General features: G+C 36.0%; 16 protein-coding genes and 1 long non-coding RNA gene across 21 annotated transcripts; 14 read left to right on the plus strand and 3 right to left on the minus strand.

Annotated features, from left to right (window-relative positions):
* Nucleotides 1–505: 505 nt before the first annotated feature.
* LOC133865450 (probable LRR receptor-like serine/threonine-protein kinase At1g67720) lies at nt 506–6,321 on the plus strand. 3 transcript variants are annotated; one of them, XM_062301872.1, is made up of 15 exons: nt 506–636; nt 1,079–1,616; nt 1,710–2,221; nt 2,347–2,476; nt 2,881–2,952; nt 3,038–3,106; nt 3,250–3,321; nt 3,524–3,592; nt 3,842–4,014; nt 4,103–4,356; nt 4,728–4,854; nt 4,949–5,014; nt 5,096–5,282; nt 5,367–5,499; nt 5,833–6,321. In XM_062301872.1, the coding sequence occupies exons 2-15, from the start codon at nt 1,162–1,164 to the stop codon at nt 6,148–6,150; spliced, it is 2,637 nt and encodes an 878-aa protein (XP_062157856.1). In that variant the 5' UTR covers nt 506–636; nt 1,079–1,161; the 3' UTR covers nt 6,151–6,321. The 3 variants fall into 3 exon arrangements, 2 of the variants coding, with proteins under 2 accessions (XP_062157856.1, XP_062157849.1); XM_062301865.1 differs by lacking the exon at nt 506–636 and adding an exon at nt 651–827; XR_009899739.1 differs by lacking the exons at nt 506–636; nt 5,833–6,321 and adding an exon at nt 648–827 and having other exon boundaries at nt 5,086–5,282.
* Nucleotides 6,322–9,618: 3,297 nt separating this feature from the next.
* On the plus strand, nt 9,619–14,178 carry LOC133865470 (E3 ubiquitin-protein ligase AIRP2-like). 2 transcript variants are annotated; one of them, XM_062301883.1, is made up of 6 exons: nt 9,619–10,037; nt 10,484–10,646; nt 10,747–10,813; nt 10,941–11,175; nt 11,251–13,336; nt 13,568–14,178. In XM_062301883.1, the coding sequence occupies exons 1-5, from the start codon at nt 9,949–9,951 to the stop codon at nt 11,459–11,461; spliced, it is 765 nt and encodes a 254-aa protein (XP_062157867.1). In that variant the 5' UTR covers nt 9,619–9,948; the 3' UTR covers nt 11,462–13,336; nt 13,568–14,178. The 2 variants fall into 2 exon arrangements, with proteins under 2 accessions (XP_062157867.1, XP_062157871.1); XM_062301887.1 differs by lacking the exon at nt 13,568–14,178 and having other exon boundaries at nt 9,621–10,037; nt 10,468–10,646; nt 11,251–11,774.
* On the minus strand, nt 13,414–14,921 carry LOC133858412 (GDSL esterase/lipase At3g48460-like). The gene is made up of 2 exons (XM_062293881.1): nt 14,160–14,921; nt 13,414–14,044 (listed from the first exon to the last, which is right to left on the minus strand). The coding sequence occupies exons 1-2, from the start codon at nt 14,919–14,921 to the stop codon at nt 13,532–13,534; spliced, it is 1,275 nt and encodes a 424-aa protein (XP_062149865.1). The 3' UTR covers nt 13,414–13,531.
* A 4,803-nt stretch (nt 14,922–19,724) lies between these two features.
* LOC133865483 (trans-Golgi network-localized SYP41-interacting protein 1) lies at nt 19,725–27,343 on the plus strand. Its single transcript, XM_062301899.1, has 8 exons — nt 19,725–20,271; nt 20,354–20,569; nt 20,652–23,963; nt 24,515–25,349; nt 25,452–26,101; nt 26,327–26,474; nt 26,562–26,643; nt 26,912–27,343. Exons 1-8 carry the CDS (start codon nt 20,122–20,124, stop codon nt 27,012–27,014), a joined length of 5,496 nt encoding a protein of 1,831 aa, XP_062157883.1. The 5' UTR covers nt 19,725–20,121; the 3' UTR covers nt 27,015–27,343.
* A 1,393-nt stretch (nt 27,344–28,736) lies between these two features.
* LOC133858395 (uncharacterized) lies at nt 28,737–33,385 on the plus strand. The gene is made up of 8 exons (XM_062293860.1): nt 28,737–29,067; nt 29,595–29,653; nt 29,752–30,006; nt 30,655–30,715; nt 31,908–32,032; nt 32,346–32,408; nt 32,515–32,639; nt 33,070–33,385. The coding sequence occupies exons 1-8, from the start codon at nt 28,980–28,982 to the stop codon at nt 33,209–33,211; spliced, it is 918 nt and encodes a 305-aa protein (XP_062149844.1). The 5' UTR covers nt 28,737–28,979; the 3' UTR covers nt 33,212–33,385.
* Nucleotides 33,386–34,001: 616 nt separating this feature from the next.
* On the plus strand, nt 34,002–35,559 carry LOC133858907 (endoplasmin homolog). Its single transcript, XM_062294357.1, has 3 exons — nt 34,002–34,424; nt 35,095–35,206; nt 35,348–35,559. The coding sequence occupies exons 1-3, from the start codon at nt 34,305–34,307 to the stop codon at nt 35,374–35,376; spliced, it is 261 nt and encodes an 86-aa protein (XP_062150341.1). The 5' UTR covers nt 34,002–34,304; the 3' UTR covers nt 35,377–35,559.
* A 1,189-nt stretch (nt 35,560–36,748) lies between these two features.
* Nucleotides 36,749–44,404, plus strand: LOC133865488 (regulator of G-protein signaling 1). Its single transcript, XM_062301914.1, has 11 exons — nt 36,749–37,029; nt 37,270–37,390; nt 37,530–37,593; nt 37,697–37,781; nt 39,186–39,259; nt 40,556–40,747; nt 41,632–41,720; nt 41,852–42,090; nt 42,390–42,514; nt 43,570–43,691; nt 43,784–44,404. Exons 1-11 carry the CDS (start codon nt 36,953–36,955, stop codon nt 43,988–43,990), a joined length of 1,395 nt encoding a protein of 464 aa, XP_062157898.1. The 5' UTR covers nt 36,749–36,952; the 3' UTR covers nt 43,991–44,404.
* A 155-nt stretch (nt 44,405–44,559) lies between these two features.
* On the plus strand, nt 44,560–47,450 carry LOC133858413 (receptor-like protein EIX1). The gene is made up of 2 exons (XM_062293882.1): nt 44,560–45,602; nt 45,705–47,450. The coding sequence occupies exons 1-2, from the start codon at nt 44,982–44,984 to the stop codon at nt 47,448–47,450; spliced, it is 2,367 nt and encodes a 788-aa protein (XP_062149866.1). The 5' UTR covers nt 44,560–44,981.
* A 2,659-nt stretch (nt 47,451–50,109) lies between these two features.
* LOC133860137 (very-long-chain 3-oxoacyl-CoA reductase 1-like) lies at nt 50,110–51,682 on the plus strand. The gene is made up of 3 exons (XM_062295811.1): nt 50,110–50,816; nt 50,934–51,003; nt 51,188–51,682. Exons 1-3 carry the CDS (start codon nt 50,200–50,202, stop codon nt 51,455–51,457), a joined length of 957 nt encoding a protein of 318 aa, XP_062151795.1. The 5' UTR covers nt 50,110–50,199; the 3' UTR covers nt 51,458–51,682.
* Nucleotides 51,683–56,091: 4,409 nt separating this feature from the next.
* Nucleotides 56,092–58,827, plus strand: LOC133858496 (very-long-chain 3-oxoacyl-CoA reductase 1-like). The gene is made up of 3 exons (XM_062293970.1): nt 56,092–56,780; nt 57,922–57,991; nt 58,408–58,827. The coding sequence occupies exons 1-3, from the start codon at nt 56,167–56,169 to the stop codon at nt 58,663–58,665; spliced, it is 942 nt and encodes a 313-aa protein (XP_062149954.1). The 5' UTR covers nt 56,092–56,166; the 3' UTR covers nt 58,666–58,827.
* Nucleotides 58,828–59,821: 994 nt separating this feature from the next.
* Nucleotides 59,822–63,875, plus strand: LOC133865507 (uncharacterized). Its single transcript, XR_009899757.1, has 3 exons — nt 59,822–60,135; nt 62,486–62,557; nt 63,567–63,875. It is a non-coding gene; the product is annotated as an uncharacterized LOC133865507 (long non-coding RNA).
* A 4,669-nt stretch (nt 63,876–68,544) lies between these two features.
* LOC133865498 (very-long-chain 3-oxoacyl-CoA reductase 1-like) lies at nt 68,545–70,339 on the plus strand. The gene is made up of 3 exons (XM_062301924.1): nt 68,545–69,496; nt 69,612–69,681; nt 69,823–70,339. Exons 1-3 carry the CDS (start codon nt 68,883–68,885, stop codon nt 70,093–70,095), a joined length of 957 nt encoding a protein of 318 aa, XP_062157908.1. The 5' UTR covers nt 68,545–68,882; the 3' UTR covers nt 70,096–70,339.
* A 5,035-nt stretch (nt 70,340–75,374) lies between these two features.
* LOC133865513 (very-long-chain 3-oxoacyl-CoA reductase 1-like) lies at nt 75,375–78,873 on the plus strand. Its single transcript, XM_062301941.1, has 3 exons — nt 75,375–76,442; nt 76,610–76,679; nt 78,483–78,873. The coding sequence occupies exons 1-3, from the start codon at nt 75,805–75,807 to the stop codon at nt 78,735–78,737; spliced, it is 963 nt and encodes a 320-aa protein (XP_062157925.1). The 5' UTR covers nt 75,375–75,804; the 3' UTR covers nt 78,738–78,873.
* Nucleotides 78,874–80,012: 1,139 nt separating this feature from the next.
* Nucleotides 80,013–86,357, plus strand: LOC133865523 (uncharacterized). Of its 2 annotated transcripts, none has more exons than XM_062301951.1 (6): nt 80,013–80,298; nt 80,923–80,990; nt 81,088–82,618; nt 83,089–85,059; nt 85,713–85,767; nt 85,943–86,357. In XM_062301951.1, exons 1-6 carry the CDS (start codon nt 80,148–80,150, stop codon nt 86,094–86,096), a joined length of 3,930 nt encoding a protein of 1,309 aa, XP_062157935.1. In that variant the 5' UTR covers nt 80,013–80,147; the 3' UTR covers nt 86,097–86,357. The 2 variants fall into 2 exon arrangements, with proteins under 2 accessions (XP_062157935.1, XP_062157941.1); XM_062301957.1 differs by having other exon boundaries at nt 85,946–86,357.
* Nucleotides 86,358–88,879: 2,522 nt separating this feature from the next.
* Nucleotides 88,880–90,018, minus strand: LOC133865541 (uncharacterized). Its single transcript, XM_062301964.1, has one exon. It carries the CDS (start codon nt 89,822–89,824, stop codon nt 89,057–89,059), a length of 768 nt encoding a protein of 255 aa, XP_062157948.1. The 5' UTR covers nt 89,825–90,018; the 3' UTR covers nt 88,880–89,056.
* Nucleotides 90,019–93,763: 3,745 nt separating this feature from the next.
* On the minus strand, nt 93,764–94,598 carry LOC133865548 (photosystem II reaction center proteins PsbY, chloroplastic). The gene has a single exon (XM_062301972.1). The coding sequence runs from the start codon at nt 94,437–94,439 to the stop codon at nt 93,849–93,851; it is 591 nt and encodes a 196-aa protein (XP_062157956.1). The 5' UTR covers nt 94,440–94,598; the 3' UTR covers nt 93,764–93,848.
* Nucleotides 94,599–99,814: 5,216 nt separating this feature from the next.
* Nucleotides 99,815–104,427, plus strand: LOC133865558 (ALBINO3-like protein 1, chloroplastic). Its single transcript, XM_062301979.1, has 11 exons — nt 99,815–100,350; nt 100,440–100,550; nt 100,633–100,707; nt 100,871–100,931; nt 101,366–101,439; nt 101,535–101,639; nt 101,981–102,088; nt 102,538–102,641; nt 102,746–102,952; nt 103,030–103,414; nt 103,975–104,427. The coding sequence occupies exons 1-11, from the start codon at nt 99,994–99,996 to the stop codon at nt 104,056–104,058; spliced, it is 1,671 nt and encodes a 556-aa protein (XP_062157963.1). The 5' UTR covers nt 99,815–99,993; the 3' UTR covers nt 104,059–104,427.
* Nucleotides 104,428–105,232: the final 805 nt, after the last annotated feature.

Below are 105,232 nucleotides of genomic sequence, written 5' to 3' on the forward strand. Positions count from 1 at the left end.
TAGCATCTTCTGCATGCTGCTTTTAAACTTTAAAGCTAAAGACAAGTCGGGCCAATCTCCAAAGAAGGAGAAAAGAGATTTTGTTGTATACTTGTATGTTAAAGCAAAAGGATATTAAAGCAAAGCATATTCATTACTATATTGAATGCCTCCCCTGTGATAAATGATAATGCTTTTTCTTTTTCATTAATTCAGATGCTTTTTCCATGGCCTGCCTTCTCTTTCCAGTCCCTGCCTGATTAACATATTGATAATTACATATTCTTTTTACTTTCTAGATTTTTACCCCTCAATGATTTCATTTGTATTGATCTCTATCCCTTGTTATGATCAAAATTATTTTATATATATGTCTATGCGTATATAGATAGAGAGAAATGTGTACAAAATATATGTATAAAGATAATAATGTATGTGATTTCTGACAAGAAAAACAAATGAATGACTTCAAAGTTGATTTGTTTCCACTTTTTAGCTTGAGCTTGTGTCACACTCTTTACCAAAAGGTCAAACTGACAAAGCCGAAACCTTTTTTTCTTGGGAAAAGAAGATTCCAATCTAAAAAAGAAAAAGATAAAAAAAATTAAGGGGAATGAACAATATTGAGAGGAAGCTCGCTAATCACAAAAGTAAAAGGTAAGTGGGAGAAAGATGAGTGAGATGTTTAACTCGACAAACAGTTTTAATTTTTTGTCAGTCACTTAATTCTAGGCAGTAGGAACAAAAGAACTGGTTTGTCTTCCTGATATCTTCAATGGGTTCATTTTCTCATTTCCCGGTTATGTTTCTTTTGATTATATCATCATCTGTTGTGTGCCAAGTTGAAGGTATGTTCTTCCTTACCCACTACTTAATTTGATATAGGGAAATTTTTTTTAAGTCTCCTCTTGTGAAATTGAACTGTCATGGATCCTAAGACATTTAGTAAAAGAAACTTGAGAAATGAAGAAGATAACAGTGGGAAATGGCAACATGTTTTGTCTAGAATGAGCAAATTTGCTTGTGCTAGCTACTTGAGTTTGAATTGTAATGAAGGCCATGGCACTCAAAATCTGTTGAATTCCCATTGAAAATGCAGAATTCATCAGTTTAGACTGTGGAGGAACAAGTAACTACACTGACCGTAGTACTGGACTGCCATGGAGTTCAGACAATGGAATCATGAGCCACGGCAAATCAGTGGAAGTAGAAAATCCAAGTGAAAACGTAGTACAGTATCGAAGGCGTCGAGAATTTCCCATAGACAACAGGAAGTACTGCTATACTTTAATCACCCAAGAAAGAAGGCGATATCTAGTTCGTGCAACATTTCAGTATGGCAGCTTGAAAGATGAAGAAACATATCCTCAGTTTCACGTATACTTGGATGCAACTAAGTGGTCAACTGTGTCAATTTTGGATGCTTCCAGAGTATATGTGAAGGAAATGATCATCAGGGCACCCTCGGATTCCATCAATGTCTGCATATGCTGTGCAACAACTGGTTCTCCTTTCATCTCCACTCTTGAGCTGCGGCCCTTAAATCTTTCGATGTATGCGACGGATTTCGAGGATAATTTCTTCTTAGAAGTAGCAGCTAGATTGAACTTTGGTGCCCCAAGCAAGGATCCCATAAGGTAAGCTCCTCCCTTCAAATCCAGCTTAGCCTTTTGATTCCATCAGTAATACATATATATATATATATATATATATATTTTTTTTTTTCTCAGGTACCCAGATGATCCCTATGACAGAATTTGGGAGTCAGATCTTGTTAAAAGGCAAAACTATCTGGTAGGGGTGGCCCCTGGCACAGAAAGAATCTATACCCAGAAGAACGTAGACATAAAAACGAGAGAGTACCCACCTATGAAAGTAATGCAAACAGCGGTTGTTGGCACCAAAGGGCAGCTCACCTACAGATTAAATCTAGAAGATTTCCCTGCCAATGCTCGAGCTTATGCATACTTTGCTGAAATTGAAGACTTGGGTGCCAATGAGACTCGGAAATTCAAATTAGAGCAACCTGACATAGCTGACTCTAGAAATGCAGTGGTAAATATCGCTGAGAATGCCAATGGGAGCTACACTCTTTATGAACCGAGCTACATGAATGTGACTCTGGACTTTGTTCTGTCATTCTCCTTTGTCAAGACCCGGGATTCTACTCGAGGGCCACTGCTTAATGCGATGGAAATAAGTAAATATTTAAAGATTGCTTCCAAGACTGGTGGGCAAGACTGTAAGTCCATCAACTTTGGTTGCAACAAATCCTTCTACACATCTACATATCACAGGGAACTTACAATAATTATGAACAGACTTTACCGAAACGAGCTGATTAGTATTTGTTTGTTCAATTTGTAGTGATTGTTGTCAATGCCCTTCGCTTCATGTCTGCTGAAAGCATTTGGACAAATGAAGGTGATCCTTGTGTCCCAACGCAGTGGGAATGGGTAACCTGCAGCTTTACCATACCACCCAGGATTACAAAAATGTACGTAAATTCTACTTTCTCACCTACATCTATGCTTCATATCAACATTTAGTACGCTGCCATTCCATGTATGCAATGCAATATAACAATCCAAGCAAGTGCTGACATGAATCAGCTGAATACCATATATTGACAGAAGAGCTTGACATCAGACTCATCAGGAGAACTGGAGAAGTCAGTAGCTAGTTGATGCATCCAAAAAGAATCACTTGCTTTCACTAGGTTTTTGTAGTAGATTTGTTGTTGTTACCTAGTTACTGGACAGACTTTTAATTGTATTGAAATAGATAAATGTAAGAAAAACATTTTTTCATGCAAAACTAAGTAAATATATAATTTAATAAGCACTAAAACTTGTTTGTAAGAGTTGAATTATAAAGGGGTTCCTCTCAACTGCTGTACAGTGAGTTGTCAAGAAAGAATGTGACGGGTGAAATCCCATCCGAGCTCAACTACATGGAGGCATTGACAGAGTTGTAAGTGATATTCTGCTCTTAAATAAACTTGCTTTTCTTCAACAATGCCTCTTGGCATCTGTTTTGATCTGTATCTTTTTCTCAGGTGGTTGGACAGTAATTCCCTCACAGGGCCACTCCCTGACATAAGTAACCTTAACAGTTTAAAGATTCTGTAAGCTATTTTTCAGTGTCAATTGCACAAGTTTTACCTGAGAAAAAACCTTTATCTCAGTGAAACTTTTTTGTTTTTTTTTAAATAATAATAATGATAACAATTTCTATTTCTTTTTTCATTTCATTTTTGGTAATATGCAGGCATTTAGAGAACAACAAATTGACTGGTCCATTACCTTCTTACCTCGGTAGTTTGGCAAGCTTACAAGAACTGTATGTAGCAATATGGATTTTTTTTTTTTAACTTTTGTTACACCCTATTGAATTAGACACTTGATATTTCAGTAAAATCTTAAAAAAAAAAAAAAAAAACATTTTCAGAAAGTTGCCTTAATCTGCCTTGATTTAGTATCAGCATGTTTGCCCTGTTAAATATGTACATTTTGCAGTAATTTGTAAAATATATATGTCATAGGTACATACAGAACAACTCTTTTACCGGCGAAATACCTCCAGGATTGTTAAATGGGAAAGTCATTTTTCAGTAAGTACGCTTCTAACTGATGTATCTCATGTTACGACCTGTGGAGGCTACATCTGTTTTCTAATGATTCTGGTTCTTTTTTCCTTATATTTTTGCAAGGAAATGCACCTATTTCATTTATGCAGAAACTTATGTTGCGAGTTCTATATTTGCCATCAAATCTGGAAAGAAAAAAATGAAAATGAAGAGGACCCCAAATAGTCCACTGCAGAGAAATTTTATTAATAGCTATGTCATTTTCTCTTGCAGCTATGAAGATAATCCCAAACTACGTAAAGCGGCACTGAACAAGAAGCATTTTAAGTTGATACTTGGAGTGTCAATTGGAGCACTTGGGATTCTATCAATTCTATTCATAGGAAGTTTATTATTAATGCATTATCTTCGAAGAAAGGCATGTCAAAAGAAAAAGGATGAAAAAGGTTTGTATGCCAACAAATTCCATCTAGTATTATCCATGGAACAGTGTGCAGATTTCCGTAGTTCAACATTTTTTTTTGTGTTCATCAGGTGGGTCTAGGCGTAGCAGCAATAAACCTTCAACTGCCTACTCAATTGCCCGTGGTGGGCATTTAATGGATGAAGGCATAGCTTACTATATTACACTCTCTGAACTAGAAGAAGCTACCCAAAAATTTTCCAAGAAAATTGGCAAAGGAAGCTTTGGATCTGTCTATTATGGGAAAATGAAAGACGGAAAAGAGGTGGCAGTTAAGATCATGGCAGATTTGTCTAGCCATGGAGACCAGCAATTTGTGACTGAGGTAGTCTCATATTCAGCTCTGCCTATTTATTCGCATAGAATGAACATGTGAATTAGCTATTGTCCTAGATCATCATACATTTCTTCCTATTCTGGTTTAGTGTAGTTCTGGAATGTCACTCTCTACTTAATAAGATAATGATCAGGGAAGTAGAGCTCCTACACTAAATTAATAATTCCAGATTGCAATAGACTAGAACACAAAATTCTTTATCTAACCCATAAAACAGTCCAAAATAGAGCTTCACTAGAATCACTACAGAGGTAATGGCTGGAGTAATTCCAACAAGCATACTTTTTGGATATACTATCAAGCAAATATTGCAAAAATTTCATGGATACAAGTTCATTAACATGTCAACATATTTGCAGGTAGCCCTCTTGTCAAGAATTCACCATAGAAATTTGGTTCCTTTAATTGGATACTGTGAAGAAGAACATCAACGTATTTTGGTTTATGAGTATATGCACAATGGAACCTTGAGGGATCACATATATGGTGAACTCTAGTACCCATGGTTCATAGAAAAATTTCATCTTTCTTCTCAGTTGCGATGGAAATGATTTAATAAAAACCCTAAATTTGTTGACAGATTCTGCCAACCAGAAGCGCTTAGACTGGCTAGCTCGTCTTCGTATAGCAGAAGATGCTGCTAAAGGTTTAATATGTAACTTATTGGTAGTTCATGGACATTTGCTTTTCAAATCTACAGCATGAACACAAGTTCAGATATTTGTAGGTCTCGATTACTTACACACTGGATGCAACCCAAGTATCATTCACCGAGATGTAAAAACAAGCAATATTCTCCTAGACATCAATATGAGAGCAAAAGTGTCAGATTTTGGACTTTCAAGGCAAACTGAAGAAGATTTAACCCATATATCAAGTATGGCACGAGGGACAGTAGGCTACTTGGATCCTGAGTAAGCCATACTTCTCATGTATGCATAATTAATCACATGTTTCATCCCAAATGAGCTTTGCTAATACTGCATATCCTCTTACAGGTACTATGCAAATCAGCAATTAACCGAAAAGAGTGATGTTTACAGTTTTGGGGTTGTTCTTCTGGAATTGATCTCTGGGAAAAAGCCTGTATCTGCAGAAGATTATGGTCCTGAAATGAACATTGTTCACTGGGTATGCTTTTTGCCAAATGCCATCCTTCAATTTAGAGGTGAAATCTGTACATAATACTCACAAATTAGACATCACCTTTTTAAGTTTACAATATCTGCACATAGTTCGACTCAAACCCATAGGCATGTACTATACTACGGTCTTATTGAAAGACTTCCCAAGAAATCAATCTCCCGTATGCAAGATACCAAACATACCACCATATCTCAATCCTTATAAAACTGCATCTTATAGTTGAAGTACTAAAACATATATTGAAATCAGGGCCAATGTTCTGTAACTTTACTAAAATGTTGAACAAATTACTAGCAATTCAATTCTGTTGTTTTGTAGGCAAGGTCCTTGATCCGTAAAGGTGATGTTGTCAGCACCATAGACCCTTTCCTAGTAGGAAATGTGAAGACCGAGTCCATTTGGAGGATTGCTGAAGTTGCAATCCAGTGTGTTGAACAACATGGGGCTTCCAGGCCAAGGATGCAGGAAATAATTTTGGCTATACAAGATGCTACCAAGATTGAGAAGGCAATTGACCAAAAAATATCATCCTGTAGTTCCAAGGCACAATCTTCAAGGAAAACTTTGCTGGCAAGCTTTCTTGAAATTGAGAGCCCTGACTTATCAAAGGAGTGCCTGGTTCCATCTGCAAGATAATTTTGCAGTAGCCCACCTAAGAGTTTAAAGCAGTGTAACATATATGGTTATCAACTTCACAAATGGTTTTGCTTCAAGACCTAAATTAACCACACGGTTTTGTTCTTCATCTCCTATGAAATTTAGTACCTTTCCCTTTTATGAAAGATATGCTAGGATCAAATTTATGCTCGTAGGCGAAAATACTCTCTAGATGCTCAAAATCTAATAGTAATATATTTTTCAATAGTAATTTTAAAAGTCACGTCACATTTAGGATATACGAGTTTTGCATATATCATTCCTTGCATATGTCCCTTGTAATTCTTCTTTTTTTACAATTATTTATTCTTGTTTGTTCCTCCCTTCCCCTTCTTCCTGTATTGCTTAGAAAAAAGGTCTTGTTCTTGTAATTCATAATAAGGTCTCCCCTACTTCTCTTAAGTATGTTTTTGGCTCCGTTTAATAACCCCCTCCCCTCCCCCTCCCCTTATTTTCACCTCTCCCAAAAAAAATCAACTCAAAACATTCTTAATCTTTTTTACTTTTTATATCTCATCAACAATTTTTTATTATTATTTAAATAAAAAAATCTACCACAATATAAAATTTTTACATTTTTTCATATAAATTTTCTCTACTTTATATCACATCAATCACTTTTTACTTTCATTCAACAAAAATATATTATTAATTTATGTAAATTAAAGTGATCCCCCTCTCTGCCAATTCATAATAATGCCCCCTCTACTTAGGTCAACTACTTTTCCTTTTTTTTTTTTTTTTTTTCATTTAGTTTTCCATTCTCCAAAAAACAGACATAAAAAATTATACTTTTCTGTTTTTCATGTAGCGGGCCCCTCCCAAAAAACATACACAAAAAATATCTTATCTCAGAGTATTTGTTTATAAAAAAATAAATAAAATAAAATAAAGTTGTATTGCCGTTTGGATGATGCCACCAAAAAAAGTATTGATTTTTTTTTTTTTTTTTTAATAACCTCCATGACTGTAGAAAGGCTTTTTAAATATTTTTTTATTTGGAGGTATAACGGGTATTTCATAAGTATTCTATTAAAATAATTGACAGAATATTAACAGAAAAATTTATTTGTTCTTCAATGATATTGATCTGTTTAGTAATATTTCAAATATAGAATACCCCCCTTTTTTTTTTCTTTTTATTTAATAAAATGATATCAAATTATCATATATCAAAGAGAGATCTTTTGCTTGGCAAGTATAATACTCTGTATGAAAAAATGACATTCTTTATTCTATACTTGGTCTAACAACTGTGAAAGAGTTAGCTTCGCTATTTGATGAACCGCTTTATTAGCCTTCCTTCGAATGTGCTGAACGACATATGATTATAAATTATGGAGCCGTATTTGAGTATCCTCGATCAATTAGTTGGTCATAACTACTCCAACAAGGTTCACCATGACGCAAAAGCATTCAAGAGGGTTAGGGCATCTCCTTCAAAAATCACTTTATGAAAACTCAAGTCGTTGTAGAAATTTATAGCCTTTCAAGCTATCACTGCTTCCGCTACAGTCGAGTCGATAATAAACAGAATGATCGTCACTAAAGCTGCAAAGATGGAACCTGAGTTGTCACGCACGACCGCCCTCACACCCATCTTCTTATTTGTTATATCAAGAGTTGCATCCTAGTTTAGCTTTACTACTCATTTCAGGAGACTCGTCCCAACATTTGTAAATATAAAATACCTTTTCGAAGAGAGTAGAAGGTACAAAGAATAATTTGAAAAAAGTATAATTATTATAAAAATAAAAAATAAAAAATGATTAGACACTCAGCGACAAAATAATCAAAAGTATCGAGTAAGATTACTTAGCATTGATTAATTTGCATCTTCAACACGCATACGTTGGACGCATAAACAATTATTTGCATCACATCCACGTGAATTATAAAAGGATTTGACCCAATTTAAGGGATTTGGTTAGATTCAACCGATCAAGTTCCCAACTCTCACCTAAACTAGGGATATGATACTCTTCCTAAACAATACTTCATCAATAATTGCAGCAATCTATCTGAAACCATCCACAGTGGATTCAAGCCCCCGGGCCCCAATGGACCCTTTGATCAAGTGGGGTTGGATGGTTGTACAATGAGTAATTTACAACATACCATACCATATATTTAATCTCTAGGCTTTGGTCTTATTTCAATCTAGTTCTTAAATTTTCAATTTTCACAATCAAATTTGTAGGTTTTGTCTAAATTTTAAATAGATTATTTATTACTTTTTCATCAAAGTTAACTTTTTTTCTTTTCTTTTATTTCTTTATTTTTTGTTTTTAGATCACATGTACCACATTTAACACGTTATGCACATAATATCAACGCCACATTAATACATTTGCCACATTCATCAAGTGCCACGTCATCCGCACGAAAAAAGAAAAACATGTGTAAAGTTGGCAATTTTTTAGCGACCGTGAACTCGACACAAGCCTAAAAAGAAATTAGCGAGTTAGGGTTGAAGGGTTTGTCATATTTAATTAAATGGGTCGAGTTAAAGTTGACATATATAATATTATACATATTCCTCGACACGATCCAAAGCCAAAACAAGATACTAGAGCTAACAATTTTTTACACGATTCGCGAATTCGACACGAACCCAACATGAAATTAGCGAATTATTATTGAAGGGTTTCATCCGTTTAATTAAATAGATCGGGTTATAATTGACTTATATAGTCTTATATTCATGGTTCGATATAACTTGAATCAGGCATGTGAACACGAATTATCACCCTTATTTGTGTGAAACAATAAAAGATAGATGTGCCCCTATAGCGTCTTACGCATCTCTCTTTCGTTGTTTCACTCAGGTTTTTTTTACCTTGTGGATGATGTGGCAATGACACTATGCGCATGACATGACAAATATGATAGAGATATGATACATTGTCATCTCAAGACACAACTCCTGACAACTTTTGTCCACGTAACAACTTTTACTTTTATTTTTATTTTTTAAGACAAAAAAAAAAAAAAAAAAAAAAACTCTAAAGCTAGCTAGGGACCACCTTGCCACGTGGACAAGGTGATAAAGAGTTATGTCTTGGGATGACAAAAGATCATATCTCTATATGATATTTAAGACGGATGAAAACTTTGATGATAAAATAAAAAATAGACCTATTTGAAATATGAGCAAAATATAAGGACTTGATTATGGAAATTAAAAGCCTAGGGACTAAATGAAAAAGAGACTTTTTCCTAATCAATAATTAATAGCCGCATATGAAGAAGAAAAAACCGCATACGAAGATTCCACAGTATTAATATCGTGCACTACAGCTATTAGTACAATATAATAATGATAATTAAATTAATCTATAAGCAAAGCTATGCAAAGGGCAGTTTGCCAATAAAAAAGGAAAACCAACCACAAATGCAAAAAAAGATTAATGATAAGAAGAAAGAAAGAAAACTTCCCATCTCATCTCATCCGTCATCACCAACACTGTCCTGTCACACAAAGAAAACGCACTCTCTTGCGTATGCCTTCTCTGACCATAAAAAAACAAGCAAAAACCAAAACAAGCTCGGAGCCGCCCTTACTCGCAAGTTGGAAACTGACATATCTCTCTGCCACGTTTGTGTTTTGTCTTTTGGTGGAGATTAGGTTCTTTTTTCTTTCTTTCTTTCTTTTTTAAAAACTTGCCAGAAAGGCTCTGAGATAATAGAAGAAAAAAGAGAGGGGCTTTACATCAAGTCCGAGAAGAATTTCTTGCTCTGTAAACTTGTTTCTTGTGGAGAGAGAGAGAGAGAGAGATGGAGATGATGTATTACCAGCTTGCAGGCTCGTCTTACCAGGACTCACTGGAAGTCTTGGAGGCTGATATACAGCATGCTAATGCTCTGTGAGTTTACTTTTTTTGTTTTTGTTTTTGTTTTTTTTTTTTTCTTCCAACTTTTTCAATTTATTTTGATTGTGTTTTCGATTTTAGTTTGTTCTGTTTTTTTTTCCCGGAGTGGGGTGTTTTTGTTTTGTATGTTATCTTCGCTTGCTTTCCTTTTCTATAGTCTTGAGCTTTTGATGATAAACGTTTGGTAAATTATTCTGCTTGTTTGCTAATTGAAAGGGAAAAGGCAAGAAAAGCAGAACCCATTTGGGAAATGTTTCCTCTGGGAGTTGTTAGAGGGAAAAACCAAACGGGTCCACTCCTGATTGGGACTTTTTCATGCTTAGTATCTATCAATGGTCTACTGGGAAGAATTTATGGCTGGATGATTAGATTGAAACGTAAAGGTAGATGCTGCTTTATTTAATAAACTTTTCTCTAAATTTAGGATTCTGGGTTTTTAGGGCTGCTGCAATCCCAAGAGCCAAGGGTGGTGCACGTCTTCAAATGAAATTGGTGTACAATCACCTGGCACCCCTCTTTCTGTTTTTGCTACAATGGATGGATTGTTCTTGGACATGTCTGCTCCCCAGATATCTAAACCTCTTCCACATACTTGTATACAAGGTTGGCTCCTCTACTTTATGCCTGATGTAGCTGTGTGTTGCGATTGTTGCTTTAAATAATTTGAGCATGATTTTTTTGGTTACCCTCTTACATTATGCAGGTATATACAGATGGCAGACCAAATATATCCATGCACGGGAGGAAGGCAACAATTAGGGACTTTTATGGTATGCAAATTACCTACCTGTTATTTTCTTATGTTTTCAAAAAGAAAAGAAAAAAAGTTAGGAATTTTCCACCTGTAATGGTTCATGCATATGCTCTGACATTGTTTCAACAAAAACCAAATTGCAGCTGTTATATTACCATCTCTTCAACGGCTCCATGGCAGCTTGGAAGAGTTAAAATCTGCTAAAGAATGGAATCAAGGCATGGAAAGTTCTGGCAGGAATAGCTTGGAAGGAGATGGAAGACTTGTCAATGTCGATTTGGAGAGAGAAGATGAATGTGGGATTTGCTTGGAGCCTTGCACCAAAGTGGTCTTGCCTAATTGCTGTCATGCAATGTGCATCAAATGCTATCGCAATTGGTAACTACTATCCTGATGTTAATATTAACAAGAGTTATCACGATATACTCTAATGGTGTTCTTTCCTAATTGCAGGAACACAAAGTCAGAATCCTGCCCTTTTTGTCGTGGTAGCTTAAAGAGAGTCAATTCAGAAGACTTATGGGTGCTTACTTGTAATGATGATGTTGTTGATACTGAAACGGTTTCCAAGGAGGACCTGTTGCGTTTCTACCTCTATGTCAACAGCCTGCCAAAAGATTACCCTGATGCCCTTTTCTTAGTGTATTATGAATACTTGATTTGAATTGAAGTAAATAATAAGAATTGTGTACAGGCTACAGATAGAAAAGCCGACCTTCAATTGTGAAAAGAGTCTGGTAAGGAAATTCTCTGGGATTTTTACACAGAATGACAGGTTCTGAATTGCACTTATTTTATAATTACGAGTATCAGTCTAAGATAGTTTTCTGATCAATGGTAAATTTCTTGTATCAGAAAATTCCTGTTTATGTTAATAATCTACTGAAGTTTCAGTACAATGCACATTGAGGTGTGCATTATTCTTTTTGAACAGTAATGACTATGAATAGAGAAATCTACATAATACATGTTCAGAATTTGGCTTCATATGTTCCTACTTATTTGGCTCCTTGATACCCTCTGATTTTCTCAAGCCTTATGATCTCTCTCTAATTGATGCATATGGTGGCTCTCTCTTTTTGCCAATTTTGAAGTACTAACGTGTTTATTAGAATTTGTTATCAGAGTGTCAAAGTAATTGGTCTGGGGGGGATAAGGAGGAAGTTAGATTATGCATGAAGTCTTTCAATGTTTAGGTTTCATGTTTCCATGCTGTTTCTCCTTGCTATTATGATTGTGTGACACTTGGAAGTCCAGTGTTGTTTTCACAACTCACAAGCATTAGCAATCAGCCCATTATGGTGGATTTCTGTGGTTCGGGTCTTCTAGCCAAAAGAAGGGGAAAAATCCCATGGTTAGGGACAACCGTTCCACTGCTGTTTATGAGGGATACCTACTCAATGATTTTGGGGAATTTAATTTTTTTTTTTCCTCGTAATAGATTACCTCATTTTTTGGCGTGTTGGAATAGGAGGGTCAGCCAGAATAACATCATTATCGTTTGGAATGCAATTTATTCCTTTTTGTTGTGCATTTGGAGAGAAATGAATGCTCGAAGCTTCGATGATCAAGAGAGAATGGACTTGGATTTACGGACATGTTTTCTTAAAGCCTTATTTGAGTGGATCTTTACTACCACCTTTCTCCATGTCTCTAGCAATGCAGTTTTATGTTCTTTTTTTTCTTGTTCTTGATTTGCTTGGTGTTTTTCTCTTGTATATTTTCTGTGTATCTGGATTGCACCCCTTAAAGCTTTTAATGAACTTCCGTTACTTAAAAAAATCTGCAAGAAACATGGGGCTACATCCTGTCTCTGTAAATGATTATGGATGAGCAATGGTCACATCGAAAAATGGAATTAACGCAGAAAGTTATACAAAACTGATTCTATGATTGGAGTTTATTACAGTTGCCTTGCGTGCTTCTGACCTTTCGTTGTTGTTGGACCAACTTTTCAATGTAGTATTACTTTCAGTTAATCAAGTTACTGATTTTGACTCCTAGATGATTGTATTCCATAGCTAGCTTGCTTCTGTGGAACTGTTTTCTTGAGAAGTGCACACAACTTAACAGCTTCAGACAGCAACAATAACGCTGGATCTTTTTCCCTCATGGCTCATGCCGCAAGTAAACTTCATAGGAAAACTTACAGTTGAACGGTGTCATGCATGAATACTGGAAGATTTGACATATTCTGATACATTGCAGATTTGCAGTCCTTTTTGTTATTTACGAAACTGTTACTTGATTCTTCTATGTTGTTCATATCACAAAAAGACCATTAGCTTGTTTACTATATGCTGATATAGCCATGTTATATGCTTTTATCCTTGATTATCAGGCATATTAGAAAGAAAAAAAATGTTTTAGTTGCCTAGTGAGGAGAAACATGATGGTTCTTGCCGCGCGCATGGCAATCAGGTTCTTCAAGAAGGCAGCTGCAGAACCTCATGTAGCGGATTGGATTTTATAGCATCAAAAGGACCGACTTAAATGCCCTTTCTTCTTACTGTTGAAAGAAATGTGATTGATCCATGTGGTAATGAAAAAAGAAAAGTGACAAATCTTTCTGAAATAGGGTGCATATTATGTTATTGAAACAAATTTCATGCCCAAGTAAGGGTAGGCAGATAGCAAAATGCCTATAGACAAGAAGAAATTATTATCCCGCTCTCAGAATGCAGTCATTCGGAGCGCACATACATATATATAAACCTATCAAAAATAGGATTAATCAGTAAGCTAATTCGCCTTTCTTCTTCTGAACCAGCTCGGCGAATGATGGTTTACAGTAGTTTTGATTGAAGAAGAGATCAGCCAAGTGTTGATGCATGGCTTCAGTGAAGTGAACCCCATCCCAGTTAATGTACTTGTTGGAGTCCTTGAAGGTGGCCGTGCCAGTAGATCCACACAGGCGTTTTGGGTCGAAGTGGAGTGGTCCGTCCCCAGCTCCACAACATGCCTTGAAGGGTTCTTCAAATTGGTACTGCTTATAATTTGTCAGTATTGTTTGGTATGCACTCCAGTAATCAGCATATACGACCGTACAATCCCTGTATTGATTCCTAATTTCGTCCAACTTCCTCTGGAGAAGATCGTTGTGGGCCATTATCACCGCGTTAGCACTCGATGAACACCCCAACTGATCACGCTCATTCGTGGGACAAGATGACACGTGCAATGGAAGGCACCCTGCTGGTGGTAGCCCTTGAACCACGACATACTTTGCTCCCTTGTCCAACACCGCCTGCAGTCAAAGAAAATATGCTTATTTTACAGCTGAGATTGTAATCTTTAGCGAGTTAAGGTTATATATATATATATATACTAGAAAAATAAATGCATGTAGTATCAATGCTTACCCTCAGCATTCCGCAGACATTCCCAACAGCTTGCTCCGTGACGTGCTTACCGTGAATAGAGGAGCCATAAAGACGAGCATAGTCATTGCCACCCATCTCACCGACCCAGATGAGTGTGTTCGCCAGCTCTCCCTTGCATGTAGCCTCATCTTTCCCCTTGCAATCGAACTCCGCAAGAAATTTGTGGAACCAATCTATTTGAGTGCGGTAACTCTCTGGGATTCGTTTCCACATCAGGGAATGGTCGATTCTGAATTGAGCGAAGAAGTCAACCGAAAGAGTCGTTGATCCGGCTATTGCAAAGTTCACACCGCCTGAGAACTGCGCGGAAGAGTCTTTGTAGGCTGGCAAGTGGGGTACGGAGAGAGTTTCACACAGGTAATCAATGACCAAGCGGCCATTAGATAGTCGATAACCAGGTAAGTTACCCGCTGAGCTTGAGCCATGTTTGAACATGTTGAAGAAAACGCTGATGTAGGATTTGAGCGCACCCATGAAGTGAGCGTTTCCAGTGTCTGTGTAAGAATCTCCGAATGCATAAACCTTGGAAAAGCAACCTTTGTAATCGACTTGTGAAGCTGGTGGTGGTGCCATGCTCTTGCTGCTCTGATTATGAGCGGATGAAGGAGACAAGGATAACAAGAGGATGAAGAACGGAATTTGAAGGAACAAGCATTTGGAATTTGCCATGTTGTGACTCAACTGAGGGATCAGTTTCTTGTTGTTTTTATCAATTACCAAATGGTGGAGGGAAGGAGGCATTTATACTGCTGCGTCTCTCTCTTCTCGTGTATAAACCTCCCTAGTTTTAGCATTTACTTGGCCATGGCCAAATCTCCAAAAGCTGTGGATTTGGTGCAGATTGACCCTGTATTATAGGGGATAAATCCCATTTTGTCTCCCTCACGTTAATTTCTACTCATGCATGCGATGAGAATCGATCGCTACAACTTTTTTGGTACGATAAATGTTAAAGCATTTTTAAAATTAATATGTATATATATTTATTTTGTGTCCGGAGAATGTTTTAAAAAGATGGTGTTAGCATTGAACGAAGATAGTCCTATATAGGAAAAAGAGAAAATGAAGTTGGCATTTGTAAGGCTCAACACACTTTAAGTATTTAAAGTAATGCTTGGATGTATACTCTTACGTGTATACTTTAGTACGGTGCAAAGCACCGGACGCACACGCGCATGTGTGGCAGTGGATTGTAGAAATGTAGTTGGCATTTATAAGGCCCAACACATTTTAAGCATTTAAAATAATGCAGCACCTGACACACACGCGCATGTGTGGCAGTGGATTGTAGGGCGCTTTGATGGCGCACTTGGCACTTGACACGAAGCATCGGAGCGAACTAATCATAACCTTTCAATTTTGAATGGTCATGATCAATCGATCTGATGGTTTAATGTAAACCATATGATGCTTCTTAAGTCGATCTAGTAGTTAGATTTATTAGACCATTACTAAAATAAACTGTAAGGTCAAATCACATTTGATCTGACGGTTGAGATTAATTAATAAAGATCTAATGATTATTATTAAATAATCATTGACAGTTATTTGATCTGGTGGTCAGAGTTAAGTGTCTGTTAAAATAACAGTTTATAACTGTTACTTAAGCAGTTATGGACGGTTGGATTAACAGTTATTAAGATAATACAGAAGTAACTGTTATCCTGTTATTTAATAAAAAGATTACAAATTTCTTTAATCTTTAGTGCTTTTTTTGATACTTTTTGTATTTTTAAATTAAAAAATCTTTGTTTGTCTCTTGCTATAATGAAAAAAGCTGAAAGTGTTCGGGTTTAATTTTCATTTGTGCAAAACGCAATTAAAAAAACAAAAGATTATGGGCTCCATTGTATCCTGGAGAAATATTTGTCGTAACCATTTGCATACCTTTCTGGTGGGGGCAAATAATTTCTTAAAGAAAGCGACGTAACGCGGCTTAGGAGTATTTTGTTTTTTCTGCTTTCGTTTACTTTTTCTAACAATCTTAAGAAATTATTTTTTGCTTCAATGACACCGCAATCTCTGAAATAACTTGCTGTTGATTTCATCAAACTCGAAAGGTTTGATGGTTCCTCATTCAAACGATGGCAGAAGAAGATGCATTTCCTCCTTGTTGGACTGAGGGTGGCTTATGTGCTTACAACTCCCAAACCTGTAGAGCATGAGAACGAGACGATTGCTGCTACTCGGGCAATGATGAAATGGGAGCAGGATGACTACATCTACAAGGGCCACATCTGCAATGCTATGGCGGATTCTTTGTTTGACATCTATCAAAGCAAATCAACAGCCAAAGATGTATGAGATGCACTCGAGGCTAATTAAGTATCTTTTAGAAGATGCTACAAGTAAAAAGTTCTTGGCCTCTAAATTTATGAATTACAAAATGGTTAATGCTAGACCTATTGTTGAACAATTTAATGAAATTCTGCATATTTTGAGTCAATTTGGTCAACATAACATGAAAATGGATGAGGAAATTGTTGTCTCATTCATCATTGATAAACTTCCTCCCTCCTAGAAAGAACAGAGAAAGATTTTGAAACACAAAAAGGAGGAGATAAATGTTGATCAGTTAGGCCAGCACTTTCAGATCGAGGAAGAATTGAAAATCAAAGATAATGAAGAGCAGGGAATTATGTCCTTGAAAGTGCATATGGTGGAGGAAGAGAAGGAAGGGACTTCTTCAAAGAAGCCCTCTCAATTCAAAAAGCCCAATAAGAAGAAGAGGAAGAACTTTAAGAATCAGAAGCTGAACTAGAACCATGAGAAGAAGAATAAGGGTGGTTTCTACTATTGTGGCAAGCCATGCCACTTTAAGAGGGACTGCCGTTTTTTGAAAAAGAAACAGCAGGATTCTAACTCGAACGAGTTTGTGGCAATTATTTCCGAGGTTTTTATGCTCGAGGAAGAGGATTCGTGGTGGATTGATTCATGTGCACCCAAGCACATATGTAAGGATAGAAGTCTTTTCAAGACCTTTGAAACAGTGGAAGATTGTGTTCTCTTTATGGGGAATTCTTCCACTGCTGTTGTCAAAGGCAAAGGAACAGTGAATCTTGAATTCACTTTTGGAAAAGTTCTGTCTTTAACTGATATGTATTTTGTACATGAAATCATGAAGAATCTTGTGTCTAGAGGTCTTCTTAATAAATTTGGATTTAAGGTTGTCTTTGAGTCAGATCAGTTTGTGCTGACCAAAGGAGGTGCTTTTGTTGGAAAGAGTTATTTGTTTGAAGGGATGTTTAAGTTAAACCTTAATAATAAAGTTAATAATTCTGCTTACTTGATTGACTCAATTTCTTTATGGCATAATAGATTTGGCCATGTTAATACTAGAAGAATCCATGATATGATTGTTTTTTTAAATTTGATTCCTAAATCTGTAAATAATATGTTTGATAAATGTAAAATTTGTATGCAAACAAAGATTACCAGAAAATATTTTTCAAAAATTGATAGATCTTCAATTTTGTTACAACTTGTACATAGTGATATTTGTAATATGCATGGTAATCCTACAAGAGGAGGCAAAAAGTATTTTGTAACATTCATTGATAATTTTTCAAAATATTGTAATGTTTATCTTATGTTTTCAAAAGATAAGTTCTCAAAAGATAAGTTCTGAAAATTTTAAAGTTTACAAAACAGAAGTGAAAAATCAATGTGATGTTAGAATTAAATGCCTTGGATCCGATAGAGGAGGAGAATATTATTTTCCTTTATATTGTGAATCTGTAGGCATTATTCATGAAATATCCATAGCATATACTCCACAACAAAATGGAGTTGCAGAAAGAAAAAACAGAACTTTAGTTGAAATGGTAAATGCATTGCTTTGTAATTCTAGACTGAATAAAAGTTTTTGGGGAGAAGCTATATTTTCTGCGTGTTATATTTTAAACAGAATACCTCAAAAGAAATCCAAGATTACTCCATACGAATTATGGAAAAAAAAGAAAAGAAAACCCAACCTTAGTTATTTTAAGATGTGGGGGTGTAGAGCTATTGTCAGATTACCTGAGCCAAAAATCAAGAAATTGGGACAAAAAGCTATTGAGTGCATTTTCTTGGGTTATGCACAATATAGTAAATGTTATAAGTTCTTAGTAGTCGAACCTAATATTTCTGTTGAGATAAATACTGTTATAGAATCCAAAGATGCAGAATTTTATGAACATAGGTTCACATCAATTCCATCTATTAATGATAAGATGGTGGAACCTATAAGAAATAACAATGAATCTGGTGAACCAAGTGAACCTTCTAAAATAAGGAGGAGCAAAAAAATGAGAAAAGAAAAATCTTTTGGACCAGATTTCATTGAATATTTGGTTGAAGGATTTAGAGATTCATCTTGTTAACAAAAGATCTCACCTAATATAGAATCGGATCCTTTGACATATGAAGAGGCTATAAAGTCTCAAGATTTTGCATTTTAGAAAAAAAGCGACGTTGTAACTCGCCTTTAAGAGCATTTCGTTTTTTCTGCTTTCATTTACTTTTTCTAACAATAAAATATGAGATTTATTTTTCTTTTCCAAATGAAGTAATACATTCTCCTTATAGAATTACTCTTTCAAATGAAAATGAATTATCATATGCATCGAGGGGATGCATCATACATATACTAACGTAATGATGTCGATATTGACAGATTGTGTTAAAATAAGGAGCACTAGAATTGGATTCCCTAATCCGAGTGTGGTTTCCTAAATTTAGTTAAGACTTCCAAAAAGTGACCTGCATTGACTTTCCTTCAACTTTCCTAAAATGATATTGACCTACAATTTCTCCTCATATTTAGGGGCATTGTAGCTCCTCAATTTAAATATTATTTAATGTAAATAATTTTTTTTTTCCACAAAAGTTCTTTCTTTCCCAATCTCTCTCTTTCAGGGCACACCAATCTACCTCCCAGTCCCAAACTCCTCTTCTCCTCTTCATTTCTCTCAGGTCAAAAATAGCCATCTAATTCCTTACTGACGTTGATGAAATATCTGTAAAGAAAAAAGACCACTTAATCTGCAATCATTCTTCGTCCCTGATGTAAAACAAAAGGGGAGTGCAAGGCACTCTACTAATAAATTCTTTTTCTTTTGAGTTCTTTCTTAATTTAGTTCACTTTTTGACGTTTAAGCCTTCCTTAATTTTCACGACTTTCCACATTTACGCAATTTGATCAATAAATATATCACTTTTATTGCTTCCGTTACGTCAATCCCGATTTAAATTTTAAAGTAAAATAACAATAATCTTTGTACCAATTCGATCAAGGTCTTGACTCTTGAGGTATCAATTTGCATGCATAGAGATTATGAACAAATTTTCATCAAGAAAGCATTTCACGAACTCCTTTGCCAAAAAAAAAAAAAAAAAAAAAAAAAGTTATAAAAATTCATATAATTAATAAAATTCTAAATCCTTTGAACATATTTGGACCGAGTATTCTGAACTCTTGACTCTTGACTCTTTGACTCTTCACCAGAATGGAAAAAGAAAAAAAAGAAAAGGAAAGGAAAATCTCAATTCGAAACCATAAAACGACACCGCAGCATCGATCCCTGTGTTACCTGCAAAAAGTTTCCGTTTTTCACCGTTGCCTACTTGGCTTGCGTTAGCTCTGGACAGACAACGGTCGCGTCTAACACGTACCAACAACAAAAGAACAGTAACGCCTCCGCTCTGTGCAGATTTTTAATCCCAAGCCTCCAAAGTCGTCCGATTTGAATCGAACCCAAATCGCGATCTCTCCGATCACCGTTGGTTCTACGGAGAAAAACGGCGCTGTTTTCCTCGTTCACAGCTCAAATACACCCCCAATCTATCAGCATCAATTCCTAGGGTTTCGTTTTCTAGATTCACTGCGCTGGCATCGAATCCTTGATTTTCAGATCTGGTTTTGGTTGAGGAGGGCGCAATTCGATTATGAGCGATTGAAATGGCTGAGAACCAGAGCTCAGAGCAAGTACTGCAAGATTCTGGGTCCGAGAGCAACTCGGATCCTACTGAAGCATTGGATTCGGAGCATAACCATGCAGTCTGGGTACCCGAAGGACAAAACGGGCACGTCCATTCACCGTTTGACCAGGTAAACCTAGTTAGTCAGCGAAATTAGTAGCGAAGATTGAAGTTTCTCAATCTCATATGCTTGGTGGCGCACCAATTTGCAGGAATCAGAATCCTCGCCGCCGATGGAGGATCAGGTCGAGCACGATGTCGGGGATGCGTTGAAAGAGGACATGTTCGTTGACTGCCCAGACGAGTTGGCTGTGGCGAATGCTGATCATAGGGAAGCAACAGTGGCGATGGGGACCGAAGAGGGTTCTGAGGAGCAGAACGGCGTGGACGAGAGTGGAGCTCATGAAAGCATTGCAAAGGAATACATGGTAAAAGATTAATTCCTTTGAGAGAGAATCAAAATTTGGGATTTGGGTTTTTGGTATTGATTGTTCTTGTTGTTGATTGCAGGAAGAGAAGGAGTTGTTTGCTAGAGAGGTTGCTGGGCTTCATCACCAGCTTAAATTGTTGCTGGGTGAGGAAGATGGTTTTGTGGGTGATGCTCCTTTGCTTGAAATGGTGAAGGACTGCTCAGAGTTTGTGAGAACTGTCTCGGAAGAGCGGTTGCGGAATGAGGTGAAGATGAGAGAGCTTCATGCTGAGATTGAAGGTCTCAATGCAAGGGTTAGTGAGCTTTCAATGTCAAATGATGTCGTAGCGTCTTACTTGGGCTCGGCTCGGAATGAAAAAGATCAGGGCATCGAGGAAGTTGTGAACAGGATGTTGGATGCTCTAGGCTTGGTAGGTTGTCAAGAAGAAGCATTTGATGGTTATGGTAGTGGGAAGATAATTCAGGTTGAGAAAAGCACCTTGTTGTTAATTGACAGAGTAGGACAACTAGAAGATGAAAATAGGAAATTGGTGGAACAAATTGAGAAAGACAAAGAAATGGTTGAAAGGGTGAATGCGAAACTTGCGAACACGAAAATGGAACTTGAGCAGGAGAAGGTTAGATGTGCTAATACCAAAGAGAAGCTAACTATGGCTGTGACAAAAGGGAAGGCATTGGTACAGCATAGGGACTCATTGAAGCAGTCTCTGGCTGAGAAAATAAGTGAGCTCGAGAAATGTTTAAGTGAATTGCGAGAGAAGTCAAGTGCATTGGAGGCTGCTGAACTAGGTAAGGGGGAGTTGGTCAGAAGTCAAAATTTGGTGGCGTATCTGCAGGAAACCCTATTGCAAAGGGATTCCATTCTCGAAATGGTTGAAGAAATTTTGTCTCAAACCGGTGTACCTGAGGAACTTCAATCAATGGATATCATTGAGAGATTTAGATGGCTTGTGGAAGAGAGAAATGTCCTGAAGGGTGTTTCACTGGAATTCCAAAACTTGAAAGATGTTTTTTCCTCAATTGATCTACCGGAAACTGTTTCATCATCTGACTTGGAAGCTCGAGTGGGTTGGCTTAAGGAATCATTTTACCGGGCCAAGGATGAAATAAATACTTTGCAGGATGAAATTGCTAAATCAAGGGAAGCTGCTCATAAGGAGATTGACCGTCTAAGTGCTTCACTTTCGGCAGCATTACAGGAGAGGGATTATCTTCAAACAGAGTTGTCTGATATGATGAGCAAATACGAAAAGATTGTTGAAAAAGAGCATCAAGTTTTGTTAGAGAAGAACAGCTTAAGTGCTTCACTTTCGGCAGAATTAGAGGAAAAGGATTCACTTCGAACGGAGTTGTCTGATATGATGAGCAAATACGAAAAGATTGTTGAGAAAGAGCTACAAGTTTCAATGGAGAAGGATCAGATAGTGAGTATGTTACTTGAGGTTTCTGGAATCGAAATGGGTAATGACGGGGTCTATCAGACCTCCTCTGACCATTCTGCGATCATTCAAAGATGCTTTGAGAAGATAAAAGAACAGAGCAGTGCCTCTTCAGATTCTTCCCATGTTAACGAAGAATTGTTTGAAAGAGCTCTAAGTCATTTGTATGTAAGGGATCAAGAGTTGATGCTGTGTGACACATTACTTGAAGAAGAGATGATGCTGAGGTCAGAGGTGGATAAGCTGTCGAATGAGTTAAAGTTGGTATATGAAGAACTTGTAGCTTTGAAAGAGGAACAGGGCTCTCTACAGAAAGATCTTGGAAAGTCAGAAGAGAAGTCTACTCTCCTGAGGGAGAAGTTATCCATGGCAGTTAAGAAAGGTAAGGGACTAGTTCAAGATCGGGAGAACTTGAAAAACCTTCTGGAGGAAAAGAACTCAGAAATCGAGAAGTTCAAGCTTGAGTTACAGCAGCAAGAATCTGCAGTTGCTGACTGCAGGGACCAGATCAACAGATTGTCTACTGATGTAGAGCGCATCCCAGAGTTGGAGGCTGATCTTGTTGCTATGAAAGATCAACGGGATCAACTTGAGCAATTCTTATTGGAGAGAAATAAATCGCTTCAGAGAGTGGTTGAATCTATTGAGGGCATTGTTCTTCCTGTTGAATCAGTTTTTGAAGACCCAGTAGGAAAGGTGAACTGGCTTTCTGGGTACGTTAATGAATGCCTGGATGCTAAGACATGTGCAGAGCAAGAGTTAGGGAAGGTAAAAGAGAATGCTAGTACTCTGGCTAGTAAGCTGGCAGAAGCCCAAGCAGCTGTGAGATCGCTGGAAGATGCTTTGTCAGATGCAGAGAATAATATTTCTCGACTTGCTGAAGAAAAAAGGGAAATAGAAGTTGGTAAGACAAATGATGAACAAGACTTAAAGAAAGCAATAGAAGAAGCCCAAGCAACTGTGAGATCGCTGGAAGATGCTTTGTCAGTTGCAGAGAATAATATTTCCCGACTTGCTGAAGAAAAAAGGGAAATAGAAGTTGGCAAGACAAATGATGAACAAGACTTAAAGAAAGCAATAGAAGAAGCCCAAGCAACTGTGAGATCGCTGGAAGATGCTTTGTCAGTTGCAGAGAATAATATTTCCCGACTTGCTGAAGAAAAAAGGGAAATAGAAGTTGGTAAGACAAATGTTGAACAAGAGTTACAGAAAGCAATAGAAGAAGCTTGTTCCCAGACTAGCAAGTTTGTTGAGGCTTGTGCAGCTACGAAGTCACTTGAAGAGGCGTTGTCTCTAGCAGAAAATAATGTGTCTGTGCTCTTCAAAGAGAGAGAAGAGGCTCAAGTAAGTAGAGCTGATGCAGAGATGGAGCTAGAGAAAGAGAAAGAGGAAGTTGCTATTCAGACCAGCAAACTAACAGAAGCCTACAAAACTATAAAGTCACTTGAAGATTCACTATCTCAGGTAGAGACCAATGTTGCTTTGCTGACTGAGCAAAATAATGGTTTACAAGTGGGTAGAACCAATTTAGAGAATGAGCTAAAGAAGCTGCGAGAGGAAGCTGGGTCCCAGGCTGACAAGCTTGTAGATGCATATGCAACTATAAAATCACTGGAAGATACGCTGTTGAGGGCAGAGAATGATATTTCGGTACTTGAAGGTGCAAAGAAAAATGCTGAAGAGGAGGTCTTGTCACTTAATTCCAAGTTAAGTGCAGCCCTGGAAGAGTTGGCTGGAACCAGTGGCAGCTTAGAGAGCAGATCTGTAGAGCTCGCTGGACACTATAATGATCTTCAAGTAATTATGAAAGATGACACTCTGTTATCCAAAGCGAAAGAATGCTTCGAGAAGAAATTTGAGAGCTTGAAAAATATGGATCTCATTCTTAAAAACATAAGGGACCGTTTCGTTGACATGGATTTAGAAGAGCTGCAAAGTCAGCATTTCATGGAGGTAAAATATTACGTATATATGGTTTTCAATCTTGTTAAATGCACACTTCTCTTTTTATTGGTAAGTTATATATGCACAGGGGGTTTGAATTCACGATCTTTCCATCCATCCCATTCTTATGGGGGATGCTATTTTGCTGGATCTCCATGTGTATGGATTTAGCTTTTGCTTTTTTGTACCTCGATTCTGGATTACTAATTGTTTTCACTTGTAATCATTCTGAGTGCATCATTTTTTATACGCCAATCAGTCTGGTCTTTTTGGAATTGTTATCATTGACAAATCATCTTCATTTGTAATAATGATTCTAAATGAAAAAAGAATATGCCAATGTTTTGAAATATGTATGCACAAGAAGATCCACTTGAGTGTTTTTGAGAACAGAGGGCAATTTCGTAGGTTTATGTTCTTTGTTAGTTCTTGGGGATCTCTCTTGCTTGCTTGCTCACTTTCTTTTTCTATGCAGAACACAAAATAATTTAAATCTTCTTGGTTCCTCCTAGATAATCTTTTCCAGCGTTTCTCTGATTACCTTGTTTTTCTCATTCCAGGATAATTCATATGTTACGAAACCTTTCTCAGATAACCTTGACAATAATATTGTTAATGTTGAAATCGATAACAGCTGGGTTAGTGCTTCAAGTGGTGATAATATATCTTCACATTTTAGAAAGTCTGTGGAAGGATTCCAGTTGAAGAACAAATTTCTTGCTGATAAGTTTGAAGGTTTCTCATCTTTAGTGGATGAGTTTATTGCAGCTTTGTTGAGAAAATTACAGGCAGTAGAGGATGGAGCAGTAGTTATAGTTGAGCACATTGAATCTTTGAAACAAAAAACAAAGAATCTAGAAATGTATAAACAGGAACAGGAGACTACTATAAGCATGTTAGAAGATGATGTTAAGACTTTATTGTCTGTTTGTACCGATGCTACAAGAGGACTTAGCTATGTTCCTGAGCCTGAGAGTTTGAACCATAGTTTGTTCCTGGAAATGAGAGAAAGTGATAGAGGTGCCACAATAGTGCAGCAGCAAGGGGTTGATGGCAGAAAACATCTTGAAGCTGCAGACAAGTTGTTATTTGCTACTAGAAAAGTTCAAGCTCTGATTAAACAGTTTGAGAGCACAAGTAATAAGGCAGCTGCTACAATTGAAGAATTGCAGAATAAATTGAAGGAAAGCAGAAAAGGTTTTGAAAAAGCTGTGGAAGAAAAGGATCTAAACCAAAATATGGTTTCCAAGTTGGAGACTGATGTAGAAGCATTACAAAATTCATGCAGTGAGCTGAGGCTTAAACTAGAGGATTATCAAACCAAAGAGGACAAGTTGAAGGAAAGAGAGGCGGAAGTTTCCTCTTTGTACAATACTTTGTCAATGAAAGAACAAGGTAAACATCTTTGATTGGATCTTGCTGCACAAATCTATTTCGGTTAATATTTTTTTCTGTCAGTTTTCTTCTGATTTTTTTTTTATATATTTGTTGTTTCAGAGGCAGAAGTCCCCCTCCTGTCAGCATCACAAGTGAAAACACTCTTTGACAAAATTAAAGAAATTGAAATCCCTATAGCAGAGTCAGAAGTAGGAGATGTGGAGCCCCATAATTCAGCTCATGTAAAGAAGCTCTTTAACATCATTGATAGTGTTACTGAATTGTGGCAACAAGTAAACTTATTATCTCATGACAAAGAAGAGCTAGAGTCGACCCTTACAACACAGGTTCTTGAAATTGAGCATCTGGAGGAGGAAGTTGAAAAACACATTAGAGGCAAAGAAGATTCTGAAAAAATGAAGAATGAATTGTCTGAGCTCACATTTGGTTTGGAGAACATTATAGGTATGTTCAGAGGTAGAGATCTAGAGGACCAAAAATTTGCTGGAGTGAAGGGACTTTTGTCGGTTTTAGAAAAGCAGGTCATGGACATGCTTTTGGAATCTGAAAATTCAAAATCAAAAGCTCAGGAACTTGGCACAGAGTTGCTCGCAAGCCAAAAGGCTGTAGATGAATTGTCAATCAAAGTTAAATTACTTGAAGATTCAGTTCAAGGTAGGAGTGCTCAACCAGAGATTGTTCAGGAAAGGAACATCTTTGAAGCACCGTCATTGCCTATGGGGTCAGAGATATCTGAAATTGAAGATGTGGTAAATATATTATATTATTTCCCATTATTCTTCAATGCTCTCTCTCTCTCTGTCTCTCTGTCTCTCTCTCTCTCTATGTCAGATATTAAATGAACAAAGATGCACTTAAGGCAGAGCAATGCTATGGATGTATCATCTTATGCTTGTCGTTTTGGTGAATCAGAACTTTGCAAAATATAGAGAAGATGCATGTGTAAGTTATATTGCTTTCCAATGGTTGTGCAGGGCTCAGTTGGACAGAATTCAGTATCTCCTGTCCCCCCAGCTGCTCATGTGCGAACTCTGAGAAAGGGTTCAACTGACCACCTGGCAATCAACATTGACTCAGAATCTGAACGTTTGATCAACAATGAGGGAACTGATGAGGACAAAGGTTTGCCTTCTTTATAACCCTCATCCAAATATAAGTTTTAAAAGCTCAGAAAGCTTATGTCTTTTTTTTTTCTTCCCCGTTTTTCAGGTCATGTATTCAAGTCTCTGAACACATCAGGTCTCATTCCAAAACAAGGAAAGTTGATGGCAGATCGAATTGATGGAATTTGGTAATGTGCCATATTATCTGTTTAAGTTTGTTAGTGAGGAAATTGAAACCCTTCTTCCATTCTGCTTGGCTGTGTTTTTTTATTAGATTCTATGGAAACATTGCCTAGGAAAGATAAACCCTAACAAGTGCTAAGATTGTAAGGCCTGAGATTCAAGTAATTATCCTTTTGGTAGCAGATTCAACCAATGCCTCGCATCACCTCTCCATTAATTGTGTTGAAGCCTAATTTCATAAACCCTAAGTTGCTTTTTAATCTATGCATGCAGGGTTTCTGGTGGTCGAGTTTTGATGAGTCGTCCCCGAGCAAGGCTAGGCCTTGTAGCTTATTGCCTCCTCTTGCATATTTGGCTTTTGGGAACCATTTTGTAGCGAAGTCTGTGATCGTCTCTACGCTGGACCACACCACAACATTTATCCTTTGCCTCCGCAAATTGTATCATAGGGTAGTCATTTTTTCCCCATTCTTTATGACCGGTTAACATGTTTATATACATGGTTCCATCACCATAATGGTTCTCTGCAATCATTTTTTAGGGTTCCAGGGAATCCAAGCCTTGTAGCTTGAATAGAATGTGCCCACTTCAATTACTTCTTTTGTTCCGTTGGAATTTTGAGCTGTGGTACAGTAGATGAACATGAAATCCAAGTAGTAACATACATTTTATTCTAAATAAACTAGTTTGCATTCTTTTTTAATACATGCCGTTTAATGGACTAAATTAGAAGAAATTCTTTCAACCCAATTTGGACTGAAATTTTGTCCATTATTTACAACTTCTTTGTTGATTGAATAAAAAATTATACTTGTCCATAGTTCCAACAAGCCCTCTATATATATATATATATATATATATATATATATATATATATATATATATATATATATATATATATATATATATATGATACGTTGCCACTCCATGACACAATTATTGACATAACTATTGACTTTTATTTTTTTATTAAACAAAAAACCACAAAACCATAGAAATGAGTTGGGGGTCTGGTTTTATGTCTCTTTTTTTTAAAAAAAAAAATAATAATAATAATAAAAAGAACCAAAAAAAGTTAATTGTTGTGTCTTTAGGTGGTAAAATATCATTTCTTATATATATATATATATAGAGAGAGAGAGAGAGAGGTGAAACTCCTTCATCTCCTAACATTCCCTTATGCATTTATTTTTCAAATCTATTAATGGATCTATAGGACACATCGTAGATGGAAATGAATGGAAGAATGCTAGGAGACGGAAGAATATCATTTCTCATATATATATATATATAGATATATATATATATATATATGCGTCTATATGTACGTATTATTTTGGACTTAATTTTGAATGTAAGCATATCTTATACTATGCCAATTAACAAATTTTTCCTTTCCTATATTGCATTGGACCAATTAAGGCCATGTTAACAACTGAATCATCAATTTTAATCCCCATTGATTCATTTTGAATGCTGAACAAATTGTAAAATCGAGATTAATTTTAGAATATGTTTCAAAGTTACTGACTTTGCTAGGAGGAAAAGTATGGAGGATGATTATCTTAGACTGCGTTTGGTCCTCCGATTTCACATGCCAAATGAACATTTTAAAACAAAATTGTAGTGTTTGAAAAAAAAAAAAATTCTACATTTTTGTGTAATAGGTAAGACTATAAGACGGTGCACTTTTAAAAATGCATTTCTAAAGTCGTTTAAAACATTTTTTTTTTTGAATAAAAAATTTTACGAAACACTTAACTACATTTTTAAAATTTTTATTTTTATTAACTAAGTTTCAAAATCACTATTTTTTCAATCTAAACATTTTTAAATTGTTAAATCAAACGAACACGTAGAATAATAAGTAATAACCATGAGCCAATGTGTGACAATGTGGACTGGATTTAAAAAGGAAAAAAAATAAAATAAATTACTGATATAATAATAATAAAAAAGGAAAAAAAAAATAAATTAAAGGCTCTTGTACCAGACGGCAGGCGAATTTCCAAAACTACCCTCCGAACGGCCCACGTGGCGAAAGCTCAAAACCTAGAGAGAATACTGATAAAAACGGTAAAATAAACGGTAGGTTGAAACTGTTTTTTCCATTCCATCAGAGACTCAGAGTTCAGTTTCTCATTCATCAGCCATTTCTTGGGGTGTCTGTCTTTCCAGTTTCACATCCGAAAGAACACCAAAAGCTGCAATCTTCCCCAACGGAACCGAAAAAGTTGGGGTTTCATTCTCTGATTTCCTCAGTTGCTTTGCTGGAGAACTAGTTGGAATATAGCAGACATCAGCGTTGCACCCCGTTTGGAATTTGACGCTGTTATCTAGAATGGGTTTGCTCTCTACGAACTGTTGGTGGACCAGAACAAACGATGTCTCTACAACCCTCTTACCCTGCAGGAATTCTACTTTCATTGGTCGGTTTACTCTAACTCCTTGATTATATGTCACTTTCTCTCGTTTTATTAGTTTTTGCTCTTCACCCGCTAGCATATATATCAAACAAGAAATATAAAATGGCAGTTATCCTTGCTTCTTCGTTGATTTTGGTCTATGCAATTTAAGTTGAACCTGTCATCGCTTCTCATAAAGCTTCAATTTGATGTTTGTGCGACTAAGAGCAAGAGGGTACATGTTGGGCACGGTGTTTAATTTGATGTTTGTAAGTCAAATGTTGTTTTATTATTAGTTTCTTTTTGTTGCTTTACGTTAGGTATTAGAATAAAACTGCAGCCTCGTGATTCAATTCTGTCATAACATTCCATGCTAAAGTTACAATCTTGATGTCAAGCTGCCCGACCCATCTAAATTGCATTGACATATTCCTAGCAGAGAAGCTCTATTTCTAGTCTTGCGATGTTTCATTCTCTGTTAATTATGAAATTGTTATTTGTTAAGGGCTCAACTCTTGTATGATTGTTCAAATGTGATTACATATTATCAGGCGGGAAGTTCATTTACATCTATGATGCGCAGAAGGTTTTACCTGCTAAATTTTGCAGTGTGAGATTCTCAAAATTTGTTATTTGATCTCTAATTCTGAGAAAAATACTATAGTTTTTGTTTTACATTATCTAACACTAATATACTTGTTTTTGCAGGGTTTAAGATTAAACACAAGGGCTTTTGCGAGTCGGAAATCAGTGAAGAAATTGAGAAGAGATGGACAACCACCTAAAAGTGTAGTAGATAGTCCTCCCACAAAACATAACTATATTCAAGATGACAACATGGTTGACTCTTTTGAAGATTCAGCTTCCCCGAATTCTGCCACCATACCTTCCAGGAGTACAGTGCTTCAGGCATGCACTGTCACTTCCGGACTGATAGCAGGGTTGGGTATGATAATTCGACAGGTAGGCTTACTACCTTCGGCATTCTACTATATTTTTGTCTTTAAGAGTTATTTTTCCTGGGTTCTTAATGACCACATAGTCGTTCTTACATCCTTTCCCTCCATTCTAGTTTCTCATCATGTGTGAATTTGATTGTATTTTTCACTTCCTCCTCTATTACCTGTAGATTTTTCCATTTTTCTTTATTTGGAAAAAAAATAAAAAATAAAAATTGTGAGCCAAGTTTGGAAGTTGAAGCTGGATCACATTTTTAATTCTGTGATGATCTAAACATTCAACAGCTAGTTCCCCTTTTCTTCATCATGCTGCGTGTGACAAGGAATGCATCCTTGTATCTGGTTAGATTGTGTTAGTAATGTACCATTATATTGTCCGATAGCAATCAGGGTCCATATGACTCTGCTTCTATTGACTATAACTATTTAAGTTCAGCACACACTGAACATCAGTGATAAAAATTGAATTATGAATTAAAGCTTTGTTACTTAGGCCTGAGTTCTTGGTTTTAGCCAGGACTCCTCACTTTGGTTGAAAAGAATACTCTCAATTTCAATATGAAAGAAAAAAAAAAAAAATTATGGGCAAAATTATGCTTAATATGGTCAATAATCTGTGTTTTAAATGTTGTTCCATAACTGCAACTTGCAGGTATCTCATGTTGCTTCAGTGGAAGGATTGCCGATCCTTGACTGCTCCACAGAAGTATCATGTATACATTTTGTTTCCACTTCTATTGCAAATTTGTCATTGAAAACTTTACTATTGTTCTCCTTGTGAGAATATTGTTTCCTTTGCAGAATGCATAGACGATTTACTTTGACAAGACACATTTAGAAAACTGAGCAAATAGGACCGGGGTAGTCATCTAATATGTAGACTTGTCCTGAAACATTAGAAGCATTTGTGGGATTGCACATGTCAATGCTTAGAAAAAGAAAAATGGTACAGGCCCTTCGCAATGTGATACTTCGCCTTAGAGCTTTACCAAGGGAAAATTATTGAGTGATGATAATAATGTTAGAATGTGTGCTACGTAAATGGCAAGGACTAGAAGGCTGGAAAATGGTTCTTTGTCCATATTTCGACATCAGAGAAGGATCAGGGAGGCTGCTCGTTGCCTTAATTTTACATATTGATAAACTTATGCTCGTTCGTATTACTGTTGGTTTTCACTGCATATGCCTATGCCTCTGATATCTGACTTCCTCATCTTAACCTGAAGTACTGCTACCTATGACAAGATCATCAGCCACCCCTAAGGACCTGGCTTATGCATAATAGGGTGGAGTGGAAGTGTGGCAGGTTTAGGTTCCAATCTTGCTTAGCAAAACATGAATAAATAAGTTGAAAAAACAATAAAGACGGTAGAAATTGAAAAGTGATGAAGGATGTCTATTGCTTACCAATAGTCAGGTTAAGGTTAAATGCAGCGCAACTAAAGTTGCCCATGGATGCAGGTTTTTTTTTGGGACTTTCATTTTGCTTATACTCATTCAATCATCCTCTAATGGGACAATGGAATAGCTGATACCAAATGCAAATCAAGTCTTTCGCTTTATTTGTCTAGAGTTTGAAAGCACAACTACGCTTTTTCATGGATCTGGAAAATAATCTTGGGATCTGATTTTCAAAATAAATAATACTAGATAATCAAAATGCGCACATTTTTAAAATCGTCAAACAAGACAATATATATGTATATATATTGAAATAGAGATTACCCAGATTGTTTATTGAAAAATGTTCTCCTGATAGGTAAATAGTGTGAACAATGTCATTGTGATGTGGAATCACCTTTCCAGTATTTGAGATTTCATATGCTTCATTTTTGGCTCTTATCTGGCAGACTGGAATTAGATGTTTCATTACTTTAAAGAGTGTCATCTTTTTGTTGTTTACAGTTGGTTTTGAGATGTGGCATCTTGAGTTGATTACAGGATTAGTTATACTGATATCGTCTTGCCGATATCTACTACTGAAGACGTGGCCAGATTTTGCTGAGTCTAGCGAAGCAGCCAACCAGCAGGTAACCCTGCTGACTTTTCTGTGTCTCCAGAGGGACTCGTTCAGGCTTCACATATATATTTTTTATTTTTTGTACACAATTCTCAGGCTCATCCAATTTACCCCCCTCCCAAAAAAGAAAGAAAAAGAAACCACATCACATAGGTTGAGATGATTTTGTAGGTCAGACTTTGCTCATGTCCAGCTTTTGCTGGCATTCCTTGTGGCTGATGAGCTGCAAGTTTTAGCGCAGCGGCTTTCATGCAGCTCAATCATTTTGAATTGATCCTTAACTGGCTTTGGTGAATTCCAACAGCATGCTATTTCTAATGCAGGTCCTTGCTTCACTTCAGCTTTTGGATTACATAATCGTTGCGTTTCTGCCTGGTATTAGCGAGGTAATAAGCAGAGAAAACTATGTTCAATTAATTGTGCATGTGTGTTTGTTTCTTTTTCAATTATAGTTCTACTAAGATTGTACACTTACATGCCTCGATTGACTAGGAACTGCTTTTTCGTGGCGCACTGCTACCACTTTTTGGATTCAATTGGAAGAGTGTCTCTCTGGTTGCTGCTGTTTTTGGTGTTCTACACTTGGGCAGTGGCCGAAAGTACTCCTTTGCAGTCTGGTACTCATCTTCTTGACTTGATGGAGATTTCATTTTCATCAAATTAAATGATGATGCAATTGCATTGACTGTCTGGTCTGTTTTAATCTGACAGTAGGCATATCCTCTTCATTTGATCCCTACTAATATTTAGTATGCCCTTTTTGTTGTTGTCTTATATTTCTCATTATGTTATTATTGCTCTGACTGTCAAAGAGTATACCCTTTTACACATCTCATGCTCCAATATCATAAGTGAACTACAGCCTTTGAACTTCCAGCCAAAGGATGAAGAAAAAGAAAAAATTCCACTCACATGGTGTAAAGTAAAATGTCTTATTAATAGAAACCCAAAAGAAGCTCTGGGTGTTTCCTTAGATGTCTTTTGATCAAACTGTTCAAGAACCTTTGACTCCAACCAATCATGATTTTACTGTTTGACATGTTTCAGGGCATCTTTTGTTGGGCTTTTGTATGGCTATGCCACAATTGTGTCTTCTAGCATCATCGTGCCAATGGCTTCTCATGCAGTAAACAATCTGGTTGGAGGGATTTTGTGGCGATACACATCAAATTCCTCAGAGAAGTTATGAAGGAAATAGCGTCTCTGCTTGATTTTCAGTGAACTGTATATATGTAATTTGATTTGTTCTGCAAAACTGGTCAATGGTGCGTCCTTGCCTAGTGTGGACATAGCAAACTTAGCCCACTATTATTGCCTTTGATTGAAAAAAAGAAAAAGAAAAGGAAAGAATCCAATTATGATACCCAAATGTCTTTCATAACCAACTAACTTAATTTGACTAAAAAATAAAATGGGTAATTGCATAACTGGTCCCAAGGGTTAGCCTAAATTACGAATCACTCTCTGTAGTACTATAATTACAAATCATTCATTGAACCCGTTTTCCGTCAACCAAGTAAACAAAGTCCGTTAGTAGATTACAATACAAATGATATTTAGAGGTTATCTCACTGGCAAACTAACAGATTTTGTTAACTTGGTGGACGAAAAAGGGGTTTAGGGAGTGATTCGTAATTATAGTTTACCACAATGACCTTTCATGAACTTTTTGTACCACAAGGAGTGATTCATAATTCAGGCCAACCCCAGGGATCAATGGTGCAATTATCCCAAAATAAAATAAAATAAAAAGAAATAATTCCAACCAAAAATTTGAGGAGGAATCATATATATATATATAATAGAAGAATCATTTAGAGGAATGCATAATATTAAGACAAGTGGCATTCTATTAAACTTACAAGTGTACTTATTTTTGTGTTAAAAATGCGGCATTTAACTGAACCCCCATTTATGTGTTAAACATATGGTATCTCATGCAATTGATATATAAGTGTACCTATTTTATGGAATCAAAATAACTGCATCTTATTCAGTTTACTTTTCCTACAAAATAACTGCATCATAACTGTTTGCTAAACAGATATCTGAAACAAGTTTAACTGTTTTCAAAAAAACAAAGTAAAAAGAAGGAAAACTGAAAAAGAGGGACGTGCGTCTTACCAGAGAGAGACAAACGTTTTTTTTTTTTTTGGCTAGAACATTCTACTCCCTCTATAGGAACAAGGACATTTTTCTCATGGAGTTAATCTCCAACGCCTCTGACGTAAGATTGTGTTTTGTGAACCACATTTCTTATTTATAATTATTATTACGATTTAATGTTAATTATGCAAAACCGTTATACTTTTCAATTTCAGGCATTGGACAAGATTAAGTTCCTTTCTCTCACAAGAAAAGAGATTTTGGGCAAAGGAAAGAACACCGAGCCTGACATCCAGGTCAGTAATATTTGGCCACATTAAATTAATAAAGATAATGAAACATTGAATTATAGCCCGCTTGGTTAGCAGTTTCTAAATCACATTTTGATAAAATTGTGGTTTAGTATTTAAATTGGAGTTTGACCTTTCAAATAGTTGCCATTGTTTTCAAATTTCTGCTATTTTTTAAAAATGAACTTTAACCTGCTAAATTGCGGGGTCAATCGCATTCTTAGGATTCATTTGGATTTGTGATTTCTAAAAGTACGATTTAAAAATTGAGATTTTAAAATTTGTGATTTAAAAAAAGAATTTCTAAAAAATGCAGTTAAGCGTTTGGCAAAATCGCACTTTGGCATTTAAAACTCCAGATTATTAGCCTTTAAAATTTTAGGTTTTCAAAAAAGCACTCTCTTGACTGCGATTTGAAAAAACAATTTTTTGCATTTTGAAATCACAATTTTTTAAAAACTCAATTCTCAAATGATTTATTTTCTGCGATTTGATTTAAAATCGCATTTTTTTTTTTTTAATGAAATCGTAATTTCCAACGCAACCTTAGTATTGCGCTAAAGAGAGAAGAAAAAGTCTAAATAATTTGATAATAGTCGATACATGTATTGCTGAATATGGAACGGCTTTTTCTTTTTCTTTTTTGGTCTGAAACATGTGAAATGATATAACGCAGATTAAATTAGACAAGGAGAAGAAAATCCTTTCAATTTGTGACAGAGGTATTGGTATGACAAAGGATGATTTAATCAAGAATTTGGGAATCATAGCAAAGTCTGGAACTTCAGGTATCTAAGTCCTGTAAAGTTTTTTTTTTTTTTTTTTTAATTTTTTTTAAATGATTTTATTATTATTATTATTATTATTATTATTATTAATTAGAGTTGGTTGTTAACTATGTGGATTTGGGTCGATCTTTATTCTTTCAGTGTTCGGGGAGAAAACGCAAACGAGTTGAGATCTCAATCTCATTGGGCAGTTTGGAGTTCCCTCAATTTATTTTGTAGCATTACTTTAACTTATTTTTGCAAATAAATTGCAATACATACGGAGGTATGTTCTCAATAAATATTTCTTGCTTCATCAATATTGTAAATTGTAATTCACAAATTGAATTGGTATATACTTATACTTTTTACCATTGCATTCTTTGATTATTCTCTTAAGTAACAAATAATATTATATGTTTTACGTGAGTTTGATGAAGACATTAAGTAAATGATAATTTGTAAAAAAAAATTAATACATGTGATTTATTTTGCTTCCTTAAGACATAATTCACAATATATATTTATGTATTTTTATTCTATTCCTAATTTTTTTATTTTGTTTTTTAAATTAAATGTAGCATTTTAATAGAATAACTCAAAACTTTTTTTAAAACTACTTTGTACATTATCTATTACTTTTAAAACATAAGCACTTAAAGTAATTTTAATTTGTAAAAACCCGCGCATGACGCGGGTTACATGCTAATTATTATAAGTGCTGAAAGGAGAGAAAGGAGTGGAATGTTATTATTCCTTGATAATCAAACTTCTTAATTTTTATTTGAAAATAAGATGGTAGGAGATGTGTAAGGAAAGAATTTGTATTATTTTCGTTCAAACTTCAATTCTTTTATTTGTCATATTTATAAGTGATGAAAAGAGAGAAAGCAGTCGAATGTTTTTATTTCCTTGATAATCTAACTTTTTATTTATATTTTTTTTTTGATATATCACACGTTTTTAGGGTTTATTTTTAAATGGGGGAAAACTTAAATCAGGTTTTGATATATTACACATTTGACTGGGGCAGACACTGGGACGACCAAAGTCTGCCGTATAGACGAACTCTAGTGAGTTATAATGTCCCACCACTATTTTACTATGCTGACATGACACTGTAAATTCATCTTTGGATCAACCGATCAACCCTTGTTAAAATCTAAGAGTTGATTGACGGTGTTATGACAGTATAATGAAAATAGTGGTGGGATATTAGTATGGTATATAGAATTACTCTTCAATCTATAAAAGATAATGAGATAACTTTACAAAAGGATATTGAATTATACGTTGTTTTGAGATAAGAATATTGAACTAGCAAATGTTTCAAATTAGGGTATCCAAATTTCTAAACGTTTCATACTCACGATTAAAAATCTAAATCAAAATGTTGATTGGCACGCCACATCAGCAAAGTAGGACGGTGAAAATGGGTGGTCATGATTAAACTGGTGGAATAACACGTGTATATTATAAAAAAACTAGTCATACTTTACGATTGTGTGCCGATGGGCCATGATATCATTGATTAATAAATAAAAGCCGTGGCCCATGCCTAGAGTTTGAAAAATTCGACGAAAAGAATTTAGGGGAATCAAAGACCCCAAGATTTCATTCAAACATCACATGGAAATGGGCTCTTCCCATAACCATTAGCGTAGATGTCATTAGTATTTTGACTGACTATTGAGTCTTAGATGGGTCTAATGCTACAATTACTGGATTTTAATTCGGAGGCCAAAGAAGATCTTATATGCAAGGAAAATGGCGAGCTGTGCAGTGGAAGGAGGCTGTGTCACCGACTACATAGCCATCGCCATATCCATCCTCTCTATGATCTTGTACGTTTCCTCCTTCTTCATCATCTTTAAGTGTTGAACTTTTGATACCACTTTTTAATCAAGCTGTTGGAAGTTGAATTTTGTTATTCTTTTGTTTGCGTGGTGTCTATTTGATGAAATGCCTCAGTGAGTTCCAGTGTAAGTAGAAGATCGGAAATTTTCTGGGTGTCTCCTCCCTAAAGCGATCTTGTTTTTTTTCTGGGATCAATAAGCTGTGTTATTGTCTCTCGTTCTTTTCAGGCTCCTCTTACGGTTCATTTTGCCGTTTCTGGTTCATGAGGCTCCTCGTACTAAAAACAGTGGCTTTTGGATTCCAGTGATTCAAGTTTTTGCCAGCTTCAACCTTCTGTTGTCCATTGTGGTAGATTATAGATATATGATCGTTTTCTTTTGTTTTGTTACCCTTACTATGTTTTTGACGACTTTGTCCGCTAAAAGTTGGAGTAATGGACTTTTTAGTTTATACTTTTTGCCATACTGTTAACCCACGCTCCATGCAGGTGTCCATCGGTTTCCTAAGACTCAAGAAGAGGCATTGGTGGCAGTCTTGCTATGTTTGGGCAGGTTTTTCACTTCTGTTATTAGTCACAACCTTTTTTAAGTTTGTATCTTTTCTGCAAATGGTTATTTCTTAGGAGCATTGATTTTGAGTATCTTTTGGTTTCAGTCTGGATAGAAGGCCCATTTGGATTCGGTTTGCTGCTGAGCTGTCGCATTACGCAGGCATTTCAACTATACTACATATTCGTCAAGTTCAGTAATGTTTTTACATAATTGAAATTAGTACTCCACTGTAATTCTCAATGAACCTTGACGTCGGGTCGTAACTTGGGCATCAAGTCAACAATCTACTGTTTTAAGGGCCTAACCACTTATCCAAAATCTCTAGGTCCGTTGCATATTGAGTTGGTTAAACCCTTAACCCATAGGATCGTAATATTCAACGATGCTTGGAGAATTCAAGGTTCACGGTGGCCCATTCTATCAATACTAACACAATGGTAGCCCTTTCCCTTTTGCCAGCTCCACTTACCAATTAATGTTCAATTAATTAGCACTATGCCTATACATAATACTAAGACGTTTTAATCTAACCTATATGTTGCCCCTTCTGTGACTCGAATTTGTGATGTGGTGCCTGCTCTGATATCAATTTTTATGGGCAACCATTGATCCAAAAACTCTAAGACTGTTGGATACTGATTTGGCTAAACCTTTAACCCTTAGACTCGTAACATTCCACCATACTTCCGAATCCGATGTCCATGGCTGTCAACTTTATCGACACGGACCAGATGGTAATATTTTTTTTTTGGCAGCTCTACTTACTTACTAGTATTCAATGACTTAATAATATGCTCATACGTAATACCAAGGCATTTCAATCCATCTTATAGGTCGCCTCCTCTGTGACTCTAACCCGTGACGTAGTGGTTGCTCTGATTCTAATTGTTAAGGGCCTAACCTCTGATTCAAAATTTCTAGGACTGTTGGATACTAATTTGGTTAAACTCTTAACCATTAGGATCGGAAGATACTGGGTGTGTTTGGTAACAACCCTCCCCTTCCCTTATTTTTACTTCTTAAAAAAGAAAATATATCAACTTAAAAACATTTTAACTTTTTTCACTTTCTATATCACATCAATATTTTTTTTTACTATTTGAATAAGAAAAAATCCACTACAATACTTATAAAAAAATAAAAAAAAACTACTACAATGCAAAACTTTTTCACTTTTCATACAAATTCTTTCTACTTTAAATCGCAGCAATCACTTCTTACTATTCAAAAACAAAACTCACCTCAATAACCTTTACCAAACACATCCACTGACTGTAGATTGACCCTCCCCACCTTACCCCATCTGTCTTCATCCAAGCCAAGGTCCTTGGGACTATTCGGATATGCTTGGTTAATTGTTCTGTGACAATTGAAACAATAAACAGGTGGACAACGTGAACTTATGGGGGCTAGAGTTTTTCTTTCTGTTTTTGTTCAACATAGCACATGTTTAACCCAAGGATTTGTTCCTGTATTGGCTCAAACCTTTTCTGCCTACTGCACTACTTCACTAGAGCTGTTAGAATTTGCCTATTTGTGACTATTTTATCAGAAAATGCTCTACTTACTAGTTACTACAACTGATATTTCAGGAGGCGTTTACCACTGATCAGATCTTATATATTTCTTCCACTAATTCTTTTGCCATGGGTTGCTGGGGCTGCATGTAAGAGTCTCTAAATTAAATGAATTTACTTATTTGGATATGTATCTTGTCAAATTGGACTTCCTACAATGAAATTAAGATACATATGGAGCAGTAATTTTTTTTTTTTTTAATTAAAAAAAAATGGAGCAGTGTTTTTTTTTTTTTTTAATGAATTTAGCAGTAATATTTTTGAATGAAGCAATCACTTTTCTTTTCCAGGGCCTCGTTTTATATTTTAATTTTTTCTTCAATATTGAATATATGTAAAGCCTATTTAATGCAGATTCTAATATTCCTTGGAAGTATTTTTGCTGTGTTCATATTGATTGTACCTTTTTTTCTCTTTTCCTTCCAGTTTTTTTCTTCATCGTACTCTGTCAGACATTAACAACTCAATTTTTTTATTTCTTATACATTTGTGATATTTATGCTTTCAACAGCCAAAGCATAGATATGCAGTTCTCAGATTATTGTTTCCTGGATTACTAGGGTGTTATTTATATACAGGAATACTATTTGAGGCAGAGGCGTTAGGGTAACATTGTTTTGCAAATTTTCAAACCATATGCCTCTAAATAGACCAGTTTCAACCCTTTGGGACTTCATGTTTTACTTTTTTTTGCCAAACTTCTGTTTGGGGAGCTTCAAGCTCGATGTCTTTGTACATGATTTTCAATTGCTTATAAATTTAAATAACTGCGGGAAGGAGTCTTATGTCAAAGACATGGAAAAATAATGAAAATTATCTATTATGGCATTAGTGTAGCAGGGGAAGAGAATTCCCAAGAACAAAGACACATTTCATCCATGGAAGTTCTTGATGGGCAAGGCATGTGTACCGAAATTCATCAAAAATATTCTCAAATAACATTGTCAAGCCCCATTTTCTCCAGTTATCACAAATGCCTTCCAAGTTATCATATGCTGCCACTTAAATTGGTACAGTGCTTTGGTTTGAACAATCTTAGAAATGACTCCAGTAAGTTTGACAATATTGGGAAGGGTACTTTGTCTATCATGGAATTGTATTCAACCGTACATCATCAATGTATAATCTTGGTCCAACATTACAGTAATTTGATTTTCTCTAATCTGAAACTGTTATTCATTATATTCATGCAAGTTATTTTAAATTTTCTCCAGTCTGTTGACTTGAGTGGTCTAGCCAACCGAAGTGTTGTTTGTACAAGTCATTAGTCACCAGCCTGGAGCTCTTTTGAACTGGTTGTTGTTTGCATGGTTTTTCACTCCTTCATTTGCTCTTGCTCCTATACAATTTGCAGCTTCTAACACGATTACTTGCATTTTCTGTAGTTATCCATATGAAGAAGCCTCTAAATGATCGGTGTCATCTGGGGACTTACTGGATAATTCCAGTTGTTTCTCTTCACACGTCGTATGTTTCTGCTTTAGTTGGATTTACTGGGGCTATTCGGCATGTAGAGTTCAGGTTCGATGAACTGAGAGACCTGTGGAGGGGAATACTTGTCTCAGCCTCTTCCATTGGTACACTTTCCTCTAGGTTCTACAAGGCCTTTTAATTTTTCTTGACTTGCTCTATGTACATTGGCTATGGTATATCCTATAGTCCTTGATGGATCTTCCTATTTTGTAATTAGGAATAACTATATAATTTTATGGCTGTGGCAGTTTTCTAGGTATTGAAAACTTCCTTAGAGCGGTATTCCCAGCTTCTTGCAAAAAGTTGTACACGTTGTCGTATTCCGACAGATCTGTTGGTGATTGGTGAACATTTTTTTTTTTCCCATGAGCAGTAAACATAGGTTTTTGATATAATAATTACAAAGTTCAGGTTTTATTTTTGGGAATTATATAGGGATATCTGCAAAACTCAAAAGGAGCCGACAATAGATGTTAGTACACTATCTGCTTGACCATCTATATGTGAATGAAACTAGTTTAAGATGTCCCATTAGGAATCAGTAATTATGTATGGACAGGATATCTTGTAGCCTCGGTCATCTTGTCACGTTTCCATTTACATATGCAAAAACAACTGGGGGGAAGGAAGGAAGAAAGGGAGGGCGGAGAGTGGAGGGGGGGGGGGGGGGGGGCGGGGAAGGGAGGAAGGCACCATTGGAAGTGATTTGATCACTGCTTATGTGACTGTTAGGCAGGTTAGTGGACATTCTGCATGTATAACACTGTGGAAGAAACATCAATCATCTGAAACTTCCCTTGATAAAGTCACAACAGACTAAAAATAGGTTAATGTTTGTTGTATCCCGTTCTTTGCATCTCTTATAGACATCCCATGTATTGGGGCTACGCCCTTCCTCATTTTGCAATGAAACTTATTGAAAGATGATTAAGTCAAAATATGTCACCTTCGTCTCGGCCTTAATATGTGCTCTTTTTTTCACTTCCAGGAGTATGGGTTGCTTCTTACATTTTGAATCAAATTCATGATGAGATCTCATGGCTTCAGATTTCCTCCAGATTTCTTCTTTTGATTATGGTATGCAGTATTGTTGATTTGTGCCTCTTCATCTTTATGCACCTGCCGCCATCGTTAGTTGATTGAGGTTTAAGTTGTTATTGTCTTCAGCTCATGTGTATTTGCTAAGATTTCTTAGGCATATTCTACAGGCAAGTATTCTAGTACTGGCTATTTTCTCTATATCAAGTTCACAACCTCTACTCTCGCAAATCAGCTTAAGGAAAAGGGAACCCCAAGAATATGAGACAATGGGCCAGGCTTTGGGTATACCTGATAGTGGACTACTATTGCAGAGGGAACCAACTCAAGTCATTGATCCTAATGAACCATTGGATAAGCTTCTTCTGGACAAAAGATTTCGGCAGTCCTTCATGGCATTTGCAGACAGGTGTTGTATTTCTGCCAAACTTCAGTATTTGGGTATACATTTATGTGGAAAACATTCTTAGGGTTTTTTTTTTTTTCACGAGAGGAAAATTCCCAGGTGGAAAGATAGCATTTTTCTTAAGCTAAATGCGGAGAGAAATTTGCCATTTTTTAGTAATTCCATAGAGATAAATGAAGCCTTAGAACCCACAAGATATCTCCAGGTCCCCCTTTTTTTATTTTATCCTCTTTTTTTTTTTCTTTTTTTTTTTTCCTGTAGAAAAAATTGGAATAAACTTGTCGTTTTCTTTTTAATCGCAGTTGTTTGGCTGGGGAGAGTGTGCATTTCTATGATGAGGTGCATGAGCTTGGCAAAATATCTGTAGATGACCCTGTAAGAAGGATCTACATGGCACGGCATATTATTGACAAGTACATAGTTGCAGGTTTGTGATTTTAATTTAATGGAATTGTAGTCAAAGCCAATTCTTTATCTTGTACATGCATCACCTCCAACTTAAGTCTCATACTAATAATATGAACTAACTTTATCTTTATTAACATTTGAATGCCACTGTTCATATGGCCCCTGTGGGTTGCACAGGCCTAATTATAGGGACTTCAATAGGTAGTTGAAGCATATATTGTAGTGTGACTTTATGAAGAACGATCTTCATCTCGTAGTTTTGGCAAGAGAGGGATGTTATCCGTTGGACTGTAACTACTTCTTGTTTTCATCTTTTTTCAATTTTGGCATGATAAGTAAAAAAACCCAAGCTACTCTGAGCTCACCCTTTAAGCTTATTCAAATACCTACTACTTGGCTCGAGATAAAGGAACTGATTTCAAACAACCTACCACTCAACTCAACTTAAATGTTTACTGTCAAGCTCCTTGAGATCAATCGATAAACAGCTTGTTTGAGCGTGCTACTAAAATAAATAAAGCAAGCTCAAGTAGCTTATTACTAGGCTTATTTCTAGTCCTACTCATTGGTGTCCAGTCTTTGTAGCACTCGCTTTATTTCCAGTTATAGAGTTTGAGCAATCTTGGTACTTGAAATGTTTATCTAAAGTTTGGCAGCCCCTATTACCATATAGGCTTGTAGATGTCTGATTGACCTTATTTGTTAGAAAGCACTGGTCATATGAGCAATTTTCACCCTACTTTTCAATGTCATTGCTATTTTTAGGAAATATATATTAAGGACTTATAATTGCATGTCGCTGGACAAACTTGTAGATAAATAATTGAAAGTTGTGCTATTTAATAAACGAGGTAACTCACAATCTTGTCATTAAAGGACAGATCAACTTTATGGTACCATGTGATCTAGTATTAATTTGCTGATCCAAAGCTGGAAAGGCACTCTGAACTAGTTTGTAGTCACTGCAAGATCAAAATTTTGTTGGTTCTTTCTGGTTCAGCAATTCATACCCCATTTACCTTCCAAGCTTATGGGCCATAACTTTATCTGAAATGTTTTGTTCAATTTACACAGGTTCAGCAATGGAGGTGAATATTTCTCACCGAAGCCGACAAGAAATCTTGACTACTGCCGATCTGGCACACCCTGATCTCTTTAATAATGCACTGAATGAGTTGTTGCAGTTGATGAAAATGGTAGGTTATTTCCTGGGTTTATGCAATTTTACTGGTTTCATTTGGATTAGTATCATGTCTGAGTATGTTTTTCTTTTTTTCCCCCCCTCAAGAACCTGGGAAAAGATTACTGGTCATCCATGTTCTTCTTGAAGTTCAAAGAAGAAGCCAGTATGAGATCCAATGGCAATGAGCTGGAACAGGTGACGGGTTGGAACTTCTCTCCTAGGTTGAGTGCTGTACACGGTGCTGACGATCCCTTTCACCAAGAAAACTTAAAGGGTTCGGGCATTGATAGTCATGGTTCAGAGATGCAATGAACCAGGAGTTTGGAACTTTGTCTTTATCACTCGAGTAGCATTCCTATAATCGGGATAATTTGTTTTTTACCTGCGACAGAATGGCTTGGAAAGCCAATAAGAAGAAAGTGAAAAAGAAAGGATAAGGGAAAGAAGAAAGGAGGTGAACTGAGTAGCAAGTGTAGTAACATGTTGTATGTATGCAATATAGCTGTACAGACACTGATTTTGTTTTAACAGAGAATAATACCAAAGGGAATTATGTTTCTTTAAAAAAGTAGTGTTTGATTTTCCCATTGAAGCTATTGTACGGGAGACCCATATTATTCTCTCCTTGTGAAATTTTGAACTCTCATCTTCTGTAAATTATTATGCGGTTTGTAGTCCTAAATTCTTGACTAGTTAGTGGTATAAAATCAGTCATTCCACGTGTTAGGATTTCTTCTTTAGTTGAGCTAATTTTTGGTATATATATTTGACCACCCAAGTGAAATTTATCACATGATGACAGGGTTTCTTCTTTAGATGAGCTAATTTTTCGTATTTGACGATTACAGAATTTAGTCCTTCCTTCACGTTGGTATAAAATTTTGGCAACAATGGTGACAAAGTAATTGAGGAAAGGTGTGAGATTTAGGCATCGATGGTGACAGAAGAAGGACCAAAGAGGCTGACTGAGATTACAGAATTTAGTCCTTCCTACACGTTGGTATGAGATTTAGGCATCGATGGTGACAGAAGGAGGACCAAAGAGGCTGACTGAGATTACAGAATTTAGTCCTTCCTTCACGTTGTTATTATTTTGATGTATATTATTGGTGAAGCATGGAGTGCGAAACACTCTTGTTAATTGTCTTCCTATTTAATTAGCATCGAGACATTGACTTGAAGAACTTTCTTTGGCGGTCATATTAAGAGGAATCTTCAACTCAATTTCTTCAAGGGGCCTCGTATATTTATATGTCATATTACCGTTTGAGATAACAACTCGTATTTCCTTCTTTATTGTGATATGGCCACAGTTGTGAATAGGAATACCGGTTTTCTGGTGGCCCTTTTGCATTGGTATCTTTCCTTGGCTACTATTATATGCATGTTTACAAATGGTCATGGAAATCCAAATGCCCTTTGCAGAAAAAGAGAAAGAGAAGCCCTCCTCACCTTCAAACAAGGTATCACAGATCCTTCCAATCAACTCTCATCTTGGATTGGCGAAGAGTGTTGTATGTGGAAAGGAATTGGTTGTGACAACACAACTGGGCATGTCATCCAGCTAAATCTTACAAATGCAGATCATCCTTGGTCCAAATTGGGTGGGCTGATAAGTGATTCTTTGTTGGAGTTGGAACATCTTCAATATTTGGACCTAAGTTCAAATGGTTTTGAAGATAATCATTTTCCAAGCTTCCTTGGACACTTCCGAGATCTAAGATATCTAAACCTCTCAGATGTGGGTTTCAGGAGTACTACAGCAAATCCTTATCAACTAGGAAATCTCTCAAACTTGCACTATCTTGACATCCGAGGTCTCTTCCTAAATATTGACAACCTTGAATGGTTATCTCATCTTTCCTTGCTAGAATTCCTAGACATGAGTGAGATCGATCTTAGTAAAACATCTGCATACCTACAGGTATATTTTATATCTGCTATGCTTGATCTATCATTGAATATCTTAATTTGTCTATTCAACATTTGACTGGTTTCATAATCTATCTTAATTTTTATTGATCAGGTTCCAATTCAAGTTGCTTTCCAGAACATGTCTACTCTGAGATATCTATATCTCCGTGGTACCAACTTCTCTTACATGATCCCTAACTGGTTATACAATATGACTACTCTTGAAAGACTTGATCTTTCAAATAACCATATTCAAGGTGTGCTTCCTAGCGCCTTTGGAAGCCTTTCCCGGTTGATATATCTTGACCTGTCAAACAATAGGCTTGAAGGAAAATCTCTAAGATTCTTGGGAAATCTTTGTAAACTGCAACACTTAGATTTATCTCGCAACAATCTTAGTGGAGGTGTATATGAACTTTTAGGAAATTCATCTGCTTGCAGCGCGACAAGTTTAAAGTTTTTAAATTTGGCTACAAATAAACTTTCAGGTGTAGTCCCTTCTTGGTTTTGGAACCACTTTTCCCAAATTAGTGTTCTAGATCTTTCTGACAATTACTTTAATGGGAGCATTACAAGTTTATCTTGTGGAGTGGAAGTTTATCTTGGTTCAAACAACTTTTCTAGCCCTCTCCCCAACATCTCTTCTACCATTCAGGATTTAGATCTTTCAAATAACTTATTCAGTGGATTTTCTACTGCCTTTTGTGAAGATGTTGTGCACCAGTTGCATTATCTTGATCTTTCAAGAAATCTTTTATCCGGAGAAATTCCTGACTGTTGGATGCTCAACTATGTTTTATTAGAAGAGCTATACTTGGGGAACAATAACCTGACAGGAAAGATACCAAGCTCCATGGGTTCTATACCATCACTTTTATCCTTATCCTTGCATAAAAACAATCTGGTAGGAAATTTACCGTTGTCCATGCAAAATCAGACAGCGATAGAGCTTTTAGATCTTAGTGAAAATCATTTCTCTGGCAGCTTACCCCTTTGGTTTGGAAAAAGTTTATTCACTCTTATGGTTCTTGTGCTTCGCTCAAACAACTTTAGTGGCAGTCTTCCTCAAGAGCTCTGTCGCCAAACTCAACTTCAGATCTTGGACGTTTCAAATAACAACTTCTCAGGATCCATTCCACGATGCTTTGGAAATTTTAGCGCCATGGTGAGACCAGCAGAAGGTGCCCGAATCTTTGATTTTATCCCACCAAAGGGAGGATTCTCACAATCAACATTCTTAGTGAGGAACGGAATGGAGTACGAATATAAAAATATTCTTGCTCTCGTCACAAGCATGGACCTTTCGAGCAACAATTTAATCGGAGAGATCCCCGAGGAACTCACCAATCTCTACGGCCTGCTATTCTTGAACTTGTCTAACAATCAACTCCATGGAAAGATTCCAGACAAGATCAATACCATGAAATTGTTGGAGTCTCTCGATGTATCAATGAATCATTTGACAGGTGTAATACCTCAAAGCATGGGGAATTTAACATTCTTAAGCCAGTTGAACTTATCATACAACAACTTGTCTGGTAGAATTCCCTCCAGCACTCAGCTTCAAAGCTTTACTGCACTGAGTTTCATTGGCAACCATGATCTTTGTGGACCTCCGCTTACGCCCAGCTGCATTGGAGACAACACACCCCCAGAGCCAATAACACCAAATTTTGATGACAAAGGAGGCGAGGACAGCGGCTGGATTGACATGAAGTGGTTTTACATTAGCATACCATTGGGATTCGTTGTGGGGTTTTGGAGCTTATTTGCTCCATTAGCTTTGAACAAGGCTTGGAGATATGCTTACTTTAAGTTTTTTGATAACATGATGTATAAACTCTTCGGTCGTGTTTGAAACATGAAATACATACTCTTTGCCAGAATACCATGCTTTTGCATATTGTGGAAAGAAAATTGTTGTTTCTATTCAATAAAGCAAATAGTGTTATCTTTAATAATAACCACCCTTCCCCCTCACCTAGAAGGAGATTCTTTATTAATTAATTTATTTTATGGGCTTTCTAGCTAGTATCTGTTATGGGGCAATTGATGTTGTGGGGTTCCCCACCTCATGTTGTCCTGTTCTATATGAATATAATTTCTTTGTATGATTGAAATTTTTATAATAAAGACACTGTTGATAGGTTATGATTGCCCTGTATATTGAGGACTTAGTCCTCTTCTATTTATATAGGAATGTACATGAAATACAATGAGTTTTAAATTACAAGAAAACAATCAGAAGATATGACAGAGACGTAAACCAGAAACTTAAAAACTTACAGAGAACCAAAAAACAGAGATGAAAGGAGGACCTCCTCTCCCTTTTCCTTTATAATTTTCACTCTCCGCTCCTACACTCTTCCTCTCATTCTGGTATTTTCTTTTGTTTACAGGTGTTCTTCGACCAGATTAGCAATTTTGGCCTCTCCGCTTTGCATCTGTCCATCTACCTTCATGTTATGCCGTTCATCTCTTCCATAGCCGCTGCTGATGTTTGCTGGTTGTGTTTTTGTTTTGAATAAAAGTTTTCTTCTCCATAAATCTACTCTCATGGACGATCTATGGAATGAAGGTTAGTCAGGTGTGATGGGTTATCACTCACAGCCTGGATAGTTCAATGTGAAAGATTATCTCTCACGTCTGATTTAAATAAATTTTTCTAGAATATTTAGCTACCCTCATCTTAGATCTAGTCTGCTCGGAACAGATCTGCTCTTTAACTATTTTTGTATATGGATTAGCAAGATATGAAAGTCATAGATAACACTTTTTTATAAGAATTTTGTTTGTATCTATGATTTTGTAACCTCATAACATGTGGCTATAATTTTACAGAACTTTATGCTTTACGATCTTAATTTGGTCAATAAAATAATGCTCAACCAAAACATAAAAGCTTTAAAAACAGTTGGGTGAAAAATCAATCAATATTCAACAACCAGGCTCTGCTACGAAGTAAATGATCTGACTGTTAAAACAAGACAATTTTTCGTTGTACATTATTGTTAATTACCTCTTATGTGTCCTTTTGACCAATGAGAAATAGAGAAATAATGCCCAGCCAAAAAGAAAAGAGAAATATATAAATAATTGACGGGTATTTTAATTTATAGAAGCTTTAAAGAATTATTGCAGAAAATGTATATATCTTTTTCTTTTTCCTTTTTTTTTTTTTTTTCTGTAGTTTAGGACTAAAATCTTTTGGTTTTCATTAGTATCATATTAACGTACTTCCGACTAATTAAGATGATTTTGAAAACTGAACCAAATTTTTGTGGCTCTATATATGATAGGAACTCCAAGGGTTTCCCAACGTACGTTGCAAATCAGAAAACAAAATAAAATAAAATTATCAATCAATTGATCGACCATTTTCAAGGGATCGTACATATATCAAATAGATCATTTGGAGGAGATCAACCTCTAAATATTGCATAGATTATTAAATTTAAAGCAATTGAGTTTTCACTGATTAAATTACCATAATCGAGGAATATTGCAGCCTATTTTAAAAATAATAATTATTAATTACAAAACCACCAACTAATGAAAAGACTAGCTTCTATCATATACAATTTTTTATTTTATTTTTTTTTGATAAATTAAAAATAATGAGAAAATGAGATAAACCCACACAACCATATTGAGAGAGAGCAAAAAAATTTTAGTCGAGAACACAATTATTATAATTACGGAAAAACATATATAATTAGGAAACTATTACGGAAATATTATATTATAGGATCCTATATATTATCCCCACCCTTCAACACAACATTTCTCTAGAAGTTGATTAATAATAATAAAAAAATTTTTTTAAAAAAAAAAAAAAAAAACATGTCGATCTATAATCTTATACCACTAGTGGTCCCCATGTCCACGTGAGTCGTGAAGGCCTGAAGGGTAATGTCTCATGAATAGTGCGCTGTGCGGTGATACTGTGATAGTCACTATTATGTAAAATATGTATATATATATTTAATGTCATTTTATGTTGTTATGGCATTCTGTATTTTAATTTTTAATAAAAACAAATAGGAGAGAGAAATTAAGTTGTAACTTTTTTTTTATTAAAAAATATATAATATCATATCAACATAAAAAAACTACAAAAAAAAAAACACTAAAATGAGCGCGCTCTAGCATTTCTCTATATTTTTAAGGCTTCAATTAAAAGAGAATAAAAAAAGAGGAAAGAATGTCGGGTACGAGAAAGGAAACTGAGAAGAAAAAAAGGATTTGAACAACCAACATGGGGGAATTAAGGAAGCAGTTAAGAAGGGCGACAGGTAGGTACCGTGAAAGGGTACGAAAACGGGTTTTGAGTGTTATGTTGTGAGGAATCCCAATCCACCTAATTAATTGTGATCCTAGATTTGTCCACGTAATATGCTGGCCCCCGTGCAATATGCATCCACAAATTGTACGCTGGGTAGGTTGGAAACCTAAATTGTCATGACTATAACGTACGAACATGTCCAATTAAAATTAGGTATCATTTTTACGGAAGTCATTCAATTCGATCGATCACGTACTAAACACCCCCTCAAACTTTATAATTATAACGAAGCTAAACAATTTAGGAACAGCCTCAATTTTCAATGGAGTTGCAAGATTTGATCCTGATAGCAGCAACTTCTTTAGGCTTACTCTCTCTGTGTAAAGCCTTCATCAATTTTCTCGGATGGGTGTGGGTTATGTTCTTTCGGCCTCCAAAGAATCTCAAGGAGTATGGTTCATGGGCTGTGATAACTGGATCCACTGACGGAATTGGCAAAGCCCTTGCATTTGAATTGGGATCAAAGGGTCTTAACTTAGTCTTAGTTGGTCGCAGCCCTTCAAAACTTGAAGCTACATCGAAGGAGATACACGAAAAGTATGGCGGAAAAGTAGAAACAGAAAGTATTGTTATAGACTTCGCCAAAGCCAGCAGCGGAGAGGAGATATCTCAGATGATAGAGGGAGGAATAAGAGGGTTAGATGTTGGAGTTTTGATCAATAACGCAGGGATGGCATACCCTAATGTAATGTTTTTTCATGAGGTTGAGTTAGAGCTGATAGAGAGCCTTGTGAAGGTGAACATAGATGCAGCGACTTGGGTCACTAGGTCTGTACTTCCTGGTATGCTGAAGAAGAAGAAAGGAGCAATAATCAACATTGGCTCAGCTACCTCCACGTTCTCTTACCCTTTAGGCGCCGTTTATGCTGCAACTAAAGCGTAAGTTTTCCTGGTCTTGAAGAAGAAGAAGAAGAAAAGATCTCCTTTTCTTCTTCTTCTTCTTCATATCGTAAGATATAATTGATCTTTACTTCTTAATTTACGTTGTCATGACAGGTATCTTGCAATGTTCTCAAGAAGCGTCGGTTTGGAATACAGGCAACACGGAATAGATATTCAGTGCCAGGTTCTTTCTTCTTTCCTTTCATTTTTTCAGGGAATATTATTCCTTTTTCAAGGGAAGGGGAGGATCGGAGGGAAACCCGGCCGGGGAGTCAACAAAAATCTTTTTCTCTATCTAAATTGTGGATGGATATATATAGGACTCTTGGATATTTAGTTTATTAATGGTGTCATATTCTGGCATGCAGATTCCACTATTTGTGGCAACAAAGATGGTAAAAGGTTTGAAGGCATCTTCTATCTTGGTTCCATCACCGGAAATGTATAGCAAAGCAAGCATACGATGGATCGGTTATGAGCATATCTGTATACCATACTGGATCCATTCTGTGCAGCGGTTTATAATGCGTGGATTGCCAGATGCATTGCTGGATTGGTGCCTTTTCCAGTACTTTCTCAACGTGGGTAAGAGAAGAGTGAAGACTTATGATGAAGGTGAAGCAGTGAAAACATTTTGATGTCTCAGTGTGTTCGTAGTATTTCTTTTCTCTCTCCCTCTCTCTCTCTCTTCCCTGATGATGGGAGAGAATCGTGCATGAGAGCTTCTACACATCCTCCCTTCATCCTCCCCTTATCACCTTTTTATAATAAAAAAATTAATTTTTATTAAAAAGTTGTCTCTGATGTGATATCAGAGACAATTTTTTAATAAAAATTAATTTTTTTAAGAAAAATGAGATGACAAGTGGATGAGAGTCTCCTCCTTAGCATTTTCTATCGTGTGTATATATATATATATTCCACATTTTACCCGGTCAACGGACCTATATATAATTAAATGCAAAATAGTTGAAGTACATATGTCGGTTTAAATATAATTAATGCCAACCTTCTTTGCAATAAAATTTTCAGATTAATTTTTAAGTCTTTTCTTGTAAGAACTAATAATAATAGGAAGAGACAAAAAAAAAAAAAAAAAAAAAAAAAAAACAAAAGAAAAGAAAAAAAAAGGTAGAGTAAACATAAATTTTAGGTAGTTTGGTGTATGATCTATATCTACACGTCAAAGCTTTTTCTTTGGCTATATCTTTCCTTAATTATTTGATTGAATACAAGACTCTATTTATAGAGAAATAGTCTGAACGTTACAAACATTTTCTACTTTTACATTAACAACAATAAATCTAATATATCATTTTGTAACTCATTGTAAAATCATAAAAATCTCGGTTTCAAGGTTATTCATGTGTTAAAAATGATACAAATAATAAGTATATAAAAAGACTCAACTGTCTCAAATAACTCAAAAGTGCGGGATACACTTACTACACTTAATCAATACTGGAAAATGTTATTGCCCCCTCTATACAATTGAGGCAATCAATTGCAAGGGATTCATTCCGCATAAGAATAATAAAAGAAATCATCTTTCATTTTTTTATTCTCTCAAAATTGATGTGATTTTTTTTTTTTTTTTTTAAACAATGAGAAACCTTCATTATTATATGAGACCCAAAAGGCCAGAAGCAGTAATTAGGGATACAAAAACTCCTAAAAACAAAGTTAAGGATTGAATCCTGATTTGGGGAGCAGCTATCTAAGCAGATAGACAAACAATACAAGCCACTCTTTACATATGAGTTTCACTAATGAAGATAAAAGAGTGCAAATTCTAATCTAAAAACAACTATTACAGTCCAGTTTGGATCTAAAATCTACCATGACAGGCTGCAAGGGTAACAATGAAAAATAAAGTGACTTCTAATTTAATGTGTGTGTGTGTGTGTGTGTAACGTGTAACAAAATATTGTAAAAGCGAAATTTAAAAGACACAAATATTTTGTTAACGAAGTGGAAACTCAATTAAGAGAAAAACCATTCCGGGGCAGCCAAACTCAAGATATCCACCATTCAGAAAACAAAGTTAGTTACAAAGCAGTAGCACTCACATACCCTTATGCAGTGGTCGTACCTTGAACTCTGACGTGTAACCCAACACAAACGTCTCCCAACACGAACGTCTCCCAACCAAGTTACCTATTTGAAGGAGTACGGTATTCAATGGAATCTTTTACCTTAGGGTTCCTCCCTAAGATAGACTTCAACTGTAGCACAACAACAACACACAACGGCAACGACTTAAGAGTGAGTGGATCAGCACAACAACTCCTAAAATATGCTATCTAAGCTCTAAGGAATTCAATACCAAATTTTTACAAATTACATGCCTAGAGGCCTCTATTTATAGGCTACAGAAGACCTAAATCGAGTCCTAACCGATTTTCTCTAGGCAACGTCAGAACGGTAGCTAAGGGCGTCCGGACAGACAACTGTGCAATCAGCTTTCCAAATTAGCTAAAATTCTTTCCTGAATAGAGCCACGTCAGGACGGTGTTGTCCTAACGTCCGAACGGTTGCACTTCTGTTGCACGCAATTTCCATAATAAAGATTGAGCGTCTGGATAGTGTAGACTGACGTCCGGTTGGTTGAGCATCTTATGCATGACTTGCCTTATCAAGGATAGCGTCCGGACGAAATAATCACGTCGTCCGGACGATTGCAGCTGTCTTCCCATATCTATGTTTGGAAATGAAATCTTTTTACTTGTCGAACACTTAAAGGCGTCCAGACGTGTTGCTAAGACGTCCAACAGATGCAACCTGAAACAGTTTGAAGCTTCTGGACGGAAAGTTCTTATCGTCCGGACGGATGTTGCTTGACTGACTAGCGTCTGGACAGAATACCACGTCGTCCAGACGGATGCAAAAGAACTGAACTTCACTGTCTTGAATTATGCACAAAGTCTTCTTGAAGCACATAATCGAAGTGTAGACTCTGAATATAACAGCATCCTTGATAAATAAGCAACATTATATAGAAGTGATTTTGTTCAACAAAATGTAACCAATCACAAACTAACAAACAATATAAAACAAACTTAAAAAATTAGAACAATAACAAAACAACATTGGCCAACTAAAATGAGCATAAGGAGTTGCCAATACGGTGCGTGTATACCATGCGCCTTCACCATAAGACCGGCCACCATCAGAACAACCATGAAAACTCCTGAGAACTACCAACCACAAACTGGAGGACATGATGGAGCTAACACACGCCGACAAGTGAGGAGCGCTTGCTTACACGTGTATACCATGCTCTGTTGTACAGACGGCCAGAAAAAACACATCTGGGTGCGATAGAGGTGGGTGACGATGACGAACACCCTAGAGGGGCTCGTGACATGCAGATATTGACTGGAAATCATAGATCTGGCTTAAAAAACAATCTGCATGTAAACCGAGCCAAAATACTTTCCTTCCACTGGGTGGCCACTGGCACCTTACCCAAATCAACCTACCAATAGATTGAAACCCTCAACCTTCCAAATCCTTAGAAGGATTGGAGAAAATCACCTTTTACCTCTTAGTTTCACAGAGCGACACCGAGAGAGAAGAAACAACAACAGCCTACGGCTCAGTGCCGAGCCTAAACAATAAGGACATAAAGCAAAAACAAATCGAAAAAAAACAAACAAGGGGTTGGGGGGCAAGCCCCCTCCTTTCTCAAACCAGAAAACAGAGAAAGAAAAAAATAATAAATAGGTGATCAATACTATTATTAATGTCAAAGCTAAATATCATGAGAGCCCCTACTATATGAAGGGGTTGAAAAACATCACTTTTACAGCCTCTGGTAGAAATTCGACACATCAAAAAAAACACTATACAGAATAATAGGATGAAAACACCATATCATTACTTTTCTCATTTCCTTCTAACCCTAGTGAACCAACTCGTAAACCACCCCACCTCTCCAGTCGAAGCTTTGGAATCCATGGAGCCACCGTCAAAATACGGGGAAGGCCACCGCTGAAATTTGCCCAGTTTCAAGTAGGTGTGTGTGTGAGAGAGAGAGAGTGCGGCGAGGCTGATGTGGGAGAGCACGAATTGGGCCACCGAGGGCGTGCCCCTCATGATCTATGCAATTATTTGCACCACAAATGCCACCCAGTCCATCAGCGACCGCCACACATGCATTGGACGCCAAGCGAAAACCTCTGTCGCCTGGCCCATCTCCGCCATAGACTCCATACAGAGATACAGAGAGATTGACGAACTTTCATTTGCTTGTCCTTTTGAAAACAAAAAGAAGAAAGAGCCGGTTGTGGCTGAGGCTGAACTCAGCTAGAGTGGTGAGAGTGGAGTTGGCTGTCGGAGGAGATGCCGGTGTATAAGGGTTTTGCTATGAGAGAGTGGCATGTGGGAGAAAAGGTTTTTTTTTTTTTGGTCGATATCTAGTTTAGGCTTAAAGATCATATGTTTTCCTCACTATTCTATTTAGTATTTTTAGGCAACATGTTAGTATTTTATTGGAGGCTATAAAAATAGTGGTCCTGTTTGAAATTCACCTCTCCCTCCTCTTCTCTTATTTTCACTTCTCCTAAAAAAACATCAACTTTAAAACATTATTATTATGAGCAATGATGTCTCTTTTTACTAAAAAAAATCAAATTTTAATGCAAAAAGTCCTTTGATGTGACTTAATACAAAAGTCTACCGTCCCCCAACAATCATTTCCTTATTATTATTATTTTTTTATATCACATCAACATTTTTTTATTACTATTTAAATAAAAAAAAAAAACCTATTATAATGTATTTTTTTTTTTTAATTTTTTCATATAAATTATTTTAACTTTATATCATATCAATCATATTTTATAATCATTCAAAATAAAATTTCTCCCCTAATATAAGAGAAAGAAAAATTTCAGTCAGGGCCGGTGTTTTGCAGCCGGCCCGGATCGCCGAGTTTCGCAAATATCATTGCCTTTGTTAATTAAGGGTAATACTTGAGTGTACAAAATTTTCGGAAAACATCCAGAAATTTTGCTACTCCGTAGCGGTGCTCGTTAATTAAAGCTTTGGCTGATATCTTAAAAACGTGGTCACGTGAGGGGTACAAAAGCGGTTGGGCGGAAACAGATCCTCTTTATTTCATTTGCCGACCAGTAAGTATTATATGCTAGGCCCCATTGACATAGACATAATTTGCTAATTTTGTCCACGTAATATGCTGGGCCCCTTCCATCATTGTTGCGTTGTAAGCAGGTTGGAAACTTATTCACGTGGTACTGATCGGAACGACTTTCAAGGCAGTCATTCAAAATTTCAAAATCACTCCCCCAATTTAGAAACAGCTAGCTAGCCCCAGTATTTGTCAATGGAGTTGCAAGATTTGATCCTGATAGCAGCAACTTCTTTAGGCTTACTCTCTCTGTGTAAAGCCTTCATCAATTTTCTCAGATGGGTGTGGGTTATGTTCTTTCGGCCCCCGAAGAATCTCAAGGAGTATGGTTCATGGGCTGTGATAACTGGCTCCACCGATGGAATTGGGAAAGCCCTTGCATTCGAATTGGGATCAAAGGGTCTTAACTTGGTCTTAGTTGGTCGCAGCCCTTCAAAACTCGAAGCTACATCGAAGGAGATACACGAAAAGTACGGCGGAAAAGTAGAAACAAAAAGTATTGTTATAGACTTCGCCAAATCCAGCGGAGAGGAGATATGTAAGATGATAGAGGGAGGAATAAGAGGGTTAGATGTTGGGATTTTGATCAATAACGCAGGGGTGGCATACCCTTACGTAATGTATTTTCATGAGGTTGAGTTGGAGGTGATGGAGAGCCATGTGAAGGTGAACATAGATGCAGCGACTTGGGCGACTAGGTCTGTGCTTCCGGGTATGCTGAAGAAGAAGAAAGGAGCAATACTCAACATTGGCTCCGGTTCCTCCTTGTCCTCTTACCCTTTAGGCGCCGTTTATGCTGCAACTAAAGCGTAAGTTTAATTTCCTCCTACATTAATATCTTGTATGTAATTTTCTTTCTTTTCTTTCGATCTTCTTAATTTTTCGCTGACTTATATATATATATATATATATATATATATATATATAAGCTCTGATAGTTTAGTTTTTTTTTTTTTTTTTTTTTTTTTTTTTTAACTCAAACAATAGACTTTATCTTATAAATTTGCATAAAATAGTATAAAAAATGTTTGATGTATTATAAATTTTTTACAAATTGATAATATTAATCCACTTGAGTACTACGGGACAATATTATTAATTAGTTTTCAAATCTTACTGTAACACAGCTAGAAGTCAAATATCATTATATGAAAATTTATTATTAAAAGATGAATTACAGTCTTACAGATAGTAGGAAGGAGTGAAAAAATCACTTGCTTTAATATTATCAAAATTCAAATCTCATATCACACGTTTGCCCTCAGAAAAGGAGAAAACAAAAGAGAAGTATGAGAAAATAGAACCAGAAACTATTTTCTTTTCAGAAATGCTATACTTTTTAATATATTTTTTTTTTTTAAAGTTGGTTTTTAATTGAGATATTTTTTAGAAAGCAGTAGATTTTATGAGATAGTGACATGTCCCTCTTGAAAACCAACTTTTTAATTCGCTTTTATTCTGCACATGCATTATTATGTACATGGCTCGATGGATCACTTTCAACCTTGTGTTTTTGAAGCATTCATGCATGAATGGTCTCGATCTTATTCTCTAGCTATTTCTCTTCCTTACGAATCAAGAATGAACTAATGGGAAAGACCCTGGCCTCTTGTTACCCTTCCCTTGGTGGCTTTTGGAAAAAAAAAACCTCTCTTTCTCACTGCTCACGCACAACGTACAGCAGCGTCTTTTATTTAATTTCTCCCTGGCCTCACGTCTCTCTCTTGGCCTTAAAAGAACCGAACAACCTCTTTTATGAGAGTTGAAAGTTGGTTGCAATTCATGTGGGAGTTGAGGGTTTGTCGGCAAGATGATTAATTCAAAACCAATTTGGGAAAAGAAACAATATTTGAGCTCCACGTGTACGTGTTGATTCCTCGCTCAATGTAAATATCGTAAGATATAATTGATCTTAATTAATAGTGTTCTTAATTTACGTTGTCATGACAGGTATCTTGCAATGTTCTCAAGAAGCATCGGTTTGGAATACAGGCAACACGGAATAGATATTCAGTGCCAGGTTCTTTCTTCTTTTCCTTTTATATTTTTAGCGGCAATGTTTTTCTCCCTTTTTTTTTTTTTTTTTTTTTGCGTAAAATGATTTCTGAAATATGATTTTGACATTTTACGGTGTTTAGTAAGGGCAAAAATAATGGTTAACAAAAATCATTTTCAGTTTGACGGTGTTTGGTAAGGGCAAAAATAAGGATTTTGCGACAGTCCCCAGACTTTGATTTTTCTTTTGGTAATTGTTTCATGCGAGCTAAACACCGAAAAATATTTTCAAGAAAATCGTTTTTTCTGAAAATGATTTCGAATAGAGCATAAATTGTGAATATATATATATATATATATATATATATATATATATATATATGGGACGTGCTTGGATATGTATTTAGTTTAATGGTGTCAACTTGTGGCATATATATGCAGATTCCACTATTTGTGGCAACAAAGATGATAAGAGGTTTGAAGGCGTCTCCTATGTTGGTTCCATCACCGGAGACGTATAGCAAAGCAAGCATACGATGGATCGGTTATGAGCATATCTGCATACCATACTGGACCCATTCTGTGCAGTGGTTTATAATGCATGGATTGCCAGATGCATTACTGGATTGGTGCACTCTCGACTACTATCTCAAAGTGCGTCAGAGAAGATTGAAGAAGATGATGAGGGTGAAGCAGTGAAAACTTTTATTTTTATTTTTTGTCTCACTGTGCTCGTTGTTCGTACTTCTTCAAGGTTTCTCTGCAACCAAGCTAAGTTGTTTGTTTTATTTTATATTCCGCTTCACATGCTCAATTCTCGAGGATCTCAACTGGTTCAAACCAGCTTTGCATGATGCCATCCACGATGTGTCAAACATGCTCCAGTTGTTTCCTTGCATAGCTCCACAGCCTGAAAAGCTGTCAATGCTTAAGTTACCACAAAAGCAAGCATAATATTCTTTGTGATACTTCGTGATGCTACAAACCAACCTTTGGCAACAACATACGTGCCTCCGGCCCTGTTTCCACTACTATATTAATAAAGCAAAATATATGTATTAATTTATCTTTGAAATGGGCTCATGAAGTAATTAAAAGAATGGCTTTGACTCTTTCAACTACGATCCTCATTCACAAAAAGAAAAGATAGCCAAATAGAAAAATAAAGATAAAGTGGAATAAAGAGAAAGAGCTACAAAAGATTTTACGTGCTTCAGTTTATGATTATTTATATCTACTGGATAATGTCCAAAGGGTTACATTATGCTCTTATTTCTCTTGATAAAAATTATACAAATAAATGATTTATTTATAGTTGAATGAGGCCTGGAATACAATAATTACATAAATAATAAGTAATTTATGAGAATTAGAAGAGTTACATAATCAATATGTAACAGATGAAAATTATGAGAATAAATAATAATATTAAAGACCAAGAAATAAAAATGACATTTGACAATTAATAAATTTTATTTATTAAATAGATAGGACTAATAATTATGTTCTAGGTGATAATACTTGCATTATAGAAATAAAATAAATCGAAGATAAAATAATAAAGTTAGAATAATAATGTGTCATAATGTAATTAATAATTAATTATATTGATGAAATATGGTTAGATTAAATTTAGGGTTAAATATTAATTGTCAAAAGATAGGATCTTTAAATTAGTGGGGTCTTGCAATGATTCATAAAAGCCGGGGGCTTTAAAAATAAAAAGGGGATTCCCCTTATCATGTGTCAGCACACGGTTAGCTAAGTAGAGATAACATTATCTCCACCCAATCATCTACATGGTGACATGTGTCACCCACTCCCTCATTATTTTCTTTTTCTTCTTTTTCTTTCTTTTCCTGTCTTTTCTTTTTCTCTCTCTCTCTCTCTCTCTCTTTCCCCTCACGCACGTTCTTTTCTTTTTCTTCTTCATTTTCCTTTTCTTTCTTCTTTCTTCCCCTCTTCTCCTCCATTCCGCATGCTGCCCTCCTCTTCCCCATTTTCTCTCTTCCTCTCTTCTCCCCGCACGCCCAATAAGAAGAAAAACATAGAGAGATCGTGAGAGAGAAAGTGACCCAGTCCGTAAGAGTGATGCAGTCCGAGAATTAGAAGGGGATTTTGGTGATTTCTGGCCACTGGTGGATGAGGAGCAAATCCTGTATTTTTAAGGTAAAAATCGTGTTCCCCTTTAGCTCTTAGATATGGATTTTGAAATAGATTTCTTGTTCCTTAGATTTGGGTTTCAAAATGGATTTCACTTCTATCCCTTTGGTTTTTCTACAAACCGTATGGGTTCTTGGGGGTTTGAACTAGATGTAATCCTAGGATTTCTAAAGTTATGAATTTTGGTATATAAGTTTATGGGTTTTGATTGAATTTGGTTTAGGAAGAAATTTAGGGTTTCTAGGTGATTTTTGGGGTGTTGGCCGAATTGTGCAAGTCTCTTGGAGTTTTATTTTTGTGGTTTTAACTTATGTTTAATACTCTGTAATGGTTTGATTTCGGGGTGGGATCATGGTTGATAAATGAGATGGTTGATGGTTTCCTTGTGATGGCCGAGTTGTGCTATTTTTGGGATTTTGGTTTTGTTGATGCAAGCCAATGTATAGTACTCTAAAATGGATTATTAGATTTTAGTTGAAGTGGAAAAGTAATGTTTTGATAGAAATTTAAATCTGGTTTATGTTTGTAGGTTAGGGATAATTGTGTTAATTCATGATTAATGCTCCATTATTGATTGTAGAATGTTTGGTTGGATTGAGTTCAGTTTTGGAAAGGAATTCATTAGATGAATGATGGAATTTTGGCGGTTTGATGTGGAAGAAAATCTTGACATATTTGATGATGTATTTTAGGGCTCAGTTTGTTGATTGATATTTTGAGTTTTAGAGAATGTATGAGCTAATTTTGAGGAGTGTTTTAATTGAAATCAAATCTGGTTTTTGGGGTTGGTAACTTGATGATGTTGGTTAGTGTTTGATTGTTAAGGATCGAGTTTAATGATGTAATTGATTTATTGGTGTTTTGGGTTAATGTGGTAACTTTTAATTTCTGTGGCCGAATGGTGGTGTTAATTACATGCGTGTTTGGTTGGTTGAAGTTGTAATTGATTGTGTGAGTTAAATTGGGGGTATTTTTGATAGTTATAAATTATGGTTGGTTTGGATGGTTGTATGGCATAGTATGAGTTGTGGTGGAATTTGGATGTATAGGTGATGGTTGGGTTTTGAATTAGTTGATGATGATGAATTGGTACCATGGTTGTTAGGTTGAGCTCCTTATTATGGTTGAGAGGGTATACTAATTATGAAGTTGAATTAAGTTATGATTGTTGATGATTGTTGTGATGATATTTTGGTATTATGATTGTGGAGGATTGGTGTTATGATATTTTGGTTGAAGATATGAGATTATTCTCACTTGAGAGAGAAGTTGGTATTGATGAGAATGTCTGAATTTGTTGAATCGATTAAAGTTGGATTCCTCATTTTAGTGTTATAGGTATGGTGATTATGAGATGGTATTAGGTTGAGGTTATAAGTAATATGGTTCTAATCTTGGCGGTAATTGAGGAATGAGTCAAAGTGACTAAGTATAGAGCTTTATATGGGTAACAAGTGAAGATAGCTAAAATAAATTATAGAACCCATCTATGCCCATAGGTTTAGTAAAGAGTATAGTATAATCCTTAGCTTTGATGTTTATGTATATGTCTCAAGCTTTAATAAATAAATATATTGCAATACGTGATTATAACCTAATCTAATAATTAATATGTTAAGCAAGATTTAGGTTCTATAATCTAAATTACCTAGATGGTTAGTAGCTAATAAAAGATAAAAGTATTGAATATAATAACAATGGTGTTTAAGGTTAATAAACGAAATAACGTTACAAACCTAAAGTCTAAGGTTTATACCGATGAGACAACAATTTAATTAGATTGTCAAAGAGTTATAGATTACCCAAATGACCATAAGTTAATAAGTATAAGTTATACCGATGAGACAACAATTTAATTAGAATGTCAGAGAGTTATAGATTACCCAAATGACCATAAATTAATAAGTATAAGTTAGTAAGCTTATAGGAACACATAAATATTATATGAATCCACTATGTGGCGACATAGTAACTAATCCACTTATACATGCACACATGATATTTATGTGTTATCAGATTTGGTTAAGCGTTGTATGTGTATATATATAAATGTATATATATGCATATGCATGTAAATAGGTTAAATAAATATTGTTAACTTGGTAAAGAAATAACAAGCCAATAATGGATTAATAATAATAATGTGCTGTAATAATAATAAATAGGCGAACAAAATAGTAGACATGTCTTAAAGATAATAAGCGCCAAGTGTTAACCTATAAACAATGTTAACCTAATAATAGTTTAGGATACTTAGACTTAGAAGCGGGTAATGCGACGTGTGAGTACGCGGGTAGTCTATGTGTCAAAGAGTGTAGAGTTCAATAGTATAGCTTAACGATACCAATGTCTGCAGGATAGTGTCCGGATTGGAGACTTCAATGGGTTCTCCAATGTAGAGTTCGAGTTGGAGTCCAATGCAGCCAATGTGAGTATTCTACTCACTGAGAAAATATATTTTTATGTATTTTATAGAAATGCAAATGATATATGATTTTCTTACTGAACCAACGATTTGTTAACATGTATGTTTTGGATGTTTTAAGTAGTTTCAATTATGTTGAAATATCAATGATGTTACGGAATGATGCATGAATGAAAGGTTTTGAATTGATTTGAAGTATCTGAAAGTGTGTTGCAGTTGGGATTTAATTATGCAGAGAAGAATGATGAAATTTCATGTTGATTGGTTCATGGTATTTGAAGAAAGCATGATTTGCAAAGAATAGGAATATAGAGTCAGAAAGCATGATTTGCAAAGAATAGGAATATAGAGTCAGAAAGCATGATTTGCAAAGAATATGAATATAGAGTTAGAAAGCATGATTTGCAAAAAATAGGAGTATAGAGTTTGAATTGTAAAGCATAAAGCATGAACACATAATAATGGAAGAGAGCGTAAGGCTCATAATAACGAAGAGAGCGTAAGGCTCATAATAATGGAAGAGAGCGTAAGGCTCATAATAACAAAGAGAGCGTAAGGCTCACAATGAATAAGAAGATTATCATGAGCATGCATAGCATTGTTTAAATTGTGTGATGTTTTCATGATAAGTATATTGTAGTTTTGCTAGACGTATTAGTATGCATAAGAGTCTTGATAGAAAAAGAACTTATGTATATTGGTATCGGATGGTTGTATGATTTAAATGCCATTATTTTCTATAACGAATTTTCTACGTATAATCTTAGCTGCTTAGTATGTTTAAATGGTTTCTAATAATCGGCGTTTGCTATATCGGCTATGGGGTTTTTCAAACAAAAGTTTATAGAATTGGTGGCTGTTATAACGTAAGCATGACTAAAAATAAAAAGTTGGTTCTTTGCGAAAACTCAGTGAATAGTATACCTCTGAGGTCTTAGTGTAATTATTTACGCTAAGATGGTGGGCTCATAATTCCACCTGTATGGATGCGGCAACCCCCGCAACCGTACAGACGTTTATACTTTGGCTGCAGGTACTCTGGTCGTAAGGGAGAGTGTTGTAGATGTGCACTTGGGATAATATGACCGAAGCTCGCCGCGACGGTCGTAATGGTTGGACCACAGTTGTCCACTATTTTATAGGTTTGTTTATGGCTGTGACGCTTTGGTCACTTGTTATTGTATAAGCCATTCCTGTTGTTTAAATATTATGTTAATAAGACTTAAACATATAGATGTTAAATGGCTCTGTATCGTAAATAATTTGTAATAGATGTATAAGCTATGCTTTTCGCTATTCAGGTTTATGTTTCCGCTGCACAGTTAGTTAGATGTTATACTCTGATTTACCAGGTGTATATATTATGGGATATATACCATATGTTGGCGTTGCGACACATCGTTGCGCCACTGTGAGGACTTGTTTATGTTTGTGTAAAAAAAAAAAAAAAAAAAAAAAAACAGGTCGTCACATCTCCTTTCAAACTCAAGGTGAAAGAATTTGAAAGCTTGAGTATGATTTTTTTTTTTTCTTTCTTTCTTTTTGCTGGAGATGACAATGATCAACGATAGTTGACGGTGATCATTGGAGGCGGCCAAGGCTTCATCTTTCTTTGTATACCCTTGATCAATTTCCTCAGAAATTGCAATTAAGGATTATATTATGGCTCATCATGGATGGATATTGCATGCCAAAGCCCTGGCGCTCGAGTTGCCCATACAAAATTTCTTAACAAAACTTGAAGCCACGCATAATAGAATACATGAAATTAAGATATGCTGGCCGGCCAATTGTTGAAACTAGAAATGTTGTACGTACGTCATCGACATTGCAAAATTTAGCGGAGAGGAAATAGTTAATTTAAAGATGATAGCTTCTTTTGTTTTACCCATGGTTAGATTTTTATCTCCTAATTTTTAGGGTTATGGAGTGGTTGTCCTCTTTGGTTTGTAGAACCAGTAGAAAGTGCTTTTGCTTTGTGTTTTGGTTGTGTTTTGGTTGTGTTTTTTCTAGCGAGAATAGCAAGCAAGAGAAGATCGTTTGGGGAGAGATTTTCTGGCCGTGCTTCATTGTCTTCTTCGCTTCTTTTGATAGATCTGTGCCCATTCGTCGGGCTTTTTGGGGCACATGCCTCTTAGTGGAGTTCGTCGTCGCTCTCCGGTCCTACCACCTTTAGCTACGGTCATGTGGGTCTCCAGTCGTCGGCGCGTGACCTGGACGCGCCAAGGTTCTCCTTCTTTGTTTCTGCGCGTATGGGTCACGAGTTTCTTTTCTTGGTCTTGGCCGGTGGTGGGGATGGTTTCCAGCGATTGGCTGTCACTGGATGGTGTTTGTGTACGACGCGTGCTGTTCACGCGCCGGCACAAGTGAGGATTTTCAGACGACGACTTGTTTGATGTTTCTGTTGTGTATTTGTTTATTGTAGTGCTCCTTGTATTGTTTTTATCTTATTTAAGTCTGTCTACGGGTTTTTAGATATTACTAGTCGGTTTTATGGCTTGTTTTGCCCGAATCGGCCTTCTCATCTTTAGGAATGGTGCTTAAATATAGAAAATGACTCAAATACCTAATCTTGTAATATTTGTTTATTTGTAGGCAGTACCTAAGTCAAATTTTTTAGCTTAGTGGGTAGCGTGCATTTGTACTTCTACTCACTGTAATGTGCCCTTGAGCCTGTTGGTTATTAATGCAAGGAGTCCTGAGCTTAATGTTTTTTTTAAAAAAATAAAAAAATTAAAGATGATAGCTAGGTGAAGGAATGAATAGAAGGTTTGTGAAATTCGCCCAACAATTCCTAGCTAATAACACCTAGAGGGGAGTGAATAGGAGTTTTTCCCATTAAACTCAATTAATTAAAAATTGAAATAACACAATCACCAAAATTAACAAAATTAAAAAATAAATCAAGCACACCAATTTTGGTGATGAAGTTGAAATCTTTTGAAAAATGACTCCGAAAAAACCTATCCATTGTAGAAAATTAAAATTACAATTAGTTTATACATACTTGCAAAACATTCATAGTAAAAACTTAACTTGTACCCAACAAATTAATTAAACGATCCATTTGCATTCTATTTATTCTCCTCTACAACCCAAAATTCTGGTGGCTTGAAGGATTAAGATCACTTGTGTGGGTTAAAGAAACTGTATAGAGGTAATGAATTGAAAGCATAAGGATGCAACTTAGCTCACAAAATATTGGCCTCAAGGTCTATAAAAAAGCATGCAATCTAGTGTTTATATAGATCGTGAAAAAAGACTGTTTCGATGCAACTAAAACACTAAAAATGCAATTTCTTAAATTGTTGTTCAAAAGAGTAAATCAGCTCTATCGAGCACTGCTAGGGTTTCACGAATTTCTTCTAGCAGTGTTCAGACGTGTGTAGTCCAACCAAATGTCTCGGCTTAACTGTGATCTTCCAGTCATTTGAATTAAAGTCCACCCGAACTTCCTGGAAGTCATCTTGAGCTTTAATTGTTCAGACGAGCTCCAACCAACTCTTTGATGTAGGAGGATCAGCGTCTTCCTTAATCATTATTTACTTAGTCGTCAGACTGAGTCTTCCCTAATCATTATTTTCTCTCTTGTTGGTTTATTTCTTGTCTTCAATTCTTAATTTTTACTATTACTATACGCTGTTAGAATAATCTTAATTTTGTTCGGCGTCACTCTTTCGACTGATCCATTCCAGAACTCCTCTTTGGTTAAATAATATATATATGCTCGTTCAGACATACTCAAATCAAGTCTTCCAACCAATTAAATGTACGTTTCAAGAAGTCTTCCTTTTATGTATATGTTCTGAAGTAGCTTGATCGTTCGGACCATATGTGAATGGCCATTGCAATCAAGTGTCTCGGCAATTGAGAACTTGACTTCTTGTAATATGCTCGTTAATTTGGATGCCCAACAACCGAGAATACTATGCTTCTCGATTGTTCAACATTAACCACACACTTTGAATTCTAGCCTCTATTAAGTACAAAACGTACTTTGCCTAACTATTAAAAATACGGGTTAAATTCTCTATTGGTACTTGAGTTTTAAGCTTTTTTAAATTTAGTACTTGAGTTTTCATTTGTTTCATAAGTAGACCTAAGTTTAAGGGTAAAAACTACTTTGGCACTTCTGTTACATTTTCCGTCCAAATATTAACAATCTGCCACGTGTTTACCGCTGTGGCTCCGGCCACTCCCATTTTGGCCAAGGGGGTGGCTCATTTCTTTTCTTCTTCTTCTTCTTCTTCTTCTTCTTCTTTTTTTTTTTTTTTTTTTTCTACTATTTTATTCTAAAGAAGCGCAAAACTGTGTTTTTTGAGAAGCTTGAAAATGAAGTTTTTTTTTTCTTCTTAAAATGCTCTTTCAAACTTTTCCTATATACAAAAACTCTATTTTCCAACACAATTTCAAACCGAGTGTAGGTTTTTTTTTTTTTTTTTTTTTTCAAATAACTACAATACTCCAGTGAAAACTGGAACACAATCCCGACAAGGATTACGACAAAAACCTCGGGCCACAAACAAAGATAGGCCTAAAACACCAACAATCAAAACTGCAACCACAGAATGACGCACAAAACAACAAAGCCAAATGGGCCTAAAAAAACAACCAAACAACACCTAATCAACATCCAAGGCTCTGCATAAAACAAAGCACCTGAGCTGCTGCATGAACCAAGGCAGAATTAGAACAACAATGAGTGTAAGTTCCATCGATACACAAGCTCCAAGTTCTTCCCAAGGCTCTTAAAATTGCCCTTAGCCAAGACTCTAGCCCGGACGCCGACCCATTTAATCTGTTCCAGAATAGATTCATCCGTGCGTGGTGTATTACAGTGCAGCAAGTCATTTCGCTGTCGCCAAAGGTGGTAAACAGTAACCCCTAGACAAAGTCTACCCAGGCTAGCCTTAAGGCTTCTACCATGCAACACTGCAGCCCCCCAACTTTCAATATTTTCCCAATTCAAAGGCATATTCAAAAAGGAGCACTCAACCATAATATTAGTCCATATTCGGGTACTAAAACTACACCTAGAAAACAGGTGTTCTCTGCTTTCCTGTCTTCCATAACAAAAGAGACAAAGACTCTTTCCTGAGTAACCCCAGCAGCACATCTTTTGCTTTGTCACCAAAGCATCACAGAAAGCTATATATCCAAAGCAAGAAGGAGTGTATAGGAATAGCCGTGGGAAACCAAACCAATCTCCACCGGTTAACAATTGGATGAACTTCTCTCAACTTCCCCCATGTATCATGACAAGATTACTTGCCATTTTTGGAATCCCAAATAGGCAAGTCAACATCTCCTAGAACAACTTCATGGAGCTGGCTTTGGATCTCAATTAGAGCATCAGACCGAGCAGAAGTCCAAAACCAATCCCCATCATTTATAATAGCAACAAGCTTAGCCTTAAGAGGGAGACCAGAATCATACACAATCTGGTATCCATACCTGTCCAGTAAATATCCTGCATGATACCATTGATCAAGCCAAAGGAACACACTGCTCCCATCTCCAACTTTGAACTAGATAAATCTCTTAGCAAGGTCTTGGAGCTTTAGAATTTTCTTCCAACTCCAAGAACATGAGACCAGAATTGAAACCTGCCATAAGCTTCTTCCCAACCGAGTGTAGGTTTTCAACATCAATATATATGTAGATGTTCCAATGTGTAAATGTATGCTATTAAGCAAGTGTTTTAATCAAAATATCCCTTCTTTGTGATTTATGGTACGTATTTCTAGGTACCAACATAGCCTTCATGCAAGTCCTTTCACATTTTTGAACTAATATTCTAGGGTGGCCATGGATGGTGCTAGCTAGCCCTTATTCTACAAAATGATAATAAACAACTATATACGTCAGTCTAAGGTTTCAAACCAATATCTAGGAAAGTATCCATTTGGATTATCTTTGAACGGGAGAGTATCTAATTAGTGTAATGTGAAAGAGCAAATTGTTCACAAAAATGTGAAAAGACTATTATTCTTCACATTACATTAACCAGATACTCTCCTGTTTATTTGAATTGAAGAAGATCCTTGTCTGAAAAGTATGGGCCGAAGAATTGCATCTCTTTCTCGTTAAATGAAGAGAAAAGTGCCCTTTTTCAAAGCTGGCCTTGCCTCTCTCTCTAACTGTTTCTCCAGTTCAGGCCCTCTCAACTGGCCCCATCCAATTGTTGGGTAGGTTAATTGAAACCTATTCACGTGCGTGGTATCATTAATTATGAAGGGAAGTCCTTCCCCCACCCACCCTCCCCCCCCCCCCCCAACTTTATAAAGAAAGAGAAGCCTCAACAATTTAGAAACAGCCTCAATTTTCAATGGAGTTGCAAGATTTGATCCTGATAGCTGCAAGTTCTTTAGGCTTACTCTCTCTCTGTAAAGCCTTCATCAATTTTCTCAGATGGGTGTGGGTTATGTTCTTTCGGCCTCCGAAGAATCTCAAGGAGTATGGTTCATGGGCTATGATAACTGGCTCCACACGGGGAATTGGCAAAGCCCTTGCATTTGAATTAGGATCGAAGGGTCTTAACTTGGTCTTACTTGATCTCAGCCCTTCAAAACTCGAAGCTACATCAAAGGAGATACATGAAAAGTTCGGCGGAAAAGTAGAAACAAAATGTATTGTTATAGACTTCACCAAATCCAGCGGAGAGGAGATATGTAAGATGATAGAGGGAGGAATAAGAGGGTTAGACGTTGGCATTTTGATCAGTAACGCAGGGGTGGCAAGCCCTTATCCTATGTTTTTTCATGAGGTTGACTTAGAGCTGATGGAGAGCCATGTGAAGGTGAACATAGATGCAGCGACTTGGGTCACTAGGTCTGTGCTTCCTGGTATGCTGAAGAAGAAGAAAGGAGCAATAATCAACATTGGCTCCGGTTCCTCCTTCTTCCCTTTCCCTTTAGGCACCGTTTATGCTGCAACTAAAGCGTAAGTTTTCCTGGTTAGCTAGAAAAATGTTCAAGATTGATATATATATACACACACGTATATGAACAGGATATCTTATTCAATACGGCCGCCGGTCGGGGTTGTTTGTGAACAGGTACCTTGCAATGTTCTCAAGAAGCGTAGGTTTGGAATACAGGCAGCACGGAATAGATATTCAGTGCCAGGTTCTTAATTTCTTCTCTTCCTTTTATTTTTCTTAGGGCTTTTAATTTCTGTCTTTGCTACAGCTGGCCGTTAAAAATTGTTGTTCAACCGCCGGAAAAGTGCATGTTATTAAGGCACCTCTTTAATTTCTTGGCATGCAGACTCCACTGTTTGTGGCAACAAATATGGCAAAAGGTTTTGTTAAGGCGCCTCTGTTCTTGATTCCGTCACCGGAGATGTTTAGCAAAGCAAGCATGCGATGGATCGGTTATGAGCATATCTGTATACCATACTGGACCCATTCTGTGCAGTGGTTTTTACTGCATGGATTGCCAGAGCCATTACTGGATTGGTGCATTTTCCAGCTCCTTCTCAAAGGGCGTAAGAGAGGTTTGATTCGATTGAAGAAGACGATGATGAGGGTGAAACAGTGAAAACATTTTATCTCTGAAATTAACCAGCTTATGAAGTAATATCTACAGCTTCAATTGGCAATGATGTTGGAAGAGTTTATCCTGAGAGCAGAAGTTCCCGGGGCTAGCTAGCTTCATCTTTCTTTGTATACCCTTGATCAATTTCCTGATCAGATGTGTTAGTACAAAAATTTTAAAATAATAATAATAAATGCTCCTAAGTGAGTTTAGGGTGCGTTTGAGATTGCGATTTTGTAGACAATAAGTGAAATTTTAAACAAAATCGCAAAATATAAATAGTTTAGGAAATGCGTTTTTAAAAATTGCGATTTGAAAACGTAGAAAATCTGTTTTTTTTCAAATTGCAGGTAAGATGGTGTTTTTTTGAATATGCAGAATTTTAAATGCTAAATTGCGATTTTAAAGGATAAACTGCAATTTTATCAAATGCTTAACTGTGTTTTTTAAAATTTTCTTTTTTTCAAATCGCACATTTTAAAATCGTTATTTTAAATTGCATTTTTTTGAAATCACAAACCCAAACGGATCCTTAATTTGTTAGATAATCGTTTTTCTTCAAAAAAAAAAAAAAAAAAAAAATTATTTGCTCCCACCAATTCTAATCAACTGGTGTGTACTGTGTTATAGCAAATACTTCTTCAAAACACAATATTATTGAAGTATACAAAAACCTCTGAGATTTTATTACGTTTTGCACAAAGCGAAACCAAACAAAAATACTCTAAATGTTTCTATTCTAGCAATTAAGGAGACAAACATCAATTATAAAACTAGAGGATGATTTTAAGAGATATAGAAGAAGAGAAAATTTCAGTGTTTTAAACTGGTTAGGCTGCAGTGGACTATATATAGTGTCAATTTAGCAAGTTTAATACTGTATGTTCATACAGACATGTACTTTCAAAATTAACATAAAATAACTGTTAATTCAATAGTCATTAAAATTTGACCATTCTATATTAACAAACACTTAATCTTGATCGTTAGATTAAACTTAGAATTAATAGTTATTTAATTATAACCGTTAATTAGATCATAACTTTTAGTAACGATTACTTAATTTCAACCGTTAGATCAAATTTAATTTAATCTTACAATTGATTTTACTAATGGTCAAGTAAATCCAAATGTTAGGTCTACCTTAGAAGCATTATACAATCTATATCGTATGATCATAATTGTCCACTAACGGTCAACGGGTCAAGTAAGTCTAACCATTAGATCTACCTTAAAACGTCTTACCATCCAGATCAAATCACCATGTTGTATGATCATAATCGTCTAAAACTTAACAATCATATCTGATCGCTTTGTGCCAATTGCACAACAAAAGCACCCTACAACCCACTGTCAAGTACATGCACACATACACACAAGTGTATATATTATATACTCAAGTAGTATTGCTTTAACTAAATAGCTTGACATGAATTGACATTAATATTGTAAATGCCTCCATTATTTTCTCTAAGGTTCGTATACTGTTGTCATTTTGATTAATAGTGCAGGCATGACATACCCTTAAACTAGGTTTTCCACATCAATTTGTAGCTGTTCCAATGCGAAATTGTATGTTATTAAGCAAGTGTTTTAGTCAAAATGTCCCTTCTTTGTGATTTATGGTACACATTTCTAGTTACCAACATAGCTTTCCTGCTAGTCCTAGCTTTCACATTTTTTAACTCATATTCTAGGGGTGGATTGTTCTCATTATTTGTGCTGGCCTTCAATATTCTACCTAATGATGACTGCAAAAATAGTTTTTCACACGGCTGGATCGGACAATAGATAACTAGTAATGACGATGTTTAGAGGCTAACGAGAAGTCTTCGATACTTAAGTAAGTAGAAGATTTATAAAGAGAAAAATATAATCGAGAGTTTCTAAGAAAAAAATGGACCCTTATCCTTTTTAAGAGAAAATGTAGAAATCTCATTAATCAATCTCAAAAGGTAACAAAGTTACAATCAAACTGAGACAATGCTCAGAACATTACAGGGACTCACTTTATAGATACCCCGTTACAGTTACCTTAAAAACTCAAATCGTACCAACATTTGCTACAAATAAGCCTAGCCAACAGAAAGGTGCATCTGCGATAACATAGAAACTACTACTTGCACTATAGAGTCGATCATACAATCTGTGCACAAAGCAATGATCAGGATAATCTGACACAGAGCAAACTGTTAAATACAATCTGTAAAAAACAAAAAAAAAAATCCTAACAGAAACGTCCGTCGGAGAAGCTGCCGTCGGCAACAGCGCGTGTAGCACACGCGCCACCGTCGAGCATCACCCTCCAAACTCCCAAAACGCCCCAGAGCACTGGAAGCCACCATACACGGCAAAAGGGACGGAGCGTAACTCTCACGCGTGACCAAGGTATGAACACACCTTGGCACGTGAGAACCACACGCCGAGGTCTGGCAATCATTTCGGTCGTTACAACGCGGCGGCTGGACCAGAAGGCGGCGGTAAGCAAGGCTAGAGGGCACGTGTCCAACTGAGGACGGCGGAACTTTGTAGATCTAGAATCAAAGAATGGAAACAAACTGAAGCTCACCAAATCCCAGCTGCCAACGACACGAGCAGTGGTTGCTTCCCACTTAGAACTTCTCTGAAATGTTTTCCTGTCAACAAACAAATAAGAACTGAAAAACAAAGCACAAACCTCCCTAATCCTTTCGGAGTAAGAGGACCAAAAAACCACCATCGGATCTGAGACCAGGGGGATGAAAAACCACCGTCAAAACTAGTCCGGGGGGAACAAAATTCCACAATCTTAGAGATTGGGAAACTCTAACCTCCATTGAGAAAACCCAAGGAGGACCAAAAAGACCCCTTAGTCCAAGAATGCCAACCCTCATTTATTTTAGACTTTTAATTTGTTTAACTACCACTTGTGGACTTTAGATTGCGGAGGCTTCTAATTAAGCTTTTTAACTTTTCTGAAAAGCCAGCATTTATGTTATTGGGGCCAGACTTATTTATAGTCAGTCTCTAAGGTATCATCAACAATAACCAGCTATGGTCAGTCTCTAAGGTTTCAAAGTAATATTTAGGAAAGTATGGACCAGAGAATTGCATCAAAGTATATATAGAATGTTTTTGTTTTTTTTTTTTGAAGCTGCTTCTTGTTCTCATTAACGACAAGAAGCCCTCTCTCAAAGTTGGCCTTGGATCAACTAGAGAAGGATCCTCTGAGATCAAGGAGCCGGTTAATGTATTTAAAAAGAGTAAAATGATCATTTTTTTTAACTATTTTAGAGCATTCATAGTAGTCTCATCAAATTTTACTCACCAAAGTAGTTAAAAATCACTTTTCTCTATTTTGATGAGCCATTTTTTTAAAGTTCTCCCAACAACCTCACATTTTAACTATTCACAATCACTATTCCATTTAAATAATATTTTTTTTCAAATTTCTTTATCTTGAGATTAAATCATTGCTAAGAAATTCACAAAAGTTTTCATTTGTTTCTCAATCAAATTCAAGAAAGAAAAAAAAAGAAAAGAAAAGATAAATGAAAGAACCACAAAGTTTATGTCATGGACAAAAAAACCTTCATGTCCATGAAATAGGGACATTATCGTGTGAGAAAGATGGAAAATGGAAGAAGAAAATGGGAGAAGGAAGGAAAAAAAAATGTGTTGTGATCATGTGAGAAAGAAATGAGAAACAAAATTGGTGAGTAAAAACTACTCATCAAAATTAGTGAATATTTTTACTCACCAAAACTATTTAGTTAAAGTGGTGATGCTGCTTTAAATGATTTTTTAATGTTTTTATCAAATTAACTTATTAAAATAACTAAAAAGTTATTTTAGTGATGCTACTAAGAATATTCTTAAATAGTTATTAGTCGGCAAATGAAATAATGAGGATTTTTTCTGCCCAACCGCTTTTGTAGCCCTCAAGTGACCACGTCTTTAAGATATCAGCCAAAGCTTTAATTACGAGCTACAATGGTGATTCCATTCCGGCAAATTGGTCCCAAATTATACTTTCAAACCTTTAAATGGTGTACTGTTGCCCTTAAGATCTGTTCTTAAAAGTAGTTGGCCTGAATTCTTTTATTTTCTTTTTCCTTTTCTCTTCTGGGTTGGTAGTTGTTAACCTAATTAAGTCGGAGGGGGCTCTTTAGAATAGTAGGATGATGACATCTCCGAGGGTAACACAATTTTGGAGTTTCCTTCCTTATTTACAATTACAAATCATGTATACTCTAATCCTTTTACCATCTTCATTATTAGGGTTTCAAAACGTAGAGAATAATGAAATTTTGTTTTCAACTATTTAACACATTAAATAGTGTTTTTCCCCCTTTTTTGTGGAGATACCGCTCACTACTCGGATATGATAGAAAGGGGAGGGAAGAGGAAACGGAATTCAAATAAAGGACTTTCGATTTATAATGTATGGTTTTCAGTCGGTTGAGCTTTTGCCTGAGTTATCAAATAATTTTTTATTATTATTATTATTTTTTATATAGAAAAGTCTACATACCCTCAAAGGCTCATATTAGAATTCAATCGATAATTTCAATCGATAATGTACGTCTAAACTATGAAAAAATTGCCAATATTCTTTAAGATCAATAAAAAAATAAAAATAACTCTGCAATTTTTTCAATAAGATAAAAACACCCTTATAAATTTGGAAAAAAAAAAGAATCTATTTTTTTAAAAAAAAAAAATTGTCAATTGAGTGGTAATTTTGTTTAAATTTTTAGTCTTAGTTGTTTTTAAAATTTTTTATTTTATTTTATTATTAGTAATTTTCGTTATTAGGGGATATTGACAAATTTTAATGTTTTAAAAGTGATATTATTGTCTTAGTTGTAAGTTTGGAGGATATATTGGCTTTGTTTGGCGAGCAATACAAAATTTCTAACTTTATTTTCACATTTTTTTTTTTTAAAAAAAAATTAATACCAAAACATTCTAATTTTTTTTTACTTTTTATATCGCATCAATAATTTTTTATTATTATTTAAGTAAAAAAATCTATTACAATACAAATTTTTTTTTTTTTTCACTTTTTTATACAAATTCTTTTTACTTTATATCACATCTATCACTTTTTATTAACTCAAAAATTATTTTTCCATTATTTTCTTTTGTTTCCTCACTTGCCAAACATAACCATTAATAATTAGACGGTAATTGGTGTGGAGAATTTTTTCTTTATTTTTTTTATTTTATTTTGTAAGTAGGGTGATCAAATAGTTTAGTATGTTTGGAGGATATATATATATTTTTAGTGTGTAGAGAAGAGTACCAAAAGCATCAATTTTTGCAGAAAGATAGAAGGGGTGGCATCCGGTATAGCAAAGTACAGCGCACCCCACGTTCTGTCATCTTCGTCACTGTTCGTAGTTAATTGTGGTGGTTTTCCGCTCATCTACTTCACCCAACTCTGTTGTCTCTGTCTCGTGTACGCGCACACAAACTCACGTTTCCATAAATTGAATACCTATTGCTCTAGCTCTAACTGTCCTTGCCCATCCTCCTTTATCATTGAGCAAGAACCTTAATGTTTTCGGTAACTCCATCCCTTGCTTAGTCAAATCAACAACCAACTCTAGCAATCTCGAATCCACTGAATCTCTTGCGAGTCACGGTGATTAATCTGTCCCTATAAAACCCATTTCTTGGATTCCACCATTCCCTCTCAGATCCAAAGCAAAAGCACGCTCTTCCAACATGGAGCTCTGTTTCATGGACAAGCTCAAACCTCAGCCGTTCTGGGTTCTCGTTCTGTTCACTTTGGGTTCTATCTCGGCTCTTAAGTTTGCTCTCGCCTTCTTCAACTGGGTCTACGTCAACTTTCTCAGACCCGCTAAGAATCTCAAGAAATACGGGTCCTGGGCACTCGTTACCGGACCCACTGACGGCATTGGCAAGGGTTTCGCATTTCAATTGGCTCGTAAAGGGCTTAATCTGGTCTTGGTGGGTCGGAATCCGGACAAGCTCAAAGATGTTTCGGATTCGATTCAAGCCAAGTACAGTAAGACCCAGATCAAGACCGTTGTTGTGGACTTTGCCGGTGATCTTTCCGAGGGTATTCGGAGGATTAGCGAAGCCATTGAAGGGTTGGATGTTGGGGTTCTGATCAACAACGTTGGTATGTCGTACCCGTATGCCAGGTTTTTCCACGAAGTGGATGAGGAGCTGCTGAAGAATTTGATTAAGATCAATGTTGAGGCTACTTCAAAGGTTACTCACGCTGTTCTGCCTGGGATGCTCAAGAGGAACAGGGGTGCAATCGTCAATATTGGCTCTGGGGCTGCCATTGTGATCCCCTCGGATCCTCTCTATGCTATTTATGCTGCCACGAAAGCGTAAGCATTTGAATTTGCCTCCCTTTTTTTTTTTTTCTTGAATTTTGTTATCTCTGTTTATTTCTTAAGACTATCAGCAAGTTCTCTCTTTGCCTAATTTATGTACTTTAATCTAATTAATCCTATAGTTTATGAGGTGAAAGGATGTTATTTATGTTTGCAATCAGGTATGTTGATCAATTCTCGAGGTCTCTCTATGTTGAATACAAGAAAAGAGGGATCGACGTCCAGTGTCAGGTACTGATCCCTCTCAGATGGTATTGCTTTATTTTAGTGAGAATTCTTTGTATTGATATGATGTTTAATATCATTGCATCTAGTTTTAAGGTAAAACAGTATAGTTTGGATTTTCTTCGTCATACAGTAATGATCATGACCAGGACAATAAAGGATGGAGATCCAATTTTTATATTTGTTCAAATTATATTAAACGAAAACTACTTTATATTTTAGGCCTTCCCCTTGTGATGGTTGCATCGTCTATTAGTTGCCAAGTTAGAAGTTCAATGTTCAGTAACCATGAGTAGTGGATTTTCATTTTTACCTTTCGATTGGTGTGTCTGCTCATTGTTGAGAATATTATAAAAGAAGACAGCTTTGAGGGGCCTGTGTAGCCAAATTAACAGCCTGTTCAACTTTCACTAAGCCATTCAACATTTCTCTGTTTGACCTTCAAAAGAGATTGCCATTTGTCAACCACCCAAGAAACCGAGTGGTATAATACAGCAGCCTTGTGCCCATGCTAGAGGCAAGTGGCTGTGCTTGGTGAGTATATAAGCATGGCCCAGTGTTGTCCACTACACGTATCTTGGTGCAATGAGAAAACTCAATTTATTCACAACCTGATTTGCTTATTAGAATATTAGGTAAAGTCATCTTTTTCTTGTATTCTCTTTTTTATATTAATACTTTATATAGTAGACAAAATTGATATGCTTTGATTTGTTTATTAGGCTCATTAGGTAGAGTTTATCTGTCATTCATTTCCATTTTGTACTAGTATATAATTCTAAACAAGAGGTGGGGGATTTGTAGATTGTTGCTTTAGCCATGGACTGTAGGAAAAACAAAAGAAAAAGAGTTACTTTATAGAGCCTTCTCATTTTTTTATTTATTTTTTTTGTTCTTTTCTATTGTTTTGAAGGCAATGATGGCTAAAGAACAGAGGGTAGCCCTCATGCAAACTTATTAATTATTTTTAAAAAGTTACTTTTAGGGCGTTAGGGAGCTTCATATATTTTTGAAGCCCTGGCGCCCCTGATCATAATTATTATTTACCTTTCCTATCCTATGCAGGTCATAGATTTTACATTATTTCTTCTGCATGTTTGATTTTTAGCATTACACATCTCCCCTCCACCCCAAATGCCCACCCCAAGAAGTTTGGCTTGGTATTTGTTATTCTTTGTTGGCACCATTTAGTTTTCTTCATTTGTGCCTTCAATTTTTCCGTTTGTTATTATTCACTCATTTTTTACTTCCATTAAACTCTAAAGGTTGCTTGGTTATGTTCAAAATGATCCACCTGATTGGCATTGCATGAGATGGGATGTTGGGTAGGTTGCATGACTGGATACTGCAGTGAAAATTTGAGTGCATTTGGGAGGATTTCGGGCAGGTTCAAATAAGTGACAAAATGAGGAAATATCAAATGATGGTTATATGCAACAAAAACAAGTGATGTCTCCTTTAAGTAATAATAGAGTGGAAAAAAATGGATCTAAGATCCTAAAGGATGTCAAAGTTACACAATGAGAAATGGGTAAGCAATGATGTGCTCTTATGAATTGAGTGGAGCAATTTATTTAGCGAAATACCAATATGCATCATTACTTTCTTCCCTACTATCTAGTTCATGACTTTGTCCTGCCTTGTGCATCTAAATTTGTATGCTTTGTCTTCTAAATGAGAACGAACGACAATCTCAAAATCATCTATCTTCGATATGAATATGCTTATCATCCAAATTTTGGGGAGCTAATCTGTTCAAGAAATAAAAAGCTTTGTTTTATTTTCTCTGATAAAACTCTCTGGACGCAGGTTCCTCTGTACGTGGCAACAAAGATGGCATCAATTAAGAGGTCTTCATTATTTGTTCCATCACCTGATGGATATGCCCGAGCAGGTCTGCGTTGGATAGGGTACGAGCCCCGTTGCACACCTTACTGGCCCCATACACTCCTCTGGGCTTTGGCCAACTCATTGCCGGAGTCTGTCATTGACAAATGGCGCCTGGGGTTTTGCCTTGGGATTCGAAAGAGAGGACAACTCAAGGACTCCAGGAAGAAGGAATAGGCGATATCTTGGTCTATTTTTCTTAGGCAGGATTGGCTGCTTAGATAAGCAGATTGGTAGACTAGCTTGAGAATACTGGTTGTATGCTTGGAATTCACCTTTCAGTTTCATTAATATTATGCGTTTGGTTTTGCAATGGACTACTTTTTTTCTTCTTCTTTCTCTGTTCTATTTCTGCATGCCATTCCGTTCACACTAATTTGGCCTTAGACTTTTGGCGAAGGAGAATATGTTTGCTGTTGGCAGAGTTGCTTATACCAATGGCTTTGTTGGCCCTCACTTTTGAGGCCCTTATTTTTCGTGATGTTTCCGTTCATGCAAGTGAAGCCAACTTGCGTGAACCTAATTGAAACATGCAGCCAGCACCCGCCGCATGTTGGATAGTCAAATCTAACACGGGGTTCATTTTTGTCAATTGAAGGCCTATGAGACCAGGAAATAGGAATGGGATACTCTCCATTTCACTTTCTCAATATTTTGTTTTGTTGTATCAACTCATAAAAAGTATGTTGGTACGTCATTTAAAAGTTTCAAATGACGTGACAACATGTTTGCTATTAAGTGTAAGAAAGTAAAATCTTTGATCGTGAAATAATTTATCTATATTCCTGAAACTACACAATGAAAGCTACCTATTTCATTCTTTAAACTTGCCATCCAATTCTAGTTGAGATCCAAGTTTCGTTTGTTTTGACGTAATATGTTTTTAGCGAAATTCTTTTTCAAGAAAATGATTTCAGCTAAAAATAATTTTTTGGCATTTGGTTAGTACGGATCGTTAGCGATGACAACAGCAACAGCCGGCGTGGCAACGAAGAATAAACTGCAAGAGAATATGCGTGTGAGAATGAAGTCGGGTACTATGGGTCAAGAAAGAGAAGCTCAAATTCAGAAAATAGTTTACAAAAATAAATAAAAGAGGAAACCATTTTAACGGCTTTAAGGGAGGTTTTCAATCAACCGAAAAATATTTTCAATTTGACCAAGATTTATGGTCGTACAAAATACCCCGAAAAATATAAATAAATAAAAAAATAAAAAATTATTATATTGAGTAATCGTTTTAAATAAAACGTAGAGGATAAAATTTTCCTCGAATTGAATTGAAAAAAATTAGTTGAACAGGGTCTATTAAATTGACTAACATTGGTCCAACTCGTGAAGTTCTCACTTGGGCTCTTGGGCCTGGGGCTTGTTGATAATAAAGCAGAAACATTACATAATCACATAACTAACGGGCTTTCTTGATTCAAAATGCGGTGTCTGTGTCCCTTTTGAAAAACCTTTGTTGAGGTTCTGTTCCAACCACATTGCCTGCCGTGCCGCCAAACAAACAAGCTTTGTTCGAAAACAATCAAAAGAGCCCCTCTCCGCTTCTTTCAACCTGGGGAAGCACTCTCATCAGCTCAGATGAGCCAATCAATGGCGAAATTGGAATCTGGGTCCGGTCCCGATGGTATCAACAAAGCGTCTCAGAACAACGTGATCTTTGTGGACACCAGCCTCGACACCCACTTGGCCTTGCTCGTCTCGGATTCCGACACTGTTTCCGATCTCAAAAGTAACCTAATTCTTCATCACCTCCACCTCTACCTTCAGCATTTCCTTTTACTTTTTAAATTTCGTTTGTTTATCCAATCGTTTTCTGAGAGGTAGTGCTCGGTTAGCAATCTGGGGTTCTTATTTGGAAGCTGTAGTTGCAATCTTCTATGCTTGACAGCCCCTAGTAATCAGTCTCAACTGTCTAGTTGAAAGATTGGTTATAATGTAGTTTGTGAGATAATTTAATTTCTTTTGAACTAACTTCATTGGGAGTAATATTAGTCTTCATTTGAGACCAACAAAGTTCAAATGAATGATATAGCCATTATCTATCTTCTGGATGCATTGTCAAAAGGTTGGAATTACCCAAATGGATGTACTAGGAGAAAGGCAAGGCCTTTGGAAGCTGATTGCCAGTGAGGCAGAGATTTATATTGCCATTTAAGCCGTTTTGGGATGTGTTTGTGGGCACCTTATAGTTCTTCATTCTTACGGTTTATGCAACTCCTAGATTAATTTTAACGATTGATCAAAAGTTCCAATTACTTACAAGCAGTGCTTAAAATGAGTCTACTAATTAAGTGAGCTTTCTGGTTTGTCAATTTCTATTTCTAATGACCTATCTGTGTTGTTCGACGTGCAGAGAAAATTCTTTATGAACATCCACTGTGCTTTCCTAGCATTGGGAAGATACAAATTCATGCCTTAAAGGTATGCCACTTTAACATGCCGAATAAGAGTGTTGAACATCATGTTTGTTGAATATACATATATTATTCACGTTGACAAAGTCTTATAAAATTGGCAGGTAAAGCGCAAAGGAAACTTTTATCACTTATCAGATTCCATGTATGTAAAAAGTGCCTTTGATGGGGTCAAAAATAGTTGGTTTCTCTGTGTTGATGCTTCTTGTTCAGTGGAGCATGGCGAAAATCATAATTCCTGTATTCCTGCTTCTAAAAACATGTTAGACTGTTCTGGCATCAGGAATAGTACTGCATTTGATAGGGTTGATCTTCCTCATGATGGTCCTCACAAAAGGGGGGCATCCAATTATGATGATTCATCTCTGCCACTGGTTGGGAGCAACCAGAATGCAAAAGAGAATGTTCCCATTGCTGACAAGTATGGCTCAAGTGATTCTGGTAAAGAAGTTTTAAAAGTAAAAGATGCTCCAATTCATGGATTTGGCGAAGATACGTCACAACAAGTTATTATAGTCCCAGAAAGCTCTTTAATTAATGCAGGTAGAGAAGTTCCATTTGATATGAGGATGGGGAACAAAGATATTGCTGATGAACCTTGCAGAAGCTCATCTTCTAATACTAGTAAGAGGTCAGTTTCTGAAATAAAGAGGACTAATAATCTGAGCAAGGAGACTGATGTTTTAGAGAAACATGATAATTGCATACTGGACAAATTTAAGAATGACGTTGATGTGCAATGCAATAAGTCATCGGAAGAAACTTCAAAATCCAGATCTTATGCAAAGAGAAAGCGTAAAATTGAAAAGAAAAGTGGAGATCAAGATTCTTTAAAAGAAATGAGAGCTCTGACTTGTAATTCTAATAAAGAGATCTCCAAGGCAGAGAGTGCATCTCAGCACTCTGCAGGGAATAAACAGAAGACAAATGCCATCTTAGACAGTATTTCTACTGAGCCAGTGGAGGATGCCCATTTGTTAGAAACCAATTCAAGCACTGGGAAGAGTAAGAAAAGGAGAAAGAAATCTTCAAATCCTCTTATTCAATTAGCTTCTGCACTTCCTGCTTCTGGGAAAGATGTTGGAGAAGAGAATTCTAGGGTCACTGTTGGAATTAAGCACAAGGATTCAAGTGGAGAACGTACTGCAGAATCTTTTCCTAGACAAGGTGTCCAGGGCGCGACAACTTCTGAACTTCGTGGACTATCTGTGGAGGAAAAGCAGAGTGATTCAGTCCATGAAGTGGGGGGAAATGATAAATTAACCTCTTCTTTAGTGCAGAAGCAGAAGACAAACGCCACACTAGACAGCTTAGTTCCTGAAGCATTCAAGAATGTATTGCTGGCAACTGACTCAAGCAACGGGAAGAAGAAAAGGAAAAAGAAATCTTCAAATCCCCTTAATCGAGCAGTCACCTCTGTTCCTTCTTCTGAGAAAGATGTTGAGGAAGAAAGTTCCAGGGTCACTGGGGGAATTAACTGGAAGGATTCAAGTAAAGAACCACATGCAGCATCTGTTCCTGGAAAGGGTGTTCAGGGTGTAATGACTCCCGAAATTCATGGAATCTACCAGAAGCAAAAGCAGTGTGATTCCTTACATGAAGCGGGGGAAAATGACAAAGTGCCCTCTTCACTAGGTGATTCTCGTCTGTTATATTGATATGCGATTTATTGTTGTCTTGCTTGCATTTAATTTTATTTTGAGTTTGAAGAAACCATCCCTTTGGTTTGTCGGACAGTTCTTTTAAAAAATTGGCATGTCAGAAACTTTTTCAAATCATGAAAGAATCCCACCTTTATTAACCTGAAAAATGTGCATCATTACGAGGATGCTGCAATTTCTTGCAAGAAAATCACGCATTGATATTATTTTCAAGATAGTTTTGATATTTATGATTCTAAAGCATTCAAACCCTCATATTGGTAAATTTATATGTTTATTATGGTAAATTCACCAAGATGTGTATATATAACCATGTTCTATAAGCTAACATTTCTCATAATTGCCATATCCAACAACACCTGTCATTTGTTGAAACATGACAGTCATGTTGGTTTCTAGAAATCGTAGCATCTTTTGCTGATTATGATGCTAATTCTTTTGTAGATCTTGACATGAGTGAAACTGGGGCGGGCAATGTGAAAAGCAAAAATAATGCATCTAAAGAAGAAGCGGCAGTTGGAGTAGCAAGAATGAGAAACTCGAAGGATAGTCATTTTGCTGATCTGAAAGGCCATCAAGCTGTTGGGTTCAAAGAGCTTACTAATCTCGAAAACAACATTGAGCTTTCCAGGCCTGAGAATGGTGTCCTTAATGATGATGATAATTTTGAATCCGATCAGACTGATAGAGTTGAAGAGGCAAGAGAATCATTACATAATAGAAATTCTAAAAGATTGCTGTCAAAAAAGTTCAAACTGCCCGTTCGGGTTGAAACAGACATGGATGCTAAAGAAGTAATTGCCACTTCTAAATTTTTGGATGGTGCTGGACTTGTTGAGCATAGGAAATCTAGTAAGAAAGAAAAGAAGAAGAGAAAACCTGAGGATTCAGTTGGAGGAACACCAACTAAAGCAGGTATAGAGCTTGTTAAGAGTTCTGAACAGGACATATCTTCGGCAGAGCCTCAAACAAAGGGAAAGGAAATATCAAAAACAAAAACAGTTAGTACTTCTCTTTTGGCTACTGTTAGGGAAACTGGTGATGTCAATGGAGATGAGATGGAATCCTTGCAGCAAATCAGCAAAACTCAAGTAAATGCAGAGAATATGGATGAGAAAATGAGAAAGAAATCTAAGAAGAAACAAAATTCTACTGCGAAGAACCTTCTGGATTTGCAAAGAAAAGATCAAGATGTTTGTCATAAAGATTCCGCTGATAATCAAGGGGAGGTGGAAGCTTCATCTAAAATGACAAATGAAAAGCAAGGGAGTGGAAAAAAATCGCAAGTTGGCAACTATAGCACCATCCAGCTTCAAGGAGATGAATGTGCTGAGCACATGCATCACACTGAAAAGAAGCTTGTAAAAATTTCTAGAAGTGAGGATTTAGATTTAGTTGGAGGAACACCAATTAAATCAGGTATAGAGCATGGTAAAAGTTCTAAACAAGAAATATTTTCAGCAGAGCCTCTTAAAACTGTAAATAGTGATCATTCTAGTGAGATTTCTAAGAAGGAAGAAAGCATTTTTTCTCAAACAAAGGAAAAGGAAGTATCAAAAACAAACACGGTAAGTAAATCACTTTTGGCTACTGGTCGGGACGCTGGTGATGTTTATGGAGATGAGGTGCAATCCTTGCAGAAAATCAGCAAAACTCGAGCAACCACAGAGAATATGGATGAGAAAATGAGAAAGAAATCCAAGAAGAAACAAAATTCTACTGCAAAGGACCTTTTGGATGTGCAAACAAAAGCTCAAGATGTTGATCATAAAGATCCTACACCTTCAGCTGATAATCAAAGGGAGGTGGAAGCTTCATCTAAAATGACAAATGAAAAGCAAGGGAGTGGAGGAAAATCTCAAGCTGGCAACTCTAGCACCATCCAACTGCAAGGATCACTATCAAAGGATGAATGTGCTGAGCACATGCTTCACCCTGAAAAGAAGCTTCTAAAAGTTTCTAGAAGTGGGATGAAAGCTCCACGATCCACTAAGTCGGATAAGTTCACTTCCATTCCTGAAGATGTGAGAAGGCGCAGTGTAGTCAATGATTCTGAGACCAGTATCAATTCAGAGAGAAAAAGTGAAGCTTTTGCTGTATCAAAGTCTAACTTGGGAAATTCTAAAAATATAGTTCACCAAAGTAAATTAGTTAGTGAGATTCAATCAGGTGTTGGCCGGGGTGTTAGAAAAAATTATGTTAATGACATTGGGGAAGTTGTAAATAACTCGGAACAAGACAAGAGCTTATTAGCTAAATCAGGAGCAATTTTTAAGGATGATAGTAGTGGGAGTTCTGAAGACGAAGATGGAATGGTCAATTCCGATGCCAGCACCAGAACTCCATCTGATAATTCAGTTTCATCCAACTACTCTGATGGGGAAAGCAATGCAAATCTGAACTCACCACAAAATGGTAATACAAATTGTGTCTGGATTGTCTAGTTGATTCACATCTCAAATATCACTCGTAATTGTTGTGCTTGTCTAACTGTTGGTAACCATAGCTTAGCTAATCAGACTTAATAGACCAAGAATGCCATTTTCTGTCATGCAAACTCTTTTTTTTTTTTTCAAAGCCTAAATATGTAAGTGTGTATTGGATGCGACTTTAATTATCTCATGGTAAGTTCATGTCAATATATATATATTGGCATTATTCAAATGCCCTTAAGGAGAACAGGATATGAGAAGGTGAAATTACATTGTTTAGGCTTCAGGCAACAGGATACCTCTCTTTTGACTTCCAAATAATCCTTTCAATGTCTATGAAAGTTTGTGACATCCGCCTCTCCAGAAATTAGTTCAATAGAGAGATCGCCCATTGTTTCATTTCCCTTTTGATGATGAATTTTGGATCAATTTTGACTAACACAATAGATAATCTTATATAAACTTGACAGCAATTTCCTCAATTGCTTGAAAACTTCCCATATATGTTCAGCGCTAATATTGTGAAATGTTCCTTAATTGCCATTCATAACGTATCCTCATGTTTTCTGCTACTTCTGTTTGCGGTCTGAGCTTCTATAGGAGCTAACTTTTCCATTTGAATCAAAATTGCCCCAGGATCTAATGACTCAAAAAGAAAGAACCGCGGTCAAAGAAGCATCACAAAAGCATTGTAAGTTCAATAAAAATACACACCCCTTTTTCCTGTGAGATACAGATGTCTTTTATTAGAAATTTCTTTTCACTTTCAAGGCCTTCAACCTTGTGAAAATTTTGTCTGTTGATGATAGCCATGCTCTTTCTCTGTTATGTATATCTCGAACTTAATCTCTTGGTTATCTTTGTAGCAGCTCTTCAGGTGAAAAGGGTATGACATTAGATACAATCCTTAGAAGTTCCAGAAGATACAAGAGGGCTAAACTAACAGCTACTCAGTCACAGCAGGAGGACACTGAAAGCCAGCCTGTTCATTTTGTTCCAGACACTCAGGCTGACCTGTAATTGCTCTCTTGCTTGGATCTCATTGGCTTCTGTCTCTAGGAGTTCAGTTTTGTTGCATCTTTTTCACTGTAGGCTGCGCATGGCTCTATATACTATTGAGAAAGAATGGCATTAGGCCAAGAAAAAATCAAACATCGGCTTGCAAGTTTGTTGAAAAACATGTTTTTGTTTGGAAACACTTGCGTTTTTGCTTTTTGGTTGAAAAGTGTTTTAATGTAAAATAGTTTTAACTATTTAATGAATCTTTTGTGTTTGAGATTATTTGTTATTGTTTTGATTACTCTTTTTGCTAAAATAATAATAATAAAAACTGATTTTTTTTATTTTTATTTTTTAAAAAAAAAAAAAAACCCCATAAAGTTTCTCCAAAAATATTTATAAGCCAAAGATGTTCAGTTTGTCTCAACTAAATGGCTTCTTGCCCTACATGCACGTGCATGACTAAAAATAGAAGTAGTAAATTTAATTATATTATAATACATGTAATTTGACAGTTAAATTAAATACTCTTGTGTTTATTTTTTTAAAAAAAAAATATATAAAATTTTTTTTCAAAGTTTTAGGAGGCATTAGTATTTTTGCGAATTCCGTTAAATTTTTACTAACATGTAAGTCCTATCAAATTTTTTCTTTTTTTTTTTCCTAAATAAAAAAAAAAAGGGGTATTTTGAATTTTTTAACAGGATTTAACGGAAAATTTTAACGAATGGTTGAAATTAAAAAAAATTAAAAAATAAGTACCTTAAATTGACATTTTTAAAAATTTTGAGTATCTTTTTTCAAAAGTTAAGAAAGATTATGACTTATAAATGAAGTTTTCCTTTACTTTTATTTTTATGTCACATCAAAATATTATTTTCAAACAAAAAATACTTCATAAGAAACATTAACAAACAAAGCCGTTACAATATAAAACTTTAGTAAGAGCTAGGTTGTTGATCGAAATATAAAACCTTATTAAGTAAATCATGTTCAATCATGGAAAAAAAAAATTAAATTAAATTATTTGGTCCGATTGGCAATGTTGCCCCACTTGGTTTGCTTTTTTATAAGCCTAAGTACTATTGGTGGTTGATGAAAGGTATCTCGAAATTTCGTTTTGTCTCACAAAGTCTCAGCCAACTCATTTTATTGGTTTAAGCAATACTTTAATTTATTCCTTTAATTATCTTTGCGTTAATTTCACCTAAAGTATTATTAAAATTATCTTAAAAAATATCATAATTTGGGCCCCAACTGAGCTGGACGCCAGCTTATTCTTTCCTTTTAGTAGGTCCTCTTTGATCGTATTTCTTATAACAAAATAATTTATTATGATTACAATTTGAAAGAAAGCAAGGATTGTGTTCACATTAATTAATATCATACTCATGCTGCATTATATATAATCAGTAGATGACGTAGTATCTATAGTCAAAATGCGATAGAATTCTCTCAATTTCAACTAAAGAAAAAAAGATTAAAAAAAAAAAAACTATTTCAATGTCTTTTTATTATTATTATTATTGTATTTAACAATTTACACAATATATACCATCACGTCATTTCAAATTTTAAATGGTTTAACAACATGTATGTACATTATAAGATTTGTAAAATCTAACGTAGACCATGAAATTAATCATTTCTAATTATAGTGATCCGTCAAATTTTAGGTTTAATAAATTGTCTTAATCATAATTAATAATAATAACTTCCACATGCCATGGCATTATTGAAAGAAATTCCATGCAGCATTTCACCTCAATAATTTCACAATAAATTAATGATAGATTCATGAAACAAGCTCTAGATCAAGAGTCAAAAGAGTGAAAAGAGAAACATGCATTTTACTTTACAACGGAAACTTTGAATGAAACCAAGGTATATATCTAAATGTCTACAAAGTACAAACTTTATGGGCAAAAAGAATGGTTTCAAATTCACGTTTCTTTTTTTCTTTTTTCTTTTTTTCTACGATATGGGGAGGGGAGTAACAGAATCATTCGAACAAAAATTATGTTTGGTATATTACAACTTTTACCACAATTTCCTTTTAAGTTAATATGGCAGTTCATGTGGTAATACTGTCACATTAACCACAATCAAATTTAACTGTTTATAGGCTAACGTTATAAATGTTAAGTAAACTACCATGCATATCAATTTTTAAGAAACTTATAATGGTATATACACAGTTATCAAGAGTCCTTAAGGCCTTCCAACTGAAAGTTCATCAGAACCAATGATTGCAAGATCCACCAGGTCAACGCTACCAAAGAGTCCAAAAGCCCCTTCGGGTCAATCAGGTCATGTTAGCCATGATAAGCACGCCTCAAGGCTCTGAACGTAATAGACCCGAGACACACCCAAATTGATATTACACTCAATCAAACCGCCCCCCTCCCCCCGGGCGCCCAACCACGTCGTGTAACTGCCCAGGATCACTTGTAACTTCCCCCTCAACATTCTCCTTGCCACGTCATGTAACCTCCTGGACCCCCAATGTAACCTCTCGATATTCATAGGGGAGAATCACCCATGGTTACAAACTTACATTAGAAATGGGCAAGAACCTTGAAACCCTACAAGGAAATGTGGGAATATATGCTCAATTTTCCCCAAGTGTAACTCAACAAAATTTTCTTCCTTCCTTCTTCTAATTACTTAAGTGTCTGATGTGATTTTGCCGGTACCTTTCGCGAACCTCTCTAGCCCTTTATCTTTCTTACAAACTTCTTCCTTCAAGTGTTTGCCATGATCGAAGTCACTCTATAAACGACATGAAATAAAAGTTATAAACATATAATAAAAGTTGTAGTATTCGTAATTAACCACACTCAAATTAAATACACTAAATAGAGCTCATTTGAGTAGTATATGACAAATTTAATTCAAGAAAAAAAAAATGAATTAAGAACATGTAATTGGAAAAAGAAGAAAAAAAAAAAATTCAAACAAATGCCACGAAAATCAGCCAATCAGGACCGTGGGATCGGTCTCTTTTTCCTGAACACGACCTCGGTGTCCAATCCGAATCCATCAACTCCACGAATATGGACAACCTCCGACCCCTTGAACATCTCCACCAACGGTTTAACACTGTAAATATCATTAGCCGAGTACTTATCCGACCGTCTAGACAGCGCCACGTGTAACACGCATACCCCTCCGGGCTTCAACGTCCGTTCAATCTCTGCAACGAACCTGTCCGGGTACAGCGCGTGATCGAACACGTTGGAGAACTCGAAGTCGAAGGTCTCGTTGTCGAAGGGCTGGTTGTGAAAGTCTCCTCTCATCACAAGCGGAGGACTCGGCACCAAATCGATCCCCACCGAGTCAGACACGCCGATACGCCTCAGGGCCTCCACCTCTTGACCGACTCTGGCACCAATACAGAGCGCTTTCGACTCGTTGGAGAGAAGCCGCTTTTGCTTTAAATCTTGGAAGAATATTGCAAAGACTCGGATTTTCCGATCCCAGTCACGGGTTGTCCATAGTTCTCTGAGTTTAGGATTGAGGGTCTTCTTGAGTTGCCGCTGTATGTAGGACTTGTAGGAGGGGTATCCGGGACGTATTTTGAGGTCTCCGGAGCCGTAACTCTGTTTTTCCGGTGGTGGGTCGGTGGTGTTCTGGTGGTGGTGTTTGGGTTGGAGAGAGAGGAGGACGAGAAAGAAAGGAAGAGATAGGAGGAGAGAGAGAAGGAAGCATTTTCTGAGTATTGGTGGTTTTGTTTGCGTGGTTTTCATGTCTGCGTGAAAGCTTCTTCAAACTCTCTCTCTCTCTCTCTCTCTCTCTCTCTCTCTAAACTTTCTCGCCGGCTCCAATGTTTGGGACTGTTTGTTGCATGAGAAAAGAAAAAGAGTATAGGGAGAGAAAATGAAAGAAAAGAAAGGCAAATTAGGAATTGGTTTGTGATCATCATGAACCGGCCAACGAGGAAGGAACATGTAAATATATCATATATGGTGGGGGTAGTGGACATGCACGAGTCAAAGCGGCATTGTTTTGTGATCAGATCAAAGCTGTTGATCGAGTTAATTAAAACCTGATCGATGATCACAATTAGGGACGTGCCAACAGCCAGCATATTGACATTATGCTAATTTTCAATCTTAATCATGAAATAATTAAATACCATCCATTTGAAATAAAATAAAGACTAGTTATTCCATCCGGGGCTAAACGCATTGATCTTCATGGATACTTAGTTAAGTACTCTATAAACTAATTAATCCCTTTCGGAACCGTTTATTTTAATGTCCATATATTATACATATCTTACGTGCAAAAGCTTGTCTGACCTAGCGGAAATGAATAAAACTATGAAAGCACTTGAATTAAGTAAGAGAAACACCTCAAAAGTAGTATATATTATTCAAAAACTATAACTAATCTCTTTTTTTGTAGGCCAATTTCTAGGCATTGTCATCCTTTTTTTTCTCAAGTACTGATAACTACTTTATCAAACTAATTAACTTTCATATATAGTTTCACGTATGGTAATATTATGATCGAAGACTTTATTTTACTAATCAAACTTTTAATATCTCTAAATCTAAACTTTAAATTTGAGTAACCAAACTCTAAACTACGTGATTAGTTAGAATTTAGAACATCCCCTACACTTAGATTTTTTTCAATTTCTAATATTCAAACTGTTAATATATATATACCTGATATATTACTAATCAAACCTAATTTTAATACCTGAAATATTAGAGGCCACTCTCTATCTTGAAGTCTTGGGATCCACGTATACCCTTGAAGAGCATGCGGACTTCTCTCTCTCTAAGTGCATGCTTTCTGGATGCAAATCCACGGTTTGTCATTGATGCTCAAAATAGGTGAGCGCCTCGAAAGGCCTTTTGAATTAAACATCATTTATTGAAAATGAGTTTGATCGGTTTACACACGAAGAAGAAGAGCGTTAGAATATAAATTAAATAATTAAATTAACAATTTTCTATAATCAATTTAAACTTTTGACAAAAATACTAATGATATATTTAACATCGATTGCTATCAATTAAAATATTAGTGATTTAATAAACATATATATATAGTTATATATATGTCAATGAACCTACCACCTAGCCTCCTTTCGCTTTTTGCTTCTCATTTTTTTATTTATTTATTCTAACTATCTTTTTTTTTTTCTAGTTGTGGTTAATTCGTCAAAAAGTAAGGAATATTCGATTCTTTTGTCTCTCTATATGGTGGAGACCAATTACAATTAGATAAAAACATGAGCTTTAGCGCTAGCGGCGGAGCACCCTGCAAGTCAAACGTAGATATCATCCATTCAAAGCATGCCATGCCAGCCACCCCACTTGAATTTGTTTCCACCACCGAAAGGAAAAGAAAAGAAAAGAAAAGAAAAGAAAAAGATCCAACGTACGTACCGTCGAGCGCATTGTTGCCTTATCGTGTTGGTTCCGATGATTCTGGAACAGTAGCCGGTGCTGGTGGGCGTAAAATTCTTGTGATCATGTGCACATTTTCAACACTATGCATGCAAATTAATCATTGTACCTACACTTTAATTTCCCCCTCAATTTTAGCCCTCTATGCTTCATAATAATTTGTTGATCTTCATTGCCTATATATAAAGTATAAATAAGCTTTTGATTGACCCGTGATTTCCAATATGTCAAAATTTTGAGATTACAGTTTATGCCCCAAAAGAGTGGGCTCCAAATGAGTTTATGATGAAATAAGCGGTTCATATTCTCTCAAGCATAGATAGTAATACGAAATGTTAATATATATAGAGGCTAGTTATCGGAACAGAGCGAAGTGAACGGAGTGGAGCAGAGCTTTTATGTTGGTATGGGGACGAATAGGTTGTGGGGGTGCGGCAAAAGGCATGGTATAAGGTATTTTGAGGTTTTTTAAAATACGTCTGTTTAATTAGAGTTTTCTTATAAGTATGTTATGCTGTAACCTTAAATGAGATAGTGAAATAGAGATGCGTTAGTTGCACAACTTTTACACAATCAAGATACATTGGTAAGTTCCATGCACGGTGGGACCCATATGCATGAATCCCACCAATGTGTCTTGGTTGTGTAAAAGTTGTGCACTTTTAGTTGTACAAAAATCATTTTCCAGTAAAATATAGCCACACTCTTGTGGACGCAGGTACATTGCCAAATTACGTAAATTTGTGTCTCAATTCTGTCTCTCTCTTTTGATTTTGTATTATTTATTATTGTTGTACACAGTAACAACAATTTAGTAGAGCCAATTATTTCTTGATTTTCTAGTTTGGGCCCTATCACTTTAAATTAAGAATCCGCCCGATCAAAGCCAGACTGATTTTGAGTAGCTAAGCTTGTTCCAGCTCCACTTTAGGCCCCATTATTGTTTTTTCTTTGTCCTTTTTTCGACGTCCCCCTCAGGCCAGATGCATCATATCCTTAATGTAATCTTTTTTGGAATTGATCACTAAATATATGAAACATATTGTTAGGGATAACGATAAGATGAGAAATAATTAGAAATTGTATTTGATTAATTAGTGTTGGTTCAATTATTGGTATAGTGTGAATGGCGCATTCTTCGATGTTTTTCACGCTCCTTAAGTATACTGCAAAATAAAAATTAGCTTCTCAAAGAAAAGTATCTTCAATGCCTACAATAATCAATCTGTCGTTTATACCTAGAGTATGAGCCTATTTATAGGCAAAGTGGTAGATGTCAACCTGAATTAGGTTTCCTGCTCCTTCTTAACCTAAGAGTGCCGTCAGAATTTTATTTGGACTTCAATTCCTTAGTAGACGTAGGGATCTGGTCTGGATCTTCGAAGTGATCTCGAATATTTAGTGATTCCCAGATCTTTAGGGATTAGATTTTGACTGGGAGTCATATCCTAATTTTACTGAGAATAGGACTGTTGATCGGATTTATTGGACCCAAATTGTGACTCCTACCTCAATTTAACTTGAAGTAAGGTTCTAATCCGGATTTCCTGGGATGAAGTTGATACCTGAGTCTTTGGGGCATGCTTGTTCTGGACCTTGGCTAACTGATGCCTGAGTTCTCGGGACATGCTTGTCCCGGGCCTTAGCTGAATGAGACCTAAGTTCATGTTTCAGGCCTAGGCTGAATGAGACTTGAGTTCCCGGAACATGCTTGTCCCAGGCTTTGATTGACTGAGTTGACTCTCGGTCCTGAGATGTCTGCATTCTCAAAACTCAATCGAAATATACCTTCTGCCGCGTATTCTCAGGAGTATCTTTTACGGGGATGACTACTTGGTGTCTATCTCCCAGGATAAGACTACCCAAGAGTCCTACTGTCTCGGCTTTATGGCTGTCAATTCTCCTTAGGCTAATACTAACTTGAAGGCCCATGATTCTTTTAAATAGGCCGGTCTGAATGAAATTATTCCCAACATACAATTAGGATTTAATTAATAAGGATTAGGTTGTTTTTAAAATTAGGATTAACTAGGAGTTCTTACCAATTTAGATATCATCCTATTGTATTCTACTTAATTAAAGATCATCTTGTTGTTAATAAAAGAATTAGAGAAACTAGAAAATTCTTTCACTCAAACAATCCACTTAAAAAATAAATAATTGTACTAAAAACAGTAGAAATTTAGTACTAAGATACTTATGGCCGGGCTATATATGCAATATTGGATTCAAACCATCCGAAGAACAAAAAAAGAAAGAAAGTGAGCAAACAAAAATAAAAAAGTTCATTAACATAAGGAACGATTACAAGTGCCGTTAATTTACCCCCACAAGACTATTATATAAATCACCCGGACCTCATCTTGTTGATCTGGTTCAAGGCCGGTTGTAGAATATTGTAGAGGACCCAAAGAATGGCCGGAGTAACAACGATGAGAAGAAGCTGTCCCCTGCTGTCGCTCGAAGAAGCATCGGCAATCATGGCAAGCTCACTAGCTGATGCATGGGGAGTTGACATGAATCCAGATGCCGCCAACCCACCGAGCCCGAGCCCGATGATGAGCCCCTTGGTGCTACGCATGCGTTCGATTTGGTTCAGAGCTGGCTGGAGGATGTTGAAGAGCACCCAAGCTATGGCTGGAATAAGGGGAAGCAAGAGAGCCAGGCCACGGTTATCACCGCCTTCGGCTATCTCGGCGATTTGTTGGGCAGCCAAGGCCGGGTCACAAGCGCTTAGGGTCGAAAAGATGGCTCCGGCAATGGCAGTGCTTGTTAGGGAAGTCGACAAACTGGGATTTTCAATAGGTTTAGAGAAGGCAAGGCCTTTTGGGAGGTTCTGAAGCTTCGGGGTTGGCTTGGCGGTACTGGCCATTTTGGTGGAGCTGTTGCTCAAGCACTTGGAGTTGAGCATGGCCATTGTGGCTATAGTTGCTGCCATTGATCGATGTTTGCTCTTGATCCGTGAGGGTGCGGCAGAAGTTAGGTAGATGGAGATTGGAGAAGCTTGATCTCTAAGTTGAGAAGAAGAGATGTGTGGTTCAATTGGATTATAGACGTGGAGCCAAGGTGGGATGTGAGGTCCAATTGCTTTGTGTTTTCGGATTCGTCTCTTATCCAAAAGAGGGTGATCGGAGAGATATGGACCTCATATTTCATACCCCCACAACATTTTCTTATCACTTCCCTGTAACTAAATTACCATTTTCCTTGTGACAAAATTAGAAACTGAAAAAAGAAATAAAAATTTGGTCAAGACTATGTTAATTAAAAAGAGTCCGTGCTGGTGATGCTGCACATATTAATTAGGTGTAATTTTATTTTTTTATTTTTTTTTATAACTTCACAAAAGGGTATCAAATTACGCACAACAATGCTAATGTGTTTAACATTTTGATTTTTTTTTAAAAAAATACTAGACACATCAGCATTGTTGTACAATTATTGTGTAAGAGTTGTGCAAATAACATATCTCTTTGAGATAAAGGTACTGAACTAGCACGTTTCAAACTAGGGAATCAACGTTTTCAAACGTCTCACTTAAGGGTACTCCATTAAGATTTGCTATTAAATCCTGTCAAAATTCTCAAAATACCGCTGTTTTTTTATTTTATTTTAAAAAATAAAAAATCAAAGATTCAGGCGTGGGGTATTTTTGCAAATTTCGTTAAATTCTGACCAACACCCAATCCTAAGATTTTTTTTCTTTCTTAAAAAAATAGGGGTATGTTGGGTATTCCGTTAGGTTTTAACAACAAATTCTAACAGACTACCCTTAAGAGAAACGTTTGGAAACATAAATACTTCAGTTTGAGACGTTTGCTAGGTCAGTACCCTGATCTCAAAACGGCGTATAATTCGATACCATTTTGTAAAGTTATTCCTTTTTTTTTTTCAATCTCAAAATGGGTGTGCAGAATATCATAGTCTATGTTGGTGGGTTCACGTAACGCTACCACATTAACAGTTAAATAATGTCTCTCAAATTTTATTGTTTAATTTTTTTCATCAATAAGATATTGACGTATGAGCTTGTAAATGAATTATAGTTATAAATTGTAATATCTCAAGCATTTTCTATGGGTAAATCAACTGAGTTGGGGATCAAAAGTAATTAATTCTCGTATTAAAGAACTATGAAGGATGGGATCATAATTTTCTTTGAGAGGATAAATAAATATAATGCATTATAATTTTATAGAACTCAAATTTTCTCTTGCACCATCATTTGTAATGTTGAAAGCTTTGAGTATGTGTATACACGTGGATATCCGCATGATTATTTGTGATATTTATACTCGCAACTGTATTATTTTTTAACTATTCTTGTTTGTACAATTATTACAATTATTAAGTGCAGTTATTATCCGCTCTCTATAAATAGGTAATGGGCATTTTTTAATCGTTTTTAAAAATAATTTTGACTAATTTTTAATCTTTTGGGCTTGTTTTGAAAATATAATGCAACACCAAAATTATATAGAATCGGAAAAAAAAAAATTTGGAAGATGAATACTACTTGCGGATAGTTGTTTTGCTTATCCGCATACGAGGATAACGGGTCCGCGTGATTAATATCCGTCCGGATGTACACTCCTAACTTTGAGAACATGTTGTTTTAGTTAATGTTGTCTGAATTTATTTCTTATAAAATGATTTTGATGCATCTATTTCCCAGTAAAATGCTTATATATGCTATGAATAACCCCCAAATTGCAAAATTAATTGAATGCAAGTTTTTTTTTTTTTTTTTTTTTGAATAATAATTGAATGCAAGTTTTGCACATAACTAGGTACTCCTATTTCTTATCAGTATTTCAATTTTAAGGCGATAAAGTGAACTAAATTATTGTGATAATGAATCGATTGTTTGCTTGACAAACCCAAAATCATTGATGACCATTTGAGGGGTCAATCAATCAATTAATAAAGCCCAATCGTCACTTCTTTACCCCATAATATTTCCCATAAACCCAATTTGAAAGAAGGGCCGAAAGGATGTTCTCGCACTTGAACCCACGGGTCCAACTAGACCCAAACCCTAAGCAAATTACACTCTATGATAGACTTGATGGACTATTTATCCTAAAAATAAAATAAAATAAAAACAAATAACAAACAAACGAAGAATACCACTCTCCACACTTACTTATTACATTTATTTTATATTAGTCAAAAAAAAAATTTGTTGAAAATATATATTAGTTAATCTTTTTTTTAAAAAAAATTATATATTAGTTAATTTGGCATATTTTAAATGACTTTTCATGTTAACTACTCTAAAAAAAAAAAAAACCCACTTAAATTATGAAACATCAATCTGTGTAAAGTTGGATAATTTGTCTGAGCAAATTTATGATAGAGTTTTTAGAACTATAATAATTATTTCTAATAGATAGTTTGAAATTATTATTTTAACATATAATTCGGTAAGATATTCAAAATAATAAATAGTGCAATAATAATATAAATCATTTAATGAATAAGCTTTTTAAGTGTTTCTTATTTTTTTTTTTCTTTCAAAAACTTCATAAAATTATCTTGAAAAAAAACTAAAGTGTTGTTATACTAATACTACAATTTTTACTACAGTTTGTGTAACACAAGAAATTCCAATTCGTCGCTTCCCCCATTGTTGTCTCCACACCTTGCATCGACGACAACGACCACCTCATTTCCTCTTTATCCTCGTTTGAACTCCAAACAAATATATATTGATACTTACAACCAGGTCGTGGAGCCATGAAAATGTACGGCATGGGTCTTCTCCTACAGTGTGATGGTACGACGTTGATGGTTGAGGGTGGCAAGATCTCAAAATAGAAGAAACGGATAAGGTTGTGTGGTTAAATTTGGAGCTGACAATAGACTATTACGTAAATTTAAAACAACTTATTGTAAACGTTAGAGTACAAAACATGTTACTATTATTTTATTATTATTTTTTTTTGTCTCCTGAGAAATTACATAGGAAGAGGGAAGGGGAAAACACAAAACTACAAAGCTGAAAGAGCTAGACAATTGCGAGGAATAAGACCAAAAAGCATTATTATGCGTAGCAGTCCACTTAGCCACACACACAACCAAAAAAAAAAAAAAAAAAGAAGAAGAAAAGAAAAGAAAGAAAGAAAAGAGAAAGAGCTGCATTGATGTCCCCGATAACCGAAGCTATTTGTCAATATGAAGTAAGGGATGATAGCACGATGACTACGAGGGTATGTTTGGTAAGGGAGGGAACATAAATAGAGTAATGGAAAAAGAATTTTTGAGCTAGTAAAAAATGGTAGATGTGAAATAAAGTAAAAAAAAAAATTATATAGAAAAGTGAAAAAGAAAAATTTATATTATAATATATTTTTTTTTATTTGAATAGTAATAAAAAAATTATTGATGCAATATAAAAATAAAAATAAAAAATTAGAAAGTTTTGATGTTGATTATTTTTAAAAAATGTAAAAATAAAATTAGAAATTTTTGTGTTGCTTGCCAAACAAGGCCTTAAAACTCTCCTTCTAAGATAAGGGGGATATTGCCATTGGAAGACGCTAATTGTGCAGCAAGTAAAGCACATTTTGCTTCGTGGAGTTAATCTTTGATTATGATCCTTTATAATTATTTTCACAAGATAAATGCTAGACTTCTAAAAAAATTTCTCTAAAATTCGATATTCAAATAATGTGTCACAATTTTATATAATTTATTATTTTTAAAAATGTGTCACCTCATTGGATTGTGACACATTATTTAATAAGCAATTTTTTTTTTTTTTGGGCTTTTGAACTATGGCATTTCTCTTTTCACAAAGGTTGTGTTCTCCCGAGCCAATTCACCAAGTCTTCATAATCAACTTAATCTATTTAATAAGACAAGAGATCTCTACACTTGATTTCTAGCTAACCAAATCATATCCCGGACAATGAAGGAAAATAATTGACTTTCTCTAATGCTCCGCTTGTTTTGATATAAAATGATTTTAATAAAGTTATTTTTCAGGAAAATGTTTTTCGCAGAAAGCATTTTTCGGTATTTGGCGCGAATGAAAAATCGCAAATATTTTTTATATTTTTCATTCAATCATATTAATTTATAAAAATCAATTTTTATTCACAACATATAAATATTTATGTAAAATAATATAAAAATCACTGGTGACGAGTTTCCGTCACTGACCGACAGGATTACGGGCACTTTCGTCGGATTCCGGCTACTATTGCCAAAATCTAGGATAAAGGCAAAAATTCGGACAGTTTCGTTGGAATCGGGGTTGGCCGAATTCTGGCAAAAGTGGTCGGGATTTGGAAACATTCGGTTGCCGTCGCCAGATTTCGGCGATTTAACCGGAATCTGGCCTAATACAGCGGGACTCCAGCTGTATGGTCGGAATCTGGCCAGATCTGGTCAGACTCCAGCTAGATTGCCCGGAATCTGGCAAGATCCAGCCGGAATCCTGCCAGTTTAGCCATATTCTGGCAAGATCCAATCGGACTCGGGCAGTATTGGCGGGAATTTGGTCCACCGGCATTTGGTGGCCGTGGCTGGACGTTGCCGGATTCCAACAGAAATCTCCAGACTCCAGCACCGACCGATGCTAGAATCTGATTTGTTGAAATCCAGAGATGATCGACTGGAACGTGAAGATCAAATGCGTTGTTTAAAAGAGGGTCGACTACGTCTACCATTTACGGAAAATGAAATCATTTTTCGAAATTTACCAAGAATTTTTGGTCAAACGGAAATCATTTTTCATTTGACCATTATTTTTGCACTTACCAAACACCAAAAAATATCGAAATCATTTTCCAAAAACCATTTTACACTGAAACAAACGGAGCATAAGTTCCAATTAATAGATCCTCAAAAGCATGAATGTTGTTAATATATAAGGCAATTAAGCATTAATAAAAAAAATTCAAGTGATTCTCACATGCTAATGGATACATGTCAATTTTATACGTAGGTTGTATGAAATTTTTTACAAATCGAATTGTATGGAATTTTTGTCCATTTGAATAAGATGAAGATTCTAAATTTGGCTTGCTGAGTTAGAATCAAAAAGTTAAATCAAGATTTTTTTCAAATCACTTATCTGAATTTGGAAGAATTTGATCCTTAAATATCACTTAAAAATTTTATTTGATCAAATAAAAATTTTTTGCGTCCCCAAGAGGTAACTCAATTGGTTGGAGACCATGCTCATGAAACGAAAGTTATTAGTTCAAATCCCCCACCCTTTCTTGCGTGGACATGCCAAAAATAATAATAAAAAAAAAAAAAATTTGTTTGCGAGGGACATGAAAAAGATGATATTTTTATAATCAAAATCTGCGCTAAGTAGAAAGTGGAGAGCAGCAACTCCCGCATACTTTTTCCAGATCCATCATCAATCCTCACCTCACTGCCAGCAAAATCCACGCAGAACTGCGAAGTGAAGAACAAAGACTGAAAACTGAAAAGCCTCTGCTCTTAGGGTTTTAACATCCACCAAACGCACTCAAATGGCCACGACGATTCCACCCTACGGGCCGAACCTAGCCCTAGCGCCAGCTCCCTTTCCGGCCCGAACAACAACCACGAGCCGTCCTCTCCTACTTCATCGAGCTTACCACAACTACAAACCTTTTCTTCGGGGCTCCATGGCCGTGGCCCGGGCCGGGTTCAACTCTCCCGGGTTCTTCCCCGACCCTGATGCCGCGGAGAGCGTGGTTAGAGACCTGTTTGGGCGAGCCGAGAGTTTGCTCTACACGATTGCGGACGCCGCCGTTTCGTCCTCCTCCGACAGCGTTACCGGCGCGACCAAACAGAGCAGTGATTGGCTTTCTGGAATCACGTATTACATGGAGGTTGTGCTCAAGGTATGTAAAAGAAAAATACTCATTTCTCTGATTTTAAACGGTGCCGCAAAAGAAAATTCTCCAAAACGCCCTGTTTCTCTGTGTTTTAGGTTCTAAAGGACGGGCTATCGACGGTGCACACTCCGTATGCTTATGGTTTCGCTATAATACTATTGACTGTTCTTGTAAAGGCTGCCACTTTTCCTTTGACAAAGAAACAGGTATTTTAATGTTATGTATGCATGCATGTATCTGTGTTTATGTATGTATGTATGGATTATATGGTGATATGATTGTGTGAAGGTGGAATCGGCAATGGCTATGCGCTCCTTGCAACCTATGGCAAAGGCTATTCAGGAACGGTATGCTGGAGATAAGGTGAATTTTTTGTGCTCTCTATCATGGTTGTTTCTTAATGAACAATTTTTTTTTTTTTTTTTTTATTGTTTTAATTCAGACGAGGAACATGACTAAAATTAGGGGATCAAAGATGAGCTATATCTGTTTGAATGACCAGCTCCGATGCTTTGTTTATCTGCAGGAAAAAATTCAACTACAAACAGCTCGGTTGTATAAACTAGCCGGCATAAACCCGCTGGCAGGTACTTATATTAATGTTACCAGTGTTCGACATTCATTTGCAGCAATTTTAATAATGTATTTTGATGAATACTAGTAACATTTAGACATCTTTCTGCATTAAATTTTACTTTTCGGGTCTTTCGTCTTGGTTACAGAAATTTTGATTTAGGAATGGGTTTAAAAGTTTGTGATTATTGAATCACTTGGCACATGGGCATGTCTAACATCTTTGAATTCAATGCAAGTACGGCCTTTTGTATAAGTAGCTGTTTTGACAATTTCCAGAACAACCCATTTGACAATCTTGTTATGAGCACTTGAGAGAAGAGGGGGGGGGGGGGGGGGGGGGGGGGGGGGGTTTGTAGACAGAGTTAATTTGATTAAATTTCTTTAATATTCTTCCTTCCCTGTTATTAATGGCTTTAACTTTTAGTGGTTATTCTGTTTGTGCCAGGATGCCTGCCTACGCTTGCCACAATACCTGTATGGATTGGGCTCTATAGGGCCCTTTCAAATGTGGCGGATGAGGTAACATGTTCTGTCATTTGATTCATCATAGGTAACCTGTGGTAGCTTTTGCTTTCCTCCCACATCTAATTGAATGCATGTTCCTAATATTAAAGGGACTCCTTACAGAAGGCTTTTTCTGGATACCCTCCCTGGCTGGTCCAACTACCATTGCTTCTCGACAAAATGGAAGTGGCATCTCTTGGCTTTTCCCTTTTGTGGTAAGTATCTTAGTTTCAAATCTAACGACCCTACTCTCTTTTTCAAGAATTTTTAATAAATTTTTTGAATTATACAATTTATGCTGAAGCCATATTGCTATTTTCTTTACAAGCTCAATAACAATCAATCATTCAATTGTCACTGAATAAAAGTTCAGAAGTGATGTATGTTTTTCATGTTTATCCACTTCATAACTTTTATGTGCTGTTAACTATGATTGTTGTTCCATTTTGTTTTAAGTTGATACTTCTTGGCAGTTGCTTGCATTAGATACTTAATTATTACCTAGCTGAATGCTGTGGAATGAACTTCCGTTATTGGTTACTTTATGTTTTCTCAGGATGGTCATCCACCCCTTGGATGGTCGGACACCTTGGCATATCTTGTCTTGCCCGTGTTGCTGGTTTTCTCACAGTACATCTCTGTTCAAATTATGCAGTCATCACAGGTCAGTTATTACCCAGGTGTTATTAGCGTGATCACATTCAAACATAACTAGCTATTCACATTTTTTACTTGATTTTATTAACAATTTTTTTTTTCTCTCTTTGCTCTGGATAAGGCTCGGTCATTTTTTAATCACTGGCTATCATTTCTTGTCTTTTTAGTGATTGGTCTTTGTTGTACATGACCAAGCAATTTCAGTCAACTGTCTCCTCTTACCTTCTGTTAGTGCTGCCATTATCAAGCATTTTACAGTTGTCAAATATTACAAGGAAAATAATTATATATGAAGAAATCATAGAAATGAAAAATAACATTCTCAAATTCAATTATTTTGTCTTTAGATGTGCATCCAAAAAGAGTGTAGTAAGCTTTCACCTTTTATATATACTTTTTTCTCCCAGGTACTAGGTTATTTTTAATTGATCAATTAACATGTGTTATAACTTTCAGAGTAATGATCCAAACATGAAGAGTTCTCAAGCGATAACAAAATTCCTCCCTCTAATGATTGGTTATTTTGCTCTTTCGGTTCCTTCTGGCTTAAGCCTTTATTGGTGAGCATATGTAAAGCCCTTTAACGCAAGATGTTCCCCCCCCCCACCTCCCTAATCAGGTAGTACTTTTTAGTTTTTTGAATATTTCAATTATGCTTATGCAGGTTTACAAATAATATATTGAGCACTGCTCAACAAGTATGGCTTCAGAAGTTAGGGGGTGCAAACATTTCAACGAGTGCATTAGCTGAAGATTTCATCAAGAAAGATGAATTCCAGATTCAGAAGTCAGTCTCTGAATTAAGTTCCACCAAAAAGGAGGCCAGAGAAGGAGATAAGTTGACATCAAAGGGGTTAAGTCCTGGTGAAAGGTTAATATTTGTTAATATTTACTATGCGTTTTTATGGTTAGTGATACTTGCGGTCTTAATCTGCCTTTATTTTCCAGATTTAAGCAGATAAAGGAGCAAGAAGAGGCAAGAAGACGACAAAAAGAAGAAGAAAAGAGGAAAGCTGAAGAGGCAGCGGCTAAAGGAACTCAACCAATCAATGAGGGGCATGAGAGAGAATCCGAGAGAGAAGCCAAATTACTTGAGAGGGACAATGGGGCTGGAGCTGGCTCAGTTGCTGAAAATAACGAAAAGGCCCAGTCTGTGTCTACCTTTCACAATCCTTCCAGTGTCGGCGTTGTTGTAAATGGTGATCTATCTGGTCAGGACTCACAGGAAGATCAGAAAACGGCGTCTATGTTTAGAATGGAAAATGATAAAGTTTCTAACAATTCCAAGGTTGATTGGAGCGATGGGCAGCAATCCTATGAACATGTGGAAAAGGTATTGTAGCAAGTATGCTCTCAAACATGCAGCGAGAATCCTGTTTATTATTGGTTAAGCTATAAATAAAAATGTCAACTGTGTGCTGCATTTACACTGGGGCCCTGGCATTAACAATTGTTTATTTAAGCTATTTGTGCTTTATGGTTCTACTAGTTGGAACTGCTGGCTTCTAACTCTTCTTAGAAACGGTAACGTGTGTCAGCTGAATTTAGTTCATAAGAAATGGAAAGGGAAGGGGGAGTAGTGTAAATCAAGGTGCACCCCAATTAAAGTTAGAGCAGAGTACAACTTCACTAGCAGGATAAATCAATATGTAAGAGTTTGGAACCTAATATGAGCTTGATGTCAATGTATAGAGTATGGTCACTTTAAACGATTTTAAAGTTACGCTTCATGGTCAAACCTTTTTTTTTTTTTTTCTCCTTTATATCTCTTTTCTTTCTTGGTTCATTGAATGATCTCAGATGATTTTTTATTTTTATTTTTTTGGTATAATTGCTTCCAGTATTTTAAACTTATTTTCTTATAATGGAATTGGCAAATTCACAATATTTCAGGAAACAGTTGATGTATACACTACTAGTACGACGAAGGATAACAACCTTTCTGGAGAAGACACGCATCAAGCCAGAAGGGAATGATCAGCTGATCGGTGGGGGGAACCGATGTCGCGATGGTTTCAGTGTAACAACATTGGCAAGCCTAGATATGTACACAAGTTAAGTGAAATACAGACTGTAGCTTGTGATGCAGTCCTGGTTGCAGCAGAAGTACACAGCTCATGAATAATCAATTCTGCATCCATGGTGGGAGTTAGTCTTAATATACTGAGAGTGAGAGGTCTTGTGATTAGTTGGGGGTACATTATTGCTTTAGCAGATGAATGCCTGGACCATAAGATCTTGGTGGTTCTGTATTCTTTTAACATGAGCTCAAACCTACAAGTGATTAGTTGGGCATATATATGATCTGTATCGACAGGAATGTGAAACATAGACTTTTTTTTTTTTTTTTTCCTTTCTCTTTATATATATATATATATTTTGTTTTTCCTTTTGGTATAAGAAAAGGAATTGACAATTTTCATGACTGCAACTTTAGTACCAAAAGTAATGACATAACGACGAGTTCAATGCCTTTACCCAAAAAACATAAATAAATAAACATACAAAAAAAGACTACAATGCCTTGGCGTACACGAAGAAACTTGGTCCAAGAATTTTTAAAGATGGTGTAAATTGCGAGCACGACAAAGAAAGATATTCATTACTCTTGGTCCCTCGAAAACAACGATGTAAAATGATGGTTTATTCGTGAAGACAACGATGCTTGGTCCTTTTGGTTCTAGGCTTGACCACAATTATGCAGTTTTCCTTTACTTTTACCATATAATTATATAAATTTACTCCCTTACTACATATTTATTGATCTTGTTAATTCATGTTAGGCTTATTTAAATGATATCATTACTCACTAAACGCAATTAAGTATATATAGCAAGCATTTTTATTTGGTCTGCCATGATTTGCAAATCGTTCATAATCCAATGGTCCAATCATCCATGTTGGCCGTGAAATAAGAAAAAGCGTCCACATGGTAAGATCAGGACAATTATTATTATTATTAATTTTTTTTTTTTTTGAAGTAATGATGAGTATCATTAATTAGAAAAGCTGCATTTGATTTGACATAAAATGGTTTTTGACAGAAAATGTTTTCGGTCAAAAATATTTCCAAGAAAAATCACTAATTTTTTATCGTTTGGTTTGAGACTTTGAAAATAAAATTGAACGTCTTTTCCATTGTTTGGTTTGT

Source organism: Alnus glutinosa, chromosome 1, assembly GCF_958979055.1.
Source record: "Alnus glutinosa chromosome 1, dhAlnGlut1.1, whole genome shotgun sequence".
Taxonomy (NCBI): domain Eukaryota; kingdom Viridiplantae; phylum Streptophyta; class Magnoliopsida; order Fagales; family Betulaceae; genus Alnus; species Alnus glutinosa.

Excerpts from the sequence above, each read along its gene's own strand:
- LOC133865498 (XM_062301924.1), top strand. The coding sequence starts at position 68,883 with ATGGAGTTGCAAGATTTGATCCTGATAGCTGCAAGTTCTTTAGGCTTA. Across the intron at positions 69,497-69,611 it reads GTTTATGCTGCAACTAAAGC|GTACCTTGCAATGTTCTCAA; the intron begins GTAAGTTTTCCT and ends GTTTGTGAACAG. Across the intron at positions 69,682-69,822 it reads GAATAGATATTCAGTGCCAG|ACTCCACTGTTTGTGGCAAC; the intron begins GTTCTTAATTTC and ends CTTGGCATGCAG.
- LOC133865488 (XM_062301914.1), top strand. The coding sequence starts at position 36,953 with ATGGCGAGCTGTGCAGTGGAAGGAGGCTGTGTCACCGACTACATAGCC. Across the intron at positions 41,721-41,851 it reads GATTTCTTCTTTTGATTATG|GCAAGTATTCTAGTACTGGC; the intron begins GTATGCAGTATT and ends CATATTCTACAG. Across the intron at positions 43,692-43,783 it reads TGTTGCAGTTGATGAAAATG|AACCTGGGAAAAGATTACTG; the intron begins GTAGGTTATTTC and ends CCCCCCCTCAAG.
- LOC133858412 (XM_062293881.1), bottom strand. The coding sequence starts at position 14,921 with ATGCCTCCTTCCCTCCACCATTTGGTAATTGATAAAAACAACAAGAAA. Across the intron at positions 14,045-14,159 it reads ATGTCTGCGGAATGCTGAGG|GCGGTGTTGGACAAGGGAGC; the intron begins GTAAGCATTGAT and ends CTTTGACTGCAG.
- LOC133865558 (XM_062301979.1), top strand. The coding sequence starts at position 99,994 with ATGGCCACGACGATTCCACCCTACGGGCCGAACCTAGCCCTAGCGCCA. Across the intron at positions 101,640-101,980 it reads CTTGGCTTTTCCCTTTTGTG|GATGGTCATCCACCCCTTGG; the intron begins GTAAGTATCTTA and ends ATGTTTTCTCAG. Across the intron at positions 102,953-103,029 it reads GGGTTAAGTCCTGGTGAAAG|ATTTAAGCAGATAAAGGAGC; the intron begins GTTAATATTTGT and ends TTTATTTTCCAG.
- LOC133858907 (XM_062294357.1), top strand. The coding sequence starts at position 34,305 with ATGTTAATTATGCAAAACCGTTATACTTTTCAATTTCAGGCATTGGAC. Across the intron at positions 34,425-35,094 it reads ACACCGAGCCTGACATCCAG|ATTAAATTAGACAAGGAGAA; the intron begins GTCAGTAATATT and ends GATATAACGCAG. Across the intron at positions 35,207-35,347 it reads AGCAAAGTCTGGAACTTCAG|TGTTCGGGGAGAAAACGCAA; the intron begins GTATCTAAGTCC and ends TTATTCTTTCAG.
- LOC133865483 (XM_062301899.1), top strand. The coding sequence starts at position 20,122 with ATGGCTGAGAACCAGAGCTCAGAGCAAGTACTGCAAGATTCTGGGTCC. Across the intron at positions 20,272-20,353 it reads TCCATTCACCGTTTGACCAG|GAATCAGAATCCTCGCCGCC; the intron begins GTAAACCTAGTT and ends ACCAATTTGCAG. Across the intron at positions 23,964-24,514 it reads AAAGTCAGCATTTCATGGAG|GATAATTCATATGTTACGAA; the intron begins GTAAAATATTAC and ends TTCTCATTCCAG.
- LOC133865541 (XM_062301964.1), bottom strand. The coding sequence starts at position 89,824 with ATGAAAACCACGCAAACAAAACCACCAATACTCAGAAAATGCTTCCTT.
- LOC133858496 (XM_062293970.1), top strand. The coding sequence starts at position 56,167 with ATGGAGTTGCAAGATTTGATCCTGATAGCAGCAACTTCTTTAGGCTTA. Across the intron at positions 56,781-57,921 it reads GTTTATGCTGCAACTAAAGC|GTATCTTGCAATGTTCTCAA; the intron begins GTAAGTTTAATT and ends TTGTCATGACAG. Across the intron at positions 57,992-58,407 it reads GAATAGATATTCAGTGCCAG|ATTCCACTATTTGTGGCAAC; the intron begins GTTCTTTCTTCT and ends ATATATATGCAG.
- LOC133865470 (XM_062301883.1), top strand. The coding sequence starts at position 9,949 with ATGGAGATGATGTATTACCAGCTTGCAGGCTCGTCTTACCAGGACTCA. Across the intron at positions 10,038-10,483 it reads ATACAGCATGCTAATGCTCT|GGCTGCTGCAATCCCAAGAG; the intron begins GTGAGTTTACTT and ends CTGGGTTTTTAG. Across the intron at positions 10,647-10,746 it reads TCCACATACTTGTATACAAG|GTATATACAGATGGCAGACC; the intron begins GTTGGCTCCTCT and ends TACATTATGCAG.
- LOC133865523 (XM_062301951.1), top strand. The coding sequence starts at position 80,148 with ATGAGCCAATCAATGGCGAAATTGGAATCTGGGTCCGGTCCCGATGGT. Across the intron at positions 80,299-80,922 it reads CACTGTTTCCGATCTCAAAA|AGAAAATTCTTTATGAACAT; the intron begins GTAACCTAATTC and ends TTCGACGTGCAG. Across the intron at positions 85,060-85,712 it reads TCTGAACTCACCACAAAATG|GATCTAATGACTCAAAAAGA; the intron begins GTAATACAAATT and ends AAATTGCCCCAG.
- LOC133865548 (XM_062301972.1), bottom strand. The coding sequence starts at position 94,439 with ATGGCAGCAACTATAGCCACAATGGCCATGCTCAACTCCAAGTGCTTG.
- LOC133865450 (XM_062301865.1), top strand. The coding sequence starts at position 755 with ATGGGTTCATTTTCTCATTTCCCGGTTATGTTTCTTTTGATTATATCA. Across the intron at positions 2,477-2,880 it reads CCACCCAGGATTACAAAAAT|TGAGTTGTCAAGAAAGAATG; the intron begins GTACGTAAATTC and ends ACTGCTGTACAG. Across the intron at positions 2,953-3,037 it reads ATGGAGGCATTGACAGAGTT|GTGGTTGGACAGTAATTCCC; the intron begins GTAAGTGATATT and ends TCTTTTTCTCAG.
- LOC133865513 (XM_062301941.1), top strand. The coding sequence starts at position 75,805 with ATGGAGCTCTGTTTCATGGACAAGCTCAAACCTCAGCCGTTCTGGGTT. Across the intron at positions 76,443-76,609 it reads ATTTATGCTGCCACGAAAGC|GTATGTTGATCAATTCTCGA; the intron begins GTAAGCATTTGA and ends GTTTGCAATCAG. Across the intron at positions 76,680-78,482 it reads GGATCGACGTCCAGTGTCAG|GTTCCTCTGTACGTGGCAAC; the intron begins GTACTGATCCCT and ends CTCTGGACGCAG.
- LOC133858413 (XM_062293882.1), top strand. The coding sequence starts at position 44,982 with ATGGCCACAGTTGTGAATAGGAATACCGGTTTTCTGGTGGCCCTTTTG. Across the intron at positions 45,603-45,704 it reads AAACATCTGCATACCTACAG|GTTCCAATTCAAGTTGCTTT; the intron begins GTATATTTTATA and ends TTTATTGATCAG.
- LOC133860137 (XM_062295811.1), top strand. The coding sequence starts at position 50,200 with ATGGAGTTGCAAGATTTGATCCTGATAGCAGCAACTTCTTTAGGCTTA. Across the intron at positions 50,817-50,933 it reads GTTTATGCTGCAACTAAAGC|GTATCTTGCAATGTTCTCAA; the intron begins GTAAGTTTTCCT and ends TTGTCATGACAG. Across the intron at positions 51,004-51,187 it reads GAATAGATATTCAGTGCCAG|ATTCCACTATTTGTGGCAAC; the intron begins GTTCTTTCTTCT and ends TCTGGCATGCAG.
- LOC133858395 (XM_062293860.1), top strand. The coding sequence starts at position 28,980 with ATGGGTTTGCTCTCTACGAACTGTTGGTGGACCAGAACAAACGATGTC. Across the intron at positions 29,068-29,594 it reads CAGGAATTCTACTTTCATTG|GCGGGAAGTTCATTTACATC; the intron begins GTCGGTTTACTC and ends ACATATTATCAG. Across the intron at positions 29,654-29,751 it reads TACCTGCTAAATTTTGCAGT|GGTTTAAGATTAAACACAAG; the intron begins GTGAGATTCTCA and ends TTGTTTTTGCAG.